Source organism: Apus apus, chromosome 14, assembly GCF_020740795.1.
Source record: "Apus apus isolate bApuApu2 chromosome 14, bApuApu2.pri.cur, whole genome shotgun sequence".
Taxonomy (NCBI): domain Eukaryota; kingdom Metazoa; phylum Chordata; class Aves; order Apodiformes; family Apodidae; genus Apus; species Apus apus.
This window is the reverse complement of record NC_067295.1, coordinates 15,775,876-15,912,724: the sequence shown is the minus strand read 5'-3', so window position 1 is coordinate 15,912,724 and position 136,849 is coordinate 15,775,876. Positions and strand designations below refer to the sequence as shown.

Here is a 136,849-nt window from a genome sequence, read left to right as displayed (position 1 = left end):
CAGAGGGAACCTTCACCACCAGCAGGTCACGGGTTGTGTCATGAGAAAAAGGTCAGTTTCCCACCCCAGGTCCCAAAGTTGGGTCAGACATCTCCTGAAACCTGGTTTCCTGGGGATTTCCTGGCCCTGAGAGCTGGTGCAATGATGTTAAAAGGAGGAGAAGGAGAAGGAGAAGGAGAAGGAGAAGGAGAAGGAGAAGGAGAAGGAGAAGGAGAAGGAGAAGGAGAAGGAGAAGGAGAAGGAGAAGGAGAAGGAGAAGGAGAAGGGGAGGGAAGGGAAGGGAAGGGAAGGGAAGGGAAGGGAAGGGAAGGGAAGGGAAGGGAAGGGAAGGGAAGGGAAGGGAAGGGAAGGGAAGGGGAAGGAGAAGGGGAAGGGGAAGGGGAAGGGGAAGGGGAAGGGGAAATGGAAGGGAAGAGAAAAGAAAAAGAAGAGAAGAGAAGAGAAGAGAAGAGAAGAGAAGAGAAGAGAAGAGAAGAGAAGAGAAGAGAAGAGAAGAGAAGAGAAGAGAAGAGAAGAGAAGAGAAGAGAGAAGAGAAGGAGTTGGAAGGGATCCACAATGACCATCTAGTCCTTTCAGACCTTCAACATCAGGAGCTGGGAATTACAATCAGCCAAAGCTCATTTTCCCTCTGAATTCACTGGAGTTTCAAGGAAAACTGTGCAACAAAGGAAGCATGAAATCCCTGGCACCAGTGAGGAGAAGATGGACACCTCCCTCACCACCAGCAGGGAGGCCCCCAGAGCACAGGCAGTGACATTTTCATGCTGGTAGCCCCACAGGGAGGGCTGGGGATGTTCATGGGAGCAGAGGAGGACACCAGGCTGCCCGGGGAGAGGAGCCCACAAGCTGGGAGAAGGCAGCACCACCACCAGGATCAGGTATTTCCATGGTTTAGGCAAAGTCATGTGAGATACTAAAACATCCCTGGAATTGGAGATAATTACAGCTGGTTATGGTTCAATTTAGATGCCAGAAGAAGCAACATAACACCCTCCTGTTGGATTGGAACAACAATCCCTGGAGTTGTGCTCATTTATAACATCTCTTAGCACCCAACCAAGCAGTAAATCCAGCTACAACCACTTGCCCAGGAGACAATGATGATCTTTGGAGGTCCCTTCCAACCCCAGACTTGCTGTGATCCTGTGATTTCCTTGGAGATGTGGGGCAGCACTTTGGGTCTTTTCCTCACGCTAAGCCAAGAAGCTTCACAAGACCTGTTACCACTTTCAAAATGTTGACTGTTTTGTCCAGTCTGCTGGCAACAGGACCAAGCATTTGGGAGGCTGAAGGCTGGGACAGTCAGTGTGACCAAGTTGGTTCTTTATGGCAGCAAATTCAAACCATTTAAACTGGCAAAGAGGACAGTGCACGAGCAGGAGCTGGGAGCAGGGAACAGGGATGGAGTGGTGGGAGCTGCTGGGTTCCTCATTGGTTGGCAGCAGGTGGCAAAATCAAGGCTTGCTGGAGCCAAACAACCATGAATTAAGAGGAGAGTCCACGTCAGTTGAGGTGACCTGGGGAGAACAGGGTTCCTCCAGCTGACCTGGCCCATTTTTGGAGAGGATAAAGTCTGGCTGATGATGGGAACAGCTGTGACAAACTGCTTTGGAAGTGCCTGGTCTGGTACCAAGCAATGTATTGATCCAGGAGAGAGGGAGAGATAAGAGGAACCACATCAACCAAGCCAAACCCTGGCCTGGGAACATCTCCCAGGCAGGGAGTCAGCCCTGGAGAGTTGTGTCTGGGTTGTCATCTTCTCCTGCTCCACCACTCACCTGCTTTTTAAACTGAACATGGAAATCAACTGAAAACCTGTGGAGCTGGAAGCAAAGGTGAGGGAAGAGGGCAGGTCCTGTTCTGCTACTGCAAGGTAGCAGGATGGACAAGCAGGGGTGGAGATCCCTTGGGAAGGGTGAGGAGGGTCTAGATGAGGGTCTTGGGAGCCTGTGCCTGCTCTTGTGTTCTGGTTTGGTTTGGTAAGTTTTTTGGTAGAGAGGGAAGGGTCCCAGGGGTGGCTCTGGTAAGAAGCTGAGAAGCTGCCCCTGCTCCAACCAGCCAAGGAGCCATCAGAGGGACAAGAGATGAACCTCTGCCATGAACATATGAAAGAACTGAGAGAAGAGCTGAGCAGGGAAGGACTTAAGGGAGAAGAGCTGGGCTGGAGGGGGAGAACAGTGCTGGGGGTTGGTGAGGAAGAAGGGGCAGAAGGGGCCCAAGCAGCAGTTTCCCTGCAGCCCATGGCGAGATGGCAGCTGTGCCCCTGCACTCGTGGTGGAACATTCCCTGAAGGCTCCAGGAGGGGTGAACTTGGCCAGTGGACTGATTTTGTGGCCAGTGCATTTGCTGCCAGTGGACTCTGGTTGCACAGCTTTGGAAGACCCTGGACCAGGGGAGTTTGTTCCCAAACAGCCCGTGACTCTGTGAGAAGCCCAGGCTGGAGCAGCTCCAGACCTGGTGGGATGCACTCATGAAGGAGAGGTTCATGGAGAACTCTTTCCCATGGGAAGGACCCCGTGGGGAAGCAGGGATGGACTGTAAGGAATCCTTTCTGAGGAGGAAGGAGCAGCAGGACCCACCAGCCTGTGACCTGACTCTAAACCCCATCCCCATCCCCCTGTGCCACTGGGAGGAAGGAGGGAGAGAAACCAGGAACCAAGGGATTTGGGCCCAGGAAGAAGGGAGGGGGGGGTGGGGTGACATATGCAAGCCCTGCTCTGGGTGTGTCAGTGTCCTGTGGGTGTTTGATTAGTGTGAAATGAAATTATTATTTTTCCCCAAGTTGAGTCTGTTTTGCCTGGGACCTTAATTGGTGAAGATCCCTCCTTGTCCTTTGTCTCAACCCAGGAGCTTTGTCCTCCTCACCCCAGAGTGTGTGTGGGGGGGGGAGTTGAGTGAGTGGCCATGGGGCTGTTCCTTTGTTGTCCTGTTGGGCCCAAAACCAGGACATCTTGGCACTTGGTGGGGCTGATGGAGACCCTGATGGAGCCTGCAGGGTGCTGGGAGGGGTTGGAGGGGTGGAGGGGAGAGCTGTCCCCCTTTGGTGGGACACAGCACGGGGACAACAGGCTGTGCTGCACTGAGCTCCACTTCCAAGCTGCAAACCTGTGTGAGGAGGCAGCAGGAGGAGCTGCAGGCTGGGGGAGAGGGGATGAGGGCAGGAGCACCCCTGCCACCCAGCCAGGGAGGAGGGAGAAGCATCAGGAAAAGAAGCAGGTTGGCTGGAAGGTGCTTGGAGAAGTATTTCTGAGCTGTGCTCTTTAAAAATGGATCAGCTGTGCACTGAGAATGCAGAGCTCCTGCCTGCACCAGGATGGGAGGTGTTGCTGCCCAAGGATGGCCAGGAGGAACCAGCCCGTGCCTGGGAAGCAGTGGGCACCTCGTGTCCCTGCTTCTGGGCAGAGCAGAGTGGAGTAAATGGGTTTCCTCAGGGTCTGGAAATCACCTTCCAGCTCTGCTCTCCAGGAGCTGGAGTAGCTCCAGACACCGAGCTGACATCCCACCCACCTTGAGGGGCTTCTGCAGCCAGGGTGGACCTGCTGCTGGCTCTGCAGGGCTGGAGTGGGCTCGGATGCAAAGCTGAGGAGCACAGGGCACCCCCAGCTTCAACAGCAAGATGGAGATTGGAACAGGCCAAGAATAGCAAAGAAAAGGTGCAGGCTGCTTGGATGCAGCTTCGGGGTGGAGGATGAAGAGGAGGAAGGCAGTTTTGCAAGGATGAAGGTCAGCAGGCAGGCTGGGGCCACCTCCTTGGGACAAGACATTGGCCAGGCTGTCACGTTCCTCTCATCCCATCTGCAGTACCTTCCCACCCCGGGTCTTGGGCAGCCAGACCCATCACCAGACCCATCACCAGACCCACCACCAGACCCACCACCAGACCCATCACCAGACCCACCACCAGACCCACCACCAGACCCATCACCAGACCCATCACCAGGCCCACCACCAGACCCACCACCAGACCCACCACCAGACCCACCACCAGACCAACCACCAGACCCATCACCAGACCCATCACCAGACCCACCACCAGACCCATCACCAGACCCATCACCATGCCAGTCCTCCTCCCCAGGCACATCCCCACCCTACCAGGCTCCACAGCTCCTGGATCCATCCCCGTGCTGGTGCTGCAGGTGCCCAGTGTGACACGATGTGATGTGGAGCAGCTGCTTGGTGCCAGGCCACGCTCCACGGGGGGACAGGCTGGGTCACCCCTCACCACCAGCTGGGTCATGAGGAGCAGTCTTCCACTAAACCATAGAATCCCAGACTGGTTTGGGTGGAAGGGACCTTAAAGACCATCCAGTCCCACCCCTGCATGGGCAGGGACACCTCCCACCAGCCCAGGCTGCTCCAAGCCCCATCCAACCTGCCCTTCAACACTGCCAGGGATGGGGCAGCCACAGCTTCCCTGGGCAGCCTGGGCCAGGGTCTCACCACCCTCACAGCAAAGAATTTCTTCCTCAGATCTTGTCTCAATCTCTCCTCTTCCAGCTTCAAACCATTTCCCCTTGTCTCATCACTCCTGCCCTCTTCCAAAGTTCCTCCCCAGCTTTCCTGGAGGCACCAGCCCAGCAGCTGTTCCCACACTTGCCCAAATGGAGCTCAGAAGAGCTCTTGTTCATGTGCCAGTTGGAACCACCCCCAGAAAATGGCCTTTTCTGCTGGGACTTGTGTGGTGAGGAGCAAGAGCTGCTGCTCAGGGAAGCGTTGGGTCAAGGGAAAGGAAGTCCACCCATCCCACCGCATCACTTCTCTATAAAAGCATCTTCTTACCCCTCCCAATTGCTTCTCCCAAGGGTCTTCTCTCAGGTTCTCATGGGGATGGTTCTCAGGCAGGTCTGGCCAAAAATCCCAGGTCACACACATCAGACAAACCCCCTCAAGGTCTCCAAATCTTGTCTGAGGATCCTGGAGGCTTCATGGTGTCTTCACTCAGGAAAATGTTCAAGCCTCATTGACGCCAGAAGAAATTTAGACTCCAGATGATGCCCCATGAATTTCACCTCCATAAGACCAAAATAACATGGCTGTGTGACTCCTGCTCTTTGCCTTCCTCAGCAAGACAGTCCTGGTGGTCCAGGGAAGAAACTAGGTCCTGCTCCTTGCAGGGAGAGCAGTCTGAGGGCTTGTGCTCTGAGCCACCCACCAAGGAAGCTCAGCAGGTGGGGACACCAGCTCAGGACAGAAATGTCCTCCTTTCATTGGGTGAATCACTGTTGCTGGGGTTGCTGGATGAGCTCTGGGTTCTGGCTGTGGCTGGCCAAGCCTGGGTCAAAGTTATTTGGAGGGACCCTGCCCAATCTTGCTTGGGCCCATAATTTCCATTGAAAGGTTGGACTTCCTATGGTCCAAAGGTTGAGGTTTCTCCCTTCCTCTGTCTACCTGCCCGACATTTATCATGAAACTTTTCACTGGCTTGAAGCTGAACTGGCCCATGAGACCCCAACTTGCAGAGGTGGGTTTGATGACCCAGAGACCAGAGAGATGTGGGGACCCTGAACCATTTCCTACAGAAGGGCCTTCATGGCCAGCAAGAACCTTCAGTCATTAGAAAGGTTGGATTGAAACTAATTGCCCCAAAAGAGAAAATGGGACATTTCTGCTCTGGCACGTGATGAACTCCAGGCTTTGGATGCTCAGGAACCCACTCAGGTTCAGTCTGGAGATTGCTAGTGCCTTGGCTGGTGCTGAATTGATGAAGGTCACTAAAGGTGATGAAGATGAAGAAGGGGCTGGAGCATCTGCCTGTGAGGAAAGGCTGGGAGAGCTGGGGCTGCTCAGCTGGAGAGGAGGAGGCTGAGGGGGGATCTCCTCAGTGCTGGGCAGTATCTACAGGGGGTGGCAGGAGGGGGGACCAGACTCTTCCCAGGGGTGTCCAGGGACAGGACAAGGGGCAATGGGCACAAGCTGGAGCCCAGGAGGGTCAAGCTGAACATGAGGAACAACTTCTTTCCTGTGAGGGTGGCAGAGCCCTGGGACAGGCTGCCCAGAGAGGCTGTGGAGTCTCCACCCCTGGAGACATTCCAAACCCACCTGCTCTAGGTGACCCTGCTCTAGCAAGGGATTGGACTAGATGATCTCCAGACGCTCCTTCCAACCTCAACCACTCTGTGATTCTGTGAATGGTGCCCCCATGGGTACAAATAACAATCCAAGCCAGTGAAACTGGGACAGACAACCATCACTGGGAATTGCTCTTGGAAGCAATCCCAAGCTCAGGGTGCTCCTCACTCTGGTCACAGCTGGAGGAAACCTCTGGGTACACCCAGATCTCTGCACCTCCTTCCACCTTCAGACAGGGAGCTGTCTTGTCCCTCAATGAGCTCACCAGGTACCTTTATCCCAATCAGTTACCACCAATGGTAGCAGCAGGCCACCATCTCACCACCATCACGTCCAACCTCTGCAGGAATGGGATGTGGAGCTCAAGTGACCAGTGGAGGGCTGACACAGACTCATAGAACCATAGATCTCTGCAGGACCAGCTTCTCATGACCATGAGATGACACTGTTGAGGAAACCTCTTCAGAAAGCATGAATGCTCCTGCCTCTCCAGGAATGCTCCACCTCTCCTTGACTTTGTTTCAGAGCAATTTGGAACAAAAGCCAGAAACTCCCCAGCAGCTCCTCTGTCACCAGAGCATGGCCAAAGGGACATGCAGACCATGACCCCCATTACCCATGGGGTGCTACTGCACTAGCTCAGCTGGTACAGACATGGCAGAAGACCCAAGCAACATCTATTTTTCTCTCTGATCTGGTGTTGTCAGAGAAGGAGGAATGACAGGCTGGACACACTTGCTGGAAAGGAGTTCTCCAGCAGGTGCCTGTCTCCAGTGAGTCAATGGAGATGGAGTAATTAAGGTCTCCTGGAGGGGGCTCATGAACTCTCAGATGTTTCCACTTGGGAAATCAGTGTAAACTCAGCCCTCAGGCACCAGGTCTGCTCCATCTGCTCGGGTGGTTCTGTGTCTCCTCTGGAGGCTGAAGAGCTGGCAGCAGGTCAGGACTGTGCTTTCTGGGGACATAACTGTGGGTTGGTGCTCCTGGGGTGGGGGGTTCAGGGTGGCTTAGCTCTCTGAGGGTGCTGGTATGGGTGGCTGCTCTGCTGGGGCTGGTGTGTTGGAGGAAGAGTCTTGGTGATGGCCAGTCTGGGTGGGGGCATGGAGGGCTTGGGGGAGGTGAGAGCTGTTGTCCCAGGCCTTGATGAGGAGCAGTTCTGGTGTCAGTGCCTCTGCTTCTCTGTCCCTGAATGTCAGTGACCTTCCTTCTTCCCCATGGGCAGGGTCCTCCAGCAGTGTGACTTCTGTGAGGAGCAGCTGAGGCTCATCCACGGGTCAGTGTGTGTGTCCCACCACACTGAAGAGGTGCTCAGGCAGCTCCTGAGGACTCAAGAACAGTCCAGGGAGAGGGAGGTGGGAATGGGCTCAGGGTTCTGCAGCAGGGGTTTCTTCTCAGAAGGCCAAAGCAGAGGGAAGAGACCAGCAGAAGATACTCAGGGGAGGGGAGGAAGGTGATGTCCTCTCATGAGCTGATCTCCCAGGTCCAGCCTGGCACTTGTGGGTGTTAAACAGGTACCTTCTGCCCTGGCTTCTGGCTCCTGAAGGCAATGGGAGAGGGGTGGCCAGGTGGCACCCAGGCAGCTGGTGAGTGGGACCATCCCCTGCCCAAAGCAGAGATGTTGCTCTGTTTTCCCAGCAAGCACAAGAACAGCCTGAAAAGAGACTTCATCTCCTGACCTTCACGCAGCAGATTCCTTCCTTGGTGCCCTCCCACCACCACCCCCACCTTCCATCCCCTCTACCCTGGAGGTGCCTGGAAAAGGGTGAGGAGCAGGGAGGAAGCTCCTTGGTTCATTGATCCCATCTCTCCAAGGCACAGGAGGTGCCTCAGCACCGTTAGAGTGGCTGGTTGTTGTTGTTGTTGTCACTGCTGATTCCTCTGCTCTTCTGCCTCTTTCTCCTTCACTGGTTTGGTGGCCCTGTCATTCCCAGGTTTCCCCAGCTGCCTGTCAGGGTCCTACTGGCCTCAGCCTTGCCTCAGGCTCCTGGATAACAAACAAGGTACCGAAGAGTTCTTGAGCTTCCACCAAGCTTTAATTAGCTGGTGTCATTTCAGGGCCGTGTGTCCTGCTGGCTGCAAGGAGACAAAGCTCAGGAGGCATCTTTAAACGGGGCCAATTAGAGGGGGCTTTAGAGATGAGCAACCAGCTCCTGAACGTGCTGGGGGATCTGCCAAAACCCCTCATGTCCTGGCTGGTGGGAAGTTGTCCTTCCCCTGGTAAACACAATTGTCCCTTCAGTGTGGCCTGTCACTGCTGTCACTCTGCTGGGCTTCACAGCAGAGCTGCTGTCCAGAGGAGGTGGAGGCCCCATCCCTGGAAATGCTCCAGGTCAGGTTGGATGGGGCTCTGAGCAACCTGCTCTAGTTGAAGATGTTCCTGCTCCCTGCAGGGGGGTTGGACTAGGTGGCCTTTAAAGGTCCCTTCCCACCCAAACCATCTGGTGATCCTGATTCTACACCAGCACAACTGGTGGCAGAGTCATGAAACCTGCAAGTGAATCCCAGTGTCCTCAAAGCTTGGAGGGATGTTGGTTTCAAATAGTTCTTGGTTTTCTCTGGCCTGGATCTCCGCAGAAACTTCTGCCAGGTGCCTCTGGACAAGGTACAACTCTCCTGTCCATTCTTCACTGGCAGGATTGTGTGATGACAGGCCAAGGTGCCACCTTCTGGGCTGATTATTTCATGGCCACCATCCCCTGTTGCTGAGATGCAACCCAGGGAGATACTTCCTTCTTAAGAAGCCATCACACATGAAGGTCCTCTGCAGGCTGTGCACTGTGGGGTGTCCACCACAGGAACCCCTCCCCACTGCAATAAACCCATGCCCAAGAGGATCACCAGCTAGAAGGCACCTCGGGGTGCCCTGGGAGTCAGTGGCTGGCTGATGTCTCACGGGCTACTCCAGTGGCACTGAAGTGACCTGAGCTGTCTTGAAACCAGATGAGATGCCAGTGGTGGAGCAAGGGAGGTAAAAGCCATGAGTGTTACAGGATGGATTCTGAGATACTTGTTCTTCAACAGCTGGATGCAGGGGTTTGCAAAGCCCTGATGGGGAACCATTTTAGCATCTCCAGCCAAAGATGAACGTGCTCAGGCTGCCAGAGCCCTCCTGGATACAAGGTGGGTTCATCCCTTCTCCCTGCCCATGTTCTGGCTGTGACAGGTCCCTCTGGCACCTGCCCTTCCCCCAGCTCTCTGAGGAGGTGCAAAGAAGACCTCCCTTGGAGGCACCCATCCTCCACCACCAGCTGGAGCCCTTGCCTCACTGCTGCACCAGGCAGCAGCACCCACCACCCCACCTGCAGCCTCCACCTCTCTGCTCTCCTCAGCAGGAGCCAGCTGGGTCAACAGAATCACAGAATTGCTTGGGTTGCAAAAGACCTTGAAGTTCATCAAGTTGAGCCATTAACCCAATTCTACCAAGGCCAGTGCTGACCCATGTCCCTCAGCACCACATCTACAGGGCTTTGAAACCCCTCCAGGGATGGGGATTGAACCCCCTCCCTGGGCAGCCTGGGCCAGGGGTTCATGACCCTTCAGGGAAGAAGTTCCTCCCAAGATCCAACCTCAACCTCCCCTGGTGCAACTTGAGGCCGTTTCCTCTTGTCCCATCACTTGCTCCTGGGGAGCAGAGACCAACCCCCCTGGCTCCAGCCTCCTCTCAGGCAGCTGCAGAGCCAGCAGGTCTCCCCTCACCTCCTGGTCTCCAGGCTGGACACCCCCAGCTCCCTCAGCTGCTCCTGCTCAGCCTTGTGCTCCAGCCCCTTCCCCAGCTCCCTTGCCCTTCTCTGGACACGCTCCAGCCCCTCCATGTCCTTCTTGTCCTGAGGGGCTGAAAAAACAACCTCCCGAAGGGCTGAAAACAGGTGATTAAAACCTCTCGGAAACGGGGCCACTCCTCCCCCATCCCACCCCCCCCCCGGCCCCGGTGCTGGGGAGACCAGACCCCTCGGTGGCCGGTTCTGTGCTGGTGCTGCCCAGCTCTGGCCTCTCAAAGGGTTAACTCTGAGCACCAGCCGTTAATGTTCTCAGTGACCCCCCCCAAATCCCAGCCCTGCTCGCTTGTCGCTTTCATTAGCGCTGAGAAAATGAGCCCATCAAAATAGGGCGGGGGGGGGGGGGGGGGGGGAAGGGGCTTTTGGGCCAAACAAGCGCTTTTCCGTCCGATTGAGGGACATTAACCCCCTGCTCGTGACGTCAGGGGTGGTTTGGGTGATGGGGAAGGATTCCCCGGCCCCCCCTTTCCCGGTGGGTGGCCCCTGTCCCGGTGCTGTCCCCCCCCCACGGGTGCCACCCGTGCCCCGGCTCCGCGCTGGCCCCGAGCGGCCTCGCGGGGGGGCTGGGGCTGTCACATCGCATCAGTGTCCCCGCCCCGGTGAAGGTCCTTCCCTGCAGAAGCGGTTAAAGAGTCAGTGAGTCACTCAAGCAGCTGGGCAGAGCCGGGGGTGGTGGCACCGGGACCTCACGGGAGCCGCCGGGCATGGGGACAGCACGGGGACCTCCAGGGATGGGGCGGAGGGGGAGTGATGGAGACCTCCAGGGATGGAGTGAGGAGGAATGATGGAGACCTCCAGGGATGGGGCAGAGGAGGAATGATGGAGACCTCCAGGGATGGGGCAGAGGGGGAGTGATAGAGACCTCCAGAGATGGGGTGGAGGAGGAGTGATGGAGGCCTCCAGGGATGGGGTGAGGAGGAATGATGGAGACCTCCAGGGATGGAGTGAGGAGGAATGATGGAGACCTCCAGGGATGGGGCAGAGGGGGAATGATGGAGACCTCCAGGGATGGGGTGGAGGAGGAGTGATGGAGGCCTCCAGGGATGGGGCAGAGGAGTGAGAGAGACCTCCAGGGATGGGGTGGAGGAGGAATGATGGAGACCTCCAGGGATGGGGTGAGGAGGAGTGATGGAGACCTCCAGGGATGGGGTGGAGGGGGGGGTTACAGGGTTCAGTGATTTTTGCTTTTGAAAGGCAGAAGATCTCTGCTGGGCGTGTGGGAAAGTTCGTCTTCCAAACAACCCCTCGAGATGGTGCCAGGCCCGTGGCCCCTCCGAGCTCCTCAGCTGTGCCTTGCCATGTGTGACCCCTGCAGAGCTGGGTCCCCAGGACTGGGGATCTGACGGGATCCTGGGGAAGCTGCCAGGGCCTGGATTGTTGGCTTTCAGCTGTTGCATCTTCCAGTGCATCGTCTGCAGTTGTGTGTAGTCCTGAAGGACACCAGCATGGGTGCTTGCTATATGGACATCACTGGTGGGGCACTCGGAGGCCTGAAGAGTCACTGGTGTGTTTTGGAGGGGACTGTAGGGTTGCATGGAGAGCTCCACCCTATTCTGTGTGGACCTTATGGTCCTGGGGCTGTCCAGGCACAGACCTACCACCCTGCCAGCTCCCAGCCTTGGAGAGCAGTGCCCTGACCTGTGCCTTCTGCATGTCCTTCAGGCCATGATGCTCCACCCTGCATGGCCCCAGCTGCATCCTTACAGAGCAGCAGCACATCTGGGATGGAAGGGACCTCTGGGGAAGGTCTGGTCCAACCCCCTGCTCAAAGCCTACCCACTGCCTCATCTGCAGGCTACTCCTCAGACCTTGTCTCCTGATCTGCCCAAGCAGTAGCTGGCCCCAGTGTCTTCTGGCAGCCATGTGTGGGAGCAGGGGACCTTCCTGGTGGCATCCTTCTAAAGAGAACCTGAGATGTTGCTCAGCCTGGAGAAAAGAAGGCTCTGGGGAGACTTCCTATTGGCCTTCCAGTACCTAAAGGGGGCCTACAAGAGAGCTGGGGAGGCACTTGTGACAAGGGCATGGAGTGATAGGATAAGGGGTAGTAGCTTTAAACTGTAGAAGGTGAGAGTGAGATCAGACATGAGGAGGAAATTCTTGGCTGTGAGGGTGGTGAGACCCTGGCCCAGGCTGCCCAGGGAAGCTGTGGCTGCCCCATCCCTGGCAGTGTTGAAGGGCAGGTTGGATGGGGCTTGGAGCAGCCTGGGCTGGTGGGAGGTGTCCCTGCCCATGCAGGGGGGGTTGGATCCGGATCATCTTTCACTTCCTCCCAACCCAAACCGGTCTGGGCTCTCACCCCCAGGCTGGAGCAGCAGCCCCTGTGCCAAACCAAGGTGCCCCGCGTCCTCCCGGAGACACTGCTGGGCTCGAGAACCCCTTGCAGCCCACTCCCCACCTCTCCTGCCTTCAGGCTGACCCTCCCCCCGGTGCCGGGGAGGACGCCAAGCTGGGGACAGGACCCCGGTGCCCCTGTCCAGCCGGCAGGCGCTGCCGGTGGCCCCGGCGCGGCGCGGGCTGAGTGACAGGGCGGCCGGTGGTGGGTGGCAGTAATTACCCTGCCGCCCCCGGCTGAAGGCAACCATATGGTTAGGAAAAGGAAACTCACTTGTATTTTTCCGCCCCCCCCGGGCTCAGCCTTTCTGGGGCTGTCACAGCCCATTTGTGCCGCCCGAGCTGCTCCTCCCCGGGCCAGGGCTCAGCTCCGGCTGCTCCAGCAGCTCCTGGGCTGCCACCAGCCACGGGACACGGCCCGAGGTGCTGGGGAGCTGGGACCACGCTGGTGGAGGGGGGGGGGGGTGATGGGTTCAAAGGGAGCCTTGCGGTTGGGAGGAGCTGCAGGAGCGTGGCTGCAGCCTGGCACCCGCCCGGGCGGAGGGCTGGGGTTGGGGAGCTCTCTGCTGCAGCCCCGGGGTGTCCAGCAGGTCTGAGTTGTCTCTGCTTTCCAGCCACGCCAGACCCTCCTGCTGGTGGGCTGCTCCCCACCCGAGGTCCCCTGCAGCCCCTAAAAGCTGCCACAGGTCCCACACAGGGCCCTGCCCGAGCCCCTGCCTGTGCCATGGGCAGTGACTCGCCAGGGTCTCTCCAGTGCTGATACCCTGCCCTGATGTGGCACCTCAGCAGGCTGAGAGGGAAAGCTGCTGTGTTAACCCATGGAAGCAGAGAAGGTTTGGGTTGGAAGGCACCTTAAAGCTCATCCAGTTCTGTCCCCTGCCATGGGCAGGTTCACCTCCCTGTAGATGTGGCTGCTCACAGCCCCATCCAACCTGCCCTTCAACACTGGCAGGGATGGGGCAGCCACAGCTTCTCTGGGCAACCTGGGCCAGGGTCTCACACCCTCACAGCAAAGAATTTCCTCCTCAGACTTCATATTGATCTCCCCTCTGCCAGCTGGAAACCCTTCCCCCTCCTCCCATCCCTCCCTGCCCTTGTCCCAAGCCCCTCCCCAGCTTTCCTGGAGCCCCTTCAGGCACTGGAAGCTGCTCTAAGGTCTCCCTGGAGCCTTCTCTTCTCCAGGCTGAACACCCCAACTCTCCCAGCCTGGCTCCAGAGCAGAGCTGCTCCAGCCCTCCCATCATCTCTGTGGCTCCTCTGGACTCACTCCAACAGCCCTGAGTCCCTCCTGTGCTGGGGACCCCAGAACTGGCCCCAGTCCTGCAGGGGGGTCTCAGCAGAGCAGAGGGGACAATCCCCTCCTTGGCCCTGCTGGTCACTCTGCTGGTGACACAGCCCAAGACAGGGTTGGTTTCTGGGCTCCAGCTCATGTTGAGCTTCTCATCACCCAACACCCCCAGGTCCTTCTCCTCAGGGCTGCTCTCAACCGTTTCTCCACCCAGCCTGTGTCAGTGCTGAGGCTGCCCCAACCCACGTGCAGACCCTGCACTTGGCCTTGATGAACTTCGTGTGACTTGCACAGTTCCACCTCTCCAGCCTGTCAAGGTGTCTCCTGTTCCTCTGACCTAACACTTGCCAAAAGTCAGCTAGAAAATGGCAGAGGTACCAGGCAGTTTTCTGAGCTTCAAGCACGGTGGTTTCCAAGCCAGCTCACCACCAGTGGGGACATTGCAGGTATGGGGAGAAGTGTAATATCTCTAAAGCTGTCAAGAGGCCCTGGGGTGGCTGCTGTGTGTCTGGCATGGGCAGGTCCATGGGGAAGTTGGCCATGTTGGGGAAAGGAGGGTACAGGTGCTGCAGTGGAGTTTCTTCAAGGGTCCTGAGCCACCCCATGTCGTGGTGTGCCTGGGTATCATTGCCAGCAGAACCAGAGCCTGGCTGCACCTGCCAACTGGGCACAGGTTCATCCCTGGAAAGCAAATTCCCATTTTTTTTTCATTTCAGAAGGGGAATGGGGAGTTCCCAGTTCCTTTCCAGGCTCTCTGCTGCTGCCAAGGGGCTCCTGGGAGAGGCTGGGCTGAGCTGCTGCTTCTCTGCAGTGGCACAAGACTGGTTTTCTTGACTTGTTCGTTTGGAGCTTGGTGTTCCCTCTTCCAGGGCAACATCTCAGGGGTCCAGTTTGGGAACAGAAGGTCTGAAAATGGAATTGAATCTTAGGGGAGGTAAGGACCCCTCAGTCTGGCTGGTTTGAGACCTTTGCAGGGTGCAACAGCTCGAAACTCTTGAGGGTGCTGCCCTGGTGTGAAATCCCAGCTCTGAGCACCCAAGCACCCTGTCCAACCCAAAAAAGGAGGCTTTGGCAGGGGTCTGGCATGCATGGGTGGATGCTGCCCATGGGATCCAACACCAACATCCAGGAGGGGGTTTGTGTCTTTAGGAACAACCTGGATGAGCAGGGAGAGCTCGGCCCTCAGGAAAGCTCCCAGCAAAGAGCAGTAGAAAGAGGGGAAATGAGGAAAACATGGGGCTTCCCAGGTGTGCTCTGGAGCTGCCCTTCCCACAGTGGTGGTCACCTGCCCAGGTTTGTGTCCAGCCCGGGGCACCCACACAACCAGGAGAGCTCAGCTGGAGGGAGCAGCCACCAAGCTCCTTCCCCTCCTCTGCCACGGTCAGGAGGTGCCCATGTCTGTCCAGCCCCATCCTGGGCCAACTCGCTGCCATCCCCATCACTCCCTGGACACCAGAGCACAGCGGCAGGAGCAGAGGCTGGTGGTTCTGTGCACACATCCCTCCATGGCCCAGAGAGCTGCTGACCTCCTGGGCACAGCACAAGGTCCATCTGTCATGCAAGCCTCTAGCCCGGGGACAGATTGCACGACATGGTCCTGAGCATTGCTCAACGCTGGGGCCGGGTCTCCCGGGCACGGCTGGCTCCGGACACTCCTCTGCTGCCACCATGCCCAGTGCCTCCAGTCCCCCAACACCCCCCCCCCCTCTGCTCATTAACATCCCAATTATGCAGATTGAGAAATCAAAAAGGGGGGGGGAGCTGTGCAGCCCCTGGGCTCCTCGATACTACGGGGTGGAGGGAGGATGTGTGCAGAGCATGTGAGCCTCAGACGGTTCCTCTCTGGTGGCAGGAGGAAGATGGGGGTGTCCCCATCAGTCCCCCTGCTGTCCCAGGAGACACATGGCTTGAGGGAGGGGAAGGATGCAACCATGGTGCAGGGGACCCGTGTCCCCCCCTTGTGCTGGCTCCCTCCTGCCCTGCACCTCGGATTTGCCCCAAAGGCAGCATCACCCCCACCCTGGAGCTCCCTCCCCATTTCCTTACCTTTCTGGGGGGGGGGGGGGAAAAATGCTTTTCTGGGGGAAAAAGAGAAAACCCAAACCCAGGGTCAACTCCTCTAGCCAGGGCTGACTAGAAGGGTGCGGTGGGGTGGGCTGGGGAGGAGAAGACCCCCCGGGAAGCCACGGCTGGGTGCCTCCTCCCTCGGCGGGTCCCTGACCTCCCGTTTGCCTGTCAGGAGCGAGCTCCGCCACCGCAACACCCCTTGTCAAATTAGTGAGTCAGAAGACGTAAGAGAGACCACCGCTGCTAATTTGTACATTAACTGGTTCTGACAGAAATATTTCACAAGTGAAAAAACAGAAAATGCGCCTCAAGACAATGTGCAAGTTCCGTACCAGCAAACTTCTGCTTAACTGTGCGGTGCCCGAGGAGGAGGGACCCCCCGCCCCGACCTGCCCCAGCGGGAGTACCGGGATGTGGCTTTAGCCCCGGGAGCTCCTCTTGGAGGGGCTGGATCAGGCTCCCCCCGGGAATGGTGAGGTGTGTGTGTGTGGGGGGGGTGGCAGGTCCCGGCACCGCTCCCTGTCAGCAGGGAAGGGGCTGTCGGGGTGGGACAATGGGGACAGCCCCCCCTCCTCATCCAGGGGACAGACCCTTTCCGGCACCCCGCCACCGCTCGCCCTGCTTTCGGCGGCTCATTGGGACCGGGATCTGCCCTTCCTTGCCCCGTCCCCACCCCCCCCACCCCCACCCCAGGGTATGACCTGCCAGGGCTGGTGCGACATGGGACAAGCCACGGGCTCCAACCACCCTGCCTGAAAAGCCAGGGGTGCAGGCAGCTGCCAGCCCAGCTCCTCCCCACCCCGCCCCTCGGCTCTGCCCGGACCCCCCCCAGCCCTTCTGTGTCCCCGGGGACAGCACGAGGGAGAGCCCGAACCCTCCCCAGCCCACTCAGGACCATCCTGCTCCCCTGTCCATCATCTCCCCGCCATGCGCCGATCACCGTGGTGGCCAAAGCTGGTGGCCAAGCCCCTCTGCCGAGCCCTTGGGTGGCCGGACCCCGTCCTGCTGCTGGGGGTGCCCCTCACCGTGGTGTCTGGCCCGGCACGGGTGCTAGCCGGGGCGCGGGTGGGAGCCGGCGGGGGGCTGAGCTGGGTCCTCGGGCCAGCAGCATCGAGCACATGATGTGTTGTGGCAGGTTCCCTGCAGCCTGGAGCCAGCCCCGAGCGAGCGCTGATGATGGCTTTAATTGCTTTCAGACTCGCTAGACCAGCCCGTGACAGCCCGGGCGAGGTGGTCACCGCACCCCGCCCCCCCCCCACAGCCATCCCCGGACCCCTGTGCAGACCCTCGCCCTTAGGATGGAGAGGATGGGCAGGAGGAATCGAGGAGCTTCCCCGGATCAGGGCTCTCCTTGAACCTAGCAAAGTCTTCTCCGTGGCCTGTCTGTGCCTGCGGTCCAGCCCTGGCCAGTGTTCACATCACCCCCTGATCCTCCTCCCTGGGGAAACCCAGCACGGCCCGGGATGTCAGCACAGTCCTGCTGTGAAGCCACCCGGCATGTGCCACCGTGAGGACCCCCCAGCAGTTCCCTTTCTCCCCGCACAGGGTGCAGCTCTGCTGTGCTCCAGTTTAGGCCGGGGGGAGATGCCGGAGGGCTCAGCTCCCCCCTCAGTGATGGGGACAGGGCAGAGCTGGGGACACAAGGGGGTCCGTGCTTCACTGGGGGCCCAGGCTGGTCCCCTCTGGCCCTGAGTGTCATCGTTCCCCCCCACCCCCTTCCCCTGCTGCCTGTCGGGGGGCTGTGGGGTGCCCAGGGCTGATGGAGACCTCGGCTGGGAGGGGTGGTCCCCATCTGCCTCCCCATCATCAGCTCCTCACCCTGCTGGGTGGTGGCTCTGTGGGGAGCCAGAGGAGGGAAGGAAAGGGGCTCCAGGGTTGGGGGGCGAGGGGCTGCTGGGTCTGGCCATGACCCAGAGGTTAAATTCTCCTTTTCTTCCTCCCCGCTGCCGACTCCCAGCTGTGTCCCCGGCCCCAGGCCAGCCCCGGTGCCGGCAGCTGCCCGCGAGTTCCACCGGTTCCCTGCCTGCCAGGCAGCGGGGCCAGCTCCCCAGCACCCCCAGCTCACCCCTCCAAGCAGGGCTGGGGGTCCCAGCCTAGGCCACCCTCCTGGCACAAGGTGACAGTGCCCCTGGGCTGCGTGTACTTGCTGGGTGCGACCAGCCGGGACCCCTGGCCCCAGCACCACCCTCTCCCTCCGGGGGGTGCCAGGCTTGGCGTGGGGTTACCGTGCAGGCAGCGCCCCCAAAAAAAAGGCTTGGTGGCTGCCGGGTGGGCAGCAGCAGGCAGCGGGTTTCACAGGTGAAGGCTGCAGTGATGGCTCCTCCATCGTTTGCCAGCATCGGACTGGACCGAGGATGAGGAGGGGGCCGGGGAGGGTGGGCGTGGTGGGGGGGAGGGTTGCAGGGTCTCCCGCTCGGCTGAGCCGGGCGGTTCGCTCCCATCCCCGCTCCATTATTGCGGGCAGCGCCGGCGGCCGCTCCGGGGCAGCGGCTGCATTATTGACGAAGGTGAAGGCAGAGCCTGGCGCAGGCAGGGGCGGTGCAGGCAGGGCCCCCCCCCCCCGTAGCCCCCAGCCCCGGGCAAAGCACTTTGCCGGAGCCGCGGAGCCGCAGAGCGGGCAGGTCTGGCCCGGGGCGCCCGCCCCGGCAGCCGCAACCGCCCCGGAGCGCTTCGGAAACACCGGCAGGAGCTTGGGGCTTGGGGCACCCATGGGCACCCCCGGGGCGGCTGGAGGGGCCCGGGCAGCCGCGTTCCTGCAGCCCCCGCTCTGGCCCCGCAGCTCTGCCCGCCCCCAGCCCGGCACTGCGCTGGTGCTGCTCTTTTTTTAAGCTTCCCTCTATGTCTCTCGGAGGAGATTTGTGGCGTAAAATGCACAATATGTTCTATCTGCCCTGTGGGAGCCATAAAATATTCACCAGCAGCTTCCATTATAGTCAGAGTGAATCACGGAGAGCGCTGGAGCCCTGGCCCCCCGCCGTGCCCCCTCCCGGGTGGTGGCCGTGCCAGGGCCACACGAGCGGCCGCTGCCTGCCCGGAGACCCCAGCGAGGACCCACATTTCCACCTCGGGCTCTGGATGACACCCCGGACCCGGCGGGGGACAGGGAGGATGCGGCGGGTGCCTTTTCCTGCCCTGCATCCTCAGGCCCACCCAGAGGACCAGGACCAGCCCCGTGCAGGGACCCGCGGGTTGGCAGGGGGGGGCGGGGGTCTCGGGTGCCCACAGCAGCCTGTCCCACTCACCCTGTCCCACCTGGGGTCCCTGGGGTGACTTGTGCTGGCATTTGGCTTGTTGTAGCCGCAGGCTCTTGATTTTAGGGTCTGGCAGCCCTGCCAGGGCAGGGCCGCGGGGGCAGCCCCTGCCTTCCTGGTCACATAGGTGCTCTGCAGGCGGGTCGGTCCCACGGGGCTGTGCCTCCCTCTCCTCCCGTCCTGCTGTCCGTCTGTCCATCCATCCTTCTGTCCATCCTTCCTTCTGTCCATCCTTCCCTGCTCTCACCACCCATTCCCGTCTCCCCCACCAGACCTGGGGCTCGAGACACAGCAGAGTCAAGGGACATTTACCGGTGAAGCAACGCGCTGCTCCCACACCCTCGTGCCAAGGACAATTACAGCGTTTGACACACAATTATATGTAATCACAAAGCGGCTCGTGCTGGCTCAACTCGCACCCAGGTACAGCTCGATGTCACCTCGCCCCCCCCCCCCCTCCATGGCCACTGCTCTGGGCCACTGCCTGGGTGGTGACACTGGGGGTGACACTGGGGGTGTCCTGAGGGCTCCTGGTGGCTTGGGGACACGGGCAGCAGGGATGCTACCCACCAGCAGCCCCACCTGCCAGCTCCTGGGCAGTGCTGTTCCCTCCACACCCCAGCCCACCAGCGCTGAGCATCCCCAGGGGCACGGGGCGCTGCCTGGCCAAGCTCCCAGCACGGCAGGATTTGTCCCCAGCTCCTTGGCTGACATGGGGCTCCCCAGGACGCGGCTCAGGAGACCCGTGGCCCACGGGGACAGCAGAATGGAGTTGCCCACCTGTGCTGACCACACGGCCACCATCATGACAGTGGCTACTGCCACGACAAGGGCCACAACCACAGCAAGAGCCACCACCAGCTCATTGGGCTGAGATGTCTGTGTAGAGCATAGAGCTGGGGGGCGGGTGGGGGGGCCGAGGGGACCCCATTCCCGTGTGGAGCAGCCCTGGGTGGTGCTGAGCAGTGGGTTTAGCCCCACAGCCCCCGGCCCTGCGGGAGGGCTGGCAGCCCGGCAGGGGCTGTGCAGCCGTGAGGGTTAAACGCTGCCTGTGCCTCGGCTCCTCTCCCCGACAGACTGAGGGGAGAGGCTCTGCCCTCCCCGCCAAAATTAACTCTCCATCTGTTTCTCCGCGGCTGAGGCTGATGGCTTGTGACAGGGCCTCCTGAATGCAAAGATGTTTCGCCTGGGAAAAAAAAAAAAATTAAAAAAATTAAAAAAAAAAATCTATTGCAAGTTGCTGTAAGAAAGAGCAAAAAAATCCTCCCCCTTCTGTCTCTCCCTGCTGGTCCCAGGGTGCCCACCCCGGGCGGGCACGGGCTGGCGCCCAGCCGGTCCCCTCCGCTCAGCCGGAAAGTTCTGCCCAGCGCCAGCCGGGCTGGCCACGGCCCGGGGGGCACGGGGGGCTGGGGCTGCCCCGGGTGCTGTGCAGGGGGGAGAAGCCAATCCATTGTCCCCAGCCTGGGCAGGGTGTGGGGGACATGCTGGGCATGGCGATGGCAACGTCGCATTCCTTGGCAATCCTGGAGCCGGTCGTGGCGCTGATGGGGAAACTGAGGCAGGAGGTGCCTGGCCCAGCGGCTGGTGCCTGACACTGGGCAGGACCTGGAGCTGGCACTGGTGCGGGGTGACCCCAGGGAGCTGGAGCCCCTGGGCAGGTAGAGTGCAGGCAGTGGGTGGGCAGTGAGCAGGGAGTGTGGGCAGCATGTGGACAGAGTGTGGGCAGAATGCAGGCAGCAGGGAGTGGATGGGCAGTGTGGTCAGTGGGTGTGCAGTGCAGGCAGAGCACAGGCAGGGCACACGCAGAGCACAGGCAGGGCACAGGCAGGGTACAGGTAGAGCACAGGCAGGGTACAGGTAGAGCACAGGCAGAGCACAGGCAGGGCACAGGCAGGGCACAGGCAGAGCACAGGCAGGGCACAGGCAGGGTACAGGTAGAGCACAGGCAGGGTACAGGCAGGGCACAGGCAGGGCACAGGCAGAGCACAGGCAGGGTACAGGCAGAGCACAGGCAGGGCACAGGCAGGGCACAGGCAGAGCACAGGCAGGGTACAGGCAGAGCACAGGCAGGGCACAGGCAGGGCACAGGCAGAGCACAGGCAGGGCACAGACAGGGCACAGGCAGGGTACAGGCAGGGCACAGGCAGAGCACAGGCAGAGCACAGGCAGGGTACAGGCAGGGCACAGGCAGGGTACAGGCAGGGCACAGGCAGGGTACAGGCAGGGTACAGCAGAGCACAGGCAGAGCACAGGTAGAGCACAGGCAGGGTACAGCAGAGCACAGGCAGGGCACAGGCAGGGCACAGGCAGAGCACAGGCAGGGCACCGGTAGAGCACAGGCAGGGCACAGGCAGAGTACAGGCAGGGCAGAGGCAGGGTACAGGCAGGGCAGAGGCAGGGTACAGGCAGAGCACAGGCAGGGCACAGGCAGAGCACAGGCAGAGCACAGGCAGGGTACAGGTAGAGCACAGGCAGGGCACAGGCAGGGCACAGGCAGAGCACAGGCAGGGCACAGGCAGGGTACAGGCAGGGCACAGGCAGAGCACAGGCAGGGCACAGGCAGGGTACAGACAGGGCACAGGCAGAGCACAGGCAGGGCACAGGCAGGGTACAGGCAGGGTACAGGCAGAGCACAGGCAGGGCACAGGCAGGGCACAGGCAGAGCACAGATAGGGCACAGGCAGGGCACAGGTAGAGCACAGGCAGGGTACAGGCAGGGCACAGGCAGGGCACAGGCAGCCCGAGGCAGCGCTGCCCTCTCCCGGCCGCAGCGCATCCGTGCCCGGCCCGGCGGACGCACCGTTTCTGGCTCTCGCCCCTTTCCCCTCCCCGGTCCCGCAGCGCGGCCGAAGAAACGTGCAATTCATGTTCCCCGGTTCGCGCTCAGCTCCCCTCCCAGGGCAGGGCTGGGACCCCCCGACCCCAGCCCCCTCCCCTCAGTCCCTCCCGGCGCAGGGAACCCAGGCAGCTTCCGTAAAAAACAAGACTTTTATTTGGTCCGTCTGAACCTGAGTTTGAAAACCACCCATGGATAATTCATATCGTACAGGGATTACTGATCTGATTTACAATTGATAAAATATCCTATGTTTCTTAAGAGCTGGACAGTATTTACAGGGTTAAAAATATTCACAGCTCATAAAGACAGAGAGAGAGAGAGAGAGAGAGAGAGAGAGGAAAAAGTGAAGGACAAATCATCTTGAGTAAGGAGCAGGGAAGAGAGAAAACAGATCAACAAACAAAAATACAGACAGAGCTTGGCTCAGCAGCCCTGGCCAAGGGGGCCAGGAGGGTGGCAGGGCAGCCCACCCCCCCTGGCCACGCTCCGAGGTGGAGGGAGGGACAGAGGGACACGCTGGGCAAACCCCACAGCCTGCAGACCCCTGCCCAGCTGGCTGGGTGCAGAACGGGGGGGGTGAGCTGTCCCCCCCCCCCAAGTGGTCCCCACCAAAACATAGCCCAGCATCTCCCAGTGCCCCCCAAGCAACCTCAGAAGGAGATGGTAACACCAGGGGACCCCCCAAAACACACAAACACACATGCCAAGCCACGATGCCCCGAAACTGGGGGTTCAGCCACAGAGCACCCCCGGGGCCAGCAGCATCCCAAGGCCCTTCACCCTGGGCTCACCACTTAACCTCTGAAGGATGGGGCTCTACTTCCCCCTCCTCTCCCAAAATCATCCCTTCCCTCCCTGGCACATGGCAACACGGTAAAGCCACAGGGAGCTGCTCCCCAAAGCCTGGGGCTGTACCTGCTGCCCCCAGGCTCCGCAGGGCAGGGCAGGGGGGGGGGTGAGGCCCTGCAGGGCAGTGCCCGGGGCTGAGCCCAGCTGGGACACATGGCTTCTCTCCAGGCACTGCTTTCAGCGGCCGCCTTTGCATAGTAACACTTGTGTGACGAGTTGAGAGGGGTCCCTGCTACCACAGCCCCCCCAGCAGCGCCCCGTGGCCCCGCTCCAGCACAGGAGGCACCTCTGCCTTTCACCCCGAGGTGTGGTGAAGCCCTGGCACCAGCAGCTTTCTAGAACAACCCAGAGCCCCCCTACTCCGCAGCCCGGCGTGGGGGGCAGCCCCCAGGGTAGGGGAGGTGGACTGGGGGATCCAGGCACCACAGCACATCCCACCATGAGCAGCCAGCACGGGCAGCACCTCAGCGGGGTGACCCCGGCACTCCCTCGTCCCCACTGCAGTACCTCAGTGCCACCTTGGTGCTGGCAGCAGGGGAGGGGGCGGGTAACAAGACAGGGGGCAGGGCTGGGGACAGACGGGGGGTCACACGGACGGACAGACGTCAGAGGTATATTCTTTTTTCTTTGCAGCGCCGGGGCCCGGGCGCCGCGGGAGGGAGCAGAGTCCTGAGCGTGGTGCCTGGGAAGGACCTTGACAGCAACCCCCTGCCCCCCCTGCCCTGCAGCCCCCCGCTGCGTGCCCGGGGTGGGTAGGGGGCAGGTGGGATCCTGAGATGGCCCCGTGCCCCCAGCCACTCCTCATAAAGTGCACGGGGGGGCCGGGGGGCAGCGGGCAGAGCTGGTCCTGGCCCTGAGAGCTTGTCGCGGCCCCACGGCGTGGAGTGAAGTGCTGGGGGTGATGTCCTGGCTCTGCCCCACGGCCCAGTGCTGGCAGCTCAGGGGACAACCCCAGGCCAGGGGCTCGGTGACAATGAGGGGGGGGCAGAGTCGGGAGGGGGAGGCGTTTTGTCATAGGGGCCGGGGGCCGTGCAGCCCGGCCACCTCGGGGGTGAGCAGCGGGTTGTGGGTGCCCTTGGTTGACATCCAGTCGTTGAGGAAGGCCTGGGTGGCCTTGCGGTGGGCCAGGCGGTGGGTGATGGAGAAGCCAGCGTTGCCCTCCAGCTGGGAGAGGATCACCAGCACCTGCCTGTGAAGAGAGCGGATGGAGGGAGGTTGAGGCCCAGACCATCCTCCCCTCAGCACCCACCCTCTGCCCACACACCTCCCCCCAGGCTTTGCCTTGCTCCAAGCTCCCCTGGGGTCACCAGACCCCCCCAGCTCCCACCACCCCAGCCCTGCCTACCCCAGACCTGTGCAGGGGGGGGACGCTGTCCTGCGTTTTGAGGCTGCTGCGCGTGGAGACGACGTTGAAGCTGTCGGTGCAGTCGCACTGGACGTGCAGGTAGGACTTGGGGTGCCTGTTCTCCACCACCACAATGAGCCCTGCCCAGCCGTGTGTCAAGTAGTAGCAGGTCATTCCCTCACGGCCCTGGGGCAAACAGCATGGTCAGGGGTGGGAAGCCTCCGAGCACCCCTACCTCCAGATCTCAGTCCCCCCCTGGACCAGCATCTTCCACCTCCAACCAAGGGCTGCCCAACTGCTGAGGTACCCCAGGGAGCAAAGGGAAGGGTATCCATGGTGTAGGAGGGGACGAGGTGGCAGCCAGAGCTGGCACAGCCTGCCCATCTCCTGCCAGACAGGGCAGAGGCAGGGTCCAGGCTCCCACTGGCAGCACCACCCCCTCTCCACCTTGTGCCACCCGCACCCACCTCGTGGCGCTCGCCCTTGTTCTCAGTCAGCAGGATGATGGCATCAGCCAGCGTGGTGGGCTGTGCCTCCACCTGCTCCACCATCACCAGGCGGGAGCTGTAGATGGCCAGGATATAGCTGGAATAATCAGTGGCCGCACGGCTGCTGGTGGGGCTGGATGCTGTGGAGACACAGGGAGGAAGAAGGGATCAGCGAGACTGTCACCAAGCTCACAACCCCCAGGAGCTGGGCACAGCACCTCCATCCCCAGCAAGGTCCCCACAGTGAGAAGGAAGGCTTTGGCACCTCTGCCCCCCCTCAAGGGCCCTTACCCTGGGCAGTGGCGGGGCCTGCCAGGGTGGTGCTCCAGTGGTTGAAGGCACAGCACACCACGGCGTACTCGCCCGGCTCCAGCATCACGTCGCAGTTGACGAACTTCTTGACGGCCCGTTTGCTGTGAGCCATCAGCCTGCCCAGGCTCAGCTTGTTCCCGTTGCTGAAGGTGGCCCGGAAAACCATGATGCACAGATCCAGCAGGTGGCTGTCCACTGTGTCCGACCGCCTGGGGACGGGGAGAAGGGGCACACGTCACCCGAGCACTGTCCCACAGAGCACGTGGAGGCCACGGGCAGGATGGCAGATCCCGAGGAGAGTCCTCCTGCTGCCCCAGGTCCCCAGGAACCACCAGGCGCTCAGGGACTCGGCTAAAACATGAGCAGAACCCTGAGAACTGGAGAAATGGTGATGGGTGGTGACTGCCAGGGGCACAGGATGGCTTGTGGCCCATCCTTTCTGTCCTGGACCACATCTGTTGTTTTGGGTCCAGTTGTCCTTGAGAAGCAAGTCTGGTTTAGTCCCTTAGCTGGGGATAATCAGGAGAGGCCTTCGCTGGCTTAAAAGGCATTTTGTTTAGACTTACGTGGGGAAGAGAAGAACAGTTTCCCACAGGTGCTCATTCCCAAGCTCTGCCACCCCCTGGGATGGCATGGGATGAGATGGGGACGTGGTTGGGGTTTCTCCTGGGCCCAGGTCCCTGTGCCCAGCTCACCTGCTGCCCTCCTGGAAGAGGGCGAACTCCAGGGCGGCGCGTTCCAGCACCGTCAGGGACGTCACCGTCACCGGCCCGTTGGCCTTGTTGGGGAACATGCCCTGCACACGCACCTCGTGCCAGTCTGAATGGAGCTTGCAGATATCCACGGAGTCAAAATACCTGTGGGAAAGCAGGCTCAGCCCTGCTGGGGCCTTCTGTGGGGGCACTGCTCTGCCCCCACGCCCCGGCGCGCTGCAGGCGGGAGCAGCGGGTACCGGGAGGTCACCTGCACCCCCCCCCTGGGGATGCCCAGCCCTGCCTGCCCCCTCTCTACCCTGGTGTCCCATCTTGTGCTCCCTGCCTGGCTTGGCACTGCCTTACTTGATGAAGTCACTGTACTCCATCCAGAAGACCCCCTCGCTGCTGCCGTGGGGCATCAGGTCGTGCCGCAGCGGAGCCGGCCAGTGCGGCCACTCGTCCGACCAGCTGCCGTTCCAGGAGAAGCGGCCCCAGGGGTTTCGGAGCCGCAGTAACCTGGGGGAAGGGGAACAAACAAAGGGTCAGAGGCCCAGGAGGCAGGAGAGCACCAGGAAGATCATCTTGCCAGCTCTGCAAACCCAGCCAGCCCCCCCCCAGAGGGCACCGCACCACTCCTGGTCAGACACTTTAGGTCACCACTTGAGATGAGACTTTAGGAGGAAATTCTTTGCTGTGAGGGTGGTGAGAGCCTGGCCCAGGTTGCCCAGGGAAGCTGTGGCTGCCCCATCCCTGGCAGTGTTGAAGGGCAGGTTGGATGGGGCTTGGAGCAACCTGAGCTGGTGGGAGGTGTCCCTGCCCATGCAGGGGGTTGGAACTAGATGAGCTTTGAGGTCCATCCTAACCTAAACCAGTCTGTGATTCTGTCCCTGCTTTTCAAAGCCCTCACAACATCCCAGACCTAATTTGTCACCCCTGCTGTCACCCCAGATGCCCACGTCCTGCAGCTCTGGACCTGCAGCAGCTCCCTCTGCTCTTCCCTGCCCAAGGGGACTCCAACTGGTGCTGCAGGGAAGGGGCTGCAAGTGTGTGCCCAGAGCTGCACAAGCCCAGGAGTGACAGGATGAAAAGGGGGCTGCAGACGGCAGCCAGGGTGTCAGGGCTGCACCCCTCTCCATCCCCCCACCTTCTAGGGGTGAGGAGGAAGCCCTGATTGCCTCATTGAGTTGAAAAAGCTCAACTCCATCCTCTGCACCTTGTGAGAAGACCAAGCAGACCCTTCAGGACCACAAGGTGTCCTGGAGCAGAGCAGCCCTGGACTTGAAACTTAGATGGACATGAAGCTTATGTGACAACAGCATTTAAGTGACACCCTGGGATGGAGAAACAGCCCTTGCTGGCCATGAGGATGGGACACCAAAGAGTCCCTAAAGTCTTGTCCAGCACACACTCAGGGTTGGCAGGAACAACTGCTGCACCACACCAGCCTCCACCCTGACCTCACCTGAAGCCTTGGACATCCCTCACGTCCAGGATGGAGTAGGCGTGCCGTGGGCGCAGCCCCATGCTCTCGTAGGCCACATCATCCACCTTCATGTTGCCTCCACCACAGGACGCACCCATGAGGAACCTGCAGGGGGGGACAGCAAGACCCTTGGTGTCCTGCCAGGCCGGGCACGGGGAGGAGACTCGTCCCCACCGCTTGAGGCACGGGACAGACACGGGACAGACGCCCTCTCCAGGAGGCTCCTGGATATTCCCTCCCTCCAACCACACCATAACCCTCCCTGGAGCGGTGTCCTGGCCCCACCAGCTCTGCCTGGGCAGCACTGAGCTCCCTCCACCCACACCTGCTCGAACCCAGGCTCCGTGGGGAGCTTCTCTGAGCAGTGCTCTCACCTGCAGGGCTGAAGGCTCCACCCACCCACTGCAGAGCTCTGCCCAAGCTTCTCCTGTTTTCTGCCAGCCTCTGGGGTACTGCCTGACCCTGCTGGCTGGCTCAGCCACATGGACAGCCCCTTCCCAGGCCATCCCACAGGGTGAGGACAGGCTATGTGGGGTGCACCAGCCAGGCCTGGGGGGACACCACATGCTGGGATGTATCTCATGTGGCCCTGTCCTGCAGGCTGGCAGGAGCAACCTTGCCTTCAGCCACCCCAACAAAAATCCCTCTGTGTTCCACCATGCAGGGTCCAGGAACCTAACTGCCCTCCTGCTGGAGTGAGGAGAGGTCTTTGCTTTTGCTTTGTCTCCTGGAGACTGCCTGTAGTCACGCCCAGCAGATGCCATGGATGGGTGAGAGGTGTGTGCAGGGTCAAGCACCCAACAATCCAAAAGACCTCCAAGCAAAGCAAGCGGGCTCAGTGCCAACCACCTCAGAACTCCTGCAGGACAGCACTGAACATGCACAGCAAAGTTCACCAGGACTTCCATTTCATATGAAAACGAGACAAAGGCAAAATCACTTCTTGGAGCTCAGAGGGGGAGCTCTGCCAGCACCCCAGGGTGAAGCCACACGTGGTGGTCTCCACCCTTGTTACTCCACTTGCCCCTCTCCTCTGCGCCTTTTACAAACGAGCCCCCTCCATTGCTCCCCTCTCCGAGCATCCACACTCCTGCCACAGTGTCCTCCTGCCTGGTCTTACCCAGCCTCCTTAGAGCTCAGCATTTTGGCCCAGATGAGGTCAGTGTCAATGGGCTCCTCCCGGGGGTTAGTGGAGCTGACCTGCAGCATCAGGCTCTCGCAGGGGGCACCCGTTAGTGTAGCCAGGCCTTCGATAGCGCGCCCGGCCTGGAGGGCAAAGTACGAACCGTGGAGCTTGGCCAGAGCCTTCTCGATGAGGGCAACCCACAGCTGCTTCCTCTGGGCCTGGGGAGAGAGAAGAGGCATGTCACCAGCCACCACGGGCAGGAGATGGGACAGCGAAAGCAGCACGGGCAGAGAAGGCAAAGCCCTGCTCACCCACCCCTGCCAGACCCTCTCTGTGCTGCGGGACGAGGGGCAGGAGCAGCAAGGCCACCAGGAGCTTGTCTGCATGAGGCCAAGGGTGACCTTGTTTGCTTCCTGCTCAGTGTTTTGTCTCCACAGTTTAATTTCCCTTGGGAAATCATCCTGGAGTGAAGGTCCAAGAGGCCTGGGTGGTGACAGGGCTGCACCCTGGGGTGCCCGGGCAGTCGGGCTGGCAGGGTGGGTGTCCACCTTGTGAGCCAACCATCCCTTCCTTCTGCTCCAACCTGGATTTAAAAAGGTTAAGTAATAGAAAAGGACAGTGAGCACATCTGGAACAGCTGCCTTTCACTTACACACAGTTGCAAACCAAAACACAGCTTTGGCTGCCTAAACCACCCATGGCCATGGGAAAGATTAGATTTCACCCATGGACCAGAGATGTTGTTTCAAAAGGACAAGCTCCAAAATCTCCCAGGCAGACAAAGTCCTCCACTCCAGGACAGGGACAGGGAGAGGATGTAATGAGAAGCTGCAGGTTTTGCAGGGGAAACTCTGCCTGGAGTTGCTTTGCTCTTGGCATCACTAGGCTGATCTGGGAGGCAGAAAGAAATGCAGCAGCTGCTCTGATGCACCCAGAGGTTTGCAAACCTCCATGGGTCACAGCAACATGGCCATGGCATCCAAGTCACCACTGCAGGTCCCTGGCGTGTCAGAGGGTGCAGTCACCTGCTGGGCTTCACCCCTTGTTCTTGGGATGTTGAGAATGGGGGGGAAGACACCTCTGCTCCAGCCCCTGCCTGCAGCAAGGATGTGGAGAGGAAGGCAGAGGAGGACAGAAGGCAGGGAGACATTTGCTGGCCTGTGCATCTCCAGCAAGTTGGGTTTGGAACCTGGGGCTTGGGGTGCAGCAGGGGAGAATCATAGCATCACAGAATGGTTAGAGTTGGAAGGGACCTTAAAGATCATCTAGTCTCAACCTCCCTGCACGGGCAGGGACACCTCCCACCAGCCCAGGCTGCTCCAAGCCCCATCCAACCTGCCCTTCAACACTGCCAGGGATGGAGCTTCCACAATTTCCCTGGGCAACCTGTCCTAGTGTCTCATCACCCTCACACTAAAGAATTTCCTCCTGATCTTTAACCTAAATATCTGCTCTTTCTATTTAAAACCATTCCCCCTTGTCCTCTCCCTCCCTGCCCTTGTCCCAAGCCCCTCCCCAGCTTTCCAGGAGCTCCTTCAGGCACTGGAAGGTGCTCTAAGGTCTCCCTGGAGCCTTCTCTTCTCCAGGCTGAACACAGGGACACAGTGACTGTGTGACTCACAGGTGGCAGCCGAGAGCTGGGAGAGGGAAAGCAGGCAGGGAAGATTCGTTTTTGATGGATCAAGAAAACTTACAAGTGCTTTCCACTGCTTTTTTAATCCCTCACTCAACAAAACCCACGGTGTTTATTTCTGCCTGAGCCGCAGCCAGGGAGCTCTAACAAGAGCCTGATTTTCCTTGAGTTTTAAAACTCTGCTTTTCCACTTTTAGCCCCCACATCCAGCTCACACAGCAACCACTCGGCAGAAAAAATTCTTGTCCTCGTTCAGATGGCCCTGGGAGAAAGGGGAAGGCAAGGCCAGGCTGTGTGAAAACCTGCAATCTTCAAAAAAACCCAACAGAGCAGACTTGAAGCTTGTGAGAGACAAAAGACAAATGGAAAAAAAGAATTACCAAACCAGGTAAATCTGAGGCTGAAAATAATGCATCTGAGTGGATCTGATGTGTCTGCTCTGAGGCAGATGTAGACACAGATTCCTTCTTCTTCGCCCCTCCAAAGTTTCTCCTTAACAGGATGGGCTTCCAGCAGCCCTGGCAATCATTTGCCCCACTTGGTGGCCCTGAGGGGGATCAGCCACTCTGCTGAGCAGGAAGGTTGGCAGTGCCAAGCCCTGCCCAGACCCTGTCCCCAGAGCCAGGGCTCAGGAGCACTGCATGCCAGGAGTGCTGCCCGTTGGCCTGGAGGCAGTTTAGCAGCTCCCCAGGACTGAGCCACCTCCAGGCTGCAGAGGGGCTACCAAGCCCACTCAAGCTGTACCAAGATTAAGGTTCCTCAAATACTCCTCTTCAGGTCTCATTCCCCCAGCTGCCCTCCTGTCCTGACTGGGACACACGGTGCAGTTGAGGCTGGGCTGTATTTTCAAAGGGAGGATCAGGAGGGGCAGAAGGTCCAAGGCAGCAGCCCCAGGTCCCTGTCCCCTCCCAGCTGCAGCACCAGGTTGTGTTTGGCAGATTTCACTGCCTGAGTTTCAATAAAGACGTTCTGAGTCTCCTTCATGGAGATGATCCCAGCCAGTGCCCCAGGGCCTGGCAGGCAGGGCAGGACTCAGGCTCAGTCCCCAGCTCAGCCACTTCCCCAGTACCAGCAGATGCCACACAAATGAGCTCAGAGCAACTGGGCACTGCCTGGCAACAGCCTGAGTAGTTTCCCTCTCCATGGTCCCTCCCTGGCAAAGCCAAGCTGCCAGACCTCCCCGCAGAGGAAACAAACAGCTTTGCCTCAGCCCCTGGCAGGGCCAAACATGGGTTAAAATATTTTCCTTTTGCTGTGAAGAATAAGGATGGCTTCCCCTGCAAGAGAAGGGGCTGTGGTGCAGGGAGGAGTGAGGGGAAAGCAAATGAAACCTCTTCATCATAGCTTGGAAAATGCCAAAAGGGATCTAAAAAGAGCTACATTATGGTCTGAGAGTTCAGCTGTCATAAAATCACAGAATAGTTTGGGTTGGAAGGGACTTTTAAGATCATCTAATCCCAACCCCCTGCATGGGCAGGAACACCTCCCACCAGCCCAGGTTGCTCCAAGCCCCATCCAACCTGCCCTTCAACACTGCCAGGGATGGGGCAGCCACAGCTTCCCTGGGCAACCTGGGCCAGGCTCTCACCACCCTCACAGGAAAAAATTTCCTCCTAATGTGTAATCTAAATCGCCTTTAATCCATTCCCCTTGTCCTCTCCCTCCCTGCCCTTGTCCCAAGTCCCTCCCCAGCTTTCCTGGAGCCCCTTCAGGCACTGGAAGGTGCTCTAAGGTCTCCCTGGAGCCTTCTCTTCTCCAGGCTGAACACCCCAACTCTCTCAGCCTGGCTCCAGAGCAGAGCTGCTCCAGCAGTCACATCATCTTTGTGGCCTCCTCTGGACTCACTCCATGAGCTTTGTGCCCTTCTTGGGGGCTCCATAATTGGACATAGTGCTCCAGATGGGGTCTCACAAGAGCAGAATAGAGGGGAAGAATCCCCCCTCTTGAGCTGCTGGCCACACTTCTTTTGACGCAGCCCAGGACAGGGCTGGATTCTGGGCTGCAAGCACACACTGCTGGCTGATGTTGAGCTTCTCATCCACCATCACCCCCAAGTCCTTCTCCTCAGGTGACAAGGACTGTCCTGAAGGTGCAGCAAAAAGCAGGGTCCTGAGCTGCAAATGCCCAGTGCAGCACAGTGTGGGGCCTCATGCGACCCAACCACAGCAGAACCTCTTCCCACCACCTCCATCAATCCTCTCTCCTGGGAGAGCCAGGGAAGAGCCTCCTCCTGCCCCTGGAGCACTAAGCACCCCCACCCCAGCACCCCTGTTCCCCCTGGGCCCACTGACCTGTGAGAAGAGGAGGTACCCACACTCGTCGCAGGGCAGCATGTCATCCACCAGCACCGTGGTCCATGTGCCGTCCTTGCAGAGCCGCACCTGGTAGGCACCCTCAGGACACAGGGTCCTGGTGATCATCACCCTCTCCACCAGCTCTGGCCGCTCAGCCAGCACGGCCAGGGCACTCAGGAACCTGTTGGTGGGACACGGGATGGGGTCAGCAGGTCCTGGGCAGGCAGCTGCCCAGCCTCATGGTGCCCAGGGACCATGGTCTGCAGCTGCGCGGGAGCTGGGGAGGCAGAGGATGGGGTACGTGCCTGGGAGGATAAAGGGGCTGAGCAGGGCTGAGGGGGCTGAACTGCAGGGGGGGAGAGAGGGGGAAGAAAAGAGGAGGGGGAAGAAAAGAGGTGGGGGAAAGAAGAGGGGGAGGAAGAGGGGGGGGGAAGGGGAGGAAGAAAAGAGGTGGGGGAAAGAGGGGGGAAGAAAAAGGGGGAGGAAAGAAGAGGAGGAAAGAGGGGGGGAGGAAAGGGGGGGGAGGAAAGAAGAGGAGGAAAGAGGGGGAAAGGGGGGGGAGGAAAAGGGGGGGGGGAGGAAAAGGGGGGGGGAGGAAAAGGGGGGGGAGGAAAAGGAGGGGAAGGAAGGAAGGGGGGAGGAAGGAAGGGGGGAGGAAGGAAGGGGGGAGGAAGGAAGGGGGGAGGAAGGAAGGGGGGAGGAAGGAAGGGGGGAGGAAGGAAGGGGGGAGGAAGGAAGGGGGGGGAAAGGAAGGGGGGGGAAGGAAGGGGGGGGAAGGAAGGGGGGGGAAGGAAGGGGGGGGGAAGGGGTGAAAGGGGGAAAGGAGGGGGGGAAAGGAGGGGGGGAAAGGAGGGAAGGAAGGGGGGGGAAAGGAAGGGGGGGGAAAGGAAGGGGGGGGGAAAGGAAGGGGGGGGAAAGGAAGGGGGGGGAAAGGAAGGGGGGGGAAAGGAAGGGGGGGGGAAGGAAGGGGGGGGAAGGAAGGGGGGGGGAAGGAAGGGGGGGGGGGAAAGAAAGGGGGAGGAAAGGAACGGGGAGGAAAGGAACGGGGAGGAAGGGGGCAGGAGGGTGCCAGCCCAGCCGACTCCCCCTTACCAGCAGTTTCCCAGCAGCCCCTGCAGGATATCTGAGGGCCTGGGGGTCCTGAACACCGACCACTTCACCGTCCGGTCCTTGAAGATGCTGCAGTTGATCTCGTGGGGCCGCAGCCACTGCCGGACCCTCTGCTGGACGCTGTCGCCCTCCGGGAACCCCACCGACTTGGGCCCGGGGTGGAAACTGTCATCTACAAAATTGACTTTGTTCTGTGAGAGCAAAAGGCAAGGAGAGCATCAGTGTGCAGCTCCTCAGGGACTCCTGGCACGGGAGCAGCCTAGAAAACCTCCCACTGCCCCCCCAGCACGAGAGTGGAGCCCCCAGCCCTCCTGCCTGTCCTGGGCCCCCCAGCGCCGTGCTGAGGAGCAGCTCTGGCACTGGGTGTCTCCTGGCAATGGCACAGACATATTTCCTTCCCCTTCTTCCCCTCTCTGAATGTGTTCAAGGCCAGGCTGGCTGGGGCTTGGAGCAGCCTGGGCTGGTGGGAGGTGTCCCTGCCCATGCAGGGGGGGTTGGCACTAGATGAGCTTTCAGGTTCCTTCCAACCCAAAGCAGTCTGGGATTCTGTGATGTTGTGCATCAGGTCCAGCATTCAGCCCTGCCAGAACTGGCTCACTTCTCCAGCTCCAAGCTCTGGACTGGCTCAAATTTGCATTTGTTTCACAGGAACCTGGACAGGGACAGTCTCACACTTCGTGCTGGTGCTAAAAGCTGGACTGTGGGGGACCTTGGCTGCCTCTACAAGTGACAAAGCACATGAGCAGTGAGGCTGTGAGGAGCCAACTGAAAAGTTAACACTCCTCAAGCCAAGCTCTGTGCTCAGGGCTGAGCTGCTCCTGCTCCAGAGGGGACATGGTGGGCTTGGATGTCCTGTGCCACCCCCAAGGCACAGCCACGGAGGATGTCAGGGGCACTTTTTGCAACTGGACTCAGCCTGACCACAAACAGGCAAGCGATTCCAGAGTGAGGAATCCCATGTCCAAGCCCACCTGCAATAGCTGCTGCCTATTAAATTAAAAGAGGATGGACTGAAGGATGGATAATCCCACAGGTATTGGCCACCAGCACAGGATGGAAGCACAGAACTTCCCCAAGGGAAGAAGTGCAGCTTTTTCAGTTTAACCCAGGGTGAAACCAGAACTGGGATTTCTTTGTTATGGTTAATTAAACGAAATTGAATTCTTTCAGCAAAAGCTGGCTCTGATTTAAATTAACTTTCATGCACACCAAACTAGTAGTTGTCCTGCCTTTTTTGCTGCAATCCTACATGAAGGCTTCTCATGTAGTGCCTCAATTAGCACTTCCAGCTTCTCTTTTGCAGAAGGGTGTTAATCCATGTCTCTGTTCAAACACCAATGTGGACCAAAAAGGTCATGTCCCAGGGCCTGACGACCTTCCGAAGGGAAGCATCTGCTCCCTGCAGCTGAGGAGCAGCCACCTCTGCCATATTCATCATAGAAGGGTTTGGGTTGGAAGGACCTTGAAGATCATCTAGTTCCAACCCCCTGCATGGGCAGGGACACCTCCCACCAGCCCAGGCTGCTCCAAGCCCCATCCAACCTGCCCTTCAACACTGCCAGGGATGGGGCAGCCACAGCTTCCCTGGGCAACCTGGGCCAGGGTCTCACCACTAGACATTTCTTCCTAATGTCCAACCTAAATCTCCCCTCTTCCAGCTTAAATCCATTCCCCCTTGTCCTCTCACTCCCTGCCCTTATCCAAAGTCCCTACCCAGCGTTCCTGGAGCCCCTTCAGGTACTGGAAGGTGCTATGAGGTCTACCCAGATTGCCCAGGTTGACCAGCAGCCTCACCCACCACATCCCTATGTTGCACACTCACAGGGTAGTGGGGGTTGGAAGGGGCCTCTGAAGATCATCTAGTCCAACCCCCCTGCCAGGTGACCCCAGCAGGGTCACCTCCAGCAGATCCCACAGGAACACATCCAGCTGGGTTTGGAATGTCTCCTGAGAAGGAACCTCCACAGCCTCTCTGGGCAGCCTGTCCCAGGGCTCTGTTACTCTTGTCTCTTGAGGTGCAGCTGGGGCTCCCCAGGATCCCACCATGCACACATGGAGCAAGGCAGTGCAATCCTGTGGGCATCACGAGCTTTCCACCCTTGTGGAGTCACTGCAGTGTTTTTCCAAGCAGCAGAGATGGCAGAAGCCCTCAGGCTCCCCACTTTCATGGCCAGGGACTCACCCGGGCCAGGGGAACACTCAGAAGTTCTGCAGGAGCCTGGATGGGAGCCCAGGGACCTCAGCAGCACCGAGGCAAGAGCCACAGCAGGACAATTATCCAGCTCCAGGAGATCCTGCCTAATGAACTGATTACCTTTATCCCGTGGTGTCTCCCTTTGCTTATTTCTAAATGCTTTAGAGAAGTTGTCTCTGCCAACATCCCTGTGAGACAGGGGGGAAGAGGGGCACAAGAGCTGCAGGGGATGAATCAGAGCAGCAGGGAGAGGAGCAGGTACCTGCTCTTGTGCCCAGGCAGTGAGGAGCCAGCTCACAGATGGTGCCAGACAAGGAGCTCTGATTATTCCTCCTGCAAGGGGATAAATCTGGGCATCGAATCTCCTTCACTCTTCCTGCTCTGCCAACAACTCTGTTCACACTGTTCTGGACCAGAAATGTCACCTTCTCTGTTTCCACCTCCCTGGGAGGGCCCACAAAAGCTGCTGCCCTGTCCTGGTGGCCTTGCTGCCCACCATGAAATGCCTGAGGGTGGAGGAGAAGGAACACAAGAGATGGGGCCTCATCTCCCAGCACATGAAAGGGCTCCACAGGCAGAGGTGGCAGAGCATGGCACAGACAGCAAGAGTCCAGGGTTGTCCTTCTAGCTCTGCAGGACATGCCAATGAGTTATTTGGAAAGGGGGAAGGATGGTGGATCAGGGGAGAGATGTGTGAGACAGCAGGATAAGCAAGAGAGGGGACAGCCCAAGACAGGGAAGCAGATGCCCTCTGCAGAGGCAGCTCGTGGAAGAAGTCAGCTCTGCTCTCCTCCCAGATGGAAGAGAAAGGGTAAAGCTAAACATGGAGGCCACGCACTGAGAAGTGCTGGAAAAAGCACCCCTGGAATAGCAGAGGAGGGAGCATCCATGGCCAGAGCTAGAGCAGAAATCCTGGCAGGGAGCAGCAAAGCAAGGCAGGGCTCCCCACCACTTGGGGCAGGGGACAACAGGCAGAGAACTTGGCCAGCCAGATGCTCTCCTCCGGGGGAAGGCTGAACAGCCTGGGAAACACCGTGGACAGAAGGAAGCTCAGAGGCTGCCAGCCCCACCAGGAGCATTGCTGGGAGGCTGCAGGCATGCTGGCAGCTGAGTGAGTAGGAGGAGGGGGCAGCAGTGTCCCACCAAGGCTGCCAGCTCTTCCCTCAGACCTGCAGAGCCCCTGACTTACCACCAAGTGTCAGAACACAGCAGCGACTGAGCGTCAGGGGGAGTTTCAGGAGATGATCCACACTGATCTAAGATCCCATGACTGCTGGCTCAGCAGGCTGGAGGGGCTCAGCCAAGGCCCTGACCAAGAGCTCTGCTGGATGGGGCCACACTTCCCTCCTCAGCAGTGGCTGCTGAGCCCACTTGGCCACCTCTCATGATTCATCCTTCAGGCCTGATTCCACTGGACATAACAGATGTTCCCTGCCCACAGAAGAGGCTATCCTCTTGCTTAGAAGAGGGGGATAAGCAGAAGCAGGGTCTCTGTACTGTAAAGACACTCACGTCTGTTAGGATGGACATGTAGCAATTAAAAAAACCCCACAGCCCCAAAGCAGGATCATTCTCAGCAGCTTCCATCTCTGTGGTCCTGGTCTGCACAGTGGAGACACAGGCACGGACACAGTCCTTGGCCCAGGCAGGAAAAGCCTTGTCTGTACGTCGACGTGGGACTGCAACTCCCTTCCCATCTGGCCCAGAAGGGCTGGAGGCTTCCCCCAGAAGGAGGGGTGAGAAAGAGCAGCATTCACAGGAGCATCTTAAGCCACTCAGGGAAGAAAACGGGGCCATCAGAGCAGTGCGTGAGGCTGCAACCCAACAGATTGAGCCAGACACTTCGCAGAGGGAGGGGAGGGTGATGGCACGTGCTCCTGAGACCCTCACCCAGAGCTCAGCTGCCCTTCCCAAACAGGGGTGAGCCATCTGCAGCTCTGCATTCCCAGACACTCAAACCCGAGAACCCCCAGGCCCAGCTCACAGTTTTGAACACTTGCTGGGAGTGGCAGCAGTTCCTCTGCCTGCTGCATCCCCAGGTTTCCTGCACCCACACATGTGGAAGCTGCTACCCACAGAGGTGCCACCAGCCAACCTGGACACGCTCTTTCCCAGCCTTCCCCATCCTTTGACAGGGAAAGAGCTGCACTGACCATCTGAGATGTCCCCTTCGACCCAGGTGTTCTCTCTCACTGATTTAAAACATCACTAGGTTTCAGAGTTAACACTGAATTCCTCATCCTTGGGCCAGGAGTTAACTGGATGGGTCACCTTCACCCCAGAGATTATCCTCCACCGATTTAAAAGCCAACACAAGAAAGATGTGGACCTGTTGGAATGTCCTCCCAGAGGAGGACCACGAAAATTATCTGAGGGCTGGAGCAGCTCTCTTGTGAGGACAGGCTGAGAGAGTTGGGGTGTTCAGCCTGGAGAAGAGAAGGCTCCAGGGAGACCTTAGAGCACCTTCCAGTGCCTGAAGGGGCTCCAGGAAAGCTGGGGAGGGGCTTGGGACAAGGGCAGGGAGGGAGAGGACAAGGGGGAAGAGATTAAAACTGGCAGAGGGAGACTGAGGTTGGACATGAGGAGGAAATTCTTGGCTGTGAGGGTGGGGAGAGCCTGGCCCAGGTTGCCCAGGGAAGCTGTGGCTGCCCCATCCCTGGCAGTGTTGAAGGGCAGGTTGGATGGGGCTTGGAGCAGCCTGGGCTGGTGGGAGGTGTCCCTGCCCATGCAGGGGAGTTAGAAGTCGATGATCTTTATGGTCCCTTCCAACTCTAACCGTTCTATGATTCATTCTATGATTCACTTCAGCACTAACAACCAGCATCCAGCTGCTGCAGGTGAAGATCCTCTCTGGGGCCCGAGAGGCAGCTGCTCGTGCCTCGTGACGCCTGGAGCCCCGGGGGAGCCGTGGAGAGGGCTCCTTCCAAGCGAGAGCAGGGGCCAGCCCAGCTCAGCCAGCACTCACCTCCCGGCAGAAGGTGACTATGTTCTCCCACAGGGCTTTGGCCTCCCCCTCATCCGTCTGCCGCCTCTTCTCCACGTGCATGCTCTCCCGCCTCTTCAGGGGCTTGAGGCCCTTGCGCTGGGCCACGTACTGCTGCGGGGTATGGCAGGCCACGCAGTGCTTGGCCTTCAGCTCGTTGAGCAGGGTGCAGGCAGGACAGGCCCACTGGCCCGGCCTCTCCTGGCCAGGCAGCGGGGACGGGAAGAGCCGGGCGACCTTGCGGGCGGACGGAGCCTTCCCAGCGCAGGAGGAGCAGCCGCCCTTGTCGCAGTCGGGGCAGCGGGGGGACGGCTCGGCCGGCGTCCCGTGCTCCTGGAAGCCGTGCAGCTTGGAGGAGCCGCAGGCTTTGCACTTCTGGGCCAGGGTGGGGTTCTTGAGGGTGCACTTGGAACAGGACCAGGTGGTGAAGTCAGGGCTGGAAGGGCTGCAAGGGGTGAATCTCACCGAGTCTCCCACCAGGTCGATGGTGTCACTGCCCTTCTGGGTGTTGCAAGCCTCACACTTGCTGGCCACGGCGGAGTTAAGCAGGGAGCAGGAGCTGCACTTCCAGTGGGAGGGACTGACGTCCATCTCCTCCTCCAGCACGCTCAGCCGCTTGTTGGACAGCAGCTCCTGGAAGCGGGTGGCCGGGGCAGCCCTGGCCTGACCCTGTGGGGAGCCCTTCTGTCCTGCTGCACTTGGAGCCACGGGCTGGGAGGCTTCGGGGACCGGCATCTGCAGCTGGGGTGGGACCTCCCGGCGGCTGCGGGGCACGGGGTTGTTCTGGAGCCCTGGGGAGAAGGGACCGAAGGCCGGGACCTTCTGGGCTTCTTGCTCCATCGCCACCGGGCCCTGAGTAGCCACGGCATCACCGTCGGAGATGTCTGCAGAAACTAAAGGCTGCGGGGTAGAGGGGGCCATGTGGAATCCAGCAGGGGTGATGACTTCAGGGACGACCAGCGCCTCTGGTGGGATCTTGGGCAGGGAGAGCTTGCGTGGGCCCCCGCAGGCAGAGCAGGAGTTGGCCACCGGCGTGTTGTGCAGCGTGCAGCGCTGGCAAGCCCAGCCACTCTCCAGCTCTGCCTCATCAGGGCTCTTCCCCTCCGAGTCCTCGCTGCTGCTTTCTGTCTTGGCAGCCTCCTCCTTGGACGTGCCCTTGGGCTCCGCCAGCACGGTGGGCTTGGGCAAGACGCCGTTGATGACGGGCAAAGGGGAGCCACTGGGCCCTGGCTCGGGGGTGAAGCCACACACCTCACAGGTTTCCTTGCCCAGAAAGTTCCTGAAGGTGCAGCGGGCACAAGCCCACTTCTGCTCCTCCACGCTGAGCCGCAGGATGTGGTTGAGGTCGGGCTTCTGGCGGGGGGCTTCGCAGATGGAGCACTGCCGCTGGCCCACCGGGTTCAGGAAGGTGCAGCGGGTGCAGGACCACTCGTGCACGGCAGCCATGGAGCCAGGAGAGTGGGAGTGGCTGGAAGAGAGAAGAAGACAGCGTGAGGCCAAGACCAAGTATGAGGGGATACCATGCATTTCCGGGGCTGGCATGGTCAGGACCTTGCTTCCAGGAAAAGGGACAACTGTCAGTCCAGCCACTGCTCTCCAGGCACTTGTTCCTCTGGCACTGACCAACTGTTTCTCCAATGCACTGGCTTCCACACAAAACACTTCAGGAAGGGCACAAAAACCAGCCCTGCCACCCTGCTGACCCCTCTCTCATTGCAGGGTTGTGCCCCAGGGAACGAGCACACTGCTTCTGCACCCAGCCTCAACCTGGCTGCACGTCTGCAGTCTGCTTGTAACCCTCTGGAGGAGGTGACACCCTGCTCTGCCCTCTCGCTGTTCCCAGGGCCAGTTCTTTCCTCCACCAGTGTCACTCCAGCCCACTCTGCTTCACTTTCTGTTCCTGTCTCCTCTCGGCTCGCCATCACTTATCCACACTGGGAGAACTGTGTTACCCCCCACCAGACACCACCAAGCAAAGCAGGCTGTGGTGCACAGTGGTGCTTTTCCCTGTCTACAAGCCTGGGGACCAGAAGCCCATCCCAGGCAGCCTGCCAGCAGCAGCTCCCTGCAGGAACCGAAGCAGGTCGTCGTGGTGGGACAGCCCACCAGCAGACTCTCAGCTCCACAGAAGTGGAGTGTCCCAGCTCCAGCTCCTGCCTCACTTACCTGGGGAGTGGAGTGGCCACAGAGCTCTGCTGTCACAACCAGCCCTTGGTTTCAAACTCCAGTGTCACTGGGAAATGTAACCCCGATGGGGGCACAGGTCCAACGCACCCAGAGCCACCCTGCTCCGGGGCAAAGTCGTAATAACACTTTCTAGAAAGGTTCCATTTTCAGAAAGCAAAGTGCAGCAGCAGCTCCACAGGTCACGGCAACCTCTGGGCTTGCAGGGAGCAGGTGTCACTCCCCACAGCCCTCTTGGTGCTCTCAGGACAGCAATGCCACCTGCACATGCCTGCAGAGCAACAGCAGATGGAATCCCAGTCATGGTGCCCTTTGTCCCCTGCTCAGGGTCATTTCCTGGAGCTTCAAGCAAAGGTGGAGCTGAAACAGAGCTTTCTGCTTCCTCCTCCTTCACACAAGGACAAAACACTCTTCAGGTAAACGTGCAGCAGGAGCCCAGAGCCCTCTGTGCACTCCTGCTCCCACACAGTGCAGCCCAGACTAAAGCCCCAACCTGTAAAACCAAGCTCCAGGCCAGCTCTGCCTTTCTCCAGCTGAGATGGTCCCCTTCCGACTCCTTCCACCCTGCCCAAGACTCTGGGCAGGGCCAACTCTGCAGAAGAAGCCTCCAAGTCCACCCTATGCCCTCAGCTCTCCCTGGGAACAGCAAATTCAGGCCATCCCAGGCCAAGGAACGAGCAGCCTAAATCATGGGAGCTGCACCCCAGCAGGGTCACCACCAGCTCCCTCTCCAACATCCCTTCAACTGCCAAGTTCAACCACAACAACCAGCTGGAACAAAGCAGGCAAAGGAGACATTTTAAGCCACAGAGGGCAGGCACAGAAAGCCACAGAGCAGCCTGCCAAGGGAATCGGGTCCTGGCTGGTCTCCAGCATCCCCAGCAGCAGCAGCAGCACCTGCAGAAGCTGGTTCCTGAGGTGGCTGCACAGCCCGCAGTGCAGCAGTGGGGCTGGAGGGAACAGAGGGTGCAGCCAGAACCACCCTGGGGTGCAGGGGAGGGACCCCCCTTTTGGCTGGGAATAGGAGAAACTCTCCTGGCAATGCTCCAGCAGCAACAATCCGACCGTATTTCCAGACCATGCTCCACAGCCACTGGAAGAGCAGCTCCCAGTCAGAGTTTAGCTCCAACCTTCAACTCCCTTCTTAAATCAAAGGTGTCTCTAAATAAAGCCTGAACTCAAGAAATCCATTTTCTTGCAAGAGAGCACTTGAAAAATCCATTCCAGTTCATATCCCATAGTTCGAACTTCACAATGTATTTATTTACTGGAGTTACTGAAGGAATCTTTCCCAGTTAAAAGAAATATAAACATTGATTTTGCTGCCTGAAGTCCTGCAGAGGTACAGCCCCAGTGTTGTCCTCTGCCCTGTGGCAGCACCACAGCCACCCCAAAGGAAGCTCATTCCTCAAACAGAGAAGGGGAGGAGCTGCATGCCCAGCTCCAGCAGAGGCTGGGAAGCCAACAGGGCCATGAAGGTCACCGTGGTCCTGTTGCATCCATTCATCTTCCTGGATGAGGTTCATCAAACCACAGGCATCAGCAAAAGGCAAACAGAGGTTGTCAGCAACCTGAGCCACCCACAGCTTCCTGCAGCTTCCTGTGCTGTCACCATGCTGGAGAGTGCTGGCTCCAAGAAATCCATCCCTAAATGCAACCAGTCTTCTCACTGCAGACATTACTCCTGCATCCATCCATGCTTCTGGCCATGCAGCCACAGGAGCATGGAAAGAAACCACCCTGTCCCTTCCCAACAGAGAGAAGAGAAGAACCAGGACAACCTAAAAGACAGAAGTACCCCAGGAGGGGACAGTGGGACATGCCACATCACCAGACCTGCTTGGCACATGATCAGTGATGTGGGCTGGGGATGGCAGCATGGCTGCACTTGGCCAGGCAGGAGACCCAAGCTGCAGGCAGCAAGGGAGCTGGAAGCCAGGACACTGCAGTGCTCTCCTCCAAGCTCTGATACCACCTCTAGGAACCCATGATGCTCCCTGGTCATACTGTCCTCTTCCTGGTCTCCTCCTCTCCCCCATGCCATAGAAATAAGCTCCCAACACTGTCCATTCCAGGGACACCATCCTGCCCGTTGCCAGGATTTCCACCTACTTGACTTTCTCCACTGGCAGCTCTCGAGAAATCCACAAAGCTTCCTAGAAAGGCCAACAGCTCTTCCCTCAAAGGCCAGTGGCTCCCCTTGCAGTGGCAGGGCCACCAGTGTGGCCAACTCTGGCAGGAGACTTCCCTGCCTTCTTCTCCCCAGGACAGCTGTCACACCATGTCATGGTGCCCACACAGCTCCCCCTGCAAGCTCGTGGGACACACATAGAAATGGGAGAGGACATGGGACACCCAAGTCCCCCAAGAGCCACTGGATCCCACCAGACTCCTGCCTCCGACATATGGACAATGCAAGTCCCTGCCTGGGGCACCAGGTTTCATTTAAGGGTCCAAAGATCCCAGAGGGCACCAGGTTGGAACCCATCTAGGTGGTACAAATGATCTCAGCACACCGTTGATGGCACCAGCAGCCTCTGCCCCACAACAACACCTGCCTCTCAAAAGTGAACAGACTGAAGGAGAAACCCACCCACAGCCTGTCCAAGCTCTGCACTTCTCCCTGCAAAGCCTGGCTGGCTCCTTTCCTGGCAGGCAACAAAATGTTGTGAGGAAACACAGTTGTCTCCACCATCTCCTGCCACCTCATCAGGCACCAGTGCAGGAGAGGAGCACCTCTCAGCCTGGAGAACAAAAGGCTCCAGGGAGACCTTAGAGCACCTTCCAGTGCCTGAAGGGGCTCCAGGAAAGCTGGGGAGGGACTTGGGACAAGGGCAGGGAGTGATGGAAAAAGGTCTAATGGTTTTAAACTGGAAAAAGGAATGTTTAGATGAGGTCTTAGGAAGAAATTTTTTCCTGTGAGGGTGGTGAGACCCTGGCCCAGGTTGCCCAGGGAAGCTGTGGCTGCCCCATCCCTGGCAGTGTTGAAGGGCAGGTTGGATGGGGCTTGGAGCAACCTGGGCTGGTGGGAGGTGTCCCTGCCCATGGGGCTGGAACTAGGTGATCAGAACTAGGTGATCTTTAAAGTCCTGTGCAGCCCAAACCAATCTGGAATTTTCTGAAAACCAGCTGCTCCACAGTGACCTAGCAAAGACCTACCCACAAAAGGGCTTTTCCTGGGAAGGGGACACTTTCCAAGGAGCACGATGTCCCAAGCAGCCCGGCGGGTTCTGGCAGAGGCTATTTCTGGGTGCACACAGCAAGGAAAGGACAACCACCCAATCCCACTGTCCTGGTTTGAGCCAGGATGAAGCCAATTTTCCTTTTACTGATGTTTTTTTTCCTTCAGTAAGCTTTCTTTTAACTAGTCATAGAGCATTCCAGCTAGGAATGATAAATGGTGGAATGTGTCTCTAACTGCTGGGGCTTCAAGGTCGCACCTTCACTCTGCTGGCTCAGACACTACGGGGAGATCTCTGACCCCCCCGGAGGAGGCTGAGTTAGACAGGCAGCAAAACTGGCCAGAGATGTTCCATTCCATAGAGCTACGTGAGCTCAGAGGAAGGTCAGAGATCACAGAAGACAACTTCCTTCCTGCTCCTTCTTCCCTTCTCCTCCATCCACAGCCGGCGTCCGGGGAGGACTCCGTCCCTCCCTCACCGTGGACCCCCAGGCTCCAGCTCTCCTGACCCTCATCACTCTCTGCTTTCTCCAGCAGTCTGGAATTCTTCGGGACTGTTCCCAGCTCAGGAGATGCTGTGGGAGTTGCTAGGGGTGGGGGGAAGCAAGAGGCTTTTACAGATATCTGAACATATCTGTACATAATTGTATATATTTTCCTATATCATGAGTGTTTAATTAAAGCTGTGTAGTTTAGTTTTCAATCCAGCCAAGTCTCTCTCTTTTTCTCTCTCTCCTTCTCTACCTGGGTGGGAGGGGATCAAGTCATGGTCAAAGCTGAGTCAAAGGGGGACACCCACACACCCACCCCTCCAGTGGCACAGATGGGGCTGGCCCCACACGGCCATGCCTCCTACCACTGCAGCTCTCCCCAGCCAAGACCAGGTGCTCATCAGCTGGCAGGAGACACCAGCTCCCTGGCAGGACTGCACCTACCTTGGCAATCACAACAGCATCATTATAATAATTTTTAAATAATAGAGAAGGTTCCCAACCAAGCAGGCAGCTCTTGGTGTGCTGATCAGGGGCCAGGGAACGTCACTGCTTGCTTTGCCCTGTTGAGAGTGCCCAGGACAGCTCCCCACTCAGGTGACAGCCTCTAGGGAGGGACACCCAGGCAGCCTTCACAGGCAGGATCTGCCAGCAAAGCTGTCCAAAAGTTGTGTGGCTGTTTCCCTCTGGACACCACTTCTGAGTGCAGGGAGGTGGCAGGGAAGGCTGTCATCAGGAGGGAATGGAGTTGCTGGCAGGGACATCAAAGCCCTTTGCTTCCCTCTGGTGTGCAGGAACTTCCCTCTAACCAAAGCAAAGCAGAATTGTTTGGACAAGCCAAGGAAGGGATTAAGAAGGTGGTCACCTTCCAAACCCACCTCAGGACAGTGATATCCCCCTCCCAAGGTTCTGCTGAGCTTTATGTCCTGTTGCTACAGAGCCCTGGCTCCCACACAGCCATTGGACAAGCCAGGGGTGTCCACCACCTTTAGGTGTCATCTGAGACCAAAGGCTTTTCTGGAGCCTCAGCAGAGCAGAGCAAGAGAGGAAGGAGCAGGGCAGGGTGGGAGAGTGGCAAGTGCCCAAAAACCTGCAGCTTGTGTCTTTCCTGCTGGCGTGGAGCTGGTGCTGTGCCAAGCCTGGGTGATGTGCAGCTGAGCTCCAGGGCAAGAGATGGCAACCAGCCCTGAGAGGCACCTTGGGCTGCCAGAGCAAATGGCTTGAGGTGACCTGGGCACCAGAGCGAGAGATCTCAGGGCTTCAGTGCAGAGCCCACACCTGAGACAGGGTTAGATGGGCTCGTGTCAATCGAACACAGCAACAAAATCAGGCTGCTTCTCTAAATAAAACTCCTCCAGAACAGCCAAAGCCTTAAAACTCACTGCTTCAGCTCCCTCCTGCAGCACACAAACAAACTCATAAAAATCAATTGTTCCAGTCAGCCACGGAGAAACCCTGAGCTCCCTGAAACAGAACACAGCGGAGCAAATCCTCTTGTTCAACAGATCCAAGAAAAAGCAGAACTTTGCGGAAGACAAAGAAAAATCACAAAAAAGTATATATAAAAAACCAAACCCTGCCTCAACTGTCTGAGAGCTGCAGATCACATCCCCCCTCGCCATCCAGCTGTTCTCCATTTAACTCCTTTCAACAGCACTGCGTGCTCTGAGCTAAAGCAGGACCTCTGAGCCAAAGCAGGACCTCTGAGCCACCTCCACACGGACCTACCACATCTCCAGAGCCACCCGGAGCAGAAGACACCCGTGCCTGGGCAAGAAGGGGGTGCAGGAGGTCAGGAACAACTCAGCATCACTCTGGCAGCTAGAAGGACACGTGGGTTGGGATCGTGGCCCACACGTCATGAAGCCCAGGCGAGGAGATGCTGATGACTGAGCTGACTCACTCTTGCAGAGCCAGGCAAGGGCTGGTGGGCTGGACCAGGGCAAGGTTGCAGCAGATACACTGGCAGAGCAACACAGAAACACTGAGCTGGGACTTCCCACTTCTTACAGATTTCTGTCAGTGGAGAAAAACAGTCTCTGATTCACCCTTTGAAACCCCCAAGGCTACAGAAGTGTCACCAGCTCTGTGCTGGCACCATGCAGCCAGGGCAGGTTGTAGAAGTATTTCCAAGTCTTGCCTGTCCAGCTCTTCCAAAGGGAGACAACAAAAGACAACAGGTTTCAATGCCAGTGACCTTCACCCCACCTCAGAGAGGAGAGGGCAAAAATAGAGCACCAGAAGGGACCTCTCCCTTTGCCCTCTTCTCCCACTTCACACCAGCCCAGATCTGCTGAGCAAGGGCAGAGACACCAAAGGAAACCTCCCCCAAGCTCCCCCATGGTCTCCTGGAGGATCATATCAGAGCAACCGAGCCAGGCAGTGCCAAGCAGGCCCCCTGCAATGGCACAAATGTGCCCACAAAACAGGGACCCTTGCTGGACCTCTCTACCTGTGAGGGAAAGCACACCCCACTTCCACAAGAGCAAGCATTGGAGGATACCAGGATAACTCAGGTCAGAAGGGACCTCAAGGGGTTTGCAGTCCAAACTTCATCAGAGCAGGTTGTTCAGGTATACACAGTCTGGTCTTGAAACCCTCCAAGCATGGAGACTACACAGCTTTTCTGGGCAGCAAACTCTACTGACTGACTGTCCTTGGGGCAAAAATGCTTCTCCTTATATCCAGTCTGATCCTGTCCTGTTTCATCCTATGCTGCTTGTTTCCTGTCTTCCTACCACACACTGGTGTGAAGAGCCCACCTCTGTCTTCTGGATGATGTCCCTGTAGGTATTGGTAGACCTTCTCCAGCCTGAATGAGCTCAGCTCCTTCATACTCTCCTTGCAGGACACACAGGCCACCACCCTGACCATCTCAGTGCCCCTCTACTACCAGTAGTATTCTCACAATGATACCTTTCTGGGCTGCACTCCTGCTGTCCTTGCCCAGCACCAGGGGAGTGGTTGGTACCCTCCAGGTCTCAGCAACCCTGCAGAACAGGGCTGGTGGTTCCCATCCTCCCAGGGGAGCTGGGAAAGTGCTCTGGGAGCCCAGGTTGAAAAGCTGCTACAAAACACAGCTTCACTCCAGCAGGAACCTGCCAACTTCAAAAGCACCAGCAGTTCAACCTTCTGGTGACTACAAAGAGACAAGACTGAGGTTTTTTTAAGAAACTCTTGCTGGAACAGCTTGGCTTTATCACCAGCTCTGACACCCCACGTTGCAGCTACCCAGCCCAGGACAGAGACTGGGCTCCCAACAGACTTGGGCTGTAACATCCAGCACCCTGTATGAAGCAGCACTGGGCTCTACTCACCACACCAAGGCCAGAGGAGGAAAGAAAGAACAATTCTAAAGAGGACATCACCTTCTTCATGCAACCTCCATCTCACACCAGGCAGCTCCTTCAGGCAGGACTGAGCTGGGGCCTCAGTCTGAGCTCTTGGCTGCACCTTCTCTTTGTTCCTTCACGCTGGTGAAAGGGGAACCTCAACAGCTCAGCTACACCAGTTCCTCCTTTTGGTGAAGCAGTTGACGAAATAAAGACTTCTTGATCCTGAAATACTAATTTTTGAGTGCTTCAGAGTCTATCATCTGTTTATATCTGCTCTCTTTAGAGACAATCCAGGACAAACTGCAGTTAATTCCCAGCTTAGATCAGGGAAGGAAAAACAGCCCAGCATGTTCCACTTGAATGTCCAACTCTCCTCTGGCCAGGACACCCCTTCTTTCTGGAGGCTACCTCCTCCCAGCCCAGTATCAGTGCTCCTGACCATTCACTGGCAGGACAATTAGATCTGGGGAGATAACAGCATTTTCCACTGGTAAGAACTAGCAATGAATTGAGGCAGGACAACCGGGTCTGTTCTGTCTAATGGAACAAGGGTGGCAGATGAAAATCACTCCTCAAAGCAGGTGGGATTGAAAAAAATAATCTAATTCTGCAGGAGGAGACCATGCAAGGGTGAGCACCTGCCAGTCAGTGGGGCCATCAAAGACCCATCAACACCACATAATCCTTCCCAGAAGGTGCCGAGAGGCTCACGTAGACACCAAGAACTTTCCAAGGTGATGATGCACTCCCAATACCTGGGAATTTCCTGGTCCCACTGCATCAAACCTCAAGAGGGTTCTTGCACAGTTTCTATTTAGCTTCTGCTTTTCCCACAGGGGACCCAGCTCCACCAGCTCCAATGGGCTCCACCAGCCAGGGAGAGAAGAGGATGCAAGTTTTAATGAGATGTTCCCAGGGGAAAATTGAGCTCCACTAATGAGAAGTCTGAGGAAAAAAAACCAACCAAACCACTGGCCCCAGACCTATGGAGTTTGTTCAGCAGGGCATTTTTGTGGTGGCCAACAAAACCACAGAACATGCTCTCAAACTGCAGCTTTCCCTGCAATTTACTTTGCTGTCACCTCCCCAAAACAGGACTTGCCTGTCTTAAGAAAGACAGGTGTTAAGGGTGGGTGAGAGGGGACATTTTGCTGTCAGACAGAGAAGAGAGGACTTCCAAGGCAAGACTCTGCAAGTGCAACTACTTGGAAAGGATGCAGGTGGAACAGAGAACATGCTCCTCTGCCCTTTGCTGGCCACAAAGAAGCCCCAAGAGCCTGTCAAGAGCAGGGTGGGAAATGGGAGGAGGGCAGAAGCACCCTGTAGCACCAAGTTTGGCTTTGATGCAGGAAGTAAGTTGTGGAGATCATAATCACTTGGAGAGTCCTCTTCACAGCTGAAATCCCTGGCTGGGTTTGGCCCAGGAAAAGGAGAGAAGGAGCAGAGTTTTTAGAGGGATCTGCCCACCTGAGTATGTGGTCACTGAAGTCACAGGCTGCAAGAAGGCCAAGTGACACATGTCTGGAAGGAGCAGGCCTCCCACTAGCTTTCCTCCAAGGCTAAGGATACACAGGCAGCTTTATCCCAAACTGATGGACCAGACACAGGAGACTTTTATCATTCTTCAGACACTATCATCCCAGCAGAATCAGAACCTGGAAGGGTGCCCTGTGGGAAAAGCAGGATGTGCTTCCTTAGCCTTTAATATACCATGATTGCTCTAGTGTAAGATCCTGGTTTTCAGAAGAAAACCAGTTCAGCTGGTGCAGCCCCATGCAGGCTGAGACAAGACCATTCCCAAAGACTCATTTGCTAATGAATGGGTTACCCAACATCTCTGCCAGGGCAACAAGAAGAATCCCTGGGGATACAAGAGGAAGAGGCAGACAGAGCATTTCAAGGAGCTCAGCAAAGTCCAAGTCTGAGCTTTGCTCAAATGTCTCAAGGTTTTGCAAGCTCTGGGGTCCCAAGCTTTTGATGAGGGACCAGGTGGCTCACACTGAAGAAGCACCTCCTGGTCCTACCCAAGATTATCAGGATGCAGAGCCCAGATGAGATGGCCAATGACAACATGACCTCTTCAAAACTCCAGATGGAGCACCACAGGGAAGGTGCTACATGGCCACATGGATCTGCACAGGACACGTTGGCTGCAGCAAGGCTGGCAGGAGAACAGCTCAGGAAGGTCTCTCTGGAGCCCCAGCCCTGGGGACAGCCACCAGCACAGCCTGAGCTCTCTCAAGCTACACTGCTCCTCAGGAAGATCAATTCCAGCCTGTTGTAATTAATAACCTCATCTTGCCTCCCTGCATGCAAGCATAGGAAATTTCTGCAGCTGGAATCACAGTTCACTTCAAAGAAACCAATTTAGGAGAGTCCTGCTGCCATCTCTCCTGCACTCCACCACTTTATTTACCTTTTCTGTACCTCATTTCCCTGGTCCTTTGGGTATCTGGGGGAATTACAGAGCAATCATCAAGCTCCAGTGGCACCCAGGGATTATATTAGGTGAGGAAAACCTGGGTCTTTAATTCAGCCCAGCACCATCCTACGTCCACACTTCCACAGGTTTGATAATGTCTTCATCCATTGATTTGGCTCAAGGTGGTGAAGAACTCAATGGCCTCAATCAATATCTTGCCTTACTTTGACCACACTACACTGCCTTGGACTGAAGTCCACCTACAGTAGACACTTGAACCCACTTAAGAGCAAATTGAGAAAGGAGGAACACCAATTGTTTTGTCATGGTTGCATGAAATTGCTATAATTGGGGTGTAGAAAGCACAAAGGGTCCCTGTGGATACCCTGGTTCTGCTAAAACACTTGGGAGCATCACAATGTGCCTGCAGCCCCCACACCAACTGCACCTTCAGGGGGAAAAGGCCCACAGTCCTCCAGCAAATTCAAGAATTGCATTTTTTGTTGTTGTTATAAACCCAACAGACCAGAAAGGCCTGAACCTTAGAAGACTGAGGGACCCAAGTTCTGTTGGATACTTGGAGCTTCACCTTCTTGCCCTTCTTGGAGCAAGAAGGAACTTAAGAGAGCAGTAGATTTGTTCTTTACAAAGCCTGGTAAAAATTGGTTCAGCTGCCTTGGATGTTTTTATAATCACCCTCCATCATTGGTGTGAGCAGGTTTCCTATGTAAAATAAAGCTGTCCAGCAGAATTCATGAGCACCTGAAATGGAGGAAGATTCAGACTCCACTGAAATCAGTCCCACAGACTCATACAAATCTCCTACTGAATAAAACAATGACCTGACAGCAAGATGGCTTGTCTAGAAAGGCTCCAAACCCCAAACTGAGGCCTCCACACTGAAAACCTGAAAGACAACGTGACCCACAACTCTAAGAGGGCAGGGGCCCTGCCAGCATCATGTGGGAACACAAGGATTGTGAGAGCTCCTGTTACTCAACTTTTGGCCCTTCAGACTCATCTTTGAAGCAAGGCCAGGCAAAAGGTTGTGGGTTTTTTTTTTTTTCTGGAAGTAGCAAAAGGGTATTTGGGAATTGTATTTTCTTGAGAGGTTTCACGAGAACAACCTGCAACCAACCCGAGTCTCGTGGCTACCTCCAGCCAGGTGACAATGCCCATGAACCCCAAACAAACCTCCTGGACCTTCTGCTCTCCACACAGAGACAACAGGGCAAGAAGTTAACATCAGTGAAGGAGGAAGAGGGCTGATCCCACACCCTGGCAGCACCAGGGGTGCTCCTCACTGCACGAGGTGCTCAGGGCCCTGATGTTGAGAACAGGTTTGGTACAAACATGTGCTCCCATTTGACTTCCAGGGCCCCAGCAGGAGGGAGTCTGCAATTATTCACATGTAGAGAGAGGCCTGAAAAGAAGGAAAAATTGCAGACTCCTTAAAAGATCCCCTTGGTTAGGAAGGGAGACTTTGAAGGAAGGGCAGGGGCTCTGTGGGAGCCTTCACAACACAGGCACAACCGTGGGGAGGGAGGTGGGAAGACCCTGCCAAGCCCCTCTCTCCTTTTGTCCCACAGGTTCCCAGCTCTGCCCACCACCAGCTGCACAGGGCAGGCTGCTCTCTGAGAAACAACCACCCTTCTCTCTCAGTTCTCCCTGAAAAAATAAACCAAGGCATCGCTCCAAGGTGCAATTAAGAAAAAAAAAAACAACAGTAATTAAGAGCTCGGTACCATTTGGGATGGATGGAGAAATAAAGACTCATGTTTCTGTGAAGTCTGAGATTGAGGAGAGCAGGGCTGCAGCCTGGAGGGGTGGGGGAGTGGAGCCCCCATCCTCCTCCTCCTCCTCTCCTGGGGCTTTAGCTTGGCCATCATCCCGGCTGCTGGCAGAGCTGCTGCCGGCTCCTCTTCCTGCGAGTGAGGGAACTTCTGGGGGCCCAAGCCCCGGCTCTGCTGCAGCCCTGTCCCCTGCCAGGCCAGCCAGCACCCTGCCCACACCTGCCAGCCCCGCTCGGGGCACCTCCAGAGGGACCCCACACCCGCTGGCCAGAGGGAAGGCAGCAGGGGCTGCCAGGCTCTCCTCTGGATAATTAACAGGCCCTAATGAAAGCTAAGCCAGTTCTGTGCCTCAGGAAAGCAGCTCATGCTTAATAAGCCAGCCAAGAAGCTTTGTGCTGATCTGCGGAAAGAAGGAAAGATTGCCAAGGGACAGAGGGAGAGAGAGGCAACTCCCAGTATGCCTGGAGCTCAGCCCGTGGCTGGCTCAGGGCACGGTAATGGAGCACCACAGCCACGCTGCAAATGGCACCTGGCAGCCAGCAGAGAGGCCAGGGTGGCAGCTCCTGCCAGAGCCCCCAGCGAGCAAGCCCCACGATCTCTCCCCAGCTCCTTTGGTGACAAGAGACCTGGAGGCAGAGGACAAACCTGACCGTCCCCTCTTCTACTTCAGGAACCACATCGACAGCCCCTCCAAAGAACACCAACCCCGGAGGAGGATCTGAAGGCAGAGCAGGAGCCCAGGGCAGCGTCCCAGGGGAGCTGCAGCTCACACAAACAGGCACACGCTCCCCCCTGCCACCGTGTCCTTGGCTCCACACCGCTCACATCCACTGCCAGGTCCTGGAAAACACACCGAGCAGCCTTGGTGCAGCCTGGCCCTCCACAGCCCTCCATGACACGGGCTGAGGGGGAGCCAAGGCTGTGGGGGCCTGCATGGAACCAGGAGCAGGGAACCCACCCACCTCATGGATAGCTCCAGCCTTTCCCACTCCTGGATCACCAGCACTTTCTGTTCCCAGGCTGTGTCAGGTCAAGCAGATGAAAGCAAAACCGCATGAAATGTGTTGCTGCACCAGCTGTGGTTTTGGGAGCCTCTTGTCGTGCTGCAGCCGACGGGCTCTGCAATCCTCACCAGGCTCAGGGGGAGGAAGAAGAAGAGGGCAGAGAAGCTGCCTCAGGTGCTGTTCAGACTCAGGGCAAATGAACCAGCATCTCCTCCACGCAGTCGGAGGGAGAAGCAATTTATTCTGACAAACAGGGAGGGCCTGCAGCAGGCTGGTCCTTTCTGTCAAGGCTGGTGTGCCGAGAGGGGAGGGTACGGGCAGTCAAGTGAGATATGCATCACTCACTGAGGAGATACCACAGCCACAGAATGCTGAGGGGTTGGGTTGGAAGGGACCTCTGGAGATCATCCAGTCCAAGCCCCTGCCAGAGCAGGATCCCTACAGCAGATCCCACAGGAACACCTCCAGCTGGGTTTGGAATGTCTCCAGAGAAGGAGCCTCCACAGCCTCTCTGGGCAGCCTGTCCCAGGGCTCTGCCACCCTCACAGGAAAGAAGTTGTTCCTCATGTTCAGCTTGACCCTCCTGTGCTCCAGCTTGTGCCCATTGCCCCTTGTCCTGTCCCTGGACACCCTGGGAAGAGTCTGGTCCCCCCTCCTGCCACCCCCTGTAGATACTGCCCAGCACTGAGGAGATCCCCCCTCAGTCTCCTCCTCTCCAGCTGAGCAGCCCCAGCTCTCCCAGCCTTTCCTCCCAGGCAGATGCTCCAGCCCCTTCAGCATCTCTGTGGCCCTGGGCTGGACTCTCTCCAGCAGCTCCTTGTCCCTCCTGAACTGGGAGCCCAGAGCTGCACATAGTGCTCCAGATGGGGCCTCACCAGGGCAGAGTAGAGGGGCAGGAGAACCTCCCTCAACCTGCTGGACACACTCTTCTGGACACACCCCAGGATGGCATTGGCCTTCTTGGCCACAAGGACACACTGCTGGCTCATGGTCACCCTGCTGCCCACCAGGACTCCCATACCTTTTCCACAGAGCTGTTCACCAGCAGGTCAGCCCCCAGTCTGTACTGGGGCACTGGGTTTTTCCCCCCCAGGTGCAGGACCTTACACTTACCCCTGTTGAACCTGATGAGGTTCCTCTCTGCCCAGCTCTCCAGCCTGTCCAGGTCACGCTGGATGGCAGCACAGCCCTCTGGTGGGTCAGCCTCCCAGTTTTGTATCACTATGGCAGCAACCCAGAAGAACCAGGCTGCCCACCCTGCAGGGTTCCTGGTGGCAGGCAAGCAGGGGGTGTGCCAGCCAGCACTGCTTGTCCTCCACACTCAGGACTGCTGGTGAGCAGCAGGGACTCAACACAGCACCGGGACACACCCCGTGGCACCCCTCAGCATACTTCTCTCTAGGGGGTTCATGTCTCAACATGATACCCCAAAAAGAGGATGAACACTTGGGCACAAGTGCCTCTGGGATGTGACAAAGTGTTCAGGAGCATCCAGCAACAGGGCACGGGTGGGATGTTCATTTTTGCATTGAGTTTGTAAATGAAGTTCGACCCGGCTGTGGAGCCTTCGGAGTTCATGAGGGCAGGAAAGAAAAGCTCTCAACTCGTAAGTGACCCGTAGCAAGAAGGACCTGGGATGGTGCCTGGATTAGCCAAGGGAGAACAGGCAGCAGCACAAAGGTCCCCTCTGGAAGCCACATAACTCCAGTGTCCATTTGGTCTGCAGTGAATGCAGATGTGGCTGCGTCCTCCTCAGCTTGCAACACCAGCCTGGCTGCCAGATTCCCTCCTTCCACAAAGCACCTGGGAAGGTCTGGACAGAACTGGGAATGACTTTCCCACTGCAGTCTAAGAAACACCACCAGCACCTGCAAGAACTATGACCCCGCATCTGCACAAGCTTCTGCACATGCAGCCACGCAGCCCTGTGCCTGCAGAAGACAAGGGGTGCTCTGGGAAGCCCTGGTTTCTCCTTCCATGGGGGCCTGTTACCTAGACAGCCACCCAAGCACTGACAGACCACAGATCCTGCCCAACCACTGAGTCTAAAATGAGTCCAGAAACCAATCATGAATTTCTCAAGTCCTGGCAATGCTCCCTCACCATCCAATTGTTCCCAATTGCTACTACAAGGATTCCCAAACCTTTGGGTGAAACCAGACCTGCTCCTTGCAAACAGCAGTAACCAAGTGTGGAGCACACACTTGCCTGCACCCCAGAACAGAAAGCAGCTGGAGGGGAGGCACCTGGGTTCTGCCAAAGGGAAGATGAAAGACCTTCAGACACTCTTTTTCTGCTGACATTCTTTATGGGTTCTTCTCCCTGCTCTCCACTACATCCACAGCTCCTTCAACTGCCCATTTCCCACAGGTGGTGAAGTTCCAGATGCTTCCAACCTTATTTATTCCATTTAAATAGCAGAGGAACAGGAATATGATTTATTACAGCTATTGTGTATGTATGTGAGGGGAACCTTAAGGGAACAAAACATGTACCTGAGCCTGGGATCTGGAGAGCTACCAAGACCTCTGAGCACCCAGACACCTGACACCAGTGCCTGGCTGCAGAGAAGGGAACCACTTCTGTCTGCACAATAGAGTTCCTAGCTGGGAATGAGTTTCTAGCTCCTCACCTACCTCACACCAGGTCCTTCAGTACTAGTGAGGAGACTTATAACAGCCTGGGAGATCATCAGGACTCCAGTTCCCTTTCTAGAACAGCTGCCACCCCCTGAAGAGGGTGAAGGTCCAACCTCCAGGCCATGGCCAGAGCCAGAGTCCAGCTGAAAAAAGATACCCTGCAACACAGCAGCCCAGCTTCTCCTGGGGGAGGAAAGCATCCCAAGAGGGAAGGTGTCCCAGACACCTGCTGACACCTTCACCCCAGAGAAGCAGAGCACAAGGTGCTAGTCGCAGGAGGATCTAAGCATGGAGACACAGAAAGGTCAGGAGCACCTCAGTGCCAGGAACCTGGGAGACTGGGAAGGAAAGAAAGCACCATTCAGTGGGGTTTCTGCAGTTACATTTTACACCAAAGACTTCCCTGCTCTCAGCAGGGAGGGGAGGAGGCAAGGAGAGGAGCAAGATACTGAACTCACGAAGCTGCTATCTCATCTGAGGAGCTGGGACAGCTTCAGTGAGGAGGGTGGACTCTTGGGACAAAAGGACATTCAATTCCCCCTTTTAGCTACCCACACCTGAGGTATGTTTGAACAGTCACTTCAAAAGCAACCCCTGCAGAGGACAGAGAGCCAGATGAGGAAGCTCTACTTGGTTTTGTGTCTCTGTCTTTAAGCCAATTAAAGGAATTTTTCTTTAAGTGAGAATTTTCTTCTAAAAAGAGCCTGAGCAGGCAGGGGTGAGGTGGCCATCTGGAGACAGAGCCCTGCAGGCCCTAGACACCACAGGGACTTGTGCTTCTCTGCAAAAATACCACCTACTCCAGACCCCCAGGATCCCACCATTTTCCACCCCACTGCTGCAGCAGGTGCCTTTTCCACTTGGCACCTTGTTTTTCCTCCCAGCACATCACACAAACAGCCCTGATGGCATCAGGCAGATGTTTCCTTGTGGCTTTCAAGACTTGCTCAGTGTTTTAAGAACCCAAGATGGAAAAATGCCTTTGAAGCTCCACAGCCAAGAAGCAGCTAAGATGAAGGAATGGTCTGTACTTTTATCTGCTCTCCTTATACCTAGCCTCAAAGCAGGGTGGTTAAGCTCAAGCCTGGTGGGGAGGGGGCTACAAACACCAGGGCAGCACACATGCAGGGAGATGGGACAGACAGCTGGGAAACATGTTTGCCAGGAGAAATGGCTCCTGGAGTGGCACTGTGTAAATAGGCCCATTGCATGAATCATAGAATCCCAGACTGATTTGGGCTTGAAGGGAACTTAAAGATCATCCAGATCCAACCCCCCTGCATGGGCAGGGACACCTCCCACCAGCCCAGGCTGCTCCAAGCCCCATCCAACCTGCCCTTCAACACTGCCAGGGATGGGGCAGCCACAGCTTCCCTGGGCAACCTGGGCCAGACTCTCACCACCCTCACAGCAAAGAATTTCCTCCTCATGTCCAACCTCAATCTCCTCTCTTTAAGCTTCAAATGAACTAAATGGCAGCAGTTTTGCCCTTCCCACAGCACACAGGGCTATTTCTGCCACTCTCCCCAGCACAGCCTGCAGAGGAGGTACATACACACTGTGCACCAGGAAACTGGAGCACCTGTGTGTGCAGGGCAGCCTGGAGGTGCAGGTCTGTTTGCCCAGTGAAGACAACATTCTATTACCCCTAAGAACAGGGAACAACTGTAGCTGTCACACACCTGAACAACAGCATTTGCAAGCACCCCTCCTATCCCATGTCACACCACTTCCCAGCAAACCAGGGGTTAGCACTGGAGGTTGGGGTGGGAGAAGAATTTTCTTGTTTCCCAGAACTAGAGAGATGTGGGACTAAGGCTAAATGTGCCACCAGCCCAGAGCTGGAAAGAGCCAGGAAAACCTGATGGACTGTAAACCAGACACCCTCAGGACTCACCTTCCTCCCAGTGCAACCTCCTGCTCAGGTGGGGAGGCTGGAAGAGCAGATTTACTGGTGGCTGCCAAGCTGGATTGCTGCTCAGCCCAGATTTATGCTCCCATTCGTACGGCTGCTCAAATCAAATCAGAAGAGTGGTGGGGGAAGAAAGAGAGGGAACGAGAGAGAGGGGAAGGAGGGGAAGTGGATCAGGAGCCACAGCACAGCTCCAGAGCTCTCTGCTCCCATTTCTCACGTCTCCATTGGATAAATCACCCTGCATTTCCCTGGAAGGGTAATACCTGGGCTCACGTCCCAGCGGGGCACGTGCAGGGAGGGCTCACAGAAACCCATCCATCTCCACAGCAGCTGAAGGGCCAGGCTTCCCAAACCCAGCAGGCAGGAAAGGGCACGAGAGGGCCCAGGGCATCTGCAGGCTGGGGGCTGCTCCCAGGGCTCCAGAAGGCAAGAGAAGGGACACCCCCACTCCAAATGTCACCTTCTGCCTCCTCATTCCAGCAGTGGTTTAACACCATTCCTACCTGCCAAAGTCAGAGGGGAGCTAAATTATCCCCTGTGCCTCCAGGAAGGTGCCAGCTCTGCACTCTGCACACTGGAACTGCAGGGAAGAGGCTGAAGTCAGGGATCAATATTCTGGTGCTTGCAAAGAGCAACAGGATTCTGAGACCCTCCCCTGACCCCTCCTCTGAGGAGAAGCCAAGGAAGGTCAGAGCACTCTGCAGTTCTCAAGGAATCATGGCTTTGCTCTGCAGGATTGGATGCTGAGAAGTCACCTTTGAAAAAACCTTTGAAAAGAGCAAAACCTCTTCAGTGAGCTTTAACTGAACAGCTCTGGGCATGGGCCACTCCCCCCACCCCAGCCAGCTGCTCTCTCCTGTTCTGCTGAAACCAGGGAGGAAGCTCAGAACCACATCCAAGAGCCCTGGGCCCTTCACCACCTCAGCATCCCTGCACTTCACAGACAGAGCAGGCCAGCCTTGAGGATTCACACCTCGTTACAGAGACCATCACAGGGCAATTTAACAAGGCCAAAATACCAACCAACACTGACCACACAGGCATGGGTGAACTCTCAAGCCCTGCTGCTGAAGGACCTTCTTGTGGTGCTCCAGCCCCCAACTGAGTCCAGTTCCTTCTTGCAAGGCAGTTAGGAGAAGGGATCTTGGGCACAGGCAGAGTCCCACCAGCAGCCATGGATCTGCCTGTGCATGCAGGTGACCTGGAAAGGTCACTTCTCTGTCTCATGTCTCTGAACTTGAGCAGGGAATATCACCAACAGCTTCCAAGAAGCTTGATGATATAAACCATGCTGATCTTACTGGGGTCTGGCTGTGAATGCTCTCTCTTGCACAGCCTGCTTGCCATTTCCATTCCCTTGCACTGATGGCTTTGAAGACAGTCCTGGCTCCTGAAGATGGGCTCCTTCAGCAAGTTCTGACCCTCACCAGCCTAAAACCCTCCCCTGCACCCCCTGCCCACTGGCACCAGATGAAATGTGGCAGCCAGCAGTGCCTTGAGGCCACCCAGGGCAGTTGCCATGTCACAGGAGATCACCCATTGGGATCCCACTGGCAAACCCAGGAGCTCCAGGAGGACACAGCAGCACTGCACTGCTTCAGAAGCCCACCACTCCACCAAACAGAGGTTCAATGCAGAAACCCACACTCAGCTTCAGATTCAGTTTGAAAAGGGTGGGTTTTGGTTTCTTTGGCTCCTTGGAGAAAGGGAGAAGGATTGAGGGGGGGCAGAGTAGAGCTGGAAGGGCCAGGAGCAGAGCAGAACAACACTGTGCTGGGGCAGGGTGAGCCACACAACCAGCCAGCACCCCAACCTGCTCCTGCTGCTCATGTCCATGCTCTAGAGCTGCTGCCACCTTCACAGAACCGGCACATCTGGCCAACTCCTCCAGCAGTCAGTAATTACCAGGGAAGTCCCTGTGAGTTATGGTACCCTGGAGGCCTCTGGACTGGGTAATTCAGACCTTTACTGCCTCATAAAGATGGCACATAGTTAAGGTAGTGCTTTGACAGCTGGAATGTAGAGGACACTCTTGGCTCGAGCACGTGCAATTAACCCTCACACGTCACCACGTCACAGAGAAGCTCCTGCCATTGCAACAAGCCAGCTGAGAACACACTGGGGGGGCTCCTCCAACAGCTCAGCACCCCTTCCCTGCAGCAGGACACAGCCCTTCCCACCAAGGACACCAGCTCCTGCTCTCACTTCAAGTTTCTGAACCTCTTCAAGTTCCACACACTCTCACAACCAGCTCAGTACACGTTCCTCAAGGACAACCTGAAGAACATCACTGCCAACCCACGGACAAGGGACAGAGAGGAGAGAGAGAGAGTGTGAGCCCTGCCTGCAGCAGCTGGGGATGCTGCACAAGACAGATGGCTCCTGTCAGCTGCTGTGCCCTCCCCACCACGGCACCTCACACCGGCACCGGGCCAGCCGGGGGCTGCAGTGCCACACCAGGGACCCAGAAGACACAAAACAACTAAATTGCTGTAGAAAAACCACAACCTGAGATTCGCTGGGAGATTCTCTGGGGGGTGTAAAGCCATGATGAGCCCAAGGCAGGTCACTGCATCTGCCATGGAGCAAAAAATGCGACCACATCAGTGGCCAGTCCGTTCTGTGCCACGGGCTGCAACCTCACAGCTCCTGCAAACCACAGAATCATAGAATCATAGAATCCCAGGGGTTGGAAGGGACCTCGAAAAATCATCTAGTCCAACCCCCCTGCCAGAGCAGGGTCACCCAGAGCACATCACACAGGAACGTGTCCAGGGGGGCTTGAATGTCTCCAGTGAAGGAGCCTCCACAGCCTCTCTGGGCAGCCTGTCCCAGGGCTCTGTCACTCTCACAGTAAAAAATTTTTTTCTGATATTCACCTTAAACCTCCTATGCTCCAATTTGTATCCATTACTCCTTGTCCTATCACTGGTCATCACTGAAAAAAGCTTAACTCCATCTTCTTGACACTCACCCTTTACGTATTTGTAAACCCATCCCTGCCACACTTCCACACAGGCACCAAGTGCTTCCACATTCGTCCCTCTCCACAGACAGACACAACAGCTGGGGGTGAGGCAGCAGAAGCCTCAGCTCCTCAGCAGGGCAGGTCAAATAGGACCCATTTGCTCCAGCTGGTGCCACAGGATTGATGGGAGGTCCCAGTGCTGCATAGAGCAGGTGCCACCCAACACCCAGGGCTCTCAATAAAAGGTGTCTCCTCCTTGGTATCCCAAGGAATCATGGGGAGAACATACATGTGTATACGTTATACACACACACACCCCCATCTATATTTGCCTGTCGTTTCACTTTTCCAAGGTATGCAGGTTAAAATCAGGCTTTCAGGATGATGAAAGATCCTGCTTGTTTCCTCCTCCCCATTTCCCAGCTGGGGAATGCTACTGGTGGCCAGGAGGGTTGGACACCCTGTCCTCTCCCCCCCAGCTGGTAATAGCCAACCTTCCAACATCTCATTTTGCTCTGCTCAATCTGTCACGCTCTAGAAGCAGGAGCCCAGTGCTGTGGAACTAGGAGCCCCCGGTGTGTGGGACCACTGGGAGCACTGGGAGCAGCAGGGCTTGACCCTGAGTGTCTGGAGACAAAGCTGAGCTCTGCACTGCCCTGGGCAAGGGCAGGTGAGGCCCCTCCAGCTCCCCACAAGCTGCCCACTTGGCAGCCCTTGAGCCCCCGCAGCCCAAGCTCTGCCCCTCACCCCATGCACAGCCCAGCACTCCTGCTGGTTGTCCCACTGCCCTCCAGAAGGGCTGCAGGCTGCCTTCACACTTCACTTCCAGCTTCCTTCTGGTTCATCCTGCTGCAGCCTCACCAGTGCCATCTGTAAGGCAGGAGCAGCTTCTTTCTGTTCAGATCAGCTCCTCACACTCCTCACAGTGACCTTCAGCACCCACCCCTCACAGGGATTCAGTGATGCTTGTGGGCACGGATGCTGGGAGATGCACCAGCTGGGCCAGGCTGCACCACCAGCAGGCAGGGGGGAAGGCTGGTGGGGTGAGAGGCATGGGAAGGGACCCAGAGCAAATAAAAACCCAGGGCAGGTTGTTGAGGAGAGAGGCTGATAAGGCACAGCTACCTGCCTGGGCTGCAGATCCCTGGGTGGGCTGTGGATCCCCAAGCAGATCAGAGGTCCCTGGGTGAGCTGCAGATCCCCAAGCAGGAACAGATGCAGCCCCAGCTCATGAAATGCACCCAGCATCCAACCACAGCTGATTATAGAACCACAGAAGATTAGGGGTTGGAAGGGACCTTTAAGATCATGGAGTCCAACCCCCTGGCAGAGCAGGACCAAAACTAGAGCAGGTCACTCAGAAAGGCATCCAGACAGGGCTGGAAAGTCTCCAGAGAAGGAGACTCCACCACCTCTCTGGGCAGCCTGTCCCAGGGCTCTGTCACCCTCACAGCAAAGAAGTTCTTCCTCATCTTGAGGTGGAACTTCCTGGGCTCCAGTTTGAGTCCATTGCCCCTCGTCCTGTCCCAGGGCACAAGTGACAAGAGCTTGTCCTGCCTTCTTGATGCCCTCATGTATTGATAGACATTCATTAGATCCCCCCTCAGTCTTCTCCTCTCTGGACTGAACAGCCCCAGGTCTCTCAGCCTTTCCTCATCAGGCAGGTGTTCCAGTCCCTGCATCATCCTCAGAGCCTCCCTGGGACTCTCTCCAGCAGATCCCTGTCCCTCTGGAACTGGGGAGCCCAGAACTGGACACAACACTCCAGTGAGGTCTCACCAGGGCCGAGTCAAGGGGGAGGAGAACCTCCCTTGATCTGCTGGAGACTTTCCTCCTGATGCACCCCAAGACACCAATGGCTTTCTTGGCCAGAACTCCTCTTTGTGTCCCCTGAACAACTGCCCTGCTGCCTGGGGCAGCCCCACAGCAGGGGTTGCTCCAGGTGAGGGAACAAAGGCCTGCAGAGGGTTTCCTGGGTACACACTCCTGTCTCCTCCATGCACAGCACCAGGCTCCAGCCAGGATGGATCAGGGTGGCCTTTCAGTGCCAGGGCCAGCCTGGGGCCAGCCCCTCACAGCAGAGGTGCAGCTCAGCCTGGCTTCCCCTCTCCAGGCAGCAACAGCACGAGGGGGAATGGATTAAAACTGGCAGAGGAGATTTATGTGAGACATCAGGAAGAAATTCTTCAGTGTGAGGGTGGTGAGAGCCTGGCCCAGGTTGCCCAGGGAAGCTGTGGCTGCCCCATCCCTGGCAGTGTTGAAGGGCAGGTTGGATGGGGCTTGGAGCAACCTGGGCTGGTAGGAGGTGTCCCTGCCCATGCAGGGGGTTGGGACTGGATGATCTTGAAGGTCCCTTCCAACCCAAACCAGTCTGGGATTCTCTGGTTTCCAAAGCATGTTAGTCAGAGACCCAAGCCTAGAGCCAGTGGTGCTAAACTGGATTAAATTACCACTGGGGAGATCCAGCACGTGCCTTTTGCAGGAAACACTTGGATCATTTTGGAGTAAAGACCAACCAGACCAACCCAGGAAACTGCCACTTACTTGGCAACACCAAACAGCTGGGAGGGGAGTGAGCCCCCTGCCCACCCCATGGGCAGAAAGCAGGAGCCTGCACTTGCCCTCAAGCCCTCTCTCACAAGCCCATGGACCACCAGCCTAACACAGGCCCACCTCCCTCCAGGACAATGCTGCACAACTGGGTGGATGGGCCTGTGGCTCCCACCCTGGCTCTTTTGTGTGACCCTGGAACAAAAACAAGTAACTCCCCCCATGTGCTTCCTACATTTTCTCCTTCCTTGCAGCAGCTCAGCCAGGCTCCTGAGCTTCCTGCTGTCATCACATCCATCCATCAGCTTCTTCTGGAGGGCTGAGACCACTTCACAGCCCCAGGCTACATGCCTGACACCTCTCAGGGGTGCAAGTGATTTGCCACGGAACACTAGACCAAGCTCCTGCCTCTGCAGCCAAAAACTGTCAAAAGGGCAATGCAGGAGGGTTGCTTTGGAAAAATCCCTGGTCTCACTCCTCTCAGTATTTTCTCCTCTTATCAAAATGAAAAACAAACATCAGAGCCCTGGGACAGGCTGCCCAGAGAGGTTGTGGAGTCTTCTTCACTGGAGACATTCAAAACCCCCCTGGACACGTTCCTGTGTGATGTGCTCTGGGTGACCCTGCTCTGGCAGGGGGGTTGGGCTGGATGATCTTTCAAGGTCCCTTCCAACCCCTAGGATTCTATGATTCTATGAAAACTCACCACCCACCAACCCCTCTCCCACCCCCAACACACCTGTGTCTGGAAACACAGGCCCTCCTGCCACGCGCTGCTGCAGCACCAGGACAAGGGGCCAACTTCCTCCACAGCAAAATCACACCTCCAGGATCTCCTCCCAGAAGAGATGAAGAGGAGAGGACCCTGGATCTAGGCCCAACCAAACTTGGATACTGACCCCTTCCATGCAGAGTGTCCAAGGAAAATTACCCAACGCCTGCCCTTGCAGAGGGACTTGATGACACAGCCCTGGGAGCAAGGGTGCTTAGCTCCCACAGCCAGGAGCACCCCAAACCCAGGGACAGGTGCTGCTTTCCCTTCTGAAGGCTGACACATTCAAAGGGACACATCTGCTGTGCCCCCCATGCTGACACAGCAACACTCCAGGCAAGGGAGGTTCAGGCATTTCTGTTCAGATTTTAGCCAGCCCCACCAGGACAGATGAGGACACACCCTCCAGCTGACTCTGCTCTGGCTTTTGCCCTTTCTTTGGAGAGGACAAGAGGGCAGGATGGCCCTGTTAACTGCACTGGTAGGAGACAAGAGATGAAGAAGACTGGGGAGCAGACCACGAGCAAAGGGAGGATTTGTTTGGGTACCTATATTGAGAACTTCAGCCTCTGCTACCCTGCACCATCTTCCAAGTTCTTCATGGCTCCAGAGCTATAAATAACCTCAATTTAAACAACGAAGAGGCTTTGTGAGTGAGTGAACTGCTGGAGCAGCCAGCATGGAAAGTGGTTGGGCAGAACTGGAAGCCTCAGGCAGATGAAACACCATCCCAGGCTGCCAGCTCCTTGGCACTGCACACTTTCTTGAGCAAGATGTAATTCCAGCTGCCAGGTGTGGTGGAGAGAACCGGCAAGCAAACAGTTACCAGCCTGATCTTCCCAGCAAGCAGGTATCCACGACAACCTGCAGCCTCCTTGCTCCACCAAATCCCAGCTGAACTTCAATGCCACAAGGATTTCCAGCAGGAGCACAACCTGCAGAGGGACACACCCACCTCACTGGAGCACCTGGGGGACACGGGCTCTGTGCTGCTGTTGTGATGAACAGGCACGTCCTGAACATCAGAGCTGATGTTGGTTCCCCTGTGGTTTCCAAGAGTGGTCTCTTTTTCCCTCCTCATCCATCCTCTGTGGATACAGTCAGAGCTGATTTTGGCCATCCCCAGCTTTTTCACAGTCTGTCTTCACATGGAGGCTCCAGATGTGACCTGGACCAGCTGGACCCCACAGGTCCCTTCCAACCTCAACCAGTCTGGGATTCTTGGATGGTGCAAAACCAACTCTCTGATCACACCCAAATTCAAGCAGGTTGCTGATAAAAACCCAGGGAACAGCCTGGCCCAGCCCACAGCCCCAGCCCCAGCTCTGCTGGGGTAGCTGCTCTGCAGGGCATGGACACTGACCCACCAAGGCTGTCAGACCTTCCTGGGGATGACTCCCCATCTGAGGCCAGAAACAGAAGCAGGGAAACCCCACAGAGTGACCTGACACTCATCCACTAGCTTTTCTTCCCAGACATCTCACTTCTCTGGGCCTTGCTTTCCCCAACAAGAAACACACCCTCTAGACACCAGCTCTGCTTTTGCTGCACCCAGAGGTGAAGTGCCCCAGCACAGGAGGGAGGGAAGGAGCTGCACACACCCCATCCCCCTCCACAGGGCTCCCTGCCACTCACCAAGACACCAGCACCCCCTTATGAACATCACCAGCCTCAAGAGAGCTCAGAGCCCCTGAGACAGGACCATGTGATGCCACCCAGCCTTTCTGACCTGCTGCTCTTCAAGCATTTAAGCCACAGGGCTCCCAAACACCAAGGTCATGGACACTTCATGCTGGGTTTTTCTCCAGAACTAAGTGGTGCTTCTGGGGAGCAGGGGAGGTGCAGCAAGGGCCCTCCCACCAGCTGCCAACAACAAAAGCAGGTCTCCTTGCTCCCCTCCTCTAAAAGCAGAGGCATTTCTGTATTTCTAGCATTTAAAAAAACAATAATAAAGGCCTGTTCCTCCCTCCACAGCCACTGAGGACCAGAGGTAGTTCATTCTGAAGAGGATTTTAGAGAAAAATACAAAGCCTTTGCAGGATGCTGTGGGAAACCCCAGGAAATGGATATTCTGTGTAGAAGGAAGGAACCCAGAGAGCTCCAGCTGGACCAAGTGGTGGGCAGAGATGTGCTGATCTTGCAACACCTTCCTCAAAAAGCTTCTCCTGACCAGAGTGAACTCCAGCAATTCTCAGTGCTATGAACTCTTCACAAGACATTCAAGGTGCTCTGCAACCCAGGAGCCCTCCCAGCCTACCAGCCCCGTGCTAACATGTACCCAGCTCTGGCAGAGTCCTCACCAAAAGGGCCACAGCAACCCAGCAGGTCCAGCAAGGAAGAGCCCCATCTCTCTGCTGGTCCCATCAAGATCCTGTTCATCTCTGGGTCCCATCAAGAACTTGACCAGAACAGGACCCTGTTGTCCCTCTTTATGAAAGTTGGGGAAGGAAGACTAGGTGGACAGAAACACTCCCTTAAATCTCACCTGGAAGTCAGTTTGATGCTCTAATTCCCTCCTAACACCTCCAGATATGGAAGTGCTGACACTCCACTTCCAGCAGCAGGAGAAGCTACCACAAGCCCATGTCTCCCAAACCATTCAACTGCAGCAGCAGCAACAGAGCTACATCCTGCTGCCAGTACCCAGGCTCGTGGCACTTGCTGCTCTCAGCACATCAGAAAGCTGGGCCATGATGGGTCTGCAGGCTCAGCTGAATGCTCTCATCCACCAACAGCCCAGGCCAAACACCTTCCAGCACACAGAACTGTCTTGTTTGGAAAAGACCTCTAAGATCACCGTGTCCATATGAGCCAGGAAGAGCCCAAGGAGACTTGTAACTAATCCAGAATTCACCTGGCTACACACAGCTACCAAGGATGTCTTTAAAACCAACACCTTTGCCCTAAGCAGAGATTTCAGCAATAAGACCCCTCTAACTAATGAGCATATAACACTTGGTGTCTCCTGTCTTTAAGTAGCCCTGTCCTGCTGGCACACTGGGGAAGGCAGGGACATGCTCCTGTTTAAAAGGTGGGATGCTGACACGTAGGAAGAGGCTGTGTGACCTGGTCCAGAAAACACCAGGGACTCAAATCTGGATGTCACATCTCTATGGCTTCTACCATTAAGGCCCTTTTTCCTCTCCCTCATGTCCACCTCTCTTCAGCAGCCAGGGAACTCCAGACCAGCAGCCTCCCCCAGGCAACAGGAGACCATGCAGCCCCTTCCCAGCTCCTACAATCTTGAAAGCCAAGCAGCACTGATTCCTTCCCTTATTCCCACCCCACCTGAGACAGAGCAGGGCAGGCTTGGCTCCATGTCCCCTAGAGCAGCCAAAGTATTATCAGCTCTGGAGGCAGCCACAGGCAGGGACAGGAAATCAGCAGGAAAAGCAAAGTCTATCCCAGAACTCCTGTCCAGCCTCAAATTGACTCCCCAGTACTCCACTTCCTTCCTTTGCTGCAGGTCTGGGGACAAGGCCATTCCGAGGCAGGGCTACCTACCCCGACTTGTTCTCTTGACTTCTTTTTTAAAAAGGAAGACATGTATCTGTTCCTCTCTGGAAACCAATCATCTGCTGCCTCTTCCCCCTGTTGTGTCACCTGTCTCGCCATGGGAACCGCAGGTGCTTTGATGCCTGCCAGCCTGGCTGATCTCAGCAGGTCTTTTGAACCCACTTCCCTAATCACTGCCTAAAGCCTGCTCTTCCCACGCCTTTCACTGCACAGTGAATCACGGCCAATGATTTTCCTCTCTCCAGGAACCATGTGGCACTTTGCTGGGATGAGATTTCTTCTCCCTTGAGCAGGGGAAATCCATAATTATCAGAAAAGCCACTCCTGTCCCAACAGGACACTGCCTTTATCTGCACCCAGACCAGCAGTTCCTGTTCTTGCCCCAACATCCGCTCCACCACCGAGGCTGGTTGCTCAGGAAATTTATTTCCACATGTCAAGATCTCACTTAAGTTTCTCAGGCTCCTCCCAAGCTACAGACTTGAAACCAGGAGCAGTCCCAGCTGGCACACCCAGGGCTGCAGAGGCACAACCTTTTCAGTGCCTGGTGCCAGCTTTGCTCTGGGGGCTCCCAGATCTCAGTGCTGGCTGGTGACGGGCACACTGGGGTATTCATCTGTGAGCCCTTGGCACCTTCCCCAACTCTTCAGGGCAGCAGGGGAAAGAGCAGCAGTCTAGAAGGAATATTCCTGCAGGAAAGCTCCAGCTCTGTTCACAGGATCCCTCTCAACCAGAGGGGACAAACCTACAGAGCACAGACCAGAGCTGTGGGCCAGCCACCACGGTTGGTACACACAGCAACACATGTTGGGAACTGCACAAAATGGCCCTTCTAAAGGCCTCCTGGGCACTGGTAGGAGCTCCAGTCCATGACTGAGAGCAAAGCCAACAGCTAACTGGTTTCACACTTGCCAGATCAACAAGGAAACCCAAGACAGGGCTACAAAGGAGCAAAGCACAATGTTGGTTGGCTCAGAGTCTCCCAGAGCCCTGTCCCAGACACCATGAGGACTCGTGGGACTCGCAGCAGCAGGAGGGCAAGAAAACAAGGACTACATGACAGGGACTACATGATCATCACAGCAAACGCCTCCAGAGGAAAGCCACAACAGCTCGAGGACACTCAGAAGCAAGCAGCTATTCCTAAAAGCCTAGTGGCTCCAAACAGACTCAAGCAAGTACAGACACCAAACCAGGCTGGCATCTAGACAAAGCAGGCACTAGGCAAAGGCTCAAATATTATTAGCACAAAACACAGCAGCCTCTGTAGCCAAGCACCCCGGGCAGAGGGTTGTTAGATGCTTGTGACACACCTCTCAACCTGTCAGAGACTGAATGCAGGACATCAGCCCTCCAACATGAAGTAAAATTCCTCACTGCAAGTGGCTGATGGGGAAGGGGATCAGAGACAAGGACTCAGAGACACTTCTGAGGTGTTGATTTCATCGAGGAGGGATAGAAATGGAGGGTTGGAAACACTGAGCTCTTTTTCAGAGCAGTTCTGTTCTGGTGTGTTTGGTTCCCCTGGATCTGGTTTTCAAAAGCATTTCAGTGCTTTTGCATGAAAACAGCTTCCCTTGCTCTTTTTGAGTTCAGAAACTCTTACTACTTATTGCCACCCAACCTGGGGTCACAGTCCTCCAGCTGTGACACCTAGGGTGTAGCTGGGAGGTCAGAAAAGATCCACAAGAACACAGCCAACTTGTTACAGGAATTGAGATCCCATTCCCAGGCAGCCACCTTCACCATTTAGCTGAGCGAGGAAGAGCTGGGATGAACCCTGCAGCCTATCCTGCAGGGGCCATCAGCAGCCCTGGAAAAAGGACGTGGCTTGGCATCACTCAGATGGGTGATGGGAATTCAGCTCTAGCTTTCAGCAGGAACAGAACTGAGCCTCAGAATGGAACAGCCCAACACCCAAGAGGACGCAAAGTCACTTCTGTCCCAAACGCAGAGCCCCGGCGCCAAGCTGAGAGGTCAGCAGGTGAGCAGGCTCCTTCCCCTCCTCCTTACCTTCGCACCCGGTGGTGCAGGTGCTGGTGCTGCCTCGTTATAAGGGCACTTTCCCAAACTGGGCCACTGGGACTACTCCTATACCAGCCCACGGCCGGGTGCCCGGGGTAGGGCGCGCTCCCGAAGCCGTGGTCCGACTCCGTCTCGGCGGCCAGCGACGAGGCCGAGCTCCCCATGGCTCCCCCTGCCCAGGCCACGCCGAGATCTATCCTAGGTTAGGTCCAAACCAGTTGGGGTGGGGTGGGAGAGGCACCACGGCATGGGCTGCTGCCGAGATCCCAACAGGCTGGAGGAAGGAAGGTCGGTTCTGATCCAGAGTTGAAAACCAAAAGAAAAAAACAAAACAACAAACAAACAAACGACAAAAGAGGAAGGGGGGGGGGGGGGGGGGAAGGAAAGAAAAAGAGAGAAAGGTAAGGTATGATTTCAGCATGAACCCTCCATTTTTAGAAGCCTTTTCATGCATGCTCTGACCAGGAGTCCCATCCCAGCACCCACTGGGATGGGAAGGGCTATTTCACTGAGTCCAGCTTTTCGTGCCTGGAGAAGGGGAGTGCAGGGCCCTAGGAGAGGTTCCCCAGTTAAGCACCAGGAGTTCCCAGCACAGGGCAGCAGCCTGATGAGCAAAGCACACCAGAGCCCAGCAGAAAGGCTTTGCCACCAGGGTAAAGCAGCAGAAAAGGGGACAAGCAAGTGTCACTTGGAGCCCAAACCAGCAGCCCTTGGGAAGGACACACACAAGAAGGTTATGCTGGAAGCTCCAGGCTCTGGTTGGCACAACAGGTTTTTAGTGACCTCAGCTATGAGGAGCACAATTTGATGGCTTCTACACCATGAGATTTTGGTTTTCTGGCATGTAAAAGAAAATATCCCTCTTTTCCTGGTCTCCAGTAACACCCCAGTAAGTCTGAGAACAGACCAACTGGGTATGTTTCCTGGGACTACTTCACACAGTGCAACAAAATTCTTTCAGCTCACACCAGTTTTCAGCTGATATTGAACATCCCTCTACCCACAGAAGTGGGTTTGGAGCTTTGTTCTTCTTTTCTCCCTTTCTCTTTCCTACTTTTTGGAATTTATTCTCTGATCATCCTCACAGTTAAACCACAGCAACATCTCATGTCCTTTGCCATTCAGAGAAGCTTAAACCTACACACATCTCTCTCTCCTTAAAGGAAAAAGGAATGACAATCTGGATTCAGGAGGAATGGATCAAGGAACACTTAAGAGAGCAAAAAAGAAGAGATGAGGAAGAAGAAAAAACTAGCACAGCTGAGCTTATTCAATTACCCACCAGGATTTATAGATGAATGAACTGCAGAAAGACTTTTGCAAAAAAAACCAACTCCTTTGTGCCATAAAAAGGCTGAAACAAAGAGTCCTAAAAGACAGTTTTTCAATCCCAGGATTGTTCTAAGGGATCAAGAAAGGCCTTGATAGATAACAGACTCTCGAAAGCAGCAGCTCAAGGAGCAGGTGCAGTTTTGCTAGGAGCTTAATACCAGAATGTGCCTGTATTAGGCCATTAGATGGAGAATATTAACTGCTCTGTTGTGGTCTCTTCTCTGTAACCAGAGGCTAACAAAATAAAGCTGAAAAAAAGCCCAAGAACACAATTTTCCCTGCCTCAATTTCCTCGTGCTAATTGGTCTGCCCAGCTGCTGTGCACCAGCCACCACATCTCCACCCTTTGCTTCCTGCTACCTGCCTACCAGCAAGATTTCACTGTTTTTTCACAGATCCAGCCAAAACGGATCCCTGGGACTTCCCCTCTCGTTTTCTGCTGTTCAAGCAGCTAATTTATAACAAATCTGATCTTTCTGGCGAAATGAAAGCCACGTGATGCAAGAGAAAGAGTACTGCCAAGTAGTGCCAGCTCAAGCCTAACTGGAGACACCAGCTGTCCCACAGCTCCCCCCTGGCTGTCCCACAGCTCTGGCTCCCGTGTCCCCCAGTGGTTCCTCCACCCCCAGTGCTGCTTGTGCTCCAGCCACCATGCTGCACGGGGAGAGGGGGATGCTGGAAGAACAAACTGTCTCTCACCTCAAGGCTTGTGTTCTGCCACGATGAAGGACGTAACTAAAGGCAAGATGGGCAGAAACACAGTCCTGTAGAGTTCACCACAGGCTGAGCTGGAGAGAAGGCAGGATGCTCAGTCAGTTAACAGCCTCTTTCCCTCCTTGAGCGGAGCTCAAATGCCAAAAAAAGCAATTCCACAGGCTGGTTCAAGACCACTTCCTCAGCTGACTCTCAAGCTGGAAAAGCAGAAGAACCTTTTGCTTCCTCCTCCTACCCATGGCAATCCCAGCTTCAGCTCACCACAGTGGATGAGAGACATGCCTGCTGCCCGCACCGCTGCCGGCTCCCCGCGCAGCATCTGCCTGGGCCCGTCCTGCAGCTCTGCGGGGAGAGGAGAGCCTGGCAGTCCTGCTTTAAAGCCCTGCCGTGAAACCCCACCGTGGGTGGAGCTGGGGAGAGGAAAGGATCTATAAATAGGCGGAGGATAACCTAGCTAAGTCGGAGTGATCTCCAAAACTGTCTGGTGTAAGTGGGCTGCTTGGCTGCCAGTGCCAGGTGCAATCGGATTGCTCCGGGCAAGGCGGTCAATCCTTTTCTTCAGGGTCACCCCTCACGCCAGGTGAGAGCAGCCAAGGAACAATATTTAAGGGGAATGTTGGCCCAAGGAGGGGAGGTGGCAAAGCTGTTGGAAAACAGGAGGAGTGGCAGCAGCACAGCTCTATGCAAAGCATGTACCTGCTCACCAGGCTGAGCCAGAAAACACCCGCGGCCAAGCCAGCAAAGGAAGAGCCTGCGGGAAGCAACGGTGGGGATGAAAACTACACTCAGGCATGGGAAGGGGCCACTGGAAGAAGCCTACAAAGAAGAAAAGCTCTCTGGAAGCACTCAGCCTCATTTTGGAGGAGCTTCTCCCTCCGGACAGGGACACGGCCTGTGCTGAAGAGGGGAGGTGAAGGGGAGCAAACTGCCAAGAGCTCCTCTGCTCTGGCAGGAGGGAGCAGGATTCTCCTCCCAGTTCATAAAGTGCTGCTTCCACCTGTCTAATCAGGAGAGGAAGCAACAATGGGAACAGATTGAAGTGTCTTGAGAAGGGTGGATCTCACTCACGGAAACAAACAGTTAAGCACCTCAGCAAGACGCTGAGTTTGGATTTAAGGTTTTTTGCCCCTTGCAGCTGCAATAATTACCAGGTTCCAACTGACGCTGTTTAACGGCTCCCAAAATATCACTCCCAAAATAAAACCAGATTGGATCTTTCCACCCCCAAGCCATGCACACCCACTTACATCTGATGCACGTGAGGCAGCACTTTCCTCAATTTGTCCCCCCCCAGCACCCTGAGCAGCAGGCACTTACATCGAGTTCAGGATGGCAAAGCTTTCCCATGGAGGTTCCTCCTGCTGCTGGGACAGCAGAGAGTTGCCTGGATGCTCCCAGATAAACCCTACTCCTCAGCACCAGCCAGCAGGGCTGATCCTCTGGCCCCAGCTCTTCTGTCACACCAGCCACAGCAGAGCAGGCAGGAAGGGTGGGGGTCTGAGCCTGCCCAGCCCCCTTTCCTCCAGCTTCAAAGTAGGTTTTTTGGCTCTGAGGAGAGCAAAAAAAGACAAAAGGGGAACTAGTCCACACGTTTCAATGTATTTAGGAAGTTACAGGATCAAGCCTTCCTAGGATCCTCCTAGAATCAGCCCTGAGGCACGCAGCAGGAAGAGGCAGAAGTCCCTGGAGCTGCTCCAGCCCATTGAGGAAGCCAGCAGGGCAGACTGACCCCAGTTGGTCCCGTGTGCTTCTGCCCCCTCCTTGGGATGGGACAACCCTCACGCTCCTTTTCTCATTCCTTATCCACACAGCACAAGCCAGCTCAGCTCCTGCCTGAGTTTGTCACCTCTCCTGACTCTCAGCCTCCCAGACTCAGGACAAGACTTTGTCACTTCATTAATTCCTCCGCTCCCCCAACTTTATATAAATAAAGTCACCTCTGAGCTACTCCTTTGCTCCAAGAAAGGCCCAGGAACGAAAACACAGCCCTGGACAGCTCTTGTCTGAGGTGCTGGCCCAGCAGCTCTCCCAGGAGAGGGCACACCATGGACCTGGGGTGGAGGAAAACCATCCCTCTAAGTTCTGACCAGAAGACACGTTACAGCAGCTTCCTCCTAGGATTGAAGCTGCAAGTACCAGCCCTTCTCTTCCCTCTGCCTGGGGGCAGGCTGGGACCTGGTACCACCTTCAACAGCAAAGGAGGAGCTTCCTGCTCTCACTCACATGCAACCTCCTGCTTGCAGAAAGAAGTAAGGGTTCCTGAAAAGCTCTGAATGCCCAGTCCTCACACTCAGAGAGGAGCAGCCTCCTCTCTGGGGACTGTGGGATATAACTCACACATCCTAAACACAAAGCAGCTCAGGAGGAGATGACTGCAGCTGGAGGAGCTGTGGTGGGCTTGGGGCATTAAGCTGGAGGAGGCCACTTCACCCATGGTGAAGACAGGGCACACCCTTGACCCTCTAATAATCTCCCCACCTACCACCAAAGTCGGCAGATGCTGGTGGGGCTCAGGGCAAGCAGGGAACAGTGTGTAGGGATGGGCAAGGGACAGAGCAGGAGACACGCCAGCAGAGGAAGGTTATAAAGTCCCAGAGGAGGTCAGGCACACCTCAAGAGGGATGCAGAGTGGGGGGCTGATGTTGTGTCATGCCAGCCAAGCAAGGGAGAGAAGCTCAAGCATTTGTGTGCACAGTGAGTGACCCACAGCCAGCTCTGCAGGGCTGGGGACACCACCTGAGGCACCAGCAGCAAGAGTGTGACCGGTGGTCACCAGGCTGAGAAGACCCTAATAAGAGAAGGAACCCCAGGGGAGGGTGGGATAACAATCTCTCCTTTTCCACAAGGCAGGGGAGAAAGAGCAGAGAAGCAACAAGACATCCACTTCAGATGGAAGCAGGACAGACTGAAATCCAAGATGCCAACAAACACTGACCCGGTGAGAGCTGCAAGGCTCAAGTGAAGCAAGAGCTCCCATGGTCACCCACAGGGACCCCCTTTGCAAAGCAGCCAAACAAACTGGAATGCTCCACACTGAGCAGGTGTCCTGCACAAAGCTGGTGTCTTGGGGGCAAGAAACAAAGTTTTGTTGCTCTTTCTTCCTGTCCTCACCTGCCAAGCCAGTGCTACAAGGCAGCCCAAGTGCTGCAGTCCTGGCAGGAAATTAAGGTGTCAGAAAGTTGCAGTTCCTTGCAAAGCTTCTGGCAGGGAGGGGTGGGAATCATAGAATCACAAAATTATAGAATCATAGGGGTTGGAAGGGGCCTCTGAAGATCATTGAGTCCAGCCCCCCTGATGCAGCAGGAACACCTGGGGCAGGTCACACAGGAACGTGTCCAGATGGGTCTTGGAAGTCTCCAGAGAAGGAGACTTCACAACCCCTCCAAGGACAGACTGAGGCATGGGTATAACAGGAAGGATGGGCCAGCACACTCAGCTGGGATGTGGGAGGCTTTTTCAGCCCTGCTGTTCTGCCACAGGAGTTCCAGAGAGCTCCCCAGGTGACTGGGGCAGAGCTGTGACTCAGAGCACTGCCCTACCCCCCCGGGGCTCAAGGCACCAGGAGCACAGGCAGTGCCCAAGCACGAGTGGGAGGACAGGGAAATGGAGAGAAGGGCAAAACTCACCCACCCAAATGTCAGGTATGGGACAGCAGGGCTGAGAGACGAGGGGTGAGTCAGATGTTCTGGGCCAGGAGGAGACCTCAGGGACTGAAAACGTGCTGTTTTCCAAATCACAGTGAGAAACCAGATTGGTACAGCAACTTGCAGAGATATTAGATTAAATTAGCTGCCTGGAAACAGATTTCCAGATGGGCTATTAATGAGGTAACAATATAACCTGGAGTCCTAAACCAGCAGAGACCAGGACCCCACACTTCATGCTCAGCTTTAGCAAAGTCCAGAACAGCAGCAGCAGCAGCACATCCTTCCAGCCACGGACATCAACATGCAGAGGCAAGTTTGAGAGTCTTTACCTTCTTTCAGCTGCCTTGAAACTGGTTCTGGCCCAACTTTAACACAGAAGAAACTCATAGACAGCAGCTGAGTTGGGCTGAGCTGCATTTAATGCCCAACACTGACTCTTCATAAGAATGCAGGCAGAGGAAGGGGTGTCCAAAGCCTGAAGCAAAAGATTGATAGGAAAAGTAGATTTATTGTAGAACCAGCTTAGCCACAAAGCAACTAGTGTCCAAGTCTGAAGAAGTTTCCTCCACTCCCTTGCACAGGACACTGTAAACCAGTAATAGATTATCCAGTGAGCTACTGGAAATCTATCACAGTCACTTTGAGAGAAGAGATTATGCAGATAGGAAAAGGCAATCAACATTTTAATTACAAGCTACAGGGAGAAAAAGAGAGAGAAGCAGGGGACAGGAAGGTTTCCTCAAAAGAAAGGTTAACTTCAAAACCATTGACAACCAAAGAGCAGGAAGGGCCTTTTCTGAATAAGCATGAAAATGGCAACAAAGGCAGTGCTGCAAGCAGGGTCTGCATGTACACACATTTAAAAAAAAAAAACAAAAACACAACAAACCCACAACCAAATCTCTAAAAGCCTGGTGCTTTGCTAAGTCGATTAACACTGCTTCAATGAAGTGCAAGGAGCTGCTTGCACCCTCCCTTCCCCAGCCAGTTGTGGCTGGTGCTTTGGAAGGCAGCAGCGACCAGCAGCCTGTGTGGGCTGGCAGGGTTTGCCTCCTTAGCAACATCCCCTAATGCCACAGAAAGGCAAGGGGAAGGAACAAAACAAAGCCAAGCCACAGCATCCAATCTTGGGAAGCTTTACCAGCAGATCTGATTTCCAGCTCTTTGCCTCTCCCTATTTGTAATCCTCCTAGCCGAGTTCTGCCAGCCCACTCAGCACACAGGCTGCCCCCACGCCAAAACATGCCAGGCTGAAAAATGACCTCGACAGGCCCCCTGCTGAGACCAGTTGCATTCTAAAAACAGGAAGCTTTTCCTTGCCTGCCACCAATATGCTATAGATTGAATGGGAAGCAGCACAAGCAGGGATGCTTTGCAGGAAGAGCACACACACGGGACTCTTGCCAGGAAAAAAATGCTTCTTGAGTAACACATGTGCTCTTGGTTTCCTCTTCTTTTTTTTTTTTTTCTTTCTGAAAGGTTTAAGTACACTCTGGGTTACCCAGCACCAATAAAACATTTTTTTTTGGTCCCCTTTCTCACTTACAGCAGAGTGTTGATTGGTAAACAGCAGATCTTCCTGTCTGAGGCTGTGCCAGCCTGTGCAGAACAGAACTGTTGTTATTGCACATTCACAGCTAGAGATAAACATGAATAAGAGCCACGAGGAAGAGCCAGGCACTGGCTCTTCAATACATTGCTTTATCAGCTTCACCTTGGTTCGACTGTTGCTGACAACATTTCTCCCTCCTGAAGGGGCAAGATGGCACAAGTAGCAAGGACAAACATTAAAAAACTAGACAGAAGTGACAATAGCACAACAATTGCTCTTCTGTCTTCCCTAACGGGGCAGCTCAGAACTCCCACCTGAACTTGAAACACTCAAAAGCACAACGTGGAAACAAAGGGGCCCAGAAAAAGCAATCTCCCCAAAAGAAACAATGAAAAAACAAAGTAGTTTGCAACTTGTCTCAGGACAAACCTGCTCCGAGAGCCATGGTGCAGGACACAAAGGTTACAGGAAACCAGGGCAGGGGAAAAAAATTTGCAAGTCATCTCTCATCTGCAAGATGACACTCTGCAATGGCACAAGTACCACACAACAGCCCAAGAAACCTGGATCCTGGAAGTCAGAGGAGGGTTTCTAACCTTTCAAAGAGCAGATCTCTGGACTAGCTGCTCCAGAGCACTGGGGAAATAAGCAGAGAGTTAGTTGCAACAATTAGTTCCTGGACAAGTTCACAACCTGCAGAGGATGACTGCCTTGAGCAGCAGGGAACTGGGCTTGATGAGCCATGAAGTTCCTCCCAGTTACTCAGCAAGCTGAACCTGCACAAGGCCCAGGCAGAGCACCAACACCAGGTCATACCCAAAAGGTCACCAGGGATTGTATCTGCAGATCATGCTAAGCTGACAGATAAGCAGATGAAGAGCTGGACACCGCAGATGGGAGGGGAAAAGAGTTGCAGCAATAAGAGGAGTCTCACAACCAGTGAACACCCAGGACTTGGAAAGCAAAGTCTCAGAGACAGGAGGTGGAGGAGATGTCCCCTGAGCACACTGTCCCCAGCCACAGTTTGAATTCCAACACAGGTCAGACAGACAGTAAACATGCAATTCATCCAAGCCACATCCAGCTGCACCCCTTGCTAGAGACAGCTCCCAGTCATCCAGAGCCACAGGGGTTCTTCACACAAGGGCACCAGTAGCTGGGTGTCTCCTTCTGCCATCTCCATGCAATTCGGCCTTTCCTGGCTTTAATCAGGCATCCCATCCCAATTTTCAACCAACCAAGACTCGATTTAAACCACCATTTCTCTAGCTGTGTCTCAGGCAAGCACAGGGGTAGGATAAGCCTGACAAACAACATTTGGCATTTCCATCACAACCAATCAGGAGATAAAGGCACTCTGAGAACTGCACAACTTCCCCCAGCACAGGAGAGGTGGGAGAGGGGAAGTGAAACTAGGAGGGGAGCAAGAAGATAGCTCCTCTTCTAGCACAGCTCAGTGTGATAACCTAAGGGAGAAGAACCTAATTACTGCTCACCCCTCTCCACCTCCAGACGACACCTGGACTCTCTCCTGGGCCACCTGAACCCTTGAGCAGGCTGATGCTGTGGTCACCCCATCATTTCTGTTAGGGGATGATACTGTAATTGAAATCACATGACTGAAATAACACTTGATACAGCCAAAGTGACAGAGATAGAAGAGTGCCTGACACCACCAGGATACTCCCCTCTCCTCACTGGAGTTGCTACACCAGCTTCCCATCCCCGTCACAAGCAGCTCCTCCTCAGCTGCACCAGTAGGGCTGGAGCTGCAGGATGTGTTCAGTTCCACAGCCCTTCCAGCAGTGGTTGCCCATGAGATGAGTTATCTGAACAAATACAAGGATCACGAGAGGAAGATGCTCTACTCTTCAGATGAGAGAGCTGAAACAGAGCAGATGCTTTGAGGAAGGAGCTGCCTCAGCTGCAGCAAGGCCAGCCAACACACCTCCTGCACAGCGGTGGATCTGGTCTCCACCCAACCAGACAGCTGGAGAGGACATCACATCACAGGAGTCACTCTCAAAAGCCTTGCAAGTCATACCCAGCTGCCTTCACCCCCCGTGGTGCTGCAGAGCCTCAGCCTTCCCTCCACCAGGTTCTAAATGGCAAGGTCAGGCAACAGGAACAAGGGCTGTGCTGCCTGCAGTAGCATTCACAGGACACTCCAAGGCTGCATTAAAACCAATCCACTAGCATGAATGTTACTTCATACCTCCCACAGTTGAGAACTAGCCATGGCAGAAATCTCAGCCCAACCTGCCTGCTGACAGTGACCACACAAAGACCAGAGAGCTCATGGCCTGGCTTCCCTGACTGTCCTGCAGACCTTTCGCTGAGGCTGGACACCAAAGTCCCACAGAGATTCCAGCTAGTCCATAAACATCCAGCAGACCAGCCAACACACAGCACACCAACATCCATTTGATTAATCCAAAGCCCTGGCCTTGCTCATTCAAGCACCAGGATACCACCACCAGAAGCTCTCCTGCAGCAGACACCACTACTGTATCCTGACAGCACAAGCTCCGACTGTCTTCCTGCCATCTCTTCCTGTCCCCACAGAGCAGGCTCAGGACCACCAGGCTAAAAGCCCAGCCATGGAAGGTACCACAGAGTCATCCCTCTGCCCCAGCCCTGGGCTGGGAACTGCCACAGTGCTGTGGTTACTGCAGGCAAAGCATTCATTTCTCTCCCTGCCTTTGCATGGCCTGAAACACACCCTGGGACAGTCACACAGCTTCCACACCTTCAGATTGTGAGGTCATGGAAGACCAGTCTTAGGAGTTTCTTCTTCAAGAGAAAACCAGAGGACACCAATACCCCCACCCATAAGAGCACGTGGCCTTCACACTGACAACAAAGAGAAGAGAACACCCAAAGAAGGAATCAAAACAAGGAAGAAAGGCAAAAACAAGAGGCGTGGACAACAAGAAGCAGGAAAACATGCTGATAAACCAGAGCAGAAAAGGTCTTTTTCCTTTCAGCCCTTCCCAGCCCAGCCCAGAGCCAAGCACAATCAGAAAAGCCTCTCACCCAAGAGGGTTTCTCCTCTGCAGGTCCAATGCCCAGGTGGGGTGAGGTCAGCCCGGGGTCCCTGGCACCGATCGGCTGCTGTTGGCACCAGCAGAGCAGCCCGCTCGCAGGAGCATGCTAGATGGTCTCTGCACAGAGCCACTGGTGGCACAGCAAGCCTGCCAGAAGGAGCAGCTGCTGCACCAGGCTGGGGAAGAGAAAGGAGAGAATGGCATGTAAGAATAAATGGCAGCTGAGGCTCCAGGCTGCTCAGCATCCCACCAGCACACACAACCAACCTCACATTTCAGGTCAGCATCCACTCCAACTACAGCTCTCGAAGGCTTTGTGCTTCCCACAGCATCTGGCTGGTGATGGGCTGGAGCTCAGTTCCACCTGGCGACAGGAACCAGTCTGCTTTTGGGTCAGCTCAGGTTCTTCACTCGTGGTTTCAGCCCCTTTGGTGGTGACTTTATAGTTCTCCACTGGCCTCACTCTCTGTGACGGCGGCTGCTGCTTAGCATTCTGGGGAGCAGTGGTGGTTCCAGGGAACACACCACCTCAGGAGCACAGCAGGAGCAATCAGGATTCTGGACAGCTCTCCACAATTAGCAACAGGGCAGAATCTCCCAAGGGGTCTGGAAGTGAAGGCAGGGATGTCTGGAGGGGCACACTGCCTGAATGTTCAAATACAGAAACAGATGTTAATAACTCGGCGTGGCCAGGACATCGTTAGCAGTTACATCTCCTGGAAAGTCAGAAGTACAAATTCCTCTGATTGTGTCAAACGTGCCCAGCCCACCCCAGAAGGTAAGATGTTTGAACACCTGCTTCAGCAAACCTCCTTCCCCTTCCATATTCTCTGCTCTTGAAACAACTTGTTTTAATGAAATTCACACTCTGTGAAAGTGCTGTCTCCTTTGGGACAAGCTCTCATCAGATGGAAGCAGCAAGAACCCTTGTCCATAACTGCCTCACCAGCACGTCCTCATCCTCTCTATCTTAGCTCGGGGAGGGAGCAAAAACCCAATCAGGGATGCAGTCCCAACAATGTGATCCCTGAGCCTCTTTGGGAGCACAGCAGGAGCAGCAAGAGCAGCAGACCTAGTTCTGCCCCCACCTCCTTGCCTGCTGTCCCAACAGCCCCACCAGGGCACAGCATGATGCCCCTGGAGCAGGTTGTGGCCAATTCCCAATGGGAATTGGAAGGGAAAACCCTCCCCATGCTCCACACCAGCGAGACTGGCAGGCAGCAGGGAGAAGGCAACCTGTGGTGAGCACCAGGCCACGTGCTGCTAAGGCAATCAAAGCAGCAAAGGGAGAACACCATGGAGGAGGCAACAGACACCACGCCAGGACTAGTGAAGAGCAACTAAGAGACTGATTGATGCTCAGAAGTACCATCCTGATCCTTTTAAACCCAAGGGTCTGGGCAGCACTGGCTGCACAGGGAACTCCTGGCCCACGGTGCCTCTGAGGCACTCGAGCTGCTCCTCACTGGGAAGGCCTAAGAACTATGAGAGCTACAGACAAACACCAGAGGACAGAGCACCCCACGAACCCCCACATCAGCCTACGTGACTCCAGGTCATGTGTCTTGCAGGGGACGTGTCCACACACGCACGGGCCACGGAGAGAAACCGCTTGACACCCAGCAGCTTAAAATAAACCTCTGGCTGTGCTGAAATTCCAAGGACTGCCCCAGCTCTGCCTGCTGGCCCGAGTCTTGCAGGCAGCTGGCTGATACAGACAAGCTGGAGATCAAGACCTTGAACACATCGGTGCTCCAGCCTCTCTGGAGAGCAGAGCTGCCACGGGAGGGAGGATTCACCCCGGAACACACAGACCCTCGCCCTGCGTTCCCACTTGGCACAGACCCCTTCAGATAGAGGGAAGTTAACTTGTTACCCAGCAAAGCTGTGGGAGAGTCAGCTCCTCTGCAAACCTTTCTGTTAGAGGAGCAGAAGGACCTTCTGCTGCTGGAGGAACATGACACGACACAAGCTGGGAAGCTGCCTGTGTGGCAATAAACCAAAATCATCTGGGCTGGCGCTGGGAACAAGAAACCAAAGATGAAACTTCGGTGCTGCAGGAAGTGCCACATTAGACATGCAAGCTAGGGGACATCAGCAGAGGGGGAGGACAGCTTTTTGTGAGGTCTCAGTCCCTATTTTACCAAACCAAATGTGTATTGATAACCTGCAGCTTGGGTAAGGGCTGCTAACCCTGGTGAGACCCCAGCCTGCCCACCCTGACAACCTGCAACCACCACCCTCCCCCGAGGCTGGCACTGCTCAGGCCCAGCGTGTCGCCAGCACCCGGGCTTGCACTGCAGGGGCAGAAAAGCTATTTCTTTCTGTACGAGCAGACCCTGGAGTTGACACCACGGGCCAAGTGCAGAGGCATGCATGTGGAGAGGAGCTGGGATGCAGCTCCAACTCTGGCTTTAATGTGCAAGCCTAAAGACCCGGCTTCGGTTTTTAGAAATCAAACTCGATCATCTCAAGCTGGCAAAAATAGCCCCGTGTTCCCTCAAGTTATTTTCTTTTCAACTAAGCAGGGTACAGCACAATAGGAAAAATCAGCAGTTATGCACTCAACCTCCAGAAACCCAAAGGGCCAATTCCAGCAGCCCACAGCAGCTTTCCAGTCCTCCCTGATCTATTTGCTGGAGTTAGCCTGAAAAGCTGCTGCCCCCGAGCCATTCAGCAAACTCCATGTCCCGCTAATTACATCAATATAAATGTATTATCTTGGCTGTCAAACACGGGCTGCCTGAGCAGGACCAGGCTCTGCCATGCAAATGCAGGAAAACAATTGCTCTTTCTGCTGGCGACACATTTCTTTGGATCTTATTTCCTTTCCAGAGCTCCCCCTTCTCCCTTCTGTCCCAGGCACCAGGGCAGCAGCATTAATTTTTTTCCAGAGCAGAGGAAACAGCACACAAAAACCCTCCTCATCTTTCCAGTGACCGAACACGAGCAAATTTTGGGAACACCACCAGCATTTCCTAACAGCCAACCTAAGAGCTGCCAATGCATGGGGAAGAGAGCTACAAAAGCAAGAGTTAAAACATTAATCTTGTGCAGGGAATAGCCCTTCTGCCTTCCTTGGCTTCCTCAGCTGCCATTGCTAAATACAAGGCAAGAGTCAACACTTCAAATAGCTCGGAGAGCACGACAGGAATGGGGTAGCAGCCTGCTCCTCCCTGCCTGGCTGGGTGCAGGTGGCCTGGAGAGGGCTGTGCACTCCAGCAGGGTCCCACAGCACCCAGCACGGCTGAGGCCAAGGCAGGCAGATCCAGGAGGCTTTCAGGGAGCAGGCAGCTGGCACATCTCGCTCTGAAGAGCAGGATTATGATGGAAAATGAGGAGGAAGCTGCTGACTCACCTGTCCCACCCGCGTAAGCAGCTTTCCCCAGCCTGCCCTGGGGATGACCTTTCTCAGAGCCCCTAGATCCAGCAAACTGGCTGCTCCCAAGTTTCCTCCCAGCTTTGTGCTAGGAGAGCAGCAGGACACTGGGCTCCGACACCCACTCTCCAGATCAGCCTCCTCCCTCCCTGCCCCCGGGTCTGGCCACAGGCCCCCACAGCTCCAGCCTCCCCTGCCTCATCCAGACCCTCGCTTGGAGAAACGCTGCAGGATCCACTCCTTCCCAGACCCCTCTGCTCACAGAAAGGGTCAGAATGAACAAAAGCTTCAGATAGAGTGGGAAAATGGGAGGAAAAAAAAGCTTTTCTCACCCGAGAGCAGATGATGGCCCTGTCAGCAGAGACCAGCACAGCCACCAGCCTGGGGATGGGCTGGGTCTGGCTCTAAGTCTCACGTGGAGCTGCTGCAAACTTGGCAAGTTCCCCCAAAACCTCCAGGGAGGATGAAAGCAGCATCTTTTCCACAGGATAAAGCTCCCTCAGCTGGCTGAGGCAATCCCAGGGCCCAGGCTGTTTCCCTCTGCAGAGCCAGAGGTACTCAGAGCCCAGGGAAAGGGTGCCCAGACAAAGGGAGCCCCGTGGGCAGCCCAGGAGACCAGTGGGGTGATCAGTGCATTTCTCAGGGGCACCCAGGCCCCTCCATGGGGTCACCCAGCCCTTCCACTACCACAAAACAACCCACGAGTGTTGGCAGGACGCCCAACCTTTATTTATGTGCAACTATAGCAGTTTTGGATTGTTTTTCAATATTTATTCTGATTCAAAAGCCATTATGCCTGGCCCATGCCTCAGGTTCCCTTACGCAGCAGGTCTTCACCTCAAGGTAGCTGCTCTCTCTCCTGCCAAAGCAACATGGCTTAGCAAACACAGCATGTCACACCAAACCTTCAAAGGCCTCTCCAGCCCTCCAACCCCACCTGGGGAAGGGAGTGATGTTGTGTCTTGTCTTCACCTGTTAAAGCCTTGGACACAAACAGAAGCTGATGCAACTTTAAACTTGTTAACATCCCCACGTATGTAAAATCATGGCAATTTGAATCATGCTCCTCTGACACATGTGAGGCTACTGCAGCTCTTTCCTTGGGCAGAGCTCAATCCTGGTTCACACATGGGCACTAGCCCAGTCTGTTTGGCAGAAATGGCCACTCAAAAGCCACCAGCAGAGTCACAGGGTAGAAGGAGGCTGGTCTGCCACGGGGGCAGGTCTGCTCCAGACTAGGGAAGGTGGCATCTGGCACAGAGTACAGCCCTGAAGCACCTGTCCTGGTGAGCCTCAGGTGACAATGTGCAGAGTACGGGAAGATCTCTGTGTTGGGATGGACCAGGGCAACACTCTGGGAGCTGCAGCCTAACTCCCCCTGCAAGCAGCTGGGATCTGCATCACTCCTCTCCAGCTCAGCTCCCTCCAAATGCATCTCCTGGTCTCCAAGAACCTCCTGACTGACCCACAGCAGCACAGCACCCTGTGTGCACAAACACCCCAGGCCATCTACAGCCAGCACGTCTCAGATAACCTTCTGCCCGACCATGAAAAACCACCCATCCGCATCCCCAGCCTGGAGGCCTGGGGGGCACCGAGCACCAGCTGGGACTGTGCTCTGAAAAAAAAACGCCTGGAGGAAACAATATGACATTTCAATCACAACGTGGGCATTATTCAGTCTCCTCGAGACTGTTCACGAGACCAGCACCCTGAAACATTTGCTTCTCAGTGCTCAGGAGGGAAGGGATGTACCCCAGAAGGAGGCACAGGGATGCTAGAAAATGGAGAGGCCAGCCAGCAGACAGAGCCTTTTCCAGCCACTGTAACAGACTTCTTCATCCAGGAGCTGGGGGCTGACACGCTGCTAACTGCAGCTGAGCTGACATGCAGTAAAATCTGGGCGTCTGGATGAGGCATCGGGGCCTGAACAGCCTCGGGATGCTTCCAGGACCCGAGCATCAGAGCCAGCCAACCGATTCTAAAGGGCAAACTCGCCAAACGCTTTAGCAACTCCGCACAGAACCCCCTCTAGCCCCCCAGCAGCCTGGCTTCTAGCGGGGGGACGCGCTGCAGCCCCCAGCCCCGGGCCGGGCTGAGCTGCCCGAGGGGAGACCCGGGGGGGGGGGGGGGGCTCCAGCTCGCCCCGCCGGAGCCTCCCCCGGCGCTGCAGGGCTCTCAAGCTCGGTACAACCCCGCCGGGGCGGCCCCCGGGGCACCTCGCAAGCCCCGGGTAAAGGCAGCTCAACAACCGCAGCCTCCCCCCCCCCCCCCCCGCGCCGCGGGACCCCGGCCCGGCTCCCGCACCCCCCCCCCCCCCCCCCCCGGCAACAGGTGGTGCGGGGCGGCCCGGGCCCAACCGGAGGCCCCGGCCGGGGGAACCGGGAGGCCCCGGGCGGCCCGTCCCCACCTCCCCCGCGCTCCCGGAGGCCCCCGCCGCCGCTTACCTGGGGATGGAGGCGGCCGCGCTGCTGCTCGCGTTCCCCCCGGCACCCCCAGACTTTCCCCCGGGGCAGAGCAGCTCCCACCCACCCCCTCCCGCCCGCCCTCCCGCCGCCGCCTTCCTCCCGCTCCGCCGCCGGCCCGGCCTGCCCCGGACTCCCCGAGCCCGCCCTTACGCCGCCGCCGTGGCGGAGCGGCCCATCCCGGCCCGCGGGCCGCGCCGCGGAAACAGCGCAGAGCCCGTCGTGAATAGCGCGGGGGGACTACGAGCCCCGAGGGGCGCCGCGCGGAGGAAGCGGAAGGCGGCGGCCGAGCGGGGCGGGGGGCGGCGGGTTCGGGGCCGGGGGGCGGCGGTTCGGGGCCGGGGCGGTTCGGGGGCGGGGGGGGGGGCGGTTCGGGGCCGGGGGCGGCGGTTCGGGCCGGGGGGAGGCGGTTCGGGACCGGGGCGGTTCGGGGCCGGGGCGGTTCGGGGGCGGCGGTTCGGGGTCGGGGGGCGGCGGTTCAGAACCGGGGCGGGCCGGGGGGAGGCGGTTCGGGACCGGGGCGGTTCGGGGGCGGGAGGGGGCGGTTCGGGACCGGGGCGGTTCGGGGGAGGCGGTTCGGGACCGGGGCGGTTCGGGCCGGGGCGGTTCGGGCCGGGGGGAGGCGGTTCGGGGTCGGGGGCGGCGGTTCGGAACCGAGGGCGGCGGTTCGGAACCGGAGCGGTTCGGGACTGGGGGGCGGCGGTTTGGGGCAGGTTCGGGGTCGGGGGGCAGCGGTTCGGGGCCGGGGGGCGGCGGTTCGGAACCGGGGCGGGCCGGGGGCGGCGGTTCGGAACCGAGGGCGGCAGTTCGGGGTCGGGGGCGGCGGTTCGGGACCGGGGGGCGGCAGTTCGGGGCCGGTTCGGGGTCGGGGGCGGCGGTTCGGGGCCGGTTCGGGGTCCCCCGGCGGGCCCGGGGCCGGTAGCGGCGGCGCGTCCCCGGGCCGGGGGGTGCGGGTTTGGCGGCAGGGGGGTCCGGAGCTCCCCAAGGGAGAGGGTCTCGGTTCCCGAGCCCCTGAGCGTGTCCCCACAGGCCCCGTCCGGCCCCCCGGGAAGAGCCCGGCGGCAGCGGATGGAGGGGGGGGTTGGTAGGACAAGGGAGGTTCTCCTCCCCTCTGTTCTGTCCTGGTGGGACTGCAGCTGGAATGTTGTGTCCAGTTCTGGGCCCCTCGGTTCCAGAAGGACAGGGAAGTGCTGGAGAGAGTCCAGGGCAGAGCCACAGAGATGCTGGAGGGAGTGGAACATCTCCCTGATGAGGAAAGGCTGAGGGAGCTGGGGCTCTTCAGCTTGGGGGAGACTGAGGGGCGACCTCATCCATGGTTACAGATCTGTGAAGGGCAGTGTCAGGAGCACAGAGCCAGGCTTTGTTCAGTGATGTCCAGTGACAGGACAAGGGGCAGTGGGTGCAAACTGGAGCAGAGGAGGTTCCATGGGAATATCAGGAAGAACTTCTTTCCTGTGAGAGTGACAGAGCCCTGGGACAGGCTGCCCAGAGAGGCTGTGGAGGCTCCTTCTCTGCAGACATTCAAACCCCCCTGGACACGTTCCTGTGTGATGTGCTCTGGGTGCCCCTGCTCTGGCAGGGGGGCTGGGCTGGATGATCTTTCCAGGTCTCTTCCAACCCCTGGGACTCTGTGACCCTGCGACGCTGCGGATCAGGGCTCGGCCGTGCCCGTTGCGGAGATGAGCAGCCCGGGGCTGAACAAAACCTGGCTCCCCGGCCTCCCCGCTGCCGGGCCAGCCCAGCCGCCTTGGAAGGCACCACTGGCTAATTACAGCCCTTCGTTACCTGGCGGCACATGAAGCGAACCTGACGCTCACACCCAGTTGCTTCAGGCCTGCAGGCGACGGGCAGTCGGGCTGGCGGTGCCAGCGCCGGAGCCTCCCGGGAGCTCTGCCCCCCGAGCCCGGGAGCTGCCATGGGAGGCCAGGGGGGCCCTGTGCTTCCCCCCAGCCCCCCGTCCAAACCCTCCCGCTGCCTGACGTGTCCCCCCCAGCCGGGCTCACCTCTTTACCAAGCACCTTCAGACTCTCCCGTCCGCTGAGATGTGAAGCAGGAGCGTTTCCCTGCCGGGGTCGCGTGGGGAAATGGGGAGGGGGATCCCGATGGACTCCAGCCAAGGCCGCTGGGCACACACGGGTGTGTGTTGTTCATGCCACCGTGCTTGGAGTGGGGATTAATAGTTGCTGAATGGACAAGGACAGCTGCTGAGCGGGGGAAGTGTTCTCTTCAGGCTGCCCGTTGTGGGACAAAACCTGTTGGGATCCCCCGGGGAAAGGGTGAACTGCCCAGGGAAGCTGTGGCTGCCCCAGCCCTGGCAGTGTTGAAGGGCAGGTTGGATGGGGCTTGGAGCAGCCTGGGCTGGTGGGAGGTGTCCCTGTCCCGTCTAGTTGGGACTAGGTGGTCTTTTAAGGTCCCTTCCACCCCAAAACCAGTCTGGGATTCTATGAATTTGGGCTTAGAAAGAAAGCACTGGCTACACCACTGGCTCTTTGGAGCAAAACCATCACCATCTAAAGTACTGAGAGTTAGCTGTAACAAGAGCTGGGCCACTCAGCTCACAGTGACACATTGGGGCACCTCTCGTGGCTGCACGTTGGCACCTGGTGCCCCATGAGGTGTCCCAGGGTGTCCGAGATGTCCACACAGCTCTGCCACACGTCACACAGTGGATGTCTTCATCCTTGGTGTCTTCAGCCGTAGCAGCTGGAGACACGGGAGGATTCTCAAAGCACCTCAAGTGTCTCTGCACGCTCACGTGTGGGCACTTGAATTGAGCCTCTTTTGTTATGCACACGATCATTAACTGAGACATGAGAAGTATGAGTGTGGAGCGATGGAGGCACCACGAACCTGGGGTGGGTTTCACCATCATACCTCTGTGGCAGGAGGAAACCAGCTGCTGACATCCAGCTCTGCTGGGTGACAGGGGAGGCCCTGCCTGAACTGCATCACAGCCCTTTGCATTTGGGGAAGAAACCTAGAAAACTAACCCCCCGGTTACAAAGCCATGCCCAGCCGTGGGTGAACACCAGCATGTCCTGGCAGGAAGCCACCTGGATTCACGTCACCTAATTGCAGATGTGTAAAGTGAGGCTTGGATATTGTACCAGCCCTCACATCTTCATCTCTGAGCCATGGAGAGAGACAGAGGGTTCCAGTTATTCCTGTTTCTGTCATTGATTATAAGGAGAAGCAAACGCTCAGCACCAATATTTCAGTGACTGCATTCCTGGAAAGGAATCCCTCGGGAGCACGGGACACCTCCTGAAGGGAAGATGTCATCCCCTGCTCTGCCCTGAGCAAACTCCTCACCTCCTCACAGAAAGCAATCCCATTTTTCAGGCTCCCTAACTCCACCCTGATCCTTTCCCATCTACTCCACCTGCCTCCTGAAGAGACTCCTTCCACCTTTGTTCTGGGGACTGAGGGGAAGCTGCCAGGGTCATCCCCAGCCTTTTTCTGACCATGGTGCAAAACTCACTGTCCTCCCTGACACCACAACTGTTCAAAGCTGCTGGAGCAGCTCTGCAAGACCCACCAGTTCTCCCAGCACTCTGGCTTCAGCCTGTCCAGCCCCGTGGACTTCACCTGTGAGATCCAAGACACCATATGAATCCTCACGGGTTCCATGGCATGGCAGTGGGCACAGGTGCTGAGGAGATGGCTCCGTGTCCTCAGTGTCCTCCTCTCCCAGTAACCTGACACCACAGGCTCGTGGGCAAGGCTCCCGGCCTCTGGGACAGCAAGAATTGGGAGCTGAGCTGGAGCAGAGCCAGGGATGGCAGCCCCAGAGGGGTTGGTGAGGACTGGGGGGGTGCACAGGGAGGCTTTTCAGCCCAGTTCTTGCAACCAGTGCTGGAACCAGCTTCAGGTGCATCAGGGGAGAGGATGTGCAAGTGTGCTCAACCACACAAGGATCTTCCAGTCCTCGTCTCCTGAGACATCATCAAGGTTCTAGTGAGCACTCTCCTCCATCCTGACCTCCTGGCTCTGCCTCCAGTTTACCCCAGCTCAGGATGGCCCAGGGGCTCTTCTTTGGAACCTGCCCTCAACCCTCTCGTTTGCAGCCTGAAGAACAAGGAGGTCCTGCTGGCTCTCCAGAGAGCTGGCCAAAAGTCAGGGCCCAAAGCACATGGTCCATATCTGATCTGGGAGGTCTTCCCCCACCTGTCCTTCAGCTGTTGAAGGGAAGGCTTTTTGCTACAAGACAGGTGCAAAGAAATGTAACTCTTAACTAAACTTGTATTATATACATGGGTATCTCTCACTGCTCACTGGTATTTTTTTGGCTAGTAGGGAAAGTTAAGCAGAAGATGCACTTTGGTGTGTCCATGGAGATGGTTTAGGGGAGAACTTTGTGGAGTAGGGATGATGGTTGGACTGGGTGATCCCAAGGGGCTTTTCCAACCTGAATAGTTCTATGATTCCATGTGTGTGGAACGTGTGGGAACTCAGAGGACATTGATGGGAACGACACCAAACAAACCCAGCAGAGTTTTGGTTTCCCTGTCAAGATCATGCACCAGCCACAGGAAGAGGGAAACACGACTCAGATCTGGGTGCCATCACTGAGGCCCCAGGAAGAGCCACCCTGTATTTGCAGAGCCTGGTTGGTCACTGGGGTCCAGCACGCCGTGTCCTACAGCGGGTGGGTGTCCTCCTGCTCCCCACGTGCTGCCTCCTTCAGAGGGACAGGGCAGGGCAGTGGTGAGGAATCCTCCTGCTGCAACTGCACCGGGACGTGTTCCGTGTCCTGTGTCGCCTTTTTGTGGTGGGGGTGTGACAGTCAAACCCCTCCCTGTCTGAGGGACGGGCATCTGTTCCCTCTCCCCAGGGAGGGTTCTCTCTTCCTAACTGCCCAGGGCCCCACAAGCTGACCCACACCAGTCCTTGAGGCTCAGGGCTGAGCCTGGAGCCTCCAGCAGCCACCTCTGCCCCACAACCTAGGGCCACGGGGACCAGGGGTGGCTCTAGAGCTGTGGGGATGTCCAAGGGACTCTGGGGGGATCTCACTAGAGAGGGAGAGGAGTCAGGGCTTCCTTGGGGGAATCTGGGAGCCCTGAGGGTGTGGAGGGAGGTGTGGGGGTGTCCTCAGATGTCACAGTCCCCAGCTCCTCACGAGTGCTGGAGAAGCTGCTCAGCGGGACCTCGGGGCACCCTCATGAGCGGGGTGGGGGGTGTCGGGGACCCCAGGGGCACGGGGCACCCCAGGATCACTCACCAGCAGGGTGCAGGGCTGGGTGCTGTCCTCGGGGCACAGGGGGTGCAGGTTGGGGCCCGGGGTCCCCTCCTGGTGTGCGGGGCCCTGGGGCTGGGCCAGGCTGAGGCGCAGCAGGTCGGTGCAGGCGAAGGTTCTCCTCAGGCTGTGGGGCAGGAGCACCCTGGGGAGCTGTGCAGGGGGGGCTGGCACAGCGTGGGGCAGAGACCCCCCCCAGGGACCCCATGGCTGGGGGGCAGCGACCCCATGGGATGGGAAGGAACCACAGGTGACAGCCCCTGATAACCCCCACCAGCCCCACCACCTCCCCCCATCCTCCTCCCCGACTCCACCTTCCCCAGTGACCCCCCCAGGCACCCCTGGGATTCCCCAGTTCGCCCCTCCACGGCCTCCCAGTGATGACCCACAGGCTCCCACAGCTGCCCCTCCACTTGGCTCCCCAGTTGCCACCCCAGGCTGAGCTGCCTTTACCGGAGGAGGGTGATGGCTGCAGGCTTGGGGAGGGCCTGGGGGGCAGCGGGCTGAGCGGGGCTCCCCAGCGTCATGTTGTCCATGCCCTCCTCAATCTCCTTCTCCACAGCCTCCCTGATCTTCTCCACAGCCTCCCTGATGTCCTCCTCCACGGCCTCCTCAGTCTCCTTCTCCTCAGTCTCCTTCTCCACAGCCTCCTCAACCATCTTCTCCACGGCCTCCCCAGTCTCCTGCTTCACATTCTCCCCAATCTCCTTCTTCACGTTCTCCCCAGTCTCCTTCACAGCCTCTCTCATCTCCTTCTCCACAGCCTCCCTCATCTCCTTCAGCTGCAGGAGGGTTTCCACCCCAGTATCAGCCATGGCCCTGCTGGTGTCAGCCCTGCCAGGGAGGCCCCGAGGGGTCTGGCTGTCCCCAGGGACAGAGGGGCTGTGACCCTGACCTCACAAACACTGGTCACACAGGGTTCCATGAGGACTTCTGTTCCAGCCCCCCACCTTGTCTACCTCAGGTGACCCTTTGGATTGCTGGTTTAACCCTTTCTGGCCCCAAAGCAGCCACCAAAATAGTTAGAACCCCAGAACATCTCGAGTTGGAGGGGATGCAGGAAGATCAGCAACTCCAACTCCCTGCTCATCAGGAAGTGCCCCAGGTACCTGGGGCCAGTGAGGGCAGGAAGAATCCAACCCAGAAAGGGATGAAGAGAGAGAAGGAAGAGCCACTGGGTAAAACAGAAGTGATTTTTGGTGGCAGTGCCACTGCTGCCACCTGCTCACGGGGCAGAAATGGGATGAGAGGTGGCAGCTTTATTTTCACTGCAAGTGTCTGTCAGAACTGGCTGGTAGGAAAGGGTTTGCTGGATGGGGAGAGGACAGAGCTGTGGGTAGGAGCTCACCAGGACACCCTTCCTTTCAGCAGACCCCCCACAATCCCCAGGGATCTGCAAGGCCTCTCCTCTTACCATGAACCCCACACTGTCCTGCTGCCAGATGCTGTCAGGTCAGTGAGAAGTTTGGGAAGGGAGGCAGGGATCACCAGGACTCAGCACTAACACTCCCCAAAGGCAAAAGAAACTCCCCAAGGAGCAACAGCTGCAACAAACTGGACCAAGGAGAAGGAAAACAACAGCAAGGCTGAGGGGATGGAGAATAAAGCTCTTTTATAGAAGAGAGAAAGCAGCTGCAGGCCTGGCCCTCTTGGCTGAAGGAGGAAATCAGCTTCTCACCATCAGTGGTGGGCACTGGGCTCTTCTTTCAGGGGTGGAATAATCTCTCCAGTCTCTAAAATTCTGTCCCCCTGATGGAATGAGAAGAGGGTGAGCATCTCCTCCTCCCCCTGGCCCTCCCTTCACAGCCCTTCCCTCAACCTGGACCTGTCCCCACATCACAACCACATCACCCAAACTCTACACTTGCTTTGCCCCTCCCTGCCCAGCTACAGAGCAGCAGCCAAACCTTTTGAGACCACTTGGTTTTAAAAATGCATATTTATAGCCCAGCTCAACCACCTTCAACAGGGCAGAGTCTCCAAACCCAGGGCCTGTGGCCCACAAAGAGCTACACGATCATGGAATGGTTTGGGTTGGAAGGGACCTTAAAGATCATCTAGATCCAACCCCCTGCAAGGGCAGGGACACCTCCCACCAGCCCAGGCTGCTCCAAGCCCCATCCAACCTGCCCTTCAACACTGCCAGGGATGGGGCAGCCACAGCTTCCCTGGGCAACCTGGGCCAGGCTCTCACCACCCTCACAGCAAAGAATTCCTCCTCATGTCCAACCTCAATCTCCCTCTTCCAGTTTTAATCCATCCCCCTTGTCCTCTCCCTCCCTGCTCTTGTCCCAAGCCCCTCCCCAGCTTTCCTGGAGCCCCTTCAGGCACTGGAAGCTGCTCTAAGGTCTCCCTGGAGCCTTCTCTTCTCCAGGCTGAACACCCCAACTCTCCCAGCCTGGCTCCAGAGCAGAGCTGCTCCAGCCCTCTCAGCACCTCCCTTGGACCCTTTCCAGGAGGTCCATGTCCTTCCTGTGATCCCTCAGAGATCAACCCAGTGCCCAGCTGCTGTTTGCTGCACCTTCAGGCTCTGCCTTGGCCCACAGAGCTGATCTAACTCCAGTCACTAACGAGGCTGAACCAGGGCTTGACCTCTTTAATGTTGCTAAGTGGTTGGTAAGGATGGAACTCTGCATTATTTTATTTTATGTAACACACAATCAGGTGTTATGGGGGAAAAAAAAAAAAGGTGCAACTGGCAGAACAAGCAAAGCTAAACTGACATGAGAATATTTGCCCAGCAACTTGCTGCACCAAGCAATGTTTAAGGGCTCAGAACAGTCTGAAAACAAAAAATCTGAGAGCCCGAGGTGAGGGTGGCCTGACCCCATCCCCCTGGGGACACCTGAGCAGGAGGGACCTTCAGGGATGCCTGGGACCAAGATGGTGTGGCCAAAACTGACACACTTAAGAGCCAAACCCCTCCCAAATCACCAGTCTTGGCAGAGAGGGGAGGCAGAACCACTCCTGTGTCACCCCACGGGCTCACAGTCCTGCTTCCAGAGGCACTGAGCAGCCCAGCCCTCCCTGAGCTGCACAGCAATTAACACTTCACTCCACCTGTTGTTAGTGGGAGCAGGAGGGGCACACGGTGGGGCTGGCCCCTTCTGGGGGGAGCAGGAGGGGGAGGCCACAGCTTCCACCAGCACCACACGTGGTGGGAGGTGTGTGATGGAAGCTGAAGTGCACGTGATGGACCCAGTGCTTCAGCTGCCCCTGAAACTGGGCACAAGCAGCAAACAGAACCAAACAGGACACCTTCCCTGGGTGGTCTGTAGGCACTGCCCCAGGGAGGGAACCTGCTCCAGGAGAGAACCTGCTCCAGTTGCTGCAGAAGATCCCACAAGGGATCCTGGGGGTGCTGGGTGACACCAGCCAAACATGAGTCAGTGTGTGCCCAAGTGGCCAAGGAGGCCACCAGCATCCTGGCTTGTGTCAGCACTGGTGTGGCCAGCAGGAGCAGGGCAGGGATGGTTCCCCTGGGCTGGGTGCTGGGGAGGGGGCACCTCAAATCCTGGGGTCAGTTCTGGGCCCCTCAGGACAAGGACATGGAGGGGCTGGAGTGTGTCCAGAGAAGGGCAAGGGAGCTGGGGAAGGGGCTGGAGCACAAGTCTGAGCAGGAGCAGCTGAGGGAGCTGGGGGTGTCCAGCCTGGAGACCAGGAGGTGAGGGGAGACCTGCTGGCTCTGCAGCTGCCTGAGAGGAGGTTGGAGCCAGGGGGGTTGGTCTCTGCTCCCCAGGAACAAGTGATGGGACCAGAGGAACCGGCCTCAAGTTGCACCAGGGGAGGTTGAGGTTGGATCTTGGGAGGAACTTCCTCCCTGAAGGGTCATGAACCCCCAGCCCAGGCTGCCCAGGGAGGGGGTTCAATCCCCATCCCTGGGGGGGCTCAGTAGCTGTAGCACTTCATGCCCTGCTCTGGAGGCACAGGGGGGGGTTTCCCCTGTTGATGGTTGGACTGGGTGACCTTGAACAACTCTGTGACTGTGTCTGTGTTTCCACCCAGGTGTCTGCACTGCACCCAGGTACCCAGGAGTTTGTCACCACAGAGGGGGAAAACAGGGACTGTTGCTCTGAGGACAGGACGAAAATTGCCCCAAGCCCCGTGGCTGTGCTGCTGCTGGGCAGCCTGCCCACCCTGCCAGGCTCCTTCTTCCAGGAATCCTCCCTGCACAAAGCTGCACCCCTCCCTAAATCCCCCCTTTTCTGCCTCTTTTACCAAACTGGAAGATAAAACAAGTGGGAATGGACTTACTGGGAACACCCGTGGGTTTGAGGAGACAATCCCATGTGGGGTTTTCTGGAAGGGAGGAGGGAGAAGAGAGGGAAGGGGGAAAGAAAAAGAAGTGTTACCCAGATGAAGTAGAAAAGATCTCCCAAATGGAAGAGGGCCCTTCTAAAAGGCCAGCTCTGCTGTGCACAGGGCTCCTTAGGCTGAGTTATTTTCACTAGTTAAAGAAACAGCTGAGGCAAATTAAATCACCCCCCCCCCAAGCAAGACAAGACTATAGACTAGGAAGGTCTGGCCCCAGCATTACCCCTCCAGAGACAAAACTGGGGAAGTGGGAGGTGTGTCCCATTCCCCACCCCACCCCAGCAGGCTGGTCACCCCCAGGGCCACTGCTCCTCCAGGACAGCAGGGACCAGGGATTCAGCCCCAGCTTCCCAGCTCACAGGAGGCAGCAAAGCTGGGCAGCACCATAAAAAATCCCAGCCCCAGCCCCAGCAATGCCTGCCAGCCCCAGCCCCAGCCCCAGCCCCAGCCATGCCTGCCAGCCCCAGAAACCCACGGTGAGCTGAGCACAGGGAGACACAGGAACCTGCAGCAGAGGCTGGGGCAGCACGTCCCTCTGACCTGGGACCTGGGTGCTGGTTGTGGCAGCTCCTCCAGCAGGGAGCTCCCTCTGGGGCCCAACCCCTGCACCCCTGATCCCTGCACCCCCCAATCCCTGCACCCCTGATCCCTGCACCCCCCAATCCCTGCACCCCCCCCATCCCTGCACCCCCCCATCCCTGCACCCCCCATCCCTGCACCCCTTGATCCCTGCACCCCCCGCTCCCTGCATCCCCCATCCCTGCATCCCCCATCCCTGCACCCCCCCAATCCCTGCACCCCCCAATCCCTGCACCCCCCCATCCCTGCACCCCCCCCATCCCTGCACCCCCGCTCCCCTTCCTCACGCCCCCAGGGCCCCACGCACCACGACGTGGTACTTCAGGTAGTACAGGATGATCCAGGCGGGAACCAGGACCCGCGTCAGGAAGAAGCCGCCGGCCTGGTAGGCCTTGAACACCTGCGGGCACGGGGAGGCGGCTCAGCCCGGGGTGCTCCGGGCACGGGCGGCGGGGCCAGGCCCCCCCCCCCGCGCCTCCCCCGCCGCTCACCTGCTGCCGCCAGAGCCCCCCGGGCTGCAGGAACCGCTCCCAGAAAGCGGCCACCGGCCCCAGCTTCCGCGGCGGCAGGACGGGCTCCCGCTCGCTCAGCTCCTGGTCCCGCAGCCAGCGGCGCCGCAGGGCGCGGAGCTGCTGCAGCCGCAGCTTCTCGTCCTGGCTGTACCCGCTCATGTCCGCGCTCCCGGTGCCGCTCCCGGTGCCGCTCCCGGTGCCGCTCCCGGTGCCGCTCCCGGTGCGGCCTGGCCCGGCGGGCGCCGTGTCCTCTGCCGCGGCGCGCGGCACTGACGTCACCGCGGCGCGCAGCGATGCGTCACCAGCGGGCGGTGGGATTGGGAGGGGGGGGAGAGCGCCCCCTGCCGGCCCGGATGGCCTCACCGGGAGCGCAGCCGGCGCTGACCCCGTGGGTCGCCGGTTCGAGGCCCCGCGTGTCGCCGGTTCGAGGCCCCGCGCAGGCGGCTCCGCCCCGCGGCGCCATCGGGCCGTGCCGGGGATCCGGGGACATGGCCGAGCCCTGCGAGCTGGGGACCCGCTTCCAGCACCGCTTCCTGGCGGCCCGGCAGCTGGGCTCCTTGCCCTGGGCGGTACGGCGGGGAGCGGGCGCGGCCGGGGGGGCGGGGGGGCCGGGGAAGGCTCCGCTGCAGCGATCTCCTGTTGTAGGAGCTGGAACAAACCCTACGGGCCTCGCCGGGCTGCTCCCTGCTGCTGGAAATCCTGCGCAAGGTCAGCTGGGACGGGGGGGACTCACGGCCCGGTGTCCCAGCTCCCAGTGTCCCGGTGTCCCAGCTCCCGGTCTCCCAGCTCCCAGTGTCTCAGTGTCCCAATGTCCCAGCTCCCGGTCTCCCAGCTCCCCGTGTCCCAGCTCCCGATGTCCCAGCTCCCGGTGTCCTGGTGTCCCAGCTCCCAGTGTCCCAGCTCCCGATGTCCCAGCTCCCAGTGTCCTGGTGTCCCAATGTCCCAGCTCCCGGTGTCCCGGTGTCCCAGCTCCCGGTGTCCCGGTGTCCCAGCTCCCGGTGTCCCAGCTCCCGGTGTCCCGCTGTCCCAGCTCCCGGTGTCCCAGCTCCCGATGTCCCAGCTCCCGGTGTCCCGCTGTCCCAGCTCCCGGTGTCCCAGCTCCCGATGTCCCAGCTCCCGGTGTCCTGGTGTCCCAGCTCCCGGTGTCCCAGCTCCCGATGTCCCAGCTCCCAGTGTCCTGGTGTCCCAATGTCCCAGCTCCCGGTGTCCCGCTGTCCCAGCTCCCGGTGTCCCAGCTCCCGATGTCCCAGCTCCCGGTGTCCTGGTGTCCCAGCTCCCGGTGTCCCGGTGTCCCAGCTCCCGGTGTCCCAGCTCCCGGTGTCCCAGTGTCCCAGCTCCCGGTATCCCAGTGTCCCAGCTCCCAGTGTCCCAGCTCCCGGTGTCCCAGCTCCCGATGCCCCGATGTCCCAGCTCCCCGTGTCCCAGCTCCCGGTGTCCCAGCTCCCGGTGTCCCAGCTCCCGATGTCCCAGCTCCCGGTGTCCTGGTGTCCCAGCTCCCGGTGTCCCGGTGTCCCAGCTCCCGGTGTCCCAGCTCCCGGTGTCCCAGTGTCCCAGCTCCCGGTATCCCAGTGTCCCAGCTCCCCGTGTCCCAGCTCCCAGTGTCCCAGCTCCCGGTGTCCCAGCTCCCGATGCCCCGATGTCCCAGCTCCCCGTGTCCCAGCTCCCGGTGTCCCAGCTCCCGGTGTCCCAGCTCCCGATGTCCCGATGTCCCAGCTCCCGGTGTCCCAGCTCCCGGTGTCCCAGCTCCCGCTGTCCCAGCTCCCAGCTCCCGGTGTCCCAGCTCCCGGTGTCCCGGCGGAACGGCCCGTTGCCCGCGGGCTGTTCCCAGCAGGCGGGTGCAGGCCCGTGCGGCTGCGGTGCCACCAGCGGCTCAGCCCAGCTGCTCCTGTGTCCTGGTGCAAGAGGGACGTGACATTCCCAGCCACCCGGGAATGCATCATTCCCTGCCCTGGGTGCAGGGACGGGATATCCCCGGTCGGGTGACAAACCAGAGAGAAGGGAAAAGCAAGAGGAGGGGGAGAGCAAACTGGACTCTCTCTCCACCCAGTTTCACGATTTACTTTCCTGAAAAGTGGGAAAACCCTTTGCTGCCCCAGGTCTGTGACGGGATCAGAAAGTGGCCCCATCCCGTGTTTGGGACCTGCAGCCCCTGTCACCCCCAGCCTGACAGGGCACCCACCAGGGGCACCCGGGTCTCTGGCCCCTTCCTGCCCACCAGTCTTCCCTGGGTGACTGGTTCCTGTTGCTGCTCTCCTTCCAGACCATTCTCCACCCCCTCTGTGTGAGGTACCCCCCTTCCACCAAGTACAGGAGATGCTTTCTGACCCAGCTCATCAAAAAGGTAACTGCTGGCCCCTCTTTTTTTCACCTTATGCACTAAGCTGGATGATCTGCACTCACCGACACAGCACCCGGGGTGAATAACACGGTGTTTCGTGTGTGTCTGGACACCCAAAACTGCCCCGTTCCCTTCTGCCCAGCACGAATCCACGGCAGCAGAACCCCTGGATGAGCTGTACGAGGCACTGGCAGGGGTTTTAAATGAGGAAGAATCTACCCACTGTTACAAAAACTACTTGCTGGTAAGATCTGCTGCTGCCTTGTGCTGCATCAGTTTGGATCAGCTGAACTAAGCAGTGATTTGCTTTAAAAATACCCCCCTCAAAAAACCCGCGGCGTGGAAATACTGACTGTAAAATGTAGAGCCTCTTGTCTGTGCTGCTCCCCCTTTGTCTCCTGCTGTGTCCTTCAGCCCAGGGGAGCGTGTGTGACCCTTGTGGAGAGCCTGGCCATGATCTCTGGGGGCACCACGGGGCTTGTCACCTGGGATGCAGCTCTTCATCTCGCCGGGTGGGCCATGGAGCACAGGGAGCTCTTCAGTGACAGGTAACGGGGAAGGAGGTTTTCATTTCATAACGTACAGCATTTATCACAAAGTAACTGAAATGCAGGGTCCTGCCCCTGGGTCGGCACAACCCCAGGCACAAATCCAGGCTGGGGGGAGAGTGGCTGGAGAGCAGCCCTGAGGAGAAGGACTTGGGGGTGGGAGGAGATGAGGAACTCAAGGTGAGCCACCAGTGTTTGCTGGAGCCCAGAAACCAACTGCATCCTGGGCTGCATCACAAGAAGTGTGGCCAGTGGGGCCAGGGAGGGGATTGATTCTGCCCCTCTGCTCTGCTCAGACCCCACCTGGAATACTGTGTCCAGCTCTGGTGCCCTCAGCCCAACACAGATATAGACCTGTTGGAGAGGGTCCAGAGAGGGGCCACCAAGATGATCCAAGGGCTGGAGCAGCTCTGCTCTGGAGACAGGCTGGGAGAGCTGGGGTGTTCAGCCTGGAGAAGAGAAGGCTCCAGGGAGACCTTAGAGCACCTTCCAGGGCCTGAAGGGGCTCCAGGAAAGCTGGGGAGGGGCTCTTCATCAGAGAAGATAGTGAGAGGACAAGGGGTGATGGTTTTAAACTGAGAGAGGGGAGATTTAGGTGAGATATTAGGAAGAAATTCTTCACTCTAAGGGTGGTGAGGAACTGGGATGGGTTGCCCAGGGAGGCTGTTGACGCCCCATCCCTGGAGGTTTTTAAGGCCAGGTTGGATGAGGGTTTGTGCAACCTGGTCTAGGGGTTCCCTGCTCATGGCAGGGGGGCTGGAACTTGGTGATCTTTAAGGTCCCTTCCAACCTTGATGATTTTATGTTTCTATGAAATGACTACACCCTTTTGCTGCTGGGTGGCTGATGCTCTTTGTTCTGCAATGGTCAAACTTTGATCCGGGAGAGAAGCTCAGGGTTTTTAAGACAGGTTTTAAGATCAAAGCTGTGACCTGGTGTGGGCTGACCTTGCCCTTCAGCCACCAGTCCCTCTAGGTAGCACACTGGGGATCCCCACAAGGGGATCCACCTCACCTGGCTGGAGATGCTCCATCTGCAGGTGTGCACACCTGGTTCTAGTGGCTCCACTTTGTTTCTAAACAATCAAGAGGAACAAGCACCTCTGAGGAAAGATTCAGCTGAGTTCATTTAAAATCTGGGCCTCCCAAGGGGCTGCTTCTCTCCACTGACTATGAAAAGAGTAGTTTAGATGAAGACAGAAGAACAAAACCCAAGGAAGTTTAGATGGAGACAACCATGCTGCAGGAATCTAGAACCAGGTGGGAACATGTCTCATGCCCCCAGTGGAAATGCTCTGTGCCAGACACAAAAGCAGTGTTTAAAGCACTTCATATTTATGCTTTTAATTGCATCTTCAGTGCTTACCAACTCTTCCAAGATCACACCAAGATTAGATTGTAAATGTTTTACTCCAAAATTATTGCAATCATCTGTAACTGATTTTACCTTTAGATGTACCTGGAATGCTTTGATGTCCTACCTCAACTTAAGAGTCCTAACAAGTACTTTTTTGGCTCCATTCCCCTTCAGGACAGTCTTGGAATTAGGAAGTGGGATTGGCTTCACTGGAATTGCCATCTGTAAAACCTGCAATCCCAAGACATACATATTTAGTGACTGCCACCACCAGGTGCTCAAGCAGCTGAGAGAAAACATCTGTTTGAATGGCTTGGTCTTGGAGCCTGAAGCTTCTGGTCACGCCCCAGCTGAGCTCCAGGGCCTGGAGGCAGGAGCAGCCAACAACCAGAAACCACAAGTAGTTGTTGCAAAGCTTGACTGGGGCTCAGTGACAGAAAAACAACTGGTGGGTCTTCAGCCCGATGTCATCATTGCAGCAGGTACCGTGGAGGTCCCACTGTGTGGTGGGAGGTGGGGCTGGGCAGCTTGGAGGGGGGGATGCAGGGTCTCAGTGTGCAGGCTTCACTCACCCTGCTGCTGTGGGTGTTCCTGGAAGGGTGCAACAGCTGCTCCTGGCCCACTTCTCCATTCCCCTTTTCACAGAATGGCTTGGGTTGGAAGGGACCTCTAAAGGTCACCTAGTCCAACCCCCATACAATCAGCAGGGACATCTCCAACTGGACCAGGTTGCTCAGAGCCCCATCAAGCCTGACCTTGAATGTCTCCAGGGCTGGGGCCCCCACCACCTCTCTAGGCAGCCTGTTCCAGTGACCCACCACCCTCATGGCAAAGAACTCTTTCCTAATCTCCTTTTCTAGCTTGAAACCATCACCCCTTGTCCTATCATTACATGCCCTGCAAACAGCCCTTCCCCAGCCTTCTTCTAGGCCCCTTTCAGGGGACTTCTACTATTTGCTGGTACTAGTTCCTGCAGGACATTCCCTTAGTTGCATCAAGGGTAACTGGTACCTCTGTCACCAGTAGCTGCACACACCTCCAGCCTCTGCAGCCAGTCACCACCTCTGGAGCACAGGTCCCCAACACCAGACACCCCTTTCAGGATCCCACTGCTGATTCCTGAGGCAGTGATCACTTCCTGATCCCAGTGATCACTTCCTGATCCCAGTGATCAATTCCTGATCCCAGTGATCACTCTTCCCTCCCATCACAAGTTCTGCCCTCGAGGAAAGGACTCAAGATGGGAACAGCTGCACTCAGAGCCCTTTGCAGCCTCTGAAATACAGACCTGGAACAGTTTTGTTCTGCTCAGGACATTGTTGTCTCCCTTAAGATGAGCTGAAAGACAATATCTGACAATCCATTTACAAAAAGGAGCCCTGATTTTTAGGGATTTTTGGATTGCTGTTAGAGAAGAGAGTGGTCAATGGGACAGGATCTAGTTGGAGGCCTGTGACCAGTGGAGCCCCTCAGGGGTCGGTGCTGGGACTGGTGCTGCTCAATATTTTCATCCAGGAGCTGGATGAGGGAGCAGAGTGTGCCCTCAGCAAGTTTGCTGGTGACACCAAACTGGGAGGAGTGGCTGACACACCAGAAGGCTGTGCTGCCATTCAGTGAGACCTGGACAGGCTGGAGAGTTGGGTGGGGAGAAACTTGGTGAAATTCAACAAGGGCAAGTGCAGAGTTTTGCATCTGGGGAGGAACAGCCCCAGGTACCAGTACAGGTTGGGGGCTGAGCTGCTGGAGAGCAGGGCAGGAGAAAGGGATCTGGGGGTCCTGGTGGACAGGAGGATGACCATGAGCCAGCAATGTGCCCTTGTGGCCAAGAAGGCCAATGGATCCTGGGGTGGGCTAGAAAGGGGGTGGTTGGTAGGACAAGGGAGGTTCTCCTCCCCTCTGTTCTGTCCTGGTGGGACTGCAGCTGGAATGTTGTGTCCAGTTCTGGGCCCCTCAGTTCAGGAAGGACAGGGAAGTGCTGGAGAGAGTCCAGGGCAGAGCCACAGAGATGCTGGAGGGAGTGGAACATCTCCCTGATGAGGAAAGGCTGAGGGAGCTGGGGCTCTGCAGCTTGGAGAAGAGGAGACTGAGGGGCGACCTCATCCATGGTTACAGATCTGTGAAGGGTGAGTGTCAGGAGGACAGAGCCAGGCTTTGTTCAGTGATGTCCAGTGACAGGACAGGGGGCAGTGGGTGCAAACTGGAGCAGAGGAGGTTCCATGGGAATATCAGGAAGAACTTCTTTCCTGTGAGAGTGACAGAGCCCTGGGACAGGCTGCCCAGAGAGGCTGTGGAGTCTCCTTCTCTGGAGACATTCAAGCCCCCCTGGACACGTTCCTGTGTGATGTGCTCTGGGTGACCCTGCTCTGGCAGGGGGGTTGGGCTGGGTGATCTTTTGAGGTCTCCTCCAACCCCTAGGATTCTGTGATTCTAAACTTCACATAGCACATAAAATAGAGGCATTTTCTAAGATCTCTTCTGGGGAATTTTTCACCCCTGAACACAAGAATCCATATTCTCCTGCAAAGTGAATATTTGAGATTTCTGGTTTCCCTTCTGCTTTCCCTTCTGCTTTGTGCTCAGTTCTTAATAAATATTGCATTTTTTTTCTCCTCTCTGTGCAGATGTGGTGTATGACCCAGAGGTAACCTCAGCCCTAATTGGCATGCTACAAAAGCTCTCCCCTTCCCAAGCAGCCACAACTCCTGAGGTCTATGTTGCCTTCACCATTCGGAACCAGGACACGTATCTCCTCTTCCAGGCTCAACTTGGTAGGTGCCTTTTTCATCAAGTGGATTAATAGTTTTGGCCTCTTTCCCCATTACTGAGTTATGCAAAGATGACCAGGAGCATTTTTTGGTGACTGGTGTTGTCCACTAGTGAGCTCCTTGCCCTAGAGCTGGATTTAAGAGCAGTCTGCCCAAGAGAAGTGACTTTTCCACAGGGATTTGCTCAGGAGGTTGGAACTTGGGTTTTTGCAACACCCTGTCACTGCTCACATTTAAGACTGCAAGCTCAAGATCAGCTGCAAGGGTGGTGGCACAAGGAGACTAGGAAAGGGTGAAGCTGAAAGGAGGAAACCACCTGTGCTGCACTGTCACAGGGAGAACACTGGAGATGCAGCCAAGAACCTGCATCTTAACTCTTCTTTGAGGGCTCTTCCTGGGCACTGGAACAGGTTGCCTAGAGAGGTGGTGGAGGCTCCATCCTTGGAGACATTCAAGGTGTGGCTTGAGGAGGCTCTGAGCAACCTGATCTAGTCAGAAAGGTCCCTGCTCACTGAGGGGGGGCTGGACTGGATGACCTTTAAAGGTCCCTTCCAGCCTCACACATTCTATGATTCTATGGAAAAAACCAAACACAACTAGAGCTGAAGTAGGGAGTGATTCAGGGTGATTCCTCACTCTCCAAAGCCTGTGTTTTGCAGCCCAGGAGCTGCACAGCTCAACTCCAGCCATCAGGCAGTTCCCAGAGTGATGCTGAGCCCACAGCACCAGCACACCTCTTCACTTCTAAAAATACACATTTGGAACCACGTGCTGTGGCTTTAACAGGCCAGAAACCCCCTTACGGAACCTGACGTGTTCTTTTCCTTGTAGTTTTCATTTTGTTTACTTTTACTTTTCATGTTATTAAGCAGAATGATGATTCCCAGTGTTTCTCTTTACAGACAAGGCCGGGATAGGATGGCAGATTATTCCAGCCCACAGCAACACTGGTGTGCTCTATGATGTGCAGCCAAACGTAACTATTCTACAGCTGTTTCTATAGATCTGGCAAATCTGACAGAATTTGCAGGTCAACAGGAGCTCCCTCCTCCTTGCCACAAGATTATGTTCAATTCCAGAAACAGGGATGAGAGGCACTGAGGATCCAACTGCACCCAGGCTGCTGTCAAAGTGATGTCCATTTCTGCCTGTGCTTGTCAGCAGAGCAACCTGCTGCCCCTGAACAGCAGCTGTGAACCTCAAGCAGCAGCTAAAAAAGAAAGGCCCTAATGGTCCTGCAGAATGATTCTGCAGAAGACCACAACATTTAACTCTATTTTTTTTTTTCCCCACCTAGATTTTGATTTTTAAATAATGGAGGCACATCTGCAGGATCCCAGGATGAGGCTCATGAACTGAGAAGGGAGCAAAAAAACAACCTTTCACAGTAAGAAATATTTGTGGCATTCAGGATGCACAGGGCTTGTCTCCAACAATCCAAGAGATCAGTGATGTGCTCAGGCACTCAGGGTATCTGTTGTCTGTCTTGAGGCATCTAAGAGTTAAACAAGATTTGTTGATGGACTGAAGAGATGTCTCAGCAACCCATCCTAAACGTTTTGCTTCCCCTGCCTGTGATGTGTACCCAAGAAGTGGGGAGCTCAGTGTGGGACATGCTGAGCTTGGAGACAAAGGAGTCCAGCTGGCATTGGGAGCAGGATATCCAGTGATAACCAGGCCTTGGTATCTCATGAAAACCACTGACTTAGCAGGAAAAGATAAAGTGCCAGTCTCAAGCTGCCTCCTAGGACAGAACCTCCTCTGCAATAAACTCTGGTGCCAGTTGTCTCCACCTCCTCTTTTGCAATGGCTGATCTTAGTAATTAGCCAAACCAGGACTATCTGCAGGACACAGCCCCAGCACCATGCCCCTCCCTCCCCCTCCTATCTTGGAGGAGCACAGAGAAGATAGAAGGATTTTCTCAGTTATACAGGGAGAAAAGTGGGGGTGCAGTGGGCAAGAACTGTATAAAAATCTGGGACCCTGTGGGTGCAGGGAACCACTTCCCCACCGACAACATGTGCTGTCCTCTGTATCTCTGCTCTCTCCTTTCTTTTCTATTTTCCTCCCTGTCCTATCCACTCTAAGGACTTTGTTGTGTTACTCTAATAAAAGTTTGTTGTGCACGTGACATCTGACCTCGTTTGCCTCTTACTTTCACCATCTGGGATCACCTTTGGGCCTTTTCACAGCTCCTGCAGGACAACACAGGGAGCAGCTGCCATGAGGCTCATCCCAGCAGAGGGGAGGCAGGATCCAGCCACACCAGCCTCCCACTGCAGTGAGGAGGGTTAGAAAGCAAGGGGGTTCTGCCCCATCTCTCCTAAGACCACACACCAGCCCCAGTGCCCATTTCTGCACCCAACATCGTGTGATCTTTGTTTTGACCTGGCAGGATCATGAAGAACTGCCACGGATCCAAACACTGGATCGTGACAATATGTCTTCATGTTAAAAGCAGCTGTAATGGTCTGTCTTTTATACTTGTGGGTATGGACTTGCATTCCTGCAGTGGGGGTCATCTTCAAAGTTAAGGATTCATACAGGGAAGATTGTAGGTCCTGTCCCAGGCTTATATGGTGCTGGACTCTGCTGTAGGTCTTCACCCTGCACTGCTGGCAAAGATCAGAACTGGAGGGACATTCCTACACACAAGGAGGCTCAAGGAGCTGTGAGGAACCCATCCCCTGGGCCTGGCCAGAGAAGACAAGGATCATACTCCAGAGCTCCATGTAGGCTGCCAGGAGGAGGAACTGAGCCCCCCTGCTGTGGAGCTCTCAATAAGGCACTGGTCATTGCCCTGTTGGACAGTACTGGTCCTGAAGGAGGAAATCAAATGTCTCCTTCTTTCTCCTTTTCTGTACCTTGGTTTAAAAGCTGCTTAAGTAATACTTAACTTTATCCCTCTGTAGTAACAGCACATGGGTAACTTGAACCATGAAGAATCGTACAGTTAGAGGTGGACCTGCTGGAAAGCAGTTCTGAGAAGGATCTGGGAGTCCTCCTAGATAGTGAATTATCCATGAGCCAGGAATGTGCCCTTGTGGCCAAGAAGGCCAGTGGAATCCTGGGGTGCACGAGGAGGAGCGTGGCCAGTAGGTCGAGGAAGGTCATTCTGCCCCTCTGCTCTGCCCTGGTGAGGCCACAGCTGGGATCAGTTCTCAGCTCCCCAGTTCAGGAGAGACAGGGAACTGCTGGAGAGGGTCCAGAGGAGGGTGACAAAAATGACTGGGGGACTGGAGCATCTCCCTGATGAGGAAAGGCTGAGAGAGCTGGGACTGTTCAGCCTGGAGAGGAGAAGGCTGAGGGGAGACCTGATCAGTGCCTGCCAGTATCTCAGGGTGGGTGCAGGGAGGATGGAGCCAGACTCTGCTCAGCAGTGCCCAGGGACAGGACCAGGGGCAATGGGCACAGGCTGGAACATGGGAAGTTCCATCTGAACATGAGGAAAAACTTCTTTCCTGTGAGGGTGACAGAGCCCTGGGACAGGCTGCCCAGGGGGTTGTGGAGTCTCCTTCTCTGGAGACATTCCAAACCCCCCTGGATGCAACCCTGAGTGATGTGCTTCAGGGGATCCTGCTTTAGCTGGGGTTTGGACTAGGTGATCTCTAGAGGTCCCTTCCAACCCTGACAATTCCATGGTTCTGTGATCTCACTCCCCTAACTTCAGGTTCTTTCTCAAGGCAAACAAACAGGCACACTCACTTCAGTGTACAAGTGCCAACACTCACTGAAAGGTGTCTTTTCCTCTAAGTGTTCACTAAAGCTGTCCCATTCCAGTGGCTGTGCTCTCACATTCCTGCACTGTAAAAAAGGAAAGAAACTTTGAAACAAAATGGTTCTGTCTCAATAAAACCATGCAAGAGGAGTCAGGGTATTGAGTATTAACTGCTGAGAAAACCAATTGCTTGAAAAACTGTACCCAGAGCTCAAATAAACCCATTCAAAACAAAGGCATCTCCCATTTGCAGGGAAAAACACCCACACCACCTACTAAAGTGCTCCCTTTACAAGAGTGTAACTGGCAGCAATTTATGTATTCAAGTATCTTCACCAAAAAGTGATGTTTCAGCAGCTCAGGTAACAGATTTTTCACAGAAGAGTTCCCAGAGTATCTAAACTTCCCTCTCACTTCCTAAAGATCCATCCCAAGTGATCAGGAAGGAAAGGCAGTCCAGACAAGGCTCAAGCTCTCCAGTGCAGGACCCCTGTGTTCCCTGAAGGTCACACCGTTGGCACAAATCCTGCACCTTCAGCACTGCTCTTACAGAAGTTCCAACTGTCAAGGAAAAGATGTATCCAAACCCTTGTCCCAAAGTGAAGTGGTTACAAACTGCAACTACAGACAATACAAAGTGTTTGTTTGCTGTTTATCAACAGCTCCAGGAATGTAGGAGCTGTTTTGGGGCCTCCTCCCTCACCAAGTCATTCATTCTACCCAAGCAAAGGAAGCACAGTCTGGTCCCAACTCTCATCCCAGCGCAGCTGCTGGGATGCACGGAGGTTTCTTCTGAAGCTGTGAAGTTTGCTTTCCAGTGTAGGAAATCCCAGGAAAAGCATCTGGAAGTTAAAAGAGGAAAACCACAGAAAAATACTATGATCTTACAGTTTCAGCTCATTCCAACTTCCCCAGGGTTAGCTCTCAACTCCAGTGCTCGAGTAAAAGAATCCCAGACTGGTTAGGGCTGGAAGGGACCTTAAAGCTCATCTAGCTCCAACCCCCTGCATGGGCAGGGACACCTCCCACCAGCCCAGGCTGCTCCAAGCCCCATCCAACCTGCCCTTCAACACTGCCAGGGATGGGGCAGCCACAGCTTCCCTGGGCAACCTGGGCCAGGGTCTCGCCACCCTCACAGGAAGAATTTCTTCCCAAGATCTCAGTGTGCTCTTTGGTGAGGCCAATAATGTTCACCAGCAAAGCAACATCTTCTGAGAATGCAAAATGCACAGGAGACAGTCAGATATGAAGAGATGGCTCACATGGTAGCACCTCTGCAGTGGGAAAGTAAAACCAGTCAAGCCTTTACCTTGAGCTGTTCTGCAAGTTCACTTGAGTCCCTGAATATCAGGCCATTTTCATTGTGTTTCACCAGCTCATGTAAACTGGGAACAAAAAATCACAGAAGAAAACATGAGACAAAGAGCAGCAAGTGGAACATATTCATGTAAAAAGTTGCACAGTGGCATCCTAAGAGACCCTGCTAGAGTATCTGTGACAATATGACCTGGATGTACAGACATGAGCTTCACATGTGATGAAATGGAATGAAGAAAGCAGGTTTGAATGTTTAAACTTAAAGATTGTTTCTCACTTCTAGGTCAGACTATGCAAAATCTACCATTCCTGCACAAAAGGGCCCTCACTCTGTCCTTGTGCCAACCATCTGGACATACATGAAAAATCAGGGCACTAATCTACTTCAAAATTAAGCTAGAAGGAAAAATCTGCCCACGATCCAGTCCATGAGCTCATCACAAAGAATGTATAAATAAATAAAAGCCAGTTTCCCCAAAGGACTCTGAATTCAAAGCCTGACCATGCACACACTCACCTCCCACAGCCAGAGCCAGTCAATGCAGAAAGAAGCTTTGTTTCCATTAAGTATATATAGATATATACTTGGAAACAAAGTTTACAAGGCAGCTTTTTAGGCAACTGGTTTCATCAAATGCCCCCAGCTTTGTAGGAAACTAGTGTTAATTTTTTAACCCACCTGAAATAAAACAACCTTGCCTTCTACTTTATTGAATTACCCATGAAGTTATTATGGCACAATCTTCCCATTTCATTTGACACACACAGAAGCTTTGAAACTGCTGCTTTCTAAAAATGCTGTTTTCTATGATCCACCTGAAGTGTCTCAGGACAAGCTCTTACCACTCAAAATGTATTGCACACACAGGCAAACAGCAGCCAAACATATCCACCACCTTCATGGGCAAATCCAAACCACTGGAGGACTTGTGGAGACACACCCCCAGGTCTGCTGAGCCTGAGAAGCAAACACAACAGACAGGAGCTTGAATTTCCTCACAGCAGCTCTCCTAGTTGGACTGTAAACCTGCCTATTGATGGGATTCTTTGGGAGATGTAAGATAAAAACCAGCTATTTTCAACACCATTTGGTGTTGACTCAAGTTTCCAGCACTCAGGAGAAAAAATAGTGCAATAGATCTTGTGATTAGGATTAGTCAGGCTTTAGAAACACACCGGGTGAGTGTGTGTTAAATTGAAGGGAATTTTAAAATGTTATGTCTAGTAAAACAGCCTTCCTGCCTCTTGGTCTGGGTAAGTACACAGGAAAACTGTCACACCCCAGATGTGCTACGTGGCTCACCAGGCCTCACCCAAGGGGTGTCAAAAGAGAGACATGACCCTGTCATTTTACAGACATATTCATTAGTTTAAAAGTATCCAACAAATAATGTGTTTTACAGCCACACACACTTGCAGGCTCTACCCTTTCAGAATACAGATCAAGTTGAACAGGTATTGTACTGCTTTATTGAGCTTACTCACACTTGATGCTAACACAAGGGACATGCTGAGGAAATACCATTCCAAGGACATGTTAATTTGGGATTTCAGCTACTTCTGGATGCTCAGCAAAAAACTTGATTTTATTTACTGAAGTGGCCCTGAAAGTAAAGTGGAACCTGGACAGGCCCTCCTCTGCATTTCAGTGTAGTTAGGAGAAATGAGGAGCAAAAGGCACAGGCTGAAGCAGCACTGCAGGGACCACACCAGCTTCCTTGGGTAACAGTGACAAACTCTAGTGAGGGACATGCAGCAACTTTGCTGGCATGAGCCAAAACCACAGTGGATCTGTAAATTATCACTAACCAGCAACTTCATTCCCTTACCACGTTCTATCAGCTTCCCTGCAAAACCTGGACCAGCTCTTTCCAAACTCACTACATTGTTTTTCACACATTCTCAAGCCTATTTCCTGATCCACCCACTTACCAAGCAGAAGAGGGTAATCCTCAGCTTCCAGCCATGGTGTGCAGATCTGAATATGTTTAAAGTGCAGCTGATTTATCAGTCCCTTGTAGTACTCTTTGAGAGGTCCTTTGCCTGTTTAAAACAGAAAAAAAAATATATGTAACAGTCTTTTTTTCATCAAGATGACTGAAAAGAGTGTGGTGTGTGCAATGTACTGTACAGCTGACAAACTCCTGGTGGAGCAGGAACATCAAAAAGGACACCAGACCAAACCCCAGAAAGTCCCAGCAAAGAGTGAGTCCCCCAGGTGACCTGAACCTCACTTTTTGTCTAACCTGTGCTCAGAAGGGGCTGCCATCAATACCCTCCAGCCTGCACCTGCTCTTTATCTGCAGCCACAACCAAACAGCTGATGACAAACTTCATCAGCACAACTGGCCCTTCACAATCCCAAAGTTTCAGGTTGCTCTTCAGGAGAAAGTTGACCCAAAAGCCAGAAGTTAACCCAAAAGCATGCCCTCTGGCTACACAACTTTCCAGCAAAACCTTCCTTGATGACCAGGTCCTTTCTTTTTAATCACTAAATAAAAACCTTTCTGCTTAACACTCCAAATATCAGATTTTAGTTTCTTTTGCTGCAGCATCCTCATGTTGAGCTTCCACTCCTTTGAACATGGAGTGATGCAGAGCTGCACTAGGGATGGAAGCTGACAGCTCCTCCTTCCTAAAGCTGTGCCAGGGTTATGTGGCTGGAACAGCCCAGCTGTAAATCACCCCTCTTAGAGCCAGATACAAGGACAACAAACAGTCCCTCTTCTCTCTTCACCATCAACAAAAGAGTCAGCAGAGAACAGAAGTGAAAACAAGGTCCTCTGCCCCAGCAGAGACAGACCTGCAGTGCAATGAACTGTTACCTGTGATCACACAGACGAGGGGTGGAAGCCTGACTCCCTCCTTGACATACTGCTCATAATCTGCAGAAGAGAAGTTTTTAGAGTCAACAAACCCAGGGATGCCTGGGGAAGAAGGGTCCAAGTGTATTAACTGTTTAGCTTCCTACTTCCAGTAATTTCTTCACTAGCACACACCTAATAGAATAGTAGGTGTAGCAATGTTACAAATACTGCTATGAAGACAGGCTGGGAGAGTTGGGGTGTTCAGCCTGGAAAAGAGAAGGCTCCAGGGAGACCTTAGAGCACCTTCCAGTGCCTGAAGGGGCTCCAGGAAAGCTGGGGAGGGACTTGGGACAAGGGCAGGGAGGGAGAGGACAAGGGGGGATGGATTAAAACTGGCAGAGGGGAGATTGAGGTTGGACATGAGGAGGAAATTCTTGGCTGTGAGGGTGGTGAGAGCCTGGCCCAGGCTGCCCAGGGAAGCTGTGGCTGCCCCATCCCTGGCAGTGTTGAAGGGCAGGTTGGATGGGGCTTGGAGCAGCCTGGGCTGGTGGGAGGTGTCCCTGCCCATGCAGGGGGTTGGAGCTGGATGATCTTTAAGGTCCTTCTAACCTAAACTGATCAGTGATTCTATGAATTTACAAACTTCTACAGCAATAAATTATGGTTTAAAATGCACTAATGATGACAGATTTGCTAAACTACACCAGCTCAGCTGTTTCAATGTATCATTTTAGAAACTGCAGCTGCTAAATCCACAGGATAAGACACCCTGTATTCCCTTCTTTCCTATCAGCAGATGCCTGTGGAGAGTGTCTCATAGCTTACAAAAATGGCAATTATTGACGAGCTACTTAGTAATAATTCTCCCTGACAACTGCTCCAACTGAATCCAGATGTGGTACTTCTGTATTTCAACTCCTACTTTCAAGCCACTGATTAATCAAATAGACCTGCATTTTCACTCAAATATGGGAGCATAGTTTTTTAGCAAAACCCTCCACAAGTGCCCAGAAAACAACTATTCTCCCCTGAAGAGGGAGATGAATTCCTTCACACCTACCTTCCAAAGCTTTTAAAAGGACTGAAAAATCTTCATCCTCTGGAAGAGAAGGCTTTATTAGTGACATTTGTCTTTCAACCATTTATAAAGAATTATTGTCTTGAAATAACAACAATATTTTCCTCACCTTCACCTGTATCATTTAAGTACAGATCATGCTTTTCCTATTAAGAAAAATCTGCTGGACCTATTCTCATAACCATATACAGTGGTATTTGCTCCCCTTTCTGGTAGACAAAAAAGCCTCACACACTGCACATCCCAAAGCTGTCCAGCTTCTACAGTGACAGAATTAAGTGTAGGACTTGTTAATTCAAAGGTACAGACAATTCTACCCATGGTTACTACCAATGGATTTGTTTTCACTCTCAGTTCCTTTTTTCATACAGAGAAAAAAAGAAGAAAACTATCTAATACACATTATCAGAAATAAAGGAGTGAATATTTTAGTCTCCTCATCCCTTTTACACCACCATGGAAGAGAATATTTCTAGACTGGAAGGTCAAAAAAGAAATAGGAAATCTCTTTTAATCCTTCTTGAAGCTGAACCTCTAGACTGTAGCTCTCTAATTAAAATACAACTCAAAAAATAATCTGTTTTTAGCCACCAAGGTGTATCATATATAACTTGTCCTCAAATTCTCCAGGCCAAATGAAGGAAAACTGTCACTTCACCACTGATGTACACGTGACTCTACAGCAAGTGTAAACAGTCCTGGCTTTATCTTTTTTAAAGAGTGGTTAAATATTAAAAATAAAACTGCTTCCAAACCTGTCCAGCTTGTGCTGCTGATCAGAAGGGCTGGTCGTCCTGGGGGTTTTACCACTTGCCCATTTTCCCCTTCCATTTCTGTGAAGGCAGATCTCTCAGCATTCTCACTGTCAGGCTCTGCACTACAGAGACACAACTGAGTATGGGCTGCACACACAGAAAGGAACACTCTGCTGAACCAGCACCCATTTCCAAACCCTTTGTTCTGAGCTGCAGAGATACCTGATGACACGAGAGACCATTCTTCCTGTTCCTCATTGCTCCAAGAGCCCAGTGACACTGCTGGTACAGGCACGACTCCATCTTCTAACCAAGTTTTCCTTACCAACTTGAGAAAATAGCCTCTCTTTGCAGCTCTGTCCCAAGCACCCAGCAGAGGATGGAGGCCAGAAACACTTCTGTTAAACTCAGAACCCATCATTCTAGGGTGGCTGTTTCCAGAGAAGTTGCTGTCTCCTGTGGCTTCTGTTTCAAGCATTAGCTTGGTCAGGTAACTAACTCCCTGTTATATCTCCTAGAGGAGACATCCTGCACGTTGCCAGGGGGAAATGTTGAACACTTAGGCCAAGATCTTGAAAGCTCTCCACAGTAAGTGAAAGGAAGGGCTGCTGTTAATGAAGCCTCCAGTCCCTGTTATCCAGTGCAGTGTGAACTGCTGAGTTCCACCCTGGAGATAATCTATTACAGATCCCCTCAGCACCTACACCAGCTGCTTTACAAGTAACACACTGCTGTTATTCCACACACCAAGCATTGTGGTATCCCACTCCAATGATTGCCCACATTCTGCTCTAGTGACAATTAAGTCAACTTGCAAAGCATCAGCTGCTGGCCAAGAGGCAGAGAGACCTCTTGTGACCCCATGCAAGGGGATGGCTGGTAACCAGGTGCAGTAACCTTCTGTCACTGCTTATGGACTGTAACCACATGCTTTGCTTACACATACCGTGGTTTAAAAGGCTCATAGTCTTTGGCAAGTTTCATGTACAGCTGATGCTGAAGCTCTAATGGTGTTTCCTTAAAATAAGCAGGTGGCTTGTCATACAGTGTTACTGCCCTGCAAGGAAATAAATCCAGAAGTTAAATAAAACACAGATGTAAGACATGTCTACAGTACAGTGACAGGCTGCAACAGTGCAATGCAGAAAGTAATTAAGTAAATCAATACATCAAAAAAAAGAATTTTTTTACTCTTACAACTTTCTGCATTCCTGAACTTTGCTGGAACACATCAAGGTGGACACACACATCCTTCAGCAGGAAGGACCCCTTCTGGTGTGCTTGCTGAAGGGGTGCAATGCAAATATAAACATTGCAGACATCATTGCCCTGATTTTTAACCTCACTTCATCACCATCCCTGAGCAACTTTGGTCTTAAAGCTCTCTGACTGCAAAAGAACAATGTGCAGGGCAGACTCACTGTTAAAAAACACAGTGGTGTCTGCCTCATCCCAGTTCTACAGGCAGCAAACCCCTGGAACACCTGGACTGCCACCTTCCAGGCAGGAGGGTGTTGATTCTGAAGGGCAGTGAAGATTCTTGCCTTCCCACACTTCCCACAGTCACTATAAAACTGAGCTAACGTGTTTCAGTGCTGACAGGGGGGCTCAGGGAAGGTGCTTTTGTAAGATTCCTCTGAATCCAGAACCACCAGGGATATGTTCTTCCATTTTACTTGCCATGTGTACACAGTTAGTTTGTTAGAGGGGTGTGACTTACTTTATGTTGCAATTCACCCACAGATCTTCCCTCATGGCGTTGGTGACACACAAGTTATAGTCAGACAAACGCCCAAAAAGCTTTTCATACCTGGGAAAAATGAAATCTTAAGTTAGAAACCACAGGCCAGATAAAACCTGTAACTGCACACCAGTGTCCATGCCCATTTAAAGCCAAATAAAAACCAAAAGAACCTCAACTGATCCCAGTAACTGACATTAAATTGCCAATTATTGTTTAGCTCCTCATGCTGAAGCACTGTCAGTTTATGGGAAGGGATCTAGCACGACTCCCTGTCCTCAAGGACCTAAGATCACCACACCCAAAGGCCTTTAGAGCCTTTCTCCCTGTGTGACCAGACTCAGCAAGAAACACCTTCAAACATGAGCTGGAGCATAAAGCACTGGAGAATTAAAACCCACAGTACATATAAAAGCCATTCTAACAACAGGACAGAGGTTTGCACAGGCACATAAATCAACCTGCCCACTTCATCAACTGCCTTGCTATGTGTTTAACAAAGGCAAGTTACAGCCCCTGCTTTCTGAAATAAGAGAGCAGTTTAACACAGCAAAACTCAGGAATCCTTCCCAGAAACAGCCCTTTGCTACTTATATTCTCTCCACCAGTTTCTGTTCTCCTGAATTTCGCAAAGGTAGAGAATTTATAGACAGGAGAAGAAATTGCAGTACAAACCATTTTGCAATTTGTACCAGGGGGTGATTTCTTCCATGACTCAGACTCATGATAGTGTATCCATAGTTGTGCCAGTCAATTATCAGTTTGCTTCTCCAGAAAAGACAGGCTACCCAGGCAACAGCTATACTGGGTAAGCCTGGAGGATTCTGCTTAAAAAATAAAACCAAAATAGCACAAGACTGTGATCAAATGACTAAGCAACTACCAAAAGAGAAAATCAAACTATTGAAAATATGTTGCTTTAAAGGATCTTAATGAACAGACACAATTTTGCATCCATCAGCTGCAGAAGTATCAGTTTCTCCTGTGAAGATGGGTAGACATTTCAAACTTTACCCCGGGATCAGGATCAAAATTCCCCTCCAGTAAACACACAAACATTTCTGTTAAGATTTATTCATCACTTCTATCCAAGCCAATGAAGTCTGAAAGCTCAACAATTAAGAGGAAGAACAAACCTGAGCTGTTAACAGAAAACTCAGAGGAAAACCAAATAGTTTGATCTAGCTTTACACCACTGATTAGGCCAGTTTTAGCTCTCAAATAACAAGAACAATGTCTGAGACTGCAAAAAACAACCTGTCATGTAGTACTAATTGCATTAATATTAGCCCCAGCAACAAAACATACCTGAAGGAGAATATAGGATGGCTGATCTATTTTCAGCATTGTGTACAATAACTGTACTGCCTGCACGATGACTTTTATGACATACTGGAAAAGCTTTGGGCCAACTGCAAAACGACAGAGAACCTGGTAAGATTATTACAGCCCTCCAGGAACATGCACAAAGTGACAGAAGAGAAAAAAGGTTTAAAATGGGAACGGGTTTTTTATACCAACATCTCACAGTCCCTACAAATGACTCATCTGGACTTTGGGTAGGAAGAAATCAGGGTACATATGGATAAGCAAACACACAAGGGGGGTTTGGAAAGAAGGGAAAATGAACATTATTTCCCCGGTTCCCTCTGGATGTTGATACATCATGGGATATTTGTTAGTAGATTCAATAGAAATATAGCCTAATAAAAGTTTACTAAAATAATGCATTTGCTATGCTAAGGGCTGCTTTTAAAACAAGGTGCTTTGTGAAACTATCAGTCAACTCTGCCAAGCATCCTGTAGGTTGTGGTAACATCAAGTCAGAAAAGAACCTGTGGTGCCTGCAGACAATGATTATGTGGATTCTGACCCACCTGGGCAACCTAGCAGGGGAAGGCTGGAGACAGGACCAGGACAGAGACCACAACAAAGACGACAAAGGACTAGAACCAACAAAGACCCCCACAGAAGACCCTTGAGCACGCATAATTATAGCCAATTCCAGGAGATAAAATGACTAGGTAGAAGAATTCTGGGGACTCATTGACATGGAACTGAATATGCGTGGTTTTGGTGTCTGTTATTTGGGGTGTTTCACTGACTCGTCGGAGCACTCCAGGTGGAGAATCCCCAGCGCTGCAGTGAGGAAATGCCTGCTCAGTGACAGCTTGTGGCTGGGTCTGCATCTCGGAATCCTCACCCAGCCGCACCAGCTTTCCTCTTCGGTTAGAAAGCGAGGGGGGTTTGGAAGCTGCGGAATTTTCGTTTCGGTGTGAACCGCACGAACGTGCCCCGACAGCACAACCAGAGGTGTTTAAAACGGGGATGCAGCAAGGGCGCGCAGCGGAGCCGAACCAGCCTCTGCGACCTCCCCCCTTTTAGAGCCGAGGCGCAGACCCCTTCGGCTCCTCCGGTTCCCCGCGTCGGGCTCGTTTCCCCTCTCCCGCCGCTCGCCCCGCACACAAGCCCGGCCGGGCGGGGCCGGGAGCCGCGGCCGCCCCGCACTCACCCCGCACTCACCCCTCACCCACCCCTCACCCCGCACTCACCCCTCACCCACCCCGCATTCACTCACGCCGCACTCACCCCTCACCCCGCACTCACTCGCCCCGCACTCACCCCTCACCCCGCACTCACTCACCCCGCACTCACTCACCCCGCACTCACCCCTCACTCACTCACCCCGCACTCACCCCTCACCCCGCACTCACCCCTCACCCCGCACTCACTCACCCCGCACTCACTCACCCCGCACTGACCCCGCACTCACCCCTCACTCACTCACCCCGCACTCACCCCTCACCCCGCACTCACCCCTCACCCACTCCGCACTCACCCCGCACTCACTCACCCCGCACTGACCCCGCACTCACCCCTCACTCACTCACCCCGCACTCACCCCTCACCCCGCACTCACCCCTCACCCACTCCGCACTCACCCCGCACTCACTCACCCCTCACCCCGCACGCACTCACCCCGCAGCCCCCGCAGCTCCGCCACGGGCACCAGCCGTATCTTGTCACTCCGCAGCACATCTCCGTGCGGCCTGCTCTCTGCGGGAGGCGACAGCTCGGTCAGCGCGGGGGCCGCGGCCGCCCTCCCGCACCCAGCCCCGGGGAAGGAGCCGCCCCCCCCCCGCCATCCCGCCATCCCGCACTCACCGAGATAACCCAGCAGCGAGACTCCGCGGCCGTGCCGGGCCAGCGAGAGCGCGTGGTACTGCATCCGCGGGCTGCGGCCCAGGTCGCCCAGCACGGCCACGCAGACGCGGCCCGCAGCGCCCGCCCCGCGCCGCCACAGCAGGGCGGCCATGGCCGCGGCCGCGAGCAGCAGCGCCAGCAGCGCCGCGCCCGCCGCCATCTTGTGCCGCCCCCCCCCGGCGCCGCGCTCCGAGGGGAGCGGGCACAGGGAGCTCTGCGGAGCCCCCGGACCCCGCCACAGCAGAGTCACCCGCAGCAGATCCCGCAGGAACACATCCAGATGGGTTTGGGATGTCTCCAGAGAAGGAGAGAGCCTCTCGGGGCAGCCTGTCCCAGGGCTCTGCCGCCCTCACAGGAAAGAGGCTGTTCCTCATGCCTGCCTGATGAGGAGAGGCTGAGGGAGCTGGGGCTCCTTAGTTTGGAGAAAAGGAGACTGAGGGGCGACCTCATCAGTGTTTACAAATACGTAAAGGGTGAGTGTCAAGAAGATGGAGTTAAGCTTTTTTCAGTGATGACCAGTGATAGGACAAGGAGTAATGGGTACAAATTGGAGCACAGGAGGTTTAAGGTGAATATCAGGAAAAATTTTTTTACTGTGAGAGTGACAGAGCCCTGGGACAGGCTGCCCAGAGAGGCTGTGGAGGCTCCTTCTCTGGAGACATTCAAAACCCACCTGGACGCCTTCCTGTGTGATGTGCTCTGGGTGCCCCTGCTCTGGCAGGGGGGTTGGGCTGGGTGATCTTTCCAGGTCCCTTCCAACCCTTGGGATATTATGATTATATGATGTTCAGCTTGACCCTCCTGTGCTCCAGCTTGTGCCCATGGCCCCTTGTCCTGTCACTGGACACCCTGGGAAGAGTCTGGTCCCCCCTCCTGCCACCCCCTGTAGATACTGCCCAGCACTGAGGAGATCCCCCCTCAGCCTCCTCCTCTCCAGCTGAGCAGCCCCAGCTCTCCCAGCCTTTCCTCCCAGGCAGATGCTCCAGCCCCTCAGCATCTCTGTGGCCCTGGGCTGGACTCTCTCCTTGTCCCTCCTGAACTGGGGAGCCCAGAATTCGACCCAGTTCTCCAGATGGGGCCTCACCAGGGCAGAGGGGCAGGAGAACCTCCCTTGACTTTCTGCCTGCTTTAGCTGTACTTCAGAAAACAGAATCTTTCATTCAGCAAGGACATCAAAAGAGTCATCAAAAGTCACAAGGGTTTTGTGAAACATTGATCCTGCTGTTAAAAGAAGGAACAAGAAGATAAGGAAATATGAGCTTTGCCTAAAATGTAGCAAAAATGCTAACGTTGCTGTACACAATTAATCTTTGCTCATTATAATATCATTATAATATGAAAGCCACACCTCCCGTGCTTAAGGCTACCCACCTACTTCACTCCAAATAGGAATGAAGACACAAAGAAAGGATGCTCTTCTGCTCCAGTCGGAATGGAATCCTGGGATCCTGGTTGTGTTTCTTTCACCCCTGTGACAAGAACAGATGTTAGATGTTGTATTTCTGTTGTAATTTCTGCTGGCAAGTATGTGGTAACAATCAAACCAATCTTCTCCCTTCAAGCATATAAGTAATTATAAGTGTGGGCAAACTTGGCCAACGAGATAATAAAGCCTGGAATATTGCTCAAAGATCCTGTTCAGAACACTTATTTTTCTAACTGGGAAAGCAGCCAGGGAATATCTCAGTAATAAGAACTGGCACCAAACAGACCTGCTCTGTGGGGGTGTGGAATAAGGGCAGTCAAAAGACCAACATGACTTCACAGAACGTCAGGGGCTGGAAGGCACCTCCAAAGATCATTGAGTCCAACCCCCCTGCCAGAGCAGGACCAAAACTAGGGCAGGTCACTCAGAAAGGCATCCAGACAGGGCTGGAAAGTCTCCAGAGAAGGAGACTCCACCACCTCTCTGGGCAGCCTGTCCCAGGGCTCTGTCACCCTCACAGGAAAGAAGTTCTTCCTCATCTTGAGGTGGAACTTCCTGGGCTCCAGTTTGAGTCCATTGCCCCTCGTCCTGTCCCAGGGCACAAGTGACAAGAGCTTGTCCTGCCTTCTTGATGCCCTCAGGTATTGATAAACATTCATTAGATGCTCCCTCAGTCTTCTCCTCTCTAGACTGAACAGCCCCAGGTCTCTCAGCCTTTCCTCATCAGGCAGGTGTTCCAGTCCCTGCATCATCCTCAGAGCCTCCCTGGGACTCTCTCCAGCAGATCCCTGTCCCTCTGGAACTGGGGAGCCCAGAACTGGACACAACACTCCAGTGAGGTCTCACCAGGGCCGAGTCAAGGGGGAGGAGAACCTCCCTCGACCTGCTGGAGACTTTCCTCCTGATGCACCCCAAGATACCATCTTGGCCACAAGCACATGTTGCTGCCCCAGGACTTCAAAGGGCTCAGGGTGCAGAGACAGGCCCCACTTATTCCTGCAGCAAGAGGCTCTGCCGAGCTTCCTTTCTCTTGCCAGCCACCGGATCCCCTCAGCTCCAGGACCCCTCAGCTCCCCTCAGCTCCAGGCTCCCCCCTGCTCCAGGCTCCCCTCAGCTCCAGGCTCCCCCCTGCTCCAGGATCCCCCCAGCTCCAGGACCCCCCAGCTCCAGGATCCCCCCAGCTCCAGGATCCCCTTAGCTCCAGGCTCCCCTCAGCTCCAGGCTCCCCTCAGCTCCAGGACCCCTCAGCTCCAGGACCCCCTCAGCTCCCTTCAGCTCCAGGCTCCCCCCAGCTCCAGGACCCCCCAGCTCCAGGCTCCCCTCAGCTCCAGGCACCCCTCAGCTCCAGGCACCCCTCAGCTCCAGGATCCCCCCAGCCCCAGGACCCCTCAGCCCCAGGCTCCCCTCAGCTCCAGGGACCCCTCAGCTCCAGGACCCCTCAGCTCCAGGCTCCCCTCAGCCCCAGGACCCCCCAGCTCCAGGACCCCTCAGCTCCAGGGACCCCTCAGCTCCAGGACCCCCCAGCTCCAGGCTCCCCTCAGCTCCAGGCTCCCCTCAGCTCCAGGCTCCCCTCAGCTCCAGGGACCCCTCAGCTCCAGGGACCCCTCAGCTCCAGGCTCCCCCCTGTTCCAGGACCCCCCAGCCCCAGGACCCCCCAGCTCCAGGACCCCCCAGCTCCAGGCTCCCCTCAGCTCCAGGACCCCTCAGCTCCAGGGACCCCTCAGCTCCCCTTAGCTCCAGGCTCTCCCCAGCTCCAGGCTCCCCTCAGCTCCAGGACCCCTCAGCCCCAGTTCCCCCAGCTCCCCCGCCCCAGGAGGGGGCGCTGCCGCACCCACAGCCCCCCAAGATGGCGGCGGGGCGGGCGGTGGCCGCGGCGCTGTGGGCGCTGGGCTGGCTGCAGGCGGCCTCGGGGGCCGGGTGAGTGTCCGCTCCTCGGGGGGCTGCTCCGCTCCTCGGGGGGCTGCTCCTCTCCTCCCGGGGGGGCTGCTCCTCTCCTCCCGGGGTCCCGCTGGCGGGCAGGGCGGTGGGGGGCCCGGCCTGGCCTTCCCTCCCGCCCGCCCCGCACGGCGCTGCCAACCGGCGCCTGTCGTTGCAGGAGCCCGCCGAGCCCCCCGCGGCTGCAGCCCTACCCCCCGCAGCGGCACGGGCCCCGCCACCCGCACCCGCACGTCCGCGCCTGCCAGCCCCTCCGCTTCGGCAACCTCACCCACGAGGCCTGGCCCGGCGACAGCAGGACCAGCGGCCCCGTGGCCACCACCAGGACCTTCGTCTCTTACCTGCCCCCCGAGGGCGCGGCCCGCAGGGCGGTTCACGGGCACTTCACCTTCGTCAGGAACCCCCTGAGGAGCCTGTCGGTGCTGGAGCCCGGCGGGCCCGGGGGCTGCCAGGCCCGGCGCAGGGTCGCGGTGCCGGAGACCGCCCGGCCCCGGGGCTGCCTGGTGGCCCAGAACGGGGGTTACTTCGACATGGAGACCGGAGAGTGCCTGGGGAACGTGGTGAGCGACGGGAGGCTGGTGAGGAACTCCGGAGGGGTGCAGAACGCCCAGTTCGGCATCCGGCGGGACGGCACGCTGGTGTTCGGGTAAGGAGGAGCTGGGGGGAAAGGCTGGGGAGCCTGCCCGGCTCCCGGCAGGAATCCCTGGGGCGGGAGTCGCGGCCTCTCCCCTTACAGCACCAGGAGGCCTTGAACACTTCAATCATAGAATCATAGAATCCCAGGGGCTGGAAGGGACCTCGAAAGATCACCCAGCCCAACCCCCCTGCCAGAGCAGGGTCACCCAGAGCACATCACACAGGAACGTGTCCAGGGGGGTTTGAATGTCTCCAGAGAAGGAGCCTCCACAGCCTCTCTGGGCAGCCTGGCCCAGGGCTCTATCACCCTCACAGTAAAAAAATTTTTCCTGATACTCATCTTAAACCTCCTGTGCTCCAATTGGTATCCATTACTCCTTGTCCTATCACTGGTCATCACTGAAAAAAGCTTAACTCCATCTTCTTGACATTCACCCTTTACATATCTGTAACCATGGATGAGGTCACCCCTCAGTCTCCTTTTCTCCAAACTAAAGAGCCCCAGCTCCCTCAGCCTTTCCTCATCAGGGAGATGTTCCACTCCCTTCATCATCTTTGTGGCTCTGCCCTGGACTCTTTCAAGCAGGGCTGTCCTACCTGTCCCTCATGGAGCTCTGGCCATTGCTTTTGTTTGCTGGGATGAAGAGGGGCTGCAGGCATTTCTCTGATCATCTCCAGGTTCTCCTCTTGTGACATGCAGGAGGTACACTTGAGAGAGGCAGGAGGGCTCTGTCCGTCCCACAGAGAAGGGGCAGAGTGGACTAAATATCTGCTCTGGCTACAGCACAGAAATGCTGGGTTTGGAAGGAAGCTCTGGAGGTGCCTTGTCCAACACCCTGCTCAGCACAGGGTTGGCTGGAGCAGGGTGCTCAGGGCCGTGTCCAGTCAGGTTTTCAACACCCGAGGAGACTGATCACCTCATGGGGAAAACCTGTTCCTGTGATAGACCAGCCTTTGCAGTAGTTTGTGTGATGGTACCTACTGATAAGTAGAAACCCAGGCACCTCCTGGATTGCCTGTGCTCTGCCATGTTGCCTTTTCAGCAGATGCTTGAAGTCCCCCATGAATTCCAGGCCTGGGAACACAAGTTTTTTTTTCCAGTTGCTCAGCTTCCCTGCCAGGCAGGCTGTGGCAAACACCCCCACAATGTCACCCACATTGATCTGCCAGAGCTCCAACCCTCACCTCAGCTGGGTGGTGGTCTGTGAACAGGCAGAGCTCCAGGAGCTCTCTGATGGAAAGGGCAGCTGCTCCCTGCTTATCCCCAAGTCCATCCCTTGCAGCACACCCTGTCCTGCCTGCACAATCCCAGTTAGGGTGTAGCCCTGCAGCTACACAGACCAAGGTTGCCTTTAGTTTCTATTTTGTTGTTGGTTGGAGTTCTCTTGGCCATGTCACCCTGCAACCTTCCCTCACCAGCCTGGCCCACCACTTGGCTGTGGGTGATGATCTCCCTCAGTGTCACTCCAGGGCTGAAGCTCTCCTCAGCAGATGGCCTCTTTACAGAAGTTATTTTTGCCTCACTTGGTCAGGTCCTTGTTCCTCAGAAAGGGTTCTGCCCTTGTAAAAGCCAGATTCCTGTTGTCAGCACCAGCTGTCAACCCACAGAATCCATCCACTGCTTCTCAAGCCCTTCCTCCTCCCCAGCAGGGTTGAGGGCCACCCAGGCCACCCTTGGCTGTCACCCCCAAGGTCACACAGTCACTTGCAATACACTCTCCTGGCTGTGCTGTTGGTGCCCATGTGGAAGAGCAGCAGAGGTGATAGTCTGGGGGCTGGAGGAGCTTCAGCAGTCTCCCCACACCTCCCTGGGCAGGTTAGCAGCTGGGGCCTCTGTCCCCCACAGCAGGGACCTTTCCCCCATCACTCCCCCACCTCCTGGGTGGGGTTCAGGCTCAGCTGGGACAGACACTTTGTCTCACAGGCCTTCCAGCCCCTTCCCTGCTGCCAGGGCACTGATCCTGGGTGGAGGAAGTTCTCCCTCCTGGTGCCAGAGCTCCCAGACTTCCAGCCTTCACCATCACAGGATTTGCTACCCCAGTGAGCAGATCCTGGAGGCTCCTTCTGGGCACTGTGGGCTTCAGGGTTTTGTGTCTGTGGGCTGTTAGGTCTCCATTTCTCTCTCCTCATCCCAACTTCTGTGCAGCATGCAGGCCTCCTCCTGTAGCTCCTTGTCCCCTCAGCCAGGACACCACTTCCCTTGTCCCCATCTTCCACAAGAGGCACTGGCTGCCTTCTCCCTCCACAGCTCAGGCTGAGTGGAGAAGTCTGCTGTGCTGGGTGTAGCTGCAGAAGTTGGTGCTGGAGGCTGTGTCCTGTGGTGTGTCACCACTGCCACCTGCCCTCTGCAGAGGTTCCAGCTCCCCACCACAGGAGCCACAGCATCCATCCCGTGGCTGCTGGGAACTGTGGTCTCAGCCTGGTGGGTTTGTAGGCCTGTTCCTGGCACCAGCTGAAAGGGCCTGTGACTCCAGCAGCTGGAGACAAAAGCTCAAATCACCTCCTGATGAGGAATATCTGGCAGAGGGGCTGCTGGTGCTCAGAGGTAAAAGCTCCTTGTAGCTCCTGGAAGAGTTCCCAGAGGTCCTTCTGTGTATTGTGTCCAGTTCTGGAGCCCCAATACAAAGAAAGGCAGGAGCTCCTGGAGAGACTCCAGAGGAGGCCATGAGAATGATCCGAGGGCTGGAGCAGCTCTGCTCTGGAGCCAGGCTGGGAGAGTTGGGGGGTTCAGCCTGGAGAAGAGAAGGCTCCAGGGAGACCTGAGAGCACCTTCCAGTGCCTGAAGGGGCTCCAGGAAAGCTGGGGAGGGACTTGGGACAAGGGCAGGGAGGGAGAGGACAAGGGGGAATGGATTAAAACTGGAAGAGGGAGATTTAGGTGGGACATGAGAAGGAAATTCTTTGCTGTGAGGGTGGTGAGAGCCTGGCCCAGGTTGCCCAGGGAAGCTGTGGCTGCCCCATCCCTGGCAGTGTTGAAGGGCAGGTTGGATGGGGCTTGGAGCAACCAGTCTGTGATTCTGATGGTCTCAGAAGACTGAGAAGCTCTCTGGAAGCTGCTACACCTGTTGCCTGTCTTCTCCACCCTCCTGCTAGCCCATTCCCACATCTCCCACCTCAGCCAGGGATCCAGGCTGAGCCACACCAGCCCTTCAGCACGGGGCCATTCCCCAGCAGCCCTGAGGACCACGGCCTTCATTTCAGTGGCAGAATTGGTGACATGTCCAGCCTAGTGAGGGGGCTCCTGCCGAGGGGTCCAGTAGCAGCTGGGGAGGGGGCTGTTGGGTCCTTCCCCTTGGCTCTGCCCACCTGCCCCCCTGCTCCAGCAGGACTTGCTGGGTTCTGGGCAATCTGGGAGCTCTGATCTGCTCCGTGTCTTCCAGCTTCCAAACCGTGACACTAGACTAAGTTTTGGTGTAAATCATTGGGTCTCTCAGGGCAGAGGGCAGAACCATTTGCACTTGACCCTTTCTCTCCACATCACGAGGGGCAGGAGGCTGCCCCAGGGCACCTTGTTACCCCCCAGCAAAGGTGCAGCCTCTGCCACCTGCTCTGGCAATGGGTCATTGCAGGCTTTAAAAGCTGACACTGGGATCAGTCCCTGCTCAAGCTGTTGTGCAACAGGATCCACCTTCAGCTGTTTTCCTGTAGTCCTTGTGCTCCCTTCCCCTGGCTGGAGGGGTTTCTGTTTCCCTGCTTTCCACTCAGCTCTTTTCACCTCTGCTTTTCTACAAAGCACTGAGCTGTGCTCAGCTGCAGTCAGGGGTACTAGAAAACTAAGAGCTGAGCATCCAGCTCCCACAGGAACGTGTCTGGTGCACCCAGAGCCACCAGTTTGAAACCAAAACAAGCAAAAGCACAGCTGTTCAGCCCCAGCCTTTGCTGCTCTCCTCTCCTGTCTGTTGCAGACATCCCCTGGCACCTTGTTCTAGTGAGGTGGATGTTACCAAGCACCCTCCTTCCCAAGAGAAGAGTATCCCTTGGGAAGCACCCCAAGGGCACGATGCTGATCATGGGAATGGTCACTGAGGAGTCCTTTCACTGCTCAGTGGCAGGGTTTGCTGCCTGCCAGGGCAGAGGAAGCTCCTTCCAGGGAGAAGGGAGCATCCCACCCTGTCTGCCCCCCAGCCCAGATGCAGCAGCTTGTCTGCTGCTGCTGCAAAGCCTCTCAGAAGCTGTTTGGTGTCACTGTCCTGCAGGATGGAAGCTGACAGACAGCAGGATCTTCCAGCTGCTTCCACGGATCCCTGAGTACTTGGCAACTGCTCTGCCCTCATGTCCTACCAGATGCTTTCTGCCCTTATTATCCTGGCTGGGCTGCACTGGCAACACTGTGGGCAGGAGTTGTTTGGGGCAGAGTGCCCTAGGATCACCAGCAGCAGTGGTTTTATGCAGAAGAGCAGAGAACAGGGTCCACTGGCAGCTGAATGATGTTTCACACTGCTTGGCCTCTCACTTTGGCTGTAGCTCGACTCCACCCAGCCACCCTCTTCCCTTGTCCCCTCTTCTGGACCCTGCTGGCAGCAGAAGAGGCTCTTCCAGGACACTGCTGTGACTGTGGGTGACCCCTCCTGCTCTCTCTTGCCTAGTTACCTGTCTGAGGAAGATGTCCTAGATCAAGCAAACCCTTTTGTGCAGCTGGTGAGCGGGGTGGTTTGGCTCCTCAGAGATGGAGAAGTGTACGTCAGTCAGAGCCAAGTGGCCGAGTGTGGTGACATTCAAACCACAGGTAAATACTGCAAAGCTGCAGCCTGGGGGTGGACTGTCCTTCTGGAGGGGGTAGCACTGGCAACCTTCTTGTCCAGTTGCAGTTTCCTGCTCACTCCAGAGGTCTAAGTTTTTTCTGTGCAGGCTCAGACCTGCAGCAAGTGCAGCACGAGCTGTTGGTTGCCTGCAGGACGAGGCTCCACTGGCTTCTCCAGGGCTGTTCTACAGAATTTGCTGAGCACTGTAAATAGTGGCAGCATGATGGGTGCTAATAATGGTCCAGAGAAGCTCCAAAGTAGATGCAAGAGTTTAAAATTAAGGGCTTGGGAATCCCTTTCTCTGTCCCTGTGCCAGGCAAAAACTTTGCTGTTCTTAGATGGGCCTGGATGAACAAGAGGGACCTGGGCTCTGTTCTCACTGTGTTCCAGCTTAGATGAGCTGCTTGCTGGGAGCTGTTCTGCAGACAGATTGTGTCTAAACAGCTATTTCTGTCACCCAGCTGGTGCCTGAATTATTCCCTGTCCTGCACAGGAACCTTTCAGAAGTTCATCAATGTGATCTCGGCCAGGACAGCAGTTGGACACGACAGCCAAGGGCAGCTGGTCCTGGTTCATGTGGATGGACAGACAGAGACCAGAGGGTAAGGCCAAGGTGGTGATAAGGTCCTGGGGCAGCTCCAAGATCAGACTGCCCCTGGAACTTGGGGGACTCTGCAGCTGCCAGTGATGGGGTTTAGGGCAGAGACTTGCAGAGAAGTCAGTAGAAGACTCTGCTCTTTGGTGGCTTTGTGGCAGAGCAAGAAGAGGCCAGTGCAGCCTCCAAGCAGCCAGTCAGCATCCTTGGGATGGGAGAGCTTCCTCTGGGAAGAGGGACTCTTTGAAGTCAAACAGCAAAAATGAGCAGCTGTTTGTTTTGCAGGGTCAACCTCTGGGAAATGGCTGAATTTCTGAAGCAGCAGGGAGTCATCAATGCCATCAACCTGGATGGTGGAGGGTCTGCCACGCTGGTCTTGAACGGGACCCTGGCCAATTACCCCTCTGAGCACTGGTAGGTGCTTGTGGCAGGTTCCCAGGGCTACCCAAAGGAGGGTGCAGCCCCCAGAGCTCAGCCCTGCCCCTCTGCTCCTCAGGGGGGTCACTGCAGTGTGGGAGGACCCAGAGGAAAGGCAGGTGACACATTTGGAAGGAGAGAGGACTCTGAAACCTAAAGCTATTTACTGACTACATATTTTTTCCACTTAGTCATCTGGGATTAGAGTTGAGCTGTTTGATGGGACTGGGTGGCCTGATGTGGGATGAGATAAGGAAGCAGCTTTTAGACTGGGAGATTAAGAGCTGCACATTCCCAGGAATTAGCAGAGGTCTGTCAACAGCTAATCATTAGGGAAGACAAACACTGACTTGGAGACCCTGCCCTGCCTCACCTGAGGGCACCTAGAGAACATTATACTTAAAATTTAGCTGTTCAGTCATTCCTGACTGTAAACATGAAGGGATTTAAAATTCCATTTGCAGTCTGACAGTTGAAAATCAAGTGTTGCTGCAATTGGAATGAGGTCACCTATATCAAAGCAAAAAAACCATCCCAGAAAAGGAGTGTTAAGTTCCAAAGTCAGGGAAGCTGGGTCTGCTTAAAGGGTGACTTTGCCTGCATGTTGCTGGAGCCACCAGGATGCTGGGTGGCATCACCAGGGCATCACCAGCTGAGATGAAGAAGTCATTGTCCCACTCTGCTCAGCGATTGTCAGGCCACAGCTGGGGTGGAGTTGGAATTCTGTGCTCAGCTTTGGTCTCTGCTGGGCAGAAAAAGATGTGGACAGGCTGGAGAGGGTCCTGAGGTGGCCACAAAGGTGATCCAAGGAAAGGCTGAGAGACTTGGGTTGGTTCAGCCTGGAGAAAAGAGGATTAAGGGGAGACCCTATCACCATGTTCTAGGAAGTAAAGGGTGGCTACAAAGAAGGTGGAGAGTCCCTTTTTGCAAGGAGTCACATGGAAAAGATGAGGGATAATGGGTACAAGTTACTCCTGGGGACATTCCCACTGGACATAAGTTTTTTCACAATAAGAACAATCAGCCATTGGAATAATAGAGTCATGGAATGGTTTAGGTTGGGAGGGACCTTAAAGATCATCTAGATCCAACCCCCTGCATGAACTTGATGTCACACCTAAATCTCCCCTCTTTCAGTTTAAAATCCCTTGTCCTGTCACTGCCCTTTCTGGTGAAGAGTCTCTCCCCATCCATTTGAGTCAATGTTTTAGCCAAGTGTTAACTACTGTGAGACAGGAGTAATTTCAAACATGGAGTTAAAGAATCATAGAATCGTTGTAGAGTACCAGGTTGGAAAGGACCTCCAGGATCAGCTGGTCAAACTTTCCCTGGAAAAAGCACAGTCTAGACAAGATGGCCCAGAATAATGTCTAGAAGAATCTTCAAAGTGTCCAAGGTTGGGGAATCCACCATATCCCTATATGACAGGGGCTCCAGGAAAGCTGGAGAGGGACTTGGGACAAGGGCAGGGAGGGAGAGGACAAGGGGGAAGGCATGAAAACTGGAAGAGGGGAGATGGAGGTTGGACATGAGGAGGAAATTCTTGGCTGTGAGGGTGGTGAGACCCTGGCCCAGGTTGCCCAGGGAAGCTGTGGCTGCCCCATCCCTGGCAGTGTTGAAGGGCAGGTTGGATGGGGCTTGGAGCAGCCTGGGCTGGTGGGAGGTGTCCCTGCCCATGCAGGGGGCTGGATCTGGATGATCCATAAGGTCCCTTCCAACCCAAACCATTCCATGATTCTACAAACCCAGTTTTACATGTCTGTCTTCCCATTACTGATGTTGTTTGCCAGTGTCAGATCAGGGTGAGGATCTGTGGCTGGATCAGCTGGTTCCAGGCAGGGCTGGGAGCAGCACCACCCCCACCCCCTGATGGGACCTGCCTTCTGTCCCCAGCCCCTTCGACAACATGTGGCGCTGCCCTCGGAACGTCTCCACCGTGGTGTGTGTCCACGAGCCCCCCTGCCAGCCTGCTGACTGCAGTGGGCACGGGCACTGCCTGGGGGGGCACTGCCACTGCACGGGGGGCTTCTGGAGAGGCCCAGCCTGTGACATCTTGGACTGTGGCCCCTCCAACTGCAGCCTGCATGGCACCTGCAGCCCCGGTGAGTCCCTGCAGGGCCCTGAGCTGGGGTGCCCGGTTGGCTGTTGGGTGGGGCAGGGCAGGGGGGTACCCCAGGAGATGTCACCTGCCCAACAGGGGTCACAGTGGGGGCTCAGCATGTGGTTCTGGGCATTCCTTTGGTTCCTGGAATCCTCTCCCACTGGTGAAGCGTGGCCAATAGGTCAAGGGAGGTGATTATTCCTGTGTACTCCATCAGACCCCACCTGGAGTCCTCTGTCCCCAACATAAGGATGTGGAGCTGTTGGAGTGAGTCCAGAGAAGGGCCACAAAAGTTACCAGAGGCTGGAGAAGCTCCCCCACAAAGACAGGCTGGGAGAGTTGGGGTGTTCAGCCTGGAGAAGAGAAGGCTCCAGGGAGACCTTAAAGCACCTTCCAGTGCCTGAAAGGGCTCCAGGAAGGCTGGGGAGGGGCTTGGGACAAGGGCAGGGAGGGATGGGAGCAGGGGGAATGGATTAAAACTGGCAGAGGGGAGATTGAGGTTGGAGATGAGGAGGAAATTCTTGGCTGTGAGGGTGGTGAGAGCCTGGCCCAGGTTGCCCAGACAGGTGGTGGAGGCCTCATCCCTGGAGACATTCAAAACCAGGCTTGACAGGTTGGTCAGAGCCCTGTGCACAGAAGGTCCCTGCTCACTGCAGAGGGACTAGATACCCTTGGAAGGTGCCTTCCAACTCCCCACATTCCATGATTCCATGAAGGATTAGCTCACCTGAGCTGGCACCACCTGCTCCCTTGGCTGCTGAGCACAGTGCTCCTTGGAGTGGCTTCCTGGGCTTTTCAGGCCACTGGGGTGATGGGGCAGCCCTTGCCCAGGCCCTGGGATCCAGCTGGAGCTGCATCCCTCAGCCCTTGGCTTGTCCCTGGCTGCATGGAGCTGCTCTGCCCCTTCCCCCCAGCACCCGAGGCACCAGTGGGGCTGGGCAGGGCAGGTTGTCTTTAGGTGACAGCAGCAGGGCCTCACATCTGGAAACTGGCCCTGTAACAGGGTTTGCCTTCAAACTCTGTGCCTCAGTTTCCCTTTCTGCCCCTTGGGGTTGTACCCCCAGTTTGTCTGTGGAGCTGCTGGTGAGGAGGACAGTGTGTTACACTGCAGGACAGTGCAGCTGAGCTCTGCTCCTGCCCCTTGGTGCTCCTCTTGACTCTTCTGCTTCACCATTTTTACAAGTGTGCAGTTGCTGTTCTTCTGGGCACTCGTTTCTGAATCTGGGGACTCCCACAACATGCAGCTCCAGCTGCTGTGCCTGCTCAGCCCTGGGTTCCTGTTCCTTGGCTCCCTCCTTGATTTGAGCTCCCAGCCAAGTCTGCACCAGTGAAGCGAGTGGGCAGAGCTCAGTGGGTGTTGCCAGTAGCTGTCCCAGAGTTGCTCACACAGCAGGAGGTCCTGCTGGCTCTGGCAGCTGCCATGGGTGGGTGTTTGGTCCCAACCTGTGTATGAGTTCAGGATTCCTCTTCTGTGGTTCCCTGGCAGAGGCAGGAAGAGTTTAGAGGGCACTTCAAGAAGCAGAGGGCCCTAGTTGGGAGTTCCTGCTGTTTCTCAGGGGGTCTCTGTTCATGCCTGTTTGTGTCTCTGCACAGCTGGATGCCTGTGTGACCCCGGCTGGATGGGCAGCAACTGCACGGAAGGTAACGCTGCCTCTGCTCCTTCACAGCCAGCAAGGGGATGGTGTGACCCACCTGCCTGCAGAGCTGGGGAGCTCCTGCTGAGGGGGACACTGAAGGGAAAGGCTGCAGTGTCCTCTTTGTTGGAGTTCAGTTGCAGCCCAAGCACCTCAAGCCTGGCTTGGTGAAGGCACCAAAGCCCTTGCTCCTTGTTCAGGGCCCAGACTCAGCTCCTGCCCTGAGCAGCCAGGGGCTACTCCAGGGGTGTGAACCTGGGTGGGATTGCTGCCTTGGTAACCAGGGCCCTGATGAGCTCTCTGCTTGTCTCCTCAGCTTGTCCTCATGGTTTCTATGGGGACACTTGCACCCAGAAGTGCCAGTGCCAGCATGGTGGCTCCTGTGACCCTGTACATGGCACCTGCTCCTGCCCAGCTGGGTACTATGGCACCAGCTGTGAGCAAGGTAAGGGCTGCTCAGCAGGAAAGGAGGCAGCAAAAAGGGAAGAAGAGTTGTCCTCATCATTAGAAAGTTGTGGATCCCTGCTCAGTCTCTGCCCCAAAAACCTGTGTTGCTTTCCTAAGCCTGGGAATACTCAAATATCCTTCCCTTGAGGGAAGGGGCCCTGCTGCAGCCCCTGCCTGTCCTCAGGCTCCGGGCGACCCAAGTCCCTGGGAAATGCTCCACAGAGCATTCTGGCTGCCAGCCTCCAGCTGGGCCTGTGCTGCTGTAACAGAGCTGGTGATGCTCTCACTTGGGTAACCCCTCCTGCTCTTCTGACATGCGGGGGGCCCTGGAGCTGTAGTTAATCACAGTGTGTGTGTGGAGATCTTGCGTGCACAGTGACAGCAGCAGTGCTGTGTTCTCAGCCCAGGAATGCCCAGCCAGCCCCATCCCTGCTTTTCAAAAACTTCTCCTTGACATAAACCAAGAGCAGTTCACTCACTGTTTGGTGCTGTGAGGCTGCAGGGTGGGCAGAACAGCTTGGTCAGGCTGCAGGACACGTGGGGCTCTGGCTGCTCAGCACAGCTGCAGAGCCCACTGGGAGCCTGTGCTCCAGCATGAGCACTTGTGTCCCTTTAGGAATCAGCTGCTGTCACCCCTCCACCAGCTTTGCAGCTGATTAGGGTCGTGGCTCAGACGTGGCAGGGAGAAGAACACATGGGAAGCAAGAAGCCAGAGGTTGCTGTGCCCCTTGAACACCTCAGGGAGGTGGGTGGAGCCTCTCCTGGTGCTGAGCTGGTGCAGCTGGGGGATGGCAGGGCTGAGCTGGGGAACTGCAGTGACAAACGGGTTGGTTTCAGAACACCTGGAGCTTTGACAGTGACTTGACTTCTTTGCAATCCCTCCCCTAGAGTGTCCCATGGGCTGGTACGGGCCGGGCTGCCAGCAGCAGTGTGGCTGTGAGCACACGTGTCCCTGTGACCGGGTGACAGGCAGCTGCAACATCACCTTCGAGGGGGCACTGCAGGACCAGCTGAACAAAGGTACCTCTGATCCCAGGGGCTGTGGCTTTGAAAAACAAAGCAAAACAGTTGGAAGAGCAGCTTTGGTGCATAATGTTGTGTTTGCTTAGTTCCCAGCTCTGGCTGTCAGCTCACCTGAGCTTGCTGCTGTGCAGTGGAATTTTACCCCCTCCTCCCCACACAGCCTTTCTTCCCTCTACTTGTTTTCCAGCTGGACGGTGTTTGGCTTCCCAGAATAAGGAAAGGAGCAAAGAAAAGTTCTCTCTGTCAGAGTAAGTGTGTCATACTCCTCACACCCGTGTACACACAGGGACTGGTTCTGTGCCCCCCCCCTTGCTCAGTGAGGGATGAAGCAGTTGCCACCCTCTCCTGAGTGCCAGGGTCAGCCCTGCTGCTGCCCTGCCCAAAGCACCTGTGTTCTGACTTTGTTTGCAGCTCCTGCAGCTTTCCCAGGGGGAAGGGTGAGGGCAGGGAATCAAGGTGGGAAAAACCTGAAGGCCCCAGCAACGAGTTTGTGCTCTGAGCTGATGCTCTGCAGCCCAGTGAGAGCAGAGCCCCCTCTCCTCTCCCCCCAGGCAGGGGCAGGTCTCTCCCAGAACAGGGCTGGGGAAGCTACACTTGCTCTGCAGCCACAGCTGGTCACTTGTTCACTAAAGCTCCAGGCAGCCATTTACAGCTGTCAAAAAGCATATTTGGGACAAAATGTTTCTATCGTTGAAGAGTCAAAGGCACATTCTCACCTTCCTGAGAGCAGAACCACAAGCCTGTGGTGACAGAAGATAGCACTGACCTTGAGGAGTCGTTGCCACGCTGGGCATGTGTGAAAGCAGGTCAGTAGATGTTGCTCACGTGGATTTTTCTTGTCTGACAGAAGAACCTGGATCTCCATGACCTCTGTCTTGGCTCTGCTTCTGGTGGTCAGTGCCATGGGCAACGTGGGCCTTTTCCTCAAGGCCAGGTCAGAGAGGCAGCGGGACAGTGGGAACTATCTCTACCAGGAGATACCCCTGCAGGAGCTGAACGGGGAAGCCACCTCCACCTCTGCTGCCTGTGAGACAGAAGATGCTCAGGACCAAAGCCAGGCCCTCCTTCAGAGCCCCAGCTAAAGGGACAGGAGGTATTTCACCTTGCACCTGGTGCACTGGCTGCTCTACAGAGGCCTGCTCAGACCTAGGATGTAGAACTGCTGACTGACCCAAGGGCAGCAGCAAGATTCCTCAGCCAAGGAACTCCCTTGCTCCTGGCCCAGCCCTGCTGGGAACACAGGCAGCTTCCCTGCCTGCCTCTGCTGCTCCAGCTGGAGCAAACAAGACTCTGCCATGAGTTGCCATCAAAAGATGCAGGGCACAAGCCCTGGGGCCAGTTCCACACACCCGGGTGGATTAAGGGAATTGTATCCAGTGCTGCAGGAGGAAGGGAAACGGGCTGGTTCCCTCCAGTACTTGAGGGAACAGGTGAGGAAGGTCAACTCTAGGTCCTTCTCACCTCAGCAAGATAAATTGCCTGTAGCACAAAGCTAGGCCTGAGGAAGCTGCCTGAAGGACGTTCTGGTCTTTAACTGTCTGCCCTGCCCTGGAAAGCTCAGACTGGTCAGAAAACTGAACAAAGCTGTTCTAAGATGCTGCAGCAGGTGCAGGACACAGGGAACCCCCAGCATCCCCCCTGCTGGCCACAGGGCTGGGGGCTCTGGCACCTTCCTCCCCCTGCTGACTGCAGGGCTGGAGTGTTTCCTTACCAAATCCTCACTCCCAGGAGCTTAAGAGGTGCATGATGAGCTCTGCATTTTTGGTAGGTTCTTACAGACAGCAACATAAACGGCATTTTCAGTTCCAAACCAGCATTCTTGTGTCCTCTTGTACCTCCCAGGCTGCCACCGGGCTCCTGCAGCCTGGAGCTCCTCCCCATGGGGCAGGGAAGAGCAGCAGCCTGGCAGGACAGGGTTGGGGGGGGCTGGGGATATGGACATGGGGTGCCCCATGGGGACAGCCCCAGCCTGGGGGGGGCTCCCTGAGGGGGCACAGCCCCTTCCCTGCTGCTCCCACCACCCTGCTCCACAGAGGAACCACTGCCAGCTGAAGGCCAGGGAAGAAGACTCCAAGCCATCCAAGCTCCTGAACATCTCAGCTGGAAATCAGACATGTTACTAAAACAGCCCCTTGCACAGTGCATTTTGAGTTTGCTTCTGCCCGAGGGAAAACTGGCCCTTCATGCTGCAAGGGTGGGTACAGCCTGGCTGAGCCTGGGTGGTGACATTTTGTGAGTTTTTATCTCCAAGGAAAGGAAATGTAATTTTTGTGCCACTGTTGGTGTCAGATCAAGAGTGAAAGATTCTATTTTTCTATTCTTTACAGAAGACTCTCTGAAGCTTGAATAAAGTCTGTTAGTAACAACTGCCTGGCACTCCCAGTTCCTCCTCCCCAGCTGCAGAGGGAAGCTGCCCCATTCCCAGTTCATCTCACCAGCCATTCCAGCCCAGCAGGCCCTTCTCCTCTCCAGTAACTCCATGGTGATGTGGGAGGGAAATAAAACCCACTGCTTCTACAGGAAAACAATGAACAAGATTTTAGTTAAAAAGCAGGAATAACTCAACACAAGACTCAGCTCTGGGGGCAGAGGGAGCAGCAGACGTGGGAAACTGGGAATTGAAGCAGTTGGAACAGTGGCAGCAATCAGACATGTTCTTTAGGGATGTTTTTTTTATTTCCAACAAAATGTACAGCTCCTACCAGAGCCCACCAGGACTGTAGCTCTAAGTACACGGGTTGTCAGGTAACACTTCCCAAAGCACTCTGTGTTTTGCCCACGTGCTCTTGCAGAACGTGTGGGGGTTTTGGGCTGAGAAAAATCAGGATTTCAAGATAGAAAAATGAAAAGCTTGCAAGGGAGAGAAAGACAGACTAAAAACAGGCTAAAAAAACAAAATCATTAATGCCCATTTAACTTTTATATATGTAACTAAGAGCTTGGAGGTGGATGGTGATGTCATTAAAATCAGTGCATGTCCCAGGATTGCAGTTTCACCTTCCAAGAGAGAAATAGTCAGGTGTAAGAATCATCAGACACGTTGGAAGAATATTAAAGCTCCCAGCAAGCAGGAAGGAGTCTGACAAACCCCTCAGAGTCTGAAAGCTCCGTTTCTTGCTGTTTGGCTCCCGGTAGAAACTTTTCAGATGAAGTGGGATCAACAGGGACCCCTGTGCCTCTGGGGGGCGGTCACAGCTGCTCCCCCCCGGGCTGGGCTCAGCCCTTCCTCCCAGGCATTCCGAGTTGCAGGAGGTGTTACAGGGTTGAGATGACTGGATTCTGGCATTTTCAAAATTTTGGGATGAATAAACTGATGAGGGTTTATAAATTCTTATTAAAAGCTTTCCCCCCTCCCCTTACTGGAGGGGAATGGACAGAACAAACTGGCCACGAGACTCAACCAGGCTGTGTCTGCAGCTCCGTGCAAACATCCAGTCACTCCAGCTCCCTGCTGAGCAATCCGGATTGCTCCAAAGCCAAGAAGCAGACAGGAGGAGCAGGGACCTGCTCTGCCTCCCTGCTGGCAGCCCCGGCGTGCAGGGTGGGCCTGCAGCTGGACCCTCGGCAGGGGGAAGCAGTGAAGCCTCCAGCACAGCTCCCTGAGCTGCCCCGGGCTCAGCTGCTCCATCCACAGCACTTAAAAAGCCCTTTTCAAACCTAAAAGGCAGCAAAATATTTATAGCCAAAATGACGCAGCTTCTGCATCCCAGCTTTGCCCCCAGTCTGCTCTGCCCACTGGTGAGGTGCTCCGTGTTTGCCTTTCCCAGTCCCACTGGGAGAGGAGCCAGGGAATAGCTGGAAAAAACAGCCAAAGGTTTCACCCGTGGCCACACTGAGCTGTGATCAGTGGCACCAGGCCTGGCACCCCCAGCACAAGGACCCTCTTCTGGAGACCTCGTGTCTCCCATGTGGCAACAGCTCCTTGAGGTAGGCAGTGTTGGTTTGCATATGGAAAACTGGGAATGGGAAAAGCCCCAAGTTACTGAGGAGCTGGTGGTGATGCCAGGTCCTGGGCACAGCCTGAGCTCAGTAGCTCCACTGAGGAGCAGCTGCTGGGAGCAGGGGGGGCTTTGCTGCACCTCCAGCTCAGCACCCAGCCCTGGAGCCTGGTTTTCAAGGCTCTGGTTGATGAGACTGATGAGAGAGCTGAGTGGCTCCCAGGGAGCCAGAATCCAAAATTCCTCCCAGTCTCAACTCACAAGAAGTTGCTATGAAGAAAAGAGTGTGTTTTGTTTTATAAAATACCCTGGTAGCCTCGGGGGTGTGTGTGTGTTCTAGAAATAATTTAGAATCAGTTTAGAATAATTCTACTTTTCTTGTAGCTGCAGTTCACAAAGTCAGGTTTAAAAAGGACAGAACAGCCACACCATCCAGGCTGTTGCCCCCTTTTCTCCTGCTAACATTCAGGGGAAAAAAGGGAAAAAAACCCCACCCTATTGGATTATTTAAACAGGTCACTCCATAAATTGGTGTTATAACCCAGGGAATTTTGCTTAAAATTGTCAAGGGAGAGAGACCTCAGGCTGCCTCCCAGTGTGTGCAGCATCTCCTGGGGGA

The 136,849-nt window shown here is 56.0% G+C and overlaps 6 protein-coding genes across 21 annotated transcripts; 2 read left to right on the top strand and 4 right to left on the bottom strand.

Moving 5' to 3' along the window:
- Positions 1-21,755: 21,755 nt before the first annotated feature.
- CAPN15 (calpain 15) lies at positions 21,756-85,126 on the bottom strand. 9 transcript variants are annotated; one of them, XM_051631884.1, is made up of 17 exons: positions 85,051-85,126; positions 79,492-79,869; positions 79,214-79,400; positions 74,955-75,100; positions 72,296-72,526; positions 68,921-69,227; positions 38,120-39,605; positions 32,943-33,151; positions 31,848-32,031; positions 27,918-28,141; positions 26,777-26,902; positions 25,678-25,830; positions 25,315-25,476; positions 24,599-24,828; positions 24,287-24,447; positions 23,820-24,005; positions 21,756-23,663 (listed from the first exon to the last, which is right to left on the bottom strand). In XM_051631884.1, the coding sequence occupies exons 6-17, from the start codon at positions 69,094-69,096 to the stop codon at positions 23,061-23,063; spliced, it is 3,900 nt and encodes a 1,299-aa protein (XP_051487844.1). In that variant the 5' UTR covers positions 69,097-69,227; positions 72,296-72,526; positions 74,955-75,100; positions 79,214-79,400; positions 79,492-79,869; positions 85,051-85,126; the 3' UTR covers positions 21,756-23,060. The 9 variants fall into 9 exon arrangements, with proteins under 9 accessions (XP_051487844.1, XP_051487847.1, XP_051487845.1 ...); XM_051631887.1 differs by having other exon boundaries at positions 79,497-79,869; XM_051631892.1 differs by having other exon boundaries at positions 23,401-23,663; positions 23,827-24,005.
- A 4,475-nt stretch (positions 85,127-89,601) lies between these two features.
- Positions 89,602-91,797, bottom strand: LOC127390399 (proline-, glutamic acid- and leucine-rich protein 1-like). Its single transcript, XM_051631984.1, has 3 exons — positions 90,758-91,797; positions 90,290-90,431; positions 89,602-89,830 (listed from the first exon to the last, which is right to left on the bottom strand). Exons 1-3 carry the CDS (start codon positions 91,117-91,119, stop codon positions 89,708-89,710), a joined length of 627 nt encoding a protein of 208 aa, XP_051487944.1. The 5' UTR covers positions 91,120-91,797; the 3' UTR covers positions 89,602-89,707.
- A 102-nt stretch (positions 91,798-91,899) lies between these two features.
- NDUFB6 (NADH:ubiquinone oxidoreductase subunit B6) lies at positions 91,900-95,997 on the bottom strand. Of its 2 annotated transcripts, XM_051632004.1 has the most exons (4): positions 95,689-95,997; positions 95,505-95,597; positions 94,559-94,603; positions 91,900-92,053 (listed from the first exon to the last, which is right to left on the bottom strand). In XM_051632004.1, the coding sequence occupies exons 1-4, from the start codon at positions 95,866-95,868 to the stop codon at positions 91,985-91,987; spliced, it is 387 nt and encodes a 128-aa protein (XP_051487964.1). In that variant the 5' UTR covers positions 95,869-95,997; the 3' UTR covers positions 91,900-91,984. The 2 variants fall into 2 exon arrangements, with proteins under 2 accessions (XP_051487964.1, XP_051487962.1); XM_051632002.1 differs by lacking the exon at positions 95,505-95,597 and having other exon boundaries at positions 95,689-95,948.
- An 82-nt stretch (positions 95,998-96,079) lies between these two features.
- EEF2KMT (eukaryotic elongation factor 2 lysine methyltransferase) lies at positions 96,080-104,848 on the top strand. Its single transcript, XM_051631969.1, has 8 exons — positions 96,080-96,278; positions 96,355-96,417; positions 97,970-98,050; positions 98,190-98,291; positions 98,462-98,595; positions 100,126-100,433; positions 102,573-102,719; positions 103,619-104,848. Exons 1-8 carry the CDS (start codon positions 96,198-96,200, stop codon positions 103,717-103,719), a joined length of 1,017 nt encoding a protein of 338 aa, XP_051487929.1. The 5' UTR covers positions 96,080-96,197; the 3' UTR covers positions 103,720-104,848.
- A 2,222-nt stretch (positions 104,849-107,070) lies between these two features.
- On the bottom strand, positions 107,071-121,110 carry ALG1 (ALG1 chitobiosyldiphosphodolichol beta-mannosyltransferase). Of its 5 annotated transcripts, none has more exons than XM_051631953.1 (14): positions 121,040-121,110; positions 118,709-118,806; positions 117,113-117,190; positions 115,442-115,545; positions 114,809-114,960; positions 114,113-114,202; positions 113,339-113,449; positions 112,393-112,514; positions 111,620-111,658; positions 110,578-110,637; positions 109,685-109,795; positions 108,596-108,710; positions 107,745-107,820; positions 107,071-107,277 (listed from the first exon to the last, which is right to left on the bottom strand). In XM_051631953.1, exons 4-14 carry the CDS (start codon positions 115,478-115,480, stop codon positions 107,152-107,154), a joined length of 1,041 nt encoding a protein of 346 aa, XP_051487913.1. In that variant the 5' UTR covers positions 115,481-115,545; positions 117,113-117,190; positions 118,709-118,806; positions 121,040-121,110; the 3' UTR covers positions 107,071-107,151. The 5 variants fall into 5 exon arrangements, with proteins under 5 accessions (XP_051487913.1, XP_051487914.1, XP_051487911.1 ...); XM_051631954.1 differs by lacking the exon at positions 121,040-121,110 and adding an exon at positions 120,595-120,673; XM_051631951.1 differs by lacking the exons at positions 118,709-118,806; positions 121,040-121,110 and adding an exon at positions 117,299-117,585.
- On the top strand, positions 120,604-134,658 carry NAGPA (N-acetylglucosamine-1-phosphodiester alpha-N-acetylglucosaminidase). 3 transcript variants are annotated; one of them, XM_051631928.1, is made up of 12 exons: positions 120,604-120,680; positions 120,859-121,344; positions 125,920-126,059; positions 126,569-126,677; positions 126,956-127,084; positions 128,981-129,189; positions 130,782-130,829; positions 131,139-131,267; positions 132,158-132,289; positions 132,480-132,540; positions 133,140-133,385; positions 134,620-134,658. In XM_051631928.1, the coding sequence occupies exons 1-11, from the start codon at positions 120,610-120,612 to the stop codon at positions 133,372-133,374; spliced, it is 1,749 nt and encodes a 582-aa protein (XP_051487888.1). In that variant the 5' UTR covers positions 120,604-120,609; the 3' UTR covers positions 133,375-133,385; positions 134,620-134,658. The 3 variants fall into 3 exon arrangements, with proteins under 3 accessions (XP_051487888.1, XP_051487889.1, XP_051487887.1); XM_051631929.1 differs by having other exon boundaries at positions 133,143-134,658; XM_051631927.1 differs by having other exon boundaries at positions 133,140-134,658.
- Positions 134,659-136,849: the final 2,191 nt, after the last annotated feature.

Coding starts and splice junctions, on each gene's coding strand:
- ALG1 (XM_051631951.1), bottom strand. CDS start 117,497: ATGGCGGCGGGCGCGGCGCTGCTGGCGCTGCTGCTCGCGGCCGCGGCC. Junction 117,191..117,298: donor CTCGCTGCTGGGTTATCTCG/GTGAGTGCGGGA, acceptor CGCCTCCCGCAG/AGAGCAGGCCGCACGGAGAT. Junction 110,638..111,619: donor CCTTTTAAAAGCTTTGGAAG/GTAGGTGTGAAG, acceptor TCTCTTCTGCAG/ATTATGAGCAGTATGTCAAG.
- NDUFB6 (XM_051632004.1), bottom strand. CDS start 95,868: ATGAGCGGGTACAGCCAGGACGAGAAGCTGCGGCTGCAGCAGCTCCGC. Junction 95,598..95,688: donor GGGGGCTCTGGCGGCAGCAG/GTGAGCGGCGGG, acceptor CCGTGCCCGCAG/GTGTTCAAGGCCTACCAGGC. Junction 94,604..95,504: donor ACCTGAAGTACCACGTCGTG/GTGCGTGGGGCC, acceptor CCTCCCTTCCAG/AAAACCCCACATGGGATTGT.
- EEF2KMT (XM_051631969.1), top strand. CDS start 96,198: ATGGCCGAGCCCTGCGAGCTGGGGACCCGCTTCCAGCACCGCTTCCTG. Junction 98,292..98,461: donor GTTACAAAAACTACTTGCTG/GTAAGATCTGCT, acceptor TGTGTCCTTCAG/CCCAGGGGAGCGTGTGTGAC. Junction 102,720..103,618: donor CCTCTTCCAGGCTCAACTTG/GTAGGTGCCTTT, acceptor TTCTCTTTACAG/ACAAGGCCGGGATAGGATGG.
- LOC127390399 (XM_051631984.1), bottom strand. CDS start 91,119: ATGGCTGATACTGGGGTGGAAACCCTCCTGCAGCTGAAGGAGATGAGG. Junction 90,432..90,757: donor GCAGCCATCACCCTCCTCCG/GTAAAGGCAGCT, acceptor CCTGCCCCACAG/CCTGAGGAGAACCTTCGCCT. Junction 89,831..90,289: donor CCCAGCCCTGCACCCTGCTG/GTGAGTGATCCT, acceptor CACCACAAAAAG/GCGACACAGGACACGGAACA.
- NAGPA (XM_051631928.1), top strand. CDS start 120,610: ATGGCGGCGGGGCGGGCGGTGGCCGCGGCGCTGTGGGCGCTGGGCTGG. Junction 129,190..130,781: donor GCATGGCACCTGCAGCCCCG/GTGAGTCCCTGC, acceptor GTCTCTGCACAG/CTGGATGCCTGTGTGACCCC. Junction 132,290..132,479: donor GCAGGACCAGCTGAACAAAG/GTACCTCTGATC, acceptor CTTGTTTTCCAG/CTGGACGGTGTTTGGCTTCC.
- CAPN15 (XM_051631884.1), bottom strand. CDS start 69,096: ATGGGGAGCTCGGCCTCGTCGCTGGCCGCCGAGACGGAGTCGGACCAC. Junction 24,829..25,314: donor CTCTTCCAGGAGGGCAGCAG/GTGAGCTGGGCA, acceptor CCCCGTCCCCAG/GCGGTCGGACACAGTGGACA. Junction 23,664..23,819: donor CCCCCCTGCACAGGTCTGGG/GTAGGCAGGGCT, acceptor CTCTCTTCACAG/GCAGGTGCTGGTGATCCTCT.